A 141,827-nucleotide genomic window follows, 5' to 3' on the forward strand; every position below is an offset into this window, starting at 1 on the left:
TTCAAGTTTCAAGCCTCCTTAAGACAAGTGGACTTGATTTATCAAGAAAAATATAGGTATGTTCCTTCGTCAAGCAAATATACAAAGCACAAGAATTAATCCTCTCACTAGCCAACAGTTACTGGTCTTTTATTTGCCTTATTGTACACAGGAACTTATGCAAAACTGAAATAGCAGGGTGGGTAGGTTGTTCAGAAGCTCTCAGATTTAACATTTGAGCTCGGGCCACAAGATCATGTGCACAGAAACAATACTGATTTTTTGATGCATTGTGACCAGCAAGTGAAAAATTTGCTTAGGGAAGAGACTTAAATCCAACACAAGGTATTCTTTCCATTCCTTGCTTCCATTACATCTTCATACTTTTTATCAGTATTTTTGTTGAAAACAGGAATAAAAAGAGCTGAATCCTGGTTAAAATGGCTTCATTTTGAATAAACAGAAAAAGTACTGGAGTTTGGCTTAGCAGACTGCAAGATTTTTTTTCTTTACCATTCATTTATGACACTGATAAGAATTTGTTTCTGATTATTCTTGGTAATAAATTTTCTCGCTGCTCTCAAGGTTCATTGTACTAAACATGAGCACCATAAAAGTGCCAGCAAACCCACCATATTAGCATAATTTTAGTTTTCAGTGTTAAATCCTAGAAACAAAAAGGGCGATTGTTAAAGTTCTCACTGTGTATAGATGTGTTTGCAATTACAGGCTGGAACAAAAGTCTGGATTTGAATTCCAGTTCCAGACCCAGAGCAGAGCGAATAACATGAACTGGTTGCTAGAACTGGGGTTTTATCCTTGCAGCTGATATCGTTATTGCTTGTTTTGTGATAGTGGCAAAATGTTTTAGCTAGGGTCAATATACTATAATAATCTTTGCCAGTCACACCGAGAAGCTGGTTCCATGCTTAGAAAAACATTTTTTCCATTTCTGCCTGATGTTACTCTGTGTCACTGCTGTGAAGAGTTCACAGGTGACAGCAACTCAGGCACAGCTGTGCTCTTACAGTGTCCTTGTGCAAGCTGCTCCAAAATCCCAGGTTTTCAGAGTTATGAGAGGAAGTAATTTCTATCTGCCTGTGCAATTACTGTGATTTTAATACTGAATTAGTGAAGAAGGAAACAGAAGGAGGTGGGAAAACCCCCCGATTATTTTAGTAACATATTACAGGTTACAAACAAAAATGGAAAACAGGACTATACTTTTTTCAGGACAAAGTGACAATTTCTGTGAACACCCAGTTTGGAGGAAGTCAAATGCCTACCACAAAACAGCTTGCTGTGTTCAAAGGGCACTTGGTATCCTGTTTGCACATTCTCTATCAAAATAACCCAAACTATTGTGCTTGGCTTAGGGCCTAGAAAATTGTCATTGATTTCTTCTGAAAACTTACTGGGTTGAAGAAAAATTTGGTGACATTGCACACCTCTCACTCTTCTTCAGACTCGTTTTCCCACTTCAAAAGGCAGATACAATTCTTAGCCACTTTGTCAAATATTGGTGTCAGATCTCTGGCCTTTCCATTACATTTGTGTCTCCAAAGAACTGTGTGCAACGTTTGCAGCTCCTATCACACTACAAGCTTCTTCACCAATCTTTTGTTACCCTCTGTTACAGAAGGCATGTTGGGGCAGGCAGGGAAAGGGCACTGCCCTGTGAAATTAATGTGCTTTTTGCACGTTGTCTCTAAAGGGTAATAAGAGTCTTCCTGAGAACTTGGGGGAAGAAAAAGAAGGTTGTAGAGGAAAATAGTTCAGGTGAGTACCAGAAAGTGAAGGTTGTGTGCCTCAGGACTTCTATCTGCAGATGCAGGCTCAGAAAATAGTTCCTACATTAGTAATGGAAACATTAAGTTGTCTCATTATCCTCAGATGCGTGGTTCATAAAAGATGGCTGAAGTATTTGGTCTAGTGATAGACAAAGCAAGAAAGCATGATGTCTAAAATAGAAGAAATAAACTGCATGGAGGAATTTGCAGTTGTGTAGAAATGCTGAATTTAGAAGGAAGAAAAATGGGGTAACCGCAGTGACAATAGGAATGAAAATTTTGTGTTTATACAAAGTTGACCATGGAGATAAAAACATGACAAAGGAGACTAGGACTCTTCTACTGTTTCACTAGGAAAGAAGAATGGAAACAGATGGACTGTTACCCGTGAGCACACAGCAAAGTTGTCTGACCAGTGCTGCAGCGCTGGAGAGAGGAGCTCTACTTGGTTCACATACAGCTCACTTGAAGCCAAGAGACAGAAGAGGTAAGGGATGCTTGTGTGAGCTTTTGTTGGAGCTGCTTTAGGCCTTGTTGACCTGGAGGCAAAAGAGCAGGACTGGATGTATTTAATGAGTAATTTTTTTGTTACATGTAGCAGCCATACAGTAGGTGACTTTCAAAAACATTTTTGCCCATAAATGTACGTTAATAGTAATTATTTTAAGATAAATAGGTTATTACACTAGGCAGTCTGGTGTAGTTAGAGAAAATCAGGTAAGAGTTTGAGCATACAGGTTAGGCCTTGCTCAGTTTCAATCTTAAACTCTTCTAGCTGAAATCCCACTATTACAAAGTACAGTTATGAATTGAATGCCTGATGTCTTTTCTCCCTTTCACGTTGGTTATTGCAAGTGATCAGACTTTATAGATTTTTCTAGAAATGTACTTGTATTCTGGAAAGAAACAATGGGCTGAAAATGGTACACTGAACTTCTCATCTCAGTCCTGCTGTGAAGTCGTGCCTTGCAGTGTCAGCTGAAAAAGCTGCCATGAGTAGAAGTGCTTTTGCTGTGCCCTGCTTTTACCTTATTCTTGGTTGCCTTCCCCCTTTCTTCACTGTTGGGAGTTTTACAAAAACAGCATCTGGGTTCTGCCCACGCAAACACCTTTACATACAGTTACGTGAGTAGGTCTGCCGAGAGCAAGAGGCCTTTGCAAGAGTCTGAATGGGAATGAAGTTGCAGAACAGGCTTTCTCTTCTCCCTAATTTGCATAGACCCAGAACTTCCATTCTTCTTGTGGAGAGGAAAAAAAAAAAAGGCCTTTTGCCCTCTTCCAGTGAGACACAGTATCTGCTGTTTTGCTCTGCCATTGGTTCCTTGGCTGGAGGTTCCCTGCTGTGGGACCTCTATGCAGGCCTTTACCATCCCTTCTTTGAAGACTGTAACCACCTTATCACCCCTGTCTACAAGCCAGCAGATTTGTGTCCCCTGCTGTCCTATACAGGGAGGTCAGCTTTCCTGTGTATTTTTAAAGGAAATACATCAGCTCAAAATAATTTGTCCTCAGGGACATTAGCGAGTGATTCTTTTCAGCTGACCAGCTACTTCTGGCTTTTCCAGGATTCAGCTCAGATGATTTCTGCTAAAGTCCAACTGCATAACTCCTGAAGCCTCCCATAATAATTTTAAGCATTGTTGGTTTAATTGCTGCCATAACTTCCCACATTATTAGTACAAAAAAGGGAAGAATGGGACACTTTTCTCTCTGCTTTTTATGGAGTAAGCTGTGCAAGCCAAAGAAGGAGAAAGACGTGTATCATTCAAAGTGACTGCTGAAGTATAAACACTAATTATGCTGTTCTGTTAGGTTTGCTGGGTGTGCCTCTTACACAGGAAAATCATAACCCACTGGCTGGGGATGAGTATTTCTGACAGTGACCAAGAACGTGGGGGATGCCCTTCTAGCGTGGTTTCCATGGTAGTAGTCAAAACAGGAGAGAGTGTCTTGGTGAGGTTGGCGCATGAGACAATTTCTATGGTGTTGGCTAAAAAAAGCACAATACCTAGTTTTATTTGGGTGTCTGTGGTGTTTTTGAGAGGTGCTAATGAGGCCTGGAATCGAGGCTGCAGACTGGCAGGTGAAGTGGTCGCTCTGGCTCTCTCCACTCATGGGGCTTAGGAGCAGGTTGAGGGCGCAGAACCCAGAGGAGGCTCGCGGTGGTTGGCTGTGCTCGGGTTAAAAGAGCAGAGGTTTTTGTGGCACAGCTTCCTGTGGTGAGGTGCAGCCAGTGCCCAGGCCTGGCTGGCAGGTGGCTGTGCTGGGGGCAAGGCCGGGCTGCCGCCTCTCAAGGGCTGAGGTGAACAGAAACACCTCAACGTGAGGAAAAACTTCTTTACTGTAAGGGTGACAGAGCACTGAACAGGCTACCCAAGTAAGTTGTAGTTTACTTCTCTGGACACTTTGAAGACCTGTCTGGACACGTTTCTTTGTGACCTGCCCTAGGTGATCCTGCCCTGGCACGGGGGTTGGACCCTTAGGATTTCCAGAGGTCCCTTCCAACCCCTAACATTCTGTGATTCTGTGAACAGAAGTACTTGGTGTAGGAATGGCAGCACTTCGTTTAGGTGAGGGGATCCTGCAAGCCAAGTCAGGGGGGTGAGCCTCTCTGCAGCTGGGCGCAGGATGGTGAGGGGCTGGCTGAGGTACGAGGAGCTTTCTGAAGCGCGGGCTAGAAGGGAAGACGGTGCTCGGCCCCGGAGGGGTGACGGCTGAGCTGAGGCGGGGTGGAGCTGGGGCTGCGGGCAGGGCTGGGCAGGGGGAGCTGGGGCTGCGGGCAGGGCTGGGCAGGGGGAGCTGGGGCTGCCGGCAGGGCTGGGCAGGGGGAGCTGGGGCTGCCGGCAGGGCTGGGCAGGGGGAGCTGGGGCTGCGGGCAGGGCTGGGCAGGGGGAGCTGGGGCTGCCGGCAGGGCTGGGCAGGGGGAGCTGGGGCTGCCGGCAGGGCTGGGCAGGGGGAGCTGGGGCTGCCGGCAGGGCTGGGCAGGGGGAGCTGGGGCTGCGGGCAGGGCTGGGCAGGGGGAGCTGGGGCTGCGGGCAGGGCTGGGGGGGGCGCGGGGCGGGCGCTCGGAGGGACCCCCCGTCCTGCTCCCCTCGGGGGCGCCCGGTGCGGCCGGGGCGCGAGCCCGCGGGGGCGCGAGCACCCCCGCGGCAGCCAATGGGGAGCGGCCGGCGCCGCTCGCTCGTGCTCGGCGGCGGGGGGAGCGGCCAATGGGAGGCGGTGGCTGCCGCGCGCGCGGGGCGGGCGGGTGGGGGCCTGGCGGGGAGGGCGGGGCGGGGCGCGGCGCGCGCGCAGCCGAGGGCGGGGCGCAGCCGGGAGCCGGGGCGGGGGGGGGGGGGAAGGGGCGCGCGGGCCCCGCCCCTTCCTCGCCGCAGTGAGTCCTGAGCGGGCGGCCATGTTGTGCGGGGGGGAGGGGAGGAAGGAGTTGAGAGGAGACGGGAGAGACTCTCTCTCACACACGGCACAAGATGGCCGGGGGAGCAGCCGCAGCCGGGCTCCCGAGCGCTTTCCCCGCCGCTCGGAGCGGGGAGGCTCGGCGGGCGCCCCGGGTGCCGGTCTCGGGGGCTAAGTCGGGCCCGGCACTCTGGGGGTTCCGGGGCGACGGAGGGCAGCGAGCCGGGCTGCCGAGCGGGACTGCCGACGGGCGGAGGGCAATGGCGCCGGGCTCCGGAGCTCTGCCCGCGCCTCAGCCTCGCCGGGCGGGCGCGGGTCCGTCCCCCGCCGCGGGCAAGGCGAGGAGGGGAGCAGCGCCCCGTTCTCAGGGCCCCCGTTGCCTGCCAAGGGGCTGCTCTTCGCCGGGTAAGTGCCTGAGCCTCCTCGCTTCTCATTGTCCTTTGTCCTTGGGAGGAAAAACAAAATGTCCTTGGAGCCGGGAGGGGGAGGGGGACGCCTGCCTTTGCCTGCCCCCCCCCCGCCGCTCCCTGAGCGGAGCCTTGGGGATCCCCGCTCGTCTCTGCGGCCGCTTTTGGGTGAGGGGGGACCCGCGTCGTTTGGGGGGGCAGCCGCGGGAGAAGGGGTGCTGCAGGGGGGGCCCGGCGCGGCGGCCGCCCCGGTGACACTGTTGGGCTCCCGGGCTGCAGGGCGCTCCCCCTCCCCCCGGCTCCTGCAGCAGCGAGGGGGCTCCGCACCCCCGGCCCCCCGTGCCGCAGGGAGGACGGGGACGGCTGCAGGCGGGTTCCCCAATGCAGCAGCGGGGAGAGGGGGGGCTGCAGACCTGTTCCCCTCCAGTGCAGAATGGAAGGGGGGCATCTGCAAACCAGCTTGCAACTCCAATGCAGCAGTAAAGGGAGGGGGGGGGAGAGGTGAAGACTGTACTACATCATCAGTTAAATGTTTAGCCCCGAGCCCGTATCAGTTTAAAGAGCGTTTGTTGCCCGTTGCTGCTCAGATGGGGATATGTTTTCGTACTTCGTAAGAACAAAGACGCCATGTCCTTTTCTCTTAAAAATAAAACTTGGTGTTTTTTTCGTGGGGTGTTGGCTTTTAACTCTTTCTGAACCAGTAAGGAAAAAACAGGCTGCGGATGAGACAGCTTAAGACTTTATTGAAACAATAGGTAGAAATTTACTTCACTTGAAAAACAACAGTTCAGGTGCAGAACTTTAAAGAAAACTCTGAAGAATTACGTTCCGTATGGTTTTGCAATTAAAACAACCTTAAAAAAAAAAACAGAGCTCGGTCATGCCAAGTCTACAGTTTAAAGTTGGCAAAATACTACAGTTGTGATTTAGACGACACAACGAGAAGTAAAGGTAGTTACTTAAATATGAATTACATGGTAAGGAAACGAATGGGTTCGTGTGTGACATCAAAAGCTTTTAAAAAGCGCTTATTCCGTGTCAGTTTTGTTTTAAGTCTTCAGTTTATGCATTTTTCAGGTAGCTCGCAGACATTTCTGTTTACGTAGCATTTTTGTCGTTGTTTCGGTGGTTAATAATTTAGAAGTTGTATAACATCTATTTCAAGACTTTCTAAAAATGCACGTTTAAATGGAATTCCTGCTGTTTGTTTTGCGTTGGTTCACATCCAGTGATTACAAATTTAAGGGTAAAATTGCGTTTCCAAATGTATAAAAAGTCAGTGTAGTAGAGCAAGAGGTAAATACGAAGAACTTTAGTTTTAACTGGAGATTGTGTATAGCCAAATTTGTTGGATTGATCTGGTGTACACTTGTACAGGATTATAGAACTCCGTTCAGGTTTTAGATATTGCAGTTAGAGGTAAATCGACATTTTTTTAGTACTTTCTCTGCAAACAAGAATCCATCACTACAATGAAAGTTGGCTTATTTTTTTGAAATATAAATAGGAGTTTCAGTAACCCTGGATTGTTATCACTTACAGGCAGTGTGTTTTTGATCTTTTATTTTAGATTCGGATTATGGTGGTTTTATAACCCCAGCAATAGTTCTGCAGCATAGAACAGGGTCTGACACAGACACTTTGCTAAAAAGAAAGTTCTAGTTTTAGGTGGGTGTCTGCTGTAGTCATATATATTTTTTTTTAAATAACTTAGGAGATAATTTTTTAATACCCATGACTTCTTTCAGTTACTGAAAATAAAATAGCTGCTAAGTGTCTCTGAAAATAAATTGTTCTTGATTTTTTTATGTATTTAAGCATTTATTTAATACTTCTGTATTTTCTATATACAAAGTGTAGGAATTTTCTTGTATGTTATATGTTTAACATTTATTTTAATTTACCCATATATTTACAGAATTATTCCAAACTTTTCCTAGAGTGTGAAATAGGGGTGATAAATACAACTGCTGCAAAAAAAAATGTTAAGACTTTTCACAAAAGGGGAGGAAAGTTGGCTAGAGGTAGTGCAAATATGGTGTTCCTTGTGTTAAGGAGCATAGTTTGGGATCTGATGAAAGGTTGAAGAAGCTGAAGGCTTTTAAAAGTGTGTTCTGAAGGTCAAAAAAGATACCTTTTTTTGGGAGATCAAGTAACTTACAACTTAAAATTCAGAAAGGCTGATGACAGAAGCCATTTTAAAATTAACTCTGCTCTCACTAGAGGTTTTATTTAATTTTGCATAGCCTACTTCTAAAGACTTTTGACATGGAAAAAAGTACGAGGATTAAGAGGTATTGTGTGATAAAATACTCTTTAAGAAAAAAAATATCTTAAATTTGCTAGACATTTGATCTTTAAATCATTCAAAATTAGTGGCAGACAGAAGAGCAGATTGCAGTTATTATTGCAAAAATATAGATCATCCATGTTGTGTGTCAGTCACTCTTCACCTCTAGTGCTTTTCTTTGGCCAAGTATGTACAGCCACCCGTACTTTTATTTTTAGTGTTCAGTTCTAAAGATAAAGTTACTGCTATCATAAGTTTTTCCTAAGTTAACAATTACCTCAAGATCAGTGAATTTCAAGCATCTGACTTGTTCTGCTTTTCTAAAGCAAAATGCTGAAAAAATCTATTTTTTTTTTAATTTTAGGTAGAATTCCATGAACAATACCTTGTTTCTTGACTGGCTTCCAGAAGAATCATTTGTACCTTATTTTCCAAGGTAAGACTGGTTATAACTTGTGGTAGTATGTTCATTTCCTTGGTGTATTTTTGGTCTTGGGATTTGTCTATTTGCCACTGTGCAGGTAGGGGAAAAAAATTAATCTCATTTTTAAATTGTAGGGGACACATATTATAAATTAACTGGACTTCTAAAAAGCCTTTTTTGTATGACTGCCTTAATAATGTTTATGCAGCAACTTAGGTATAAATTTTAGATTACTACAGCAATTTAGTAAGTAGATTTTTTTATATAGGTATTTGGTGGGAAATGAGGATTTTCACAAAACCTAAGAATTTTCGTATGTCCCATTTCACCAGTGAAAATGTTCACTGAACTTTAAAATATTGTTTGGCTTCTGTACTTACTGAGTCTGTAGCATTAACGCTTGGGGATATTGTAGAATTCGTATATGACAGTAATAACCCTGGAGCTCAGGAATTCATACAGGATAAGATTTTTGGGGCCCGTTTCTCTGTTTTGGAGATCAGAATGCTAATGCTTGGAAGGAGAGAATACTGCAGTTTTATACATAAGGTAGAATATTTATTAAATTGTAAGACCTCCTACGTGTTTTGAAAAAGTTTATTTCAGTGACGAACATTAGAACTGTAGGTAAAATCTGCATTTACTTTTGTTTTCAGACAAACCTGGTTTTGTGTTTTTTCTTTCAAGGCTGTTACTGGATATTGTTCTTACTTACAAAGTGAGATGGATGGTTGCGTAAAGACTTTGAGCAAAATTCTGTGCTGTCCATACCAGGTATGTTGTACTGTGTTGTGGGTTGGTTTGTTGTTTTTTGTTTGTTTTTTTTTAATTATCCTGGAAGTAGGTTGGGGTGTTTTTTTAGTAAAATAAACATCGAACACTTAAGCTACAGGGTTTTACTCTGTTGAATTTTCTTTAAAGTTTTAGTGCATTTTAAAACTGTTAGTACATACTAAATACAGTGATGTTAATGACACCTTAGACATATTCTGGGGTTTTTATGGTCGTTCATATGTTAGACTTTTTTTTTAAGAATCTGAACTGACAGTGTCAACACATTGTAAAATGTAACTATGCTTATGAGAATTGCCATCTCTACTAAGGACATTCAGTCTAATCCCGCTTTAGAAGTGCTTTTCCTTCAGTTCAAAGTATTAGTTCGTTGGCAAGTGACAATCACAAGCTTTTCCTTGCCAAAAAATGGTTTTTATACAATAAACTTTGAGATTTTCCTTTCCTGTGTAAATTTTACTCTAAAAGCCTAAACCTGCATCCAGTTGTTATGAAGTATCTTGCTGACATTTTTAACAGTATTAAAAGGACAGGTTTCCAATGTTTGATTTTTTGTTGGGTTTTTTACACTTTAAGGTTCTCCATTTAGACACAGGAAGATGTTACATTGAGTCATGCTTTCACCACTGTGTAATTAAAAGTTGAGCATCTTGTTTGCTTGTCTTAACTGGTTCCTTTTCACAGCTTACCATGCTAATGTACTTGAGTACATATTCAGGATCTCCAAGCGTAAGGCGTCTACCAGGATTCTTAAATATACTTGTGATAATTTGCTCTTAAAAGTAACATAACTTTAAAACACAAACCTTGTGACCCTCTACCTGAGTGCAGCTGTTCTCTTTGCCGTGATGAAGGCTTCAGCATGTTCATGTAAGAGAAGTCATATACCAATTTTACATAAGCTTTTAGAAAATGTCTCTATAGATTGTAATAAACCTTTAAGTGCAGTAAGTCACTGATAACATGAAAGACAAAATGTATAGATGATAAACTTTTACCATAAACTATGGACATCCTGCCACAAAGCATAGCTGATGAACGAGGTTATGTAGTTATGTTCTGGAACATCATGATGTAACTGTCTGATGTGAAGTCTGAGAATTAGAAGTTTGTGCTAGAAATTATCTGGTTCCTTGAGAAGAGTAGCAGAACATACTGGAAATCCCATGTGAATTTTCAATGTAGAGGGTCAAAATACCCAGATATCGCGCAGTCTTCTACGATAAAGGCAAGACCAGCCTGATTTACGTAAAAGTCAGATAGCAATGATGGAATTGAACTTAAAAAACGCAAGACTTGTGTTCCTAATGTTCAATCTTTAAATGTCTAAAGCTGCAAATTTTAGTTGACCTGCTCTTAAAAAAGAAATATTTAAAAGTGCAGTGCTCAAGAGCAGAGTCATCTTGAGTGACCCGAGTATTTGATGAGGAATACGAAATTCGATTTTGAGCACTTTGATCTTAATGGTTTTACGTATTTCCTATATTGTCATGATGGTTGTGTTGAATAATGTTATAAAATTACAATTAAAACAGTTTTAAATGCCTCTTGTTACTTTTATGAGCTCTTTATGCTGCCTTTTCTTGAAAGAACAGTATTTTTTAATCTAGTGAACGGCAGCTCAGTCTTTAGGTTAGGTAGACCTTAATAGGCTAGATACACACTACTGGAGACTTGAGAGCTTTAAGTTCATGACCACTCTAATGGAGATTCATGAGGTCAGAAGAATGCTCTTTCGTCAAGTCTTGATAATTTTTTTGGTAGAGTAGGCTGTTCCTCAGTGGTGATACAAAGCCATATTAAGTATTCTGATGTAATTAATTTGTAGCATTGACAGCTTACATGGAAAAACATTCATGTGCTGATATATGTCATCTTAGCAAAAATACTTAATTTATCTGGAGAAAGAATCTGATGTCAGGTACACAGCTTTGGGGTGTCTGACCTCACCTCATGCTGTAAAAGGAGATTCTTTCCTGATTCTTAGAGCTAGCAGTGCCAATAGTTTGGTGAAGGATCATGGATCTAGGATGCATGGCATGTTTTATGTGGCATAGGCTGTACTGTTCTTACGACAGCTCCTTCTGGAATTTGAAAATAAATAGAAGCCACAACTATAAGACTATAAAAAAAAAAAGTAAAAACATGTTTATTTTTAAATTGGGAATTTCTTTAATCACAGAGACTACAACAATTACTGCAGGTAGTCTGTGTAAATATTTTTATTTTTATGTTTATTTAATAAATTGAACATTGAATGTGAGCTACAGGTATTAATCTAAAAGGCTAATTTCTTTCAGCTGAAATTCTGTTTTACTGCATTTATAGTTCGTGACTCTTGGCATAAGCCTTCAGCTTTTGTGATGCCTTCTGTAGTTCAGGAGTGAATATGTTTTTGGTAATTAAAATTGAAAAACTCAAAATACAGTTTTATATTTTTTAATGGTGGAGAAATGATCACTTGTGTAATCCTATGAATGAAATGCAGTAAGTTATTAACATTTTGGTGCTGTTTTTGCAAATCTCATTGTTTGGGTCATTCGTTCACTTCAGAGTAGACGAGTCATACTACTACTAAGTGCTACCACTGACAAAGAGTAGATTCCTTGTGCAAAATTTAGCTGAGGTCAGAAGAATGCGCTCTGGTCAAGCTTTAGTAAATTTTTCTGTAGAGGAAGGTGTTCCTCCTTGGGCCATAAAGTTGTATTAAGTGTCCTCATTAAAGTTTCTGTGAAATTACCATCGCTGGATGCTAACTCCAGAATTAAAGAGAACAGGAACCAACCTGAATAGAAATAATGTATATTGAGCTGTGCTGTAAATTCTTGAAAGTGGCTGAGAGCTCTAAGGTGAAAATTTTTCATTCATTAACTTTACCAAGTCTTCATATATTAAATTTTAGTTTTTAAGTGGCTTTTTTTGAAATTGTACATACCAGACAGAAGGAGATTTAAAGGGCATAAGTAAACCTCTTTACCTAGTTCATGTCTTCACTTTGCATGACTCATAGATGCCTCTCATATGATCAAAGTCCAGCAGCCATGTTGTGGTTCTTCGACAAACTGCCTGTCCACCATTTTAGACGCACTTCAGTTTTGTGCTTCCGTTTAATAGCAGCTGTTAGATCCCGTTTTAAGCAAGTTTAAAAACTCTATAGTTCATATTAATTTGCATATTTTTCATGTTTGCATATTGTTCCATGTTTGCTGCTATAATTTTTTAGCATTTCCCCTTCCTTAGAGTGATTTTTTCCCATATTAATAATTTAAAGAAAGGACGTTAACATAGAAATTACAGTTTTATTCATCTGCATCTGAGTAACTATCAGTTTGAAGAGGAGAATTTAGAAGATTGTAGAAAATATGCGTAGTATGATATCACTGAATAGGTGCATTAATTTTTACCTATTTGAGGCTATATTGTAATATAAATAGATTCTGATAGATCATGAGAGAAGCAGTTAACTTGTACACGTTGGGTGGATGGCTTGTATGGCTCATGATAGTGGATGACAATGCAGTTGAAATTTTCAGTAAAAAAAAGATTAGTGAGTTTTAGGTCTTATTTTTACTACCTCTACTTAAGGTGATTTTGATAAAGTTTATGTTGACGTGGATTGCCAATAAGCATTTTGAAAGTTTTCAAATGTAGGCCTTGCTCATACATAGATGGGTGTTCCATAACAGTGTGTGAAATTATTTCACTCTATCTAACTGATACCACCTTGCAGTAAAATGCGTATTTAATTATTTTTATGTGAAGGGCAGATCAGTTAGTTTCCGGACACCTCCATTTGATGCCTAATATTCTTCAGTATTTTTTTTTTAATTTGTTGGTTTGTTTTCAAGGGATTTGCGCACAGGCCCGAGTCTGAAATTCTTGGGTGGTTTGCACAGGTTCTTTGAGAACAGGTTTCTTAGTGGAATTTCAAATTTTTAATAAAAATTTCTTTTATATGTTAACCAGTGATCTGCTGGGAATGTGTGGTTGGTGTTTTTGGTTTTTTTTAAAGAATTTTGTTTGATAAAGATTTTGTAATAGGTTTAGTAATGGACTGTTGCTGTGGTCTTTTGGACCCTTAAGTTGTTGGAGTTCTTTTTTAGTTTCTTGTGTGCTTTTTTTTTTTAATTCAAGTGTTTAATATCATTTTCCCTACAGATGTGTTGAGGAAATCATTTACTCACTGTAAGCAAATTAACTGCTCTTGGTTGAAGGACTGGTAAGTTGTCATTCCTAGTAACATTTACTTTTTAGCTTTAAAAAACCCCAACAAGCACACATGGCTGTAATGTTTAACTTGCTGAAGTGTTTTGGTTGAGTACATCCTGAAATTCCTTAAAGCTTGTCTGTGTGTGCACGTGTTTCTAGAAGGTTCAGTCAGAAGGACCACAGGAACATTCTTAGTGGGCTTTTAGGAAATGAAGCTATGCTTGGATAGTACTCTCAACCTGTCTTGCTGGAGAACAATCTTCATATCTAACTGTAGTTCTTTGTTCTCCTTTTGTGATTTGTCTCCATATTTTGTTGAGAACTATTAAATCATAGATTTGCTTGTTCAGAAGGGTTTGGTACAGAAATGTCTGTCTCTACAGGGAAGTACTGCACACAGTTTGGTTAGCAAACAGTGTGAAAGTATTATAGTAGGAAGAACTTGTCTTGCAAGCATCTTGTATTGTCCTTTTATGCCTGTCAGGATCAGTGAGGGTCTTTGAGCAGATAGTGACTGTCTTCTGTTACATGATTGTTCTGTTTCTGTTCTTCATTCATAAAATTACAGCTTTGCAGAAAATGGTATGTCATGCTGGTACACTTGCCTGTCTAAAACTGCTAGCTGATAGACTTCGTTTAGGAACCATTCCCCATAGTTAAAAATGCAAAATTGGCAGGCTTGACTTTATACTGGATTAATGTGGGGATAGGGTTTTCTCCAGGTTCCTTTGCTAAAAGGAATTTGGTCTTGATGATCTGCTGTTTCTGGCACATTCTGTGACTCTTCTGGGAGTTGTCTCTGGAAAGATCCAAGTCCTTTTGTCTTCCTCTCTGCTTAAAATTCAGACTCCTTAATTCTACATGTTTAATTAGGGCATTCATTGCATTTTGCGTACATGAATTAACTTTTTTTAGTGGGAAGATCCGTTCCTGTAGAACTACACTTTGGAATACATGGTTTTCTTGAAAAGAGGCAGTTTACTGGAGACAGATCTTTCATTATGGCATGCTACCTCATTTTGTAATGCCTGCCTTATACTGCAGAGAGCTTGAGAAGATGATGTTCCAAGATGCAAATATTCTCTCGGTGGATAGGTGATAGTTATTTTCAGCTGTCCCATGGCTATGTATGTCAGCAGAAGCCTTCAGCAACCATGCTTGCACAAACTGCCAAAGCAGCTACTTCCTGTCTGTGCTCCAAAGCCCTGTGCTTTCTTCTCATCTACTCACATGATGTGGAGACTTACGTAGAGCTCTTCTGAAAGAAAAAAGGAGTGTGCTGCTTTTAGATAAATTCCATTTTGAACCAATTTTAATCACTTGTTTCAGTCCTGAAGCAAAACAGTGTAATTTACAAGCTTCGAGGAATTCAGTTCTTACCAGGTGTACATGAGCTTGATTTTGATGATCTTTCTTTAGTATTCAAACTCTTCTGCTTTGATGGTGTTCTTTCAGAAGTCTTAAGCTATTTTGCACACTGCAAGTACATGCAGAAATCACATTTCTTGCTCTGTTAGAACCTTCCAGTGATTCCTCAGAACTGTTCCTGTGCTGTCCATTATTTTCTTCCCCTCCCAGTCAGCATAATCTGTTTCGTATATCTTTTCATGTGTATTTTTCCTGTTTCCTCTCACCGGGTTGTAATTAAGCTGTTGTCAGATCTGATTTCTTGAGCAGGAATTTGGCTTTTCTGTTACACCCTGAATAATTACTCCATCCTTTTCTGTTTTATAATTCTTGCCTAAAGGAAGGAGTGAATTTGAAACTCTTAATTGACTTAGACAGTTGTCTTAAAAATAAATGTCTTTAAAATGTATTTGTAAAAACATCCTAATGTATAAATCTTAACTGTAAAGGGTAAATACTAGATCTTATCATAGGTAATGTTTAGTTGAAGCACTAATTTCTTTATTTTTTTAAAACAGAAGGGGGAAAAGACTTGAACACATTGAAGTTGACATAACTTTGCTTAATGCAATAAAATTTATTATTTACAAATAATGCCCACAAAAGAGTGCATCTGTGAATAAAGCCACGTCTTACCTGAAATTAATCTCTAGATGTGAGAAACCTGTTGGGACAGCCTTTTTTTTGCTAAAAATACCTAATCCTACATGAGTTGTGCTTCTACTGCTGCACTTACTGAACATCTGATAATGGTAAAAGCAGATTTAGGAGTGTCCAGAGTACGTAGTTACTTTTAAAGATTGGTCAGGCAGTCCATCTTTATGGACCTCAGATGTCAAAAAGGGCACGTCTGCTTTTTCCTCTAGCGTAAAAGTTACAAGAGATGTGTCTTTGAGAATAAAATCCTGCTTTAATGAACTTCAAAGCATAGAACTTGAGGTTTGGTTTGCTCAGAACCTCATTTTGTCCATTCAGCTCCCTCTGTTGGAGTGAATTCCCTTCAGTAGCAGTAAGGGTTTTCAGTTTAAACCTCAGACTGTGAAAGATTTCACTGTGGGAAAACTTCTTAAGTGTATTGGTGTCTTACATGTGTTTGCTGATCCATGGGTGTTTTACATGTTGTTAGTGTCCTTCAATGTCATATTTAAGAAATCCAAGGTTTCAATAGACAAGAAATTGCTGAGGTCATGGGTTTGGCCATGGACTGTCTTTTATTGCTGTGGTCTTTTAATAGATGGAGCAACAAATGATTCATTACAAAAAAATGAAGAGAAAAACTTTGTAAATTGGGATGTTTCAAACTGTTGCCTTAAAACTTCAGACATAGTTGTGAGTGGTTTCTGTCTGCTCATACAGAGTGTCAATATGTTACTGGTGTTGAAACTATTACATTATTACCCAGTTACCCTATTTATCATGAGCAAAATGCAATGCTGGGAAATAAGTACAGTAAATACTGGATTCTAAAGCTTGAAAAATGGGATAATGCCTGACTGATGTTACAGAAGGAATGAAATATTTGTGTCATCTAGCAAAAAAAAAAAAGGGTTATTCAATGGCTGCCATAAATGTACGATCACTGTGTAAGTCTTGGTGGAAAAAGAGTATATTTTTGCCACATTTATTGAAATTCCAGAGTAAAAAGTACCACAATTCCTAAGTAAACAAATGCTGTGAAATCTTTTAAAGCAAATATAGATTTCACATGAAAAAGTGTACAGTTGCTCTTAGTGTTTTGGCCATTACTGTGGCATCTTTTTAATGTATGAATAGCTTTTAGAACAAGGGCTGTTGTAGCATGTTCTTAATTATCATAAATCATCAGTTCTGTTTACTGCTTATTATTTTGCAAGGTCAAGAGAAGAGTTTTAAGATTAATGTAGTGGAGTTATTTGCAGTTTTTGGTACAATAAAACATTGGTGAACCTAGTAGGGAAGTTTGCCGTTAATTTGCTTCAATTGCATATCGCATTAGCATCTTAAGGCAGAAGGCTAACCCAACTGAGAAGGACCTTTTAAAGACAACTAATATGTAATTACATTATTTTTTTGAGAGGTGGGGAAGACTGATGCCAGTAATTAAATTTGCTTATATTACGTTTCTAGCAATAACTGTAAAAATAATTTTTACAATCATATTTATGGGATTCCTACTGCACTCATGGTAGTATTTCTGAATAATTGATTGTGACAATAATGGACAACCTTGTGGTGGGTTTACTCTTCATGCTTTGGTACCATTGTCAAGGCATTAGAATTAAAAAGTAGTCAAATATTTATCTTCAAATGCATAAATAGATATGAAGATAGGCTAGTATACCAAAGAGAACTAAAAAAAACCCAAACCAAAACACAAACCCACAATAGCCCAAAAAACCCCACCAAACCAACCCCAAGAACTGTTTCTTCACTTAGTGTAGGGTAAAAGGATCTTGCCAAATATTGAGATCCTGTCTTAACTGAGGATGAGTTGAATGCTCGAAGCAAAGATTTTCTGCAAACTTGAATGTTCAGTTTCTGATTCTGAAAATATGGAGATCCTGTGATTGAGTAGTATTACAGCTACACGCGCTGCACAGTGCAAAGCCAAGTGAATTACCAGATCTCACCTTCCATGTCTGTGTGCCGTTCCATTTATTCCTATTTAATTATGTAGTCTTCATTTAGATAATGAAGTCTGTAGAAGAATATAAAACAAGACACATGGACAGTTGTGAAAGACTGAGGCTCATTGCACTGGTTCCATTGCTGTTTGCTATAACTGGTTGTGTTGAAATGAGAGTGGGGAAACTGGAATGCTGAGACAAAGACCACTAGATGGCCCCACCGATTTTTGCTGTACTGTGGGTAATTTCTGCATCACTTATAGTGAGAATCTGCCCAGGATTGTTAGGGGAACAAGACAGTGGTGGGGTTGGCTTTGAGACTAAAATGAGGTTAAAGCTATACACAGTCAGAAGAATAAATTAATGTTTGAGTGCAGGTGCTCAAAATCATGAACATTTTGAAACCTTTTTTTATATTATCCTCTTCTAGAATTAGCTTTGTTTTTTAAAATTATGTTCTTAACACTTAGTAATTTCTTGTACTTGATTTTTGCATGTTAGGAATGGTATTTTACATGAGATTATTTTCTTGGTAGAAAAGGTAAAGATGAGGACACTTGCTTTGTATTTATCCATGGTGAAGTCATTTGATCAGTTTGGTTTGTCACCCGTGGGCTTGGTTGTTGTTACTTGAGGAGTAAAGTTGAAATATGGATCAGAAGTAGCATGGTGGCCTTGCTAAAGGCAACTAATGTAACCTGTCAGCATTTTCATCTGACTTCTGACATGTCCTCTCCCACTAAACCAGTCATTCCATTTGCTCTTAAGTGCGTGTTTGCTGTTGCACTGTATGTCTTTAATGAACTGGAAAACTGTGTTAATATGGTGGAACATTTTGTCTCCAGTCACCATCTGTATATAGGAGATCAGTTTTCCATGCCTGTTATGTTGATTTTGATGGGTCTATATCTTTGGAGAAAGGAATGTACAGTAGTTTAAAAATATGGCTTATTATAATGAACTTTGTTTTTCACTAAGCAGTGTCAGCTTTAGTAGATGAATCAGTCCAGTAAAAATGGTTGCCAGAGCAAGTATCTCAGATTTCCCGTTATTGATTTCTCTAGTGTTTTAACACTATGGAGAAATTTCAAATGGAATTCACAGAACCTGAAATGGTTCTTGAACTTCTAATAATTCCTCCTCTCTTTTTATAGTTTTGGTTAAAGTTTGTATTTTTGACTCTTGAACTGATGATTTGACATTATTTATTTTCCATAAAAGTAGATTTCTGGAATATGTAATAAGGAATGAAGCATCAGTTATATGTTTAAACTGTCTTCAAGGTATGGTAGTTTTGAGTGTCTTAGTTTAAAAGATATGATCTGTATTCCAACAGCATTTTTCTTTTAATTTTCCATAAAGAACCCAATCAGATGAAGAGTGTCAAAAGGAGTCTACGAATGAGACACCAAGATGGCAGTTCCACTGTTGATTGAGAGGTTGTGGAAATGGACTGTTGCATGAGTGCTGTGATATGTCTGTCCAAGAAAAGGATGTTAAAACATGGACTCTCGTGTTACTAAACCAGAGAAGATCTGGGTTGTGATCATCCTATCAAAATGGACTTTGCACTTGAATTAATCAGGGGACTGTGTCAGTGACTATCCAATGTTGGATCTGTTTGAGGACTGGAGGCAAAATTTTACTTTCAGGTTGTATATGCATAACGGGCAAATTCATTTGGTAAGAGATCTGTTGCTGCTACCTCTTTGCAGAAAATGTAATGTTTTTTTAAGTGACTTAATAAAAGGTTTTTGTTTCGTTCACACTTTGTATTTGTCCTTTCTAGCTGAATATTTTTTATTGTGTTGATACTGAGGTGAGTTTTGGTTTTGCTTGCTATTAAAGTGAGAAATACTTTAGATGCTAAGCAAGGTAAAATTTTTTGCTATACTTGATTTAAAATGTCTCTTTCATTTGCAATTTGACTTCACTTTAACATGACTTCCAATGAATTTTTATTTGCTGGTTTATTCATTCAGGTGCTTAATGCTTGGGGGTTTAAGTACTTGGCCTATTGTCAGGATACTTCAGCTGAATTCTCTGAAGTTATTTCAAGATGGAATTAATATCAGCTGAAGGCTGGGCAAAATATGACAAAGGAGGACTTGGATGTTTTGTGTAATTTTTTTAGGTATGCTTCTTTGGTTGTGTATGGGTACAGAAACTTTCCAACAGATTTCCTGGACAACATACTTCCTGAACAGTTTATTCTGTCTTAAAATTGTTCTGTACAAGTGTCCAGTCTGCTTCACCACTTTTTAATGTAGGCTCAGCTGTGTGATGACATGTACTTGATGAGAAAAACGTGGAGTTATTTTTGATATTGCTACAAGTGACATCTTAATCTTTACAAATGAATTTTAAAATGGTTCTAATGTTCAAAACTCAATTTCCTTTCAAGTTTCTTTGTGAATCAAATACTTAAACTGTAGCCACCTTCCTATGTATGTTTCACCTGAAATGCACAGTTGTTTTTGTTTATGCTGGAGGGCCAAGAGGACAGACCTGATCTTAGGATAACATAGGTATTTTCTTTTAAAAACAAAATACAGACAGACCCCCATTATGTGTGTTTAACTATTTGTCTTGCTCAGACTTTATAAATATTCATTTTTACCATGATGAATTGTTAAAACTTGTTTAGTCCAGGTGTTTTGATGCTTGCTCAAGTTTGGTTTTGCCATGTGATATATGGTGGATTTGAATACTGGGACTAACCTAAGGGAATCCCCCTTCAGATGAGTGGATTTTCTTCGTGTTGCCCAAAATTGCTTGGAATAGTCTTGCATTGTGTTTGTTGTAGTTCAGTGCAAGGGGTCTTCTGTGAATAATTGGTAAATGGGAATTCTTTCAAATGGACTGTGGCAACAGTGTACCTACTCAAACCTCTTGATGTGGATAGATGATAGGTTGTTGGAGGATGTGAATGACAAGTGTGTGGAGGAGTTGATGGGGTCTGTCTTGTTTCTACTGGTAGAAACCATTATTTTCAGACTCTTCGGGTTCTGTGCTATGGATGTCCCCATAGAAGCCCTAACTAGCCCATTACTCCCTTACTCCCCAGAAGTCCTCCAGTGTCTTATGTCACTGTCTTGTTGTGGTGTTTACAAATGTGCACAATGTCCTTGGCATTTTAAGGAGTCTGTTGCTTGTGGGAGGACAACTGGTAGTCAGAGTACAAGTGGTTAGGGGATGCTTGGACCTCCTCCATTTCCTCTGTAGTGCATCCTCCCAGTATTAGAATGTTGTATTTGGGATGTTGCTTCATTTGCAGTTCTACAGCTTGGCTGTGATACGGCTTTAAAATTAATTTGTTGTGTTAAAAATCTGTTAATGAACATTAATGGGTTAAGAATATGAATTTGGAACAATCCTTTTAATGGTGTCAGGCTTATTTTACAGTAGTGCCTTTGCATCACTGATGAAAATTGTGTAGCTGATGGATTTTTGTTGCTGGGGAAAACCACTAGGGAGGCGCTGTTGAGCTGGAGGGGCTTGTCACACTGAGGGGCTGTTGTGGGAGAGCTTGATGCTCTTGTCCCAGCCTTTAAGTGCGAGTGTTGGGTGACAAATGGAGGAGCTATTCTCTGGGGGTACTGCCCCTGAACTGGAAAAAGCTACCCCCTTGGGTGGGGTGAGCCCCAAGGTGGGCTGTTGCTGGCTGTGTGGCTGTTAGCTCCAGTTCCATTCTTTCAAAATGGCTTGTAAGAGCGCCACTTCCTGTCCAGGGAGGAAGTAATTTTAGCCCAGGCACTGAAATATTTAGCAAATCTTTAAAACAAAAGGCACAAATTCCATTTCTTTCTGGTTTCAAAAGGGTGCCTGAGCCACATGGGGTTAAGGTGCCCCTTCAGCTGGGGTAGTTGGAAGGAGCCAGGGCTGTAGGGGTAGCAGGCACCCTTTAGGTGGAGGCTATCTCTTTTTTTGGTAGAAATGAAGGGGTGGGTCTATGGTACATCACCTGAGTTGTGGGGTAAATGTAGAGAGTGTCAATCAAAGGCAGAGCTCAGAGCTGGGAAGGAGCTCTAGATGGCGGCTGTGCCTTAGAGAGAGCGCGCTCAGCTCCGTGCCTTCCCCAACACTTTACGCAACTTTCCCTAACTTTCGGGCAGCCTCAGGGGGCCCCCACAGCCCCTTGCCTCTCCTAGGCACTAATCGGGGGCCGAGCGGACCTTTTTCGGGCAGAAAAGCAGCTTTTGAGGGCTCCCTTTTCGTGCCTTGCTGGAAAGAAGAAGCCGTGGAGAGAGCCCAGGTCGTTGTTTTTCCAGCTTAGAAGCCATGGCGTACCTCCATTTTTGTGCGCTCTCCTAATGAGCTTTTTCCCCCGGACATTTTTCTACTAATTATCGCTTCTTTTGCTTTATCGACAGCATATTTTTGGGGATTAGAATATATATATTTTTTTCATTGTCTGAAATTCGTATTTTATCCTTATAACGAAATATTTTGGATCTAATGTTTTTCCACTACCCGAAACTAATATCGACTTGGTCCTGGCGGCGGTGCATGGATCAGGTAGGTGGGCAAATAATAATAATAATTTTTAGATTTCTGCCGTTTTCAGTACTTTGATTTTCGACCGATTTGAGCTGTATTTGGGATGACGCAATAAGATACAGAGATTATTTGCATTCAGTGTTACTTTGGGAAAGTTTGCAGGATGCTCCTCTGCTGTGTTTATTCTCAGATTTTTCTTCTAAAAACGATTATTTGTTTTAAATGTCCGTTTTGCCGTGTTGATCAGTGTTGTGTATTGTTATAACAATATCATTGCAGCGTCAGGACTTTGTTCCTGATAATGAAAGCCAGTGAAACGAACTGGGACCTTACCTTTCTTTCAACTTTTGACAGTAAATACCTGGGCACAGGACTTCAAAGCAAACAGACACCCCTGACCCCCTCTTAATATTTAAGAATAAAAAGATGATGAGAAATAAGGACAAAAGCCAAGGAGAGGAGGGTTCAGTCCACAGCAATGCATCGAGGTATGATCTATCAACTTTCTTTTTTTTTTTTTTTGTAAAACCTGTGAATACCCTGTTTACTTTGACAGCCGTGGGTTACTGTCAGTGCTTAATACACAACATTTTACGGATTTTGCTTCCTTTTTAAGGAATGACCTTGAGATTGTTAGCATGCCACACCCTAATTTTTTTGGTAGCAATTTCTGAAAGTTGTGTTGTGACTTAAGGGCCCATGTCATAGTCAAAAGGTACTGTACCTTTATTCAGAGGAGCCCTTTTCTCTGTATTATGTTTTTTCAGCTTTTGAATTTCAGTTTTTAGGTTTTTTGTGCTGTGAAAAATGACCTTGTCGGTTTAGCCATTGCTGCATTGCACCATTTTACATACAAGGCAAATTTTTCTTTGAAGAATCTCAGAAGTCTAAACTTTAACTGAGGGCCATACAGAAGCCTGGTGTAGTAGTAAATTATAGTAAATAGATACAAGAAAAAGTTACATGAATGAAAAAAAGCTCATTTTAAAAAATAAACTGGGAAGTGCCTGATTGTTTGATACCCCTTACTTCAAATTTTATTTGGGCTTGTAGAACTTTGATACTGTTTAGGTATTTTTTTTAATATTTTGATACAATTTAACCAGACTTTCTCCTGCTGGTGATAGCATTTAATATAAAAAAAAATACACCGGGATTGTTAAGAAGAGGCTCCAAATGCTTTGCTTGTTTGTTTAATATGTTTTTGCTCAGAGTGTTTTTATTTACTTTTGTTGAGTAATGAGATTCTTTACAGATTTTTATAAACTTAACCTTGGTGTGGTATAAGTATGAAATACTGGAAATGTTTGTTTGCTAGGAATGCAGAAGTATAATTATGGAATTACTATTTTGTATTTCAAGGATCGGCTTTTTCGAAAATTGGAAATGAAACTATATGCATTTGTTTTCTAGTTTGTAAATACACTTGAGTTATGCATTTTGTTAATTTTAATTGAATTGTGGCCTGTTTATTTTTCTCTGATATTGTCCAATAATTTTTAACCAACGTTAATAAAAAAGAATTCTGAACTGTCTGTTGTATCACATGTGCTCTATGTGATGTTTGCAGGTGTTTGAATAGTATTCTTGATGTCCAGTATTTTACCTTTCTTGAACACACAAACTTAAAATACTGTGGGAATACATATATTATCAAATTACTGTAACCTAGCATAAACTTGGATGGTGTTCTGGATGTATCAAAACTGCAGTAAAATTTTAAATCCTAAAATGGATGTGGGTAAGTTTGTTTAATTTGAAATTATTATTAATTAAATTAGCCTCAGGGACGGTTGAAGCCTTAAATAAAGCACCTGTACAGAGCTTTTATAATAATGCAGTTTGAAAACACATCATACTTTCAACCTGTGCTGTCTACATTCCTGGAAATACTGCACATAAAATACTGCTTAAAATGTCAATTTAAAAAAAAAAAAACACGTACATTTTAGCTTATTTAAATTTTGTGCTTTTTTAAAGTGCAGATTATCAGCAACAGCAGTAATAGGTGTAATTTGTTAAAGAAATCTGAATTAAGGTATTTTATTTATGTTAAAAATAGTTATGCTTAAAGAGGAGGGGAAATTGGAGACTTCTAGCAGCAGTTCCACAGGAAGAAGACCTTTGGGTTTTTTGTCCTTAGGGGTATTATATTTGCATAGTCTCTCATGTGTGCTTTTTGGTGTTTCCATTGAAAGGTTATTTATCTTAATTGATCCATTTACATGCAACACCTGTTGTGTGAGGTTCTTCTCCCTTTTCACAGTTTTTTTCTCAAAATAAACTTGCTGTGGCTAGCAGCCACTCACCTGAAGTGTGGGAACTATTGAGCACAGGATATTTGTGAGTGAGCCCTGTCGAGCTTATTTCTGAGCTGTGAGTCAGCTGAATGTCGTAAAATGGGCTTTACTTCCTGAGGTTGAATTGAAGTTGTAGGGGAAATGATTTCTAGGAAGTAAAGCCACCACTTTGCTTTACTGTAGCCCAGAAATGCACTGGTATCTGCACTTCACGTGCTGCTGGCCAGCTTTCTCTCTGGTTCTGAGACGAGCTTAGCATCCATGGGAATATATGTGAAGACCTGTTACCTGATCCCTGGTGGGAGAGCTTAGTGATGGAGATGGGTGGAAGAGGTAGAGAGGGCCAGTGCCACTCACCTGAGCTGGAGAAGTAAAAATGCAGCACTAGAGAAAGGTGTTAAAGCAGAGAAAATAGAATTTCTGTATGCCACCTTAGTGTCCTGACTCGGGAATGTGTTTGGAATTGACTCCTACCTTTCCAGCCTAAGCAAGTGCACCAGGTATATGCTGAATAAACAAAACCAACTGAGAATTGTTCCCAAAGAGATCATTATTCTTTGGGGGAGGGGGAGAATTAGTGTTAACTCTTTACAGTTTGTAAGCTGAAGGGTGTACTTGATGCCTTTCTAGATGAACAGCAACACCTGCCCTTTGTATATTGACAGTAATTCTTCCCAAACTTGAAGCTGATTGATTTCATGCAACTTTCTTCACCTAGGATGAAAGTTGGGATGCTGCAGTTGCTAATAACCACTACCTGTGTATCTGGGACTTGCATTAAATAATGGAACAAAATTCTGGTGTGTTTTCTAGCATCTTCTGTGCTGCATTTCTGAAAGGCAGGTGGTGTGAGAGGGTACATCCATGGTGCAGCCCTCATGTGAACTTGGGGGGTGAGAGGCAAGCTGAGGGTCCCCCTCGAGTCCAGCAGTGAGTTTTGTAGGGGATAGCAAGTAACATGCTGTGAAAATGTTGTTCCTCTTGTTTCCCTGGGCCTGCATATGTTGCAGTTGTTCTTGCACCTCCTGAGTACCCTGGTGTGGGAATGGTTTCTGCTACAGAAGCTGCAGGGCTAAATGAACCCTGGCATCTGTATCCAGCTTCTGGCTTCTGTAGTGCTAAAGCTTTTTTTTTTTTTTGAGAAATAAAGGTTGTGGTGGGTTAGATCTCAGCTCATTCTCACTTCAGAGAGCTGGAAGTCTGATGCTTGAAATGGTGGGTTTTCTGCTCAGTGGCCACCTTCCAGAGGCAGAGTGCTCTGCAGCGTGAGCTCTGCAGCCTGTGCAGAGCAGAACACTCTCCTTTTACGTGGCAGCCATTTTATGGAGATGTAGTTACATACGAAAGAGGATTTGGGGGGGGGAGGGAAACGAAGACGTTAATAAAAAATTGCCCTCTCTGGCTGCTGATAAAAGCAGAGGGAATACTTTTCTCATTTCGGTAGCTCTCGGGGAGCCCCGGTGCTGCGTTACAGGAGAAGGGAAGGCTGCACTGCCTGGCATTTTGGTGCGGGTCCAGTTCAGTCACAAAATGGCTGTTCCTTTGTGCCGCATAGCTGACAGACATACTGCATTGCACTGTGTGTACTCTAAAAACAGCAGGAAGTTGCTGGTGGGGAGTTCAAAGGCCATCTTGTGCTGGCTGGGGCCGGCGATTGGCTGCGCTCGCCTGGTAACAGGCGGCTGCCGCCGGGGGAAGAGCCTGCGCGCCCGCACCGCCTCCCGCGCCAGCCCCGGGCCCTGCTGGGATGCACTGGGCTGGACTGGGAGCGTGGCTTCCACAGCCGCCGCCTGCCCTCGCTTCCTCTCATCTGACGGGCGCGGGCTTTTCTTATTATTTTTTTCTAATAGTCCAGGTTATTTTGAGAAGCAAGGAGGTGACTTGAAAAGGCCCGGAGTTATTTTTGGTGCGGCTTTTGTTTTTATTATTTATTTTTAAACTTTAAAAGGGATTGCAGAACGTTGTAGTATTCCTGGAACATCTGGCGCTTCTTTTTTTTTATATAGCATTATGGCTTTCAACATCCTTAAATCACTAAATCTCACTCTTGCTTTTAACGTACGTTTTGCAACTGATTTTCTTTTGAACTGAGTAGAAACGTTAAATATATTTATTAAAAATTCTCTAACGATGAGTTTCAGCTTTTCACCTAGGTTATTTTTAGCTGTTGTGGCCATTGTCTAGGTACCGACTCTTTCAGTTTCATTTCCACTGCTGGATTCTTTAACAAGGATTATTTTTTTTTTTTCCTTCCTCCTTGAGCTTTAACCCTTTAGTAGAAACTGGAGGTTTTTTTCAAAAGGGAAAACTGTGCAGGACACAAAAGGAATAATGTGCAAGGAATTCGTATGAATAATGATGTAATCTGTGCAGCACAAAGGAGATTGTTCTTCTTGTTTTGCTTTGTTACTTCTGTTTCACATTACCCTCTCAAAGGAAATGTCTCATCTCATTACGAATGCACAATTCTGAGACTTTCCACTTCTCTGTTTCCTGTTTTGTGATTGCTGCCAAGAATGGATACAATATATACAGAGCTATAAAAAAGACTCATCAACTGCAAGAAGCTACATTTAGCTGAAATGTAATCTCTTCTGGATTGTTCTTTTTAGTTAAACATCTTAAGCTAATTAATCAAGTTTTACATATGCTCTGAATGCTTGACTGTTTCACTGAATAAAAATGGAAAAATAATAAAAAACTCACCTGGGTAATAATGTAACCCTGTGAAGATGCTTTAGTGTCACACAGCACGTGCTGCTGCTGGGGCATCACTGAACTTGTGTGCGTGTGCCTGCTCCCACCCATCTCCTGCCTGAACTTCTTAGTGCCTTCAGCCAAGAGAAGTTGACATGGCTGAGATTGTAGATTAGAGCCTGTTCCGCTTTCTGTTGGGTTGATGTTTCACCTGCTGTACTTTGAGGGCAACAGTTGCCCTTATCTGCACCTTCCCGGTTTCCTGTGTGAGCTGAAGGCAAACTCTCCCACGGCTCAGGGTGCAATAATATCGTGTTGCCACAGGGTCATACCCCAACTCTTGCGAGGGGATGGCCCTTCTGAGAACATGGGATCTCACGTGTGTGTCTTGGGAGCAGTGTGGCTGTCTGCGTTTAGGCTACAATAACCATGTTTTTGCATTAAAAAAAAAATAACAATTCCATTGTTAGCTTCTTGTGAGACCATTGAGAAGGCTCAGGTGGAGGGCCAGGAAGGCAGTGATGTTTAATTTCAATCTCTCCAACCCCGTATAGGGAGAAGCCTATTGCCATCTTGCTTTTCATGTTTAACCCCTTGTCTCAGAAAGCTGTTTGGCAGTTTACTGAGTTTCTAAGCCTGTGTCTGAGGAGTTTTTATACTGGAATGTCTCTATTCAGTCTGATCACTACTAATTCTGAGGGGCAGATGCAGTGAAACTAGCCATTTGGTTAAGTACCTGGGACTGTGAGCAGGCATGTAGGGATTGAGCTGAAGGTTTTGGTGCCTTGCTTCTTTTGAACTCAAGACAGCTGAAGTAAACCTACTTTGGGTGAGTTTGGCAGCTTATGCTGAAATTGCATCCCCTGATATATAACCTGGGTGTGTATATCCACTGTATCTTGTTTCGTGTTGCAGCCAACAGTTCGAGCAGGAATTACAATGTTAAATTAAGCTGTTAAATTCTGAAGATAGAGAAGAGGTCCGTAAATCCCCATTGCCCCTAGCTGAAATCCAGCTCAGGAAGAATGATGGTAATGGGTGGAGAGAGATTCTGTTCTGCATTATCTCTCCTCTCCTTCAAGGAAAATAAATAAAACCAGAATAGCACTGGGGTAGGGAATGGCCTGGATTACCATAATTAGATATAAGCAGCCTTCTAGCAAAGGATGTACTGTTCTGCTGACATGGTGTCTTACTGAAATTGTTCTGGTGTGTGTTTATTAAAAAAAGTACTGAAAAGCCATTTGAAGATGCTCTATCAGCAGGTGATGGTGTAGTTGTGAAGTCTACTTCGTTATCTTGTAAAGAATCCTTGAAAGCAAAAAAGACTGGATGAAAAATTCGCATCTAGTGACTTGCAATGAAGCTTTGGTAAATCTGTTACACTGTTAATTTCTCAATTTTTTTTGGAGCAGGGAGTGTCTTTTGGAGGAAGCAAAATGTTGATGAGTCTGTCCAAATATAGGCCTTATTACATCAATGCGTGTACAGCACTGCTACTGAATTACAATCTTCAATATACAGTTTGCTTTATATTTACCTGTGGACTGAGATTATCTATGCTGTAGTATGTGTCTTTCTGGCCTTAATTTACACGTTTACAAAAAATAAAAAGTTTGAAACGGTGATCTTGGATTCCCTTCTGGTATTGTGTTGGTAGTGCTTGCATGGCATTTCATCTTGGCAAGGCTTCTGTGGAGTGGGTTTGCCAAGCACCTGGTGCCTTACAGAAGGGATGCTGAACAATTCATTGCTCACAAACCTCTGCCCTGGCTATGAGCAATTGTATTGTGATGTCAAGAATCCACTGACTCCAGAAGACCTGGCTCCTTGGGAAAAAGTTGTGCTGTAATGTTTCTTCCAAGTTTTATTGCCAGATATAGATGACTTAATAGAATTGCTAATACATTAATGAAAGGAGTCGTTTGCATCTCTTTCCGCGGGAGGAACCTCTGCTCTTAGCTAGAGTTGTCATCAGTTGGGAGCTTTGAATGCCATGTGTTGTCTGTAAAAGGAAGGCTTAATGATGAGCCTTAAATCTCTTGGTTAAAAACAGCTTTTAACAGTCACTTGGAATAAAACCCTCAGGCTAGGTCAGGCTTTGCTCTTCTGAACTGCAGGTCATCTGGAATCAGAAAGGAATTTGTGCACCTTCATGTTCTTGTTAATGATTTAGGATGCTAACGTTCCATACTACTGCACTTACTTAATCTGATAGGCTTTAAAGGTAGTTTGCAAATGTTAAGGGAGAAAAACCATCCATGCTGTCTGTGCTAATTTAAAGCATAATTGTCCACACTTCAGTCCACCCCCCATGCATCCACGTGTCCTTCACAAAAACTCGGATGCTGCCTGTGTACTGTTGTTCCCTTTGTGCTGCCACAGGGCTTTAGCCTGGCTGTCCCTTTCTCTGACAAATAGAACTTGTGGCTGCAATGGCAGAGAGGCAGGGTGAGTTAACCCTTGCCCACTGTCTCTGGCAGCGTGCACCCCTGGGCTCCTTTCCTTGGGTGGCTGCCAGGAGGTTCTCAGCGGTGGGTGCTGCGAGGCACCAGCCTGGGTCCTCCAGTGGATGGTGGATGTAGGGAGCTGAAACGCTCCGTTGCCTTCCCGGGGAGGGAAAGATGGGCCCCTTTTGAAACCCTGAGAGCTGCAATTGTCCTTCCCTTCTGTGCAGGGAAGGGGAAGGATGCTGCCTCTGGAGATGCTCAATAGTGCTCCTTAATCAAGCAGGCAGGTTTTGACTCTTTTTGTCCTTGTGCTGTTTTGTTTTGTTTTTTTTTTTTCTTTTCCCACTAAACATCTCGGGCATTTTCAGCCTCTGGCTCAAAGATCAGAGAGTGAGAGTGCCAGCTCTTTCAGTCATGAATGAACTGCTCGTTTTGCTTGCTTATGCAAGCATAATGTGCTGTCTTTGTAGTGGAGAAGAAAAAAACACTTTTGGAAAATACTTGTCATTCAACATAGCTGAATGTGCTGTAGGGGAGCTGCAGCAGAGCAGCAAGAGGTATATTTAGCTCACTGTGTGCTCAGTATTGATTTGCCTTTGGCATTTGGGACTCCTGTGCTGGAGCAAGGAGCAGTGTCCAGAATGTGAAGGTTTTCCTCTGCCTCCTCTCCTTCATATCCTTTGAGCCAGGCTGGAAACATGGTACAGCTGAACTCGGATGGTTGTTAGATAGGATACCTGCTGAGTGCATAATCCCTCAGTTGTTACAGTAGCAGCCTAGCCCTGTTGTGCCTAGTGCTCTGTAGATGTAATTAGCACCCGGGCTCTGCAAGCAAGGTTTGCAGTTATTTGTGGGAGAAGTGTAAATTCTCCACGGTAACTCCTCTCACTTGTCTATTTAAGAAAAAAAGTTGCTGTTCACAAAATCAGGTTGGGGAGATACTCTTCTGGTTTTTGAAGGACATGTTAGTTATCTGGCAGGAGTAACTCTGTAAAATTGGGAGTATTTGTTGTGCCCCTTGAAAGCCTGCATAGTGTTGGCCAAATTATATTGTGAGTATTTTAAGTTGTTTTAGAATCGCTTCTGAACAGTATGAAGAGCCTGGCTGTGTTTAGTTTATTCTAGTTTCAGTTCCTTTTTTGAGACAGATCATTGTTAGAAATACTTACCTCACATAGCTGCGGATTGTGGAACAGCAGGAATATTTTTCTTCCCTCCATTTCCACTTTTGCCTTCAGGAAATAAGTTGGGAAAAGCTTTTTCACCATCTGACCCTTCTCAACATTTACCACTCAGAGAATCTTTGCCTTGGGAGACAGGCAAGCACCACTCACTGTTTTTAATATGCTTTCATTATAAGATAAAGGAAACTCAAAAAGTTCAGAATGACTTTATCTTCAGTATCACAATGAGTGTCATTCACTTAGTTCTCTTGCAAGCTCTGTGTGCCTTCTGCAAGACCTTGGCTATGCTTGCTATAGCATTTGCTCATGGTTTGTTTCCCCCCCCCACCAAAGTAAGGGTTAGATCCCATGATGCTTTTATTCTTCTCTGGGCCATGTATTGTTCTCTCTTTATCAAATGTTACCTCTTTGTCATCAGGTGTTCTGTAGTCAGAATCAGTCTTGTGTTTCTCTCCCTGGCTCATTTAGCCTAGAAGTGAAATTTAATGTGGTTTGGTGCTTTTTTACAGCTGTGGTGTGACTTGGGTACGTGCATCAACACTAATGGTGCTTGGTTTTATTTGCAATATACGTGGGCATTTCAGAAGTAATAATAAAGAACATCACATTTATAGAACAGATATTCAAAGGAAATGTTTAGCAGCAACATGGTATCTAGCTGGGTTGGTAATTAGCATCTGTGGTTTGTTGTGTACAACAGCTTATGTGTAGGTTACTTCAGGAAGACACATCTATTTAAATAGTTTTTTAATTGGTGGCCTGCACTGGCTTTGCTGCTCTGTTGCTTTGGAGAAAATGTGGGGTCATTGCCACTGGTGGGTAGGTGAGGGTAGCAGCTCTTGCTGAAGAGCTGCAGGGGCTGAGAGCCTCTTCTACAGGTAGAGCTGGATCTGACAGATATGCCTCTTCTGGAGCAGACATCCTGCTCACTCCAGAGAGTTGCAGCTTGGCTGCCCGCTGATGTGCTGTGGGTCAGTAGGGCCAGCAAGTCTGGTGGGCTCACCTGTGGTTCCACCCATCACATGCCTGTGTATGCTGTTGCCATGGAATTGGAATGTTTGGGTTGTTGCAGACAGTTGGCTTGGCTCTGCCAGAGTTGACTGTTGAGGACCTGTGGTGGCCGCACTGAGCAGCATCTGGCTTGCTGCTCCCCCAAAATTGGGGTCTTGCTTGGTCATCTATTCCTCTGCAACTCCTCTGTGCTACAGAAAGTAGTATATTTCCACTGTTCCCTTTTCCTCTAAAGTCTTGGTCCTGGTTTTACTCACTAAGGCAGCAGAGGCCTATTTTGCTGTTTTTCTGGGCTAGTCTTCTGATGATAATAACAACATAAGCACAAAGTGAGTACTGGGAAGATGGGCCATAGAGTGAGGATGGATGGGAGAGGGAAGAAGGTATCTCCCAGGTACCTGCCTTTGGTCTTTTGGGGGCAAAGAGACGTGAATGGACACCTGGGTCTCAGTCATCCACAGAACATGTGAAACTGTGTTCAGCAATGCTTAATGGTTAAATGTATGTTTGCTGTAGGGGAACAGTAAACTTGGTTTCTGGTATTATGCAGCCCTGGGTGTTTGTGTCAAGGACCTTCTTGAACCTGCACGGGTGGGTTTTGTTGGTGCTGAGTCCCTGCTGAGCTTGTGAAGCCCAGTGGAATATGGTTGTTTGAATTCAAACTTGTTTAGGTTTAAATCATTCACAGCAGTTCTTAAAGCTAGGAGGAGTTTGGCTTGTGGGAGGGTCTTGAGTCATTAGTCCTCCTTTATCCCTCTGTCTGAATTCAAGTTCTGCCATCAAAAGTCAAAACTTAAAGTCTGGGGCAGAACGGTCACAGTTAGAGCCATTCCCTTGTTAGCACTTGGTTCCAGAAATGCATATTGGGTCATTTTTTCGCCTTGAATTGCACCTTCTGGAAACGCATCTACTGTTTGTACTTGTTGAGAGCTTATAAAGTGTTTTCTTGCTGTTAGCAATGATGATCCCCTATAAAATAATGTGAAATATTAAAAGCTAAAGCTGGAGGCTTCAAGCATGCTGTAATTGCCTTGTAAACTTAGATGTCTTATCACTGTCGTTCAGCTACTTATTTCTTGGAAGCAGTGTGTCCTTCTTGGTAAGGGATGATTTAGTTTTATTCTCCCTCAAGTCAGGAGCAGGATCTTAATTAAACCAGAATTATAGCCTGAAGTATTTCTTAGAAACTAGGGGAACATATTGGGCTGAGTCTTAGCAGATCAAGTTTTATAGCAGTTACTTCAAGGGAGTTATCAGCGGTCCAGCTGTAGCTTTCTTGATCATCATGGGTGTTTTTCTGCTAAATTTAGAGGGAGCTGGATTGGTTGAATTGTGATTTTTGTGACAATTAATTATAGCTTACCCCCCACTTATAGTTTAATTGAAAGTAGGTCTTGTTTAGATGTTAACATTAAAGCAGGTCATAGTCCAAAAATAGCTTCTGAAAAGAGGACTTAAATCTCCAGTCACGTGCAGTGTAAGGCCTGACTTGACACACATGCTGCTAATCCTTTCTACTCTGCTGGTTGGTAGAAATGCTTTCTGATTGTCTCAGTGATAGCTAGAAAGGATTATTTTATGGAATTAGCTTTTTCATGTATCTTTTTTTTTGGTTGTTTATTCTATCAATGTAGAAATAAAGACATGCACGTATCTTTAATAAACAGGTTGTTTATTTAAAAAAGCATTTGCAACAGCCTTCAGAAGACACACCACTTTTCATCTACGTTTCTTGCCTTAGTAGGGCATGCGTGTGCATACCTGTAAATGCAGATGTGTGTGTCGTCTGTCACTGGAGAAGTTGCCCTCTTTTCAGATGCCACAGTTGACATCATGAAAAGAAGAATTATAGTGTCCAGATAATGCGGATAAAGCACATGAATTATGGTTATTGATGTTCAGAAAGGCCGTGTCCCTATGTCCTTGAAGTAAAGCTTAGGACCTTGAGAAACTAGGAGCCTCCAGAGTGGGAGGAGGCCAGTAATTCTTGTTCTGCCTTTAAACAAATACTGCCAAAGTTGTCTGGCCTCATTCTAGCCTCGGTTGTTATAATTTCTTCCAGCTATTGCTAATTAATCTGAGTGAAGCAAAGGGTCTTCCTCTGTTGCGCTGTCCCTGTGGAACATGGGATGCCAACATGAGTCAACCAGAGCCTGATGTTGCCACTTTGCATCGTGACAGTAGGGGCTTGGATGCCTCCACATCCCATTCTTTTGCAGAGGTCAGGTTCCCATCCCCATGGGAGGCTCTGTGGGTTATTGTCCTTCTAGACCCTGCTTGTGGAAACTGGTTGTCCCCAGAGCTGCTTGAGAGTGTCGTTTCCCTGAGTGGCATGGCAGTGCTTCCTAATAAAATTCCCTTGGTTTTCTTGAAAAAACTCTGGAACTCTTAAAAACTCTCCAGTGGGGAAGTTTCATCACTCACTCTAAGTAGACTGGTTTGCGAAGCAATATGGTTGAGCGGGATGTTGGGAGATGTCAGCAGATCTGTGGATGAGCTCAATGAGAAACTGCAGGGAGCTGCAGGCGAGCAGGGAGAGAGGGGCCGTGGATGGTGCTGGCAGCAGGACACGGCGATGGAGGGACGTGGTGGGGAAGGGGCGGCTGGAAGTTGCAGACGACATAGAGGAAGGGACAAGCAGTGGCAGGGTTTAGAAAGATGGCTGTGTGTGAGGCTGTGCCTTGGGTTGTCATGGCCAGGAACGGGACAGGCAAGGAGCGACCGGGAGGCCTGGAGGGGTTCAGCTTGATTTTCCAGCCCTGCCAGGAAGGAGCGGTGCGTTCCCCCCATCTCCTTCAACAGCAAGCTGGGACCATGAAACCAGCAACCGCTGGTGATGGCTCACCCTCTGCTGCTTGCAGAAAAGCCCCCATTTCTGCCACTTCACCCTTAGTCATTCTCACCCACCGCTGGTTCTTTTTCTCCCCTGTGTTTGCGACGCCCTTCCATTTCAGGACTTGCAGGCAGACCCAGAGCAGCAGCAGCCGCCACGGCAAGGAAATCTCAAGATGGTGGAAGAGGGATGGCTGTAAGATGGCGGCCAGGAGCCTGGCTGTGTGCCGGAGGGATTCGCGGAGCCGGTTCCCGGCGCGCTCGGCTGCTGCCCTCTGCCCGCTCCCGGGGACACGGCAGCCGGGAGCCCCGCTGGCGGCAGGCAGGAGCGGCTGGGGCTGCTGGGGCTGCTGGGGCCGGCCCCCTCACAGCCCTCAAATACCTGAGCGTTGTGTATCGGAGAGGGTAAAACTCATTTCGGTGGTGTAAAACAGCCCTGTCTGCTGTGAGCAGCGGCTGGCTGTAGGGATCCCCTGTCTGCAGCGTGCGTTGGTTTCCGTGGCATTGTGTGCAGTTGTACCTGTGCTTTTGCTTTCTGGTCTTTGTATGTTCATGGTGGGTTGGTTGGTTTTTTTTTTTTTCTTGAATTGTGAAATCTGAGCAGAGCCTTCGAAGTATCTTGTTAGTCGTTTTGTACAAAAGGAGAAACATTAAAAATCTGGTTTCCCTCTGCAAAGTTTTCCTGACTGTTCTTTTCCTGATGTTCTACCTGCAGCATGCCTTCAAGTTGTTACAGACACATCTAGCTGCAGATCAGGAGCTGACCTGGAAAGAGATGCTCCTTGTTCAAAAAGTTTACAGTCCTGCCATTGCCACACTGCGTTTGGTTTGTGACAGTGGAATTTGTGATGCTGTCTTACTAGCATGAATGTTACATATTGTAATGAGTTTTCTGTTTTCTTTAATTGGATTTTAGATGAAAAAATAGATGTTGGAGTGATTGGCTGAAGGTATTTGCGTATTTTGGCTGCCTAAAGTAGATCAGTCTCTCATTTGAATGTAAAAACAAACAGAAGCACACCTATTTGATGTTCTGCTCCCCTGTTACTGGACACATGAGAAATGCAGTCTGCACAGCATGGGTGTAATCCTTGAAACAGGAACTTCCTCAGCAGTCACGTGCCTGTATAAGCTCCTTTCTGCTGCTCTGTTGCCAAATTTATTCTTTTTCCAAGAAACGTATTTACTATAATATATAGCATTATGTATGCAGTATTTGGTGCTCACCTCTTTCAGAAACTGCCTGTTGTTTTTTGAGCCACCAGCCATACTAGGGCATAGTGGAGAGCCACACTGGAGCAGCTGCTTATCTTTAATATAGGAGGATTGTCTTTGGACATGATTGTTGCTTGTTGTGAGGGAGCCAGATCCTCCCTGCAGGACCTGTACTGGTGGTATTGTTAATGCTTCTCATCATGTTACCACCACTTTGGAGCCTGCAGTCTTGCCCATGTGTTCAGTGCCTGTCCTGGGAATGAGTTGCATCTACTTCAATGTGCCTGTTTGGGACCATGCAGTTCACATTTACTTTTAGGCTATTCCGAGCCTTTCGTGGTGGCTTAGATGTGGCTCAGGTTCACTCGCTGCGTATTTCAAAGCTGTGAGAGTGCAGTTAAAATGTAATCTCTTCTTTCTCTACCATCAGTCACTCGGCATCCGAAGAAGCCTCTGGCTCTGATTCTGCAAGCCAGTCTGAAAGCGAGCAGGGCAGCGAGCAGGGCAGCGAGTCAAACAGCAGCTCGGAGTCCTCTGAAAGTCAGTCTGAATCCGAAAGTGAATCAACGGGTTCCAAATCCCAGCAGACCCCTCCTGAAACCAAAGAAAAACCGGCCTCTAAGAAGGAAAGAATAGCAGATGTTAAAAAGGTATTGCCCCTGCTGCTCTGCATAGCCATGTTACTGCTGTACCTACCGTGAAAGACCAGACAGCAGGACTTTAATGAAGCTGTCTTCAACTTCCTGCTACTTTGCACATTGACCAAACAAACTCTTGACCTCTGGTGTCCCCAAGTCACTTGTCGCCTGTTTGGTCTGTGTGCTTCTGCCCTGCTGGTACCATCCTTGTGAGCAGGAGTTTGTGTGCTTGATGGGACAACCTTCTGGGCACCAGCTGGGTAGTGATGGGGCTGACTGTAGCAAATGAGGGGTAGGCATTTCGTACCAGTACCATGACCCTGTCATTTCATCCTCTCTGTCTTTCCACTGCTGTCCTGTCCTTTCTCTCCCTTAGAAGTAGTAAAGCTTCCCTGTGTGATACATAACCAGGAGAATGCTAGGGTTTGTGTTGCTTTGGTTGGTTTCCATCACTGTCTTCCTCTTTGAAAAAAGTAAAGGAGAAAAAAAGCTGTTTAACTTTTATTATGTCCAGAACAGTGGTCCTTTGTTGTGTTTTTTTTCTGCAGTTCCCAGCTTCCCGCTAGAAATACCCCCTTAAATAGCCAGGTTTGCCCTCTGCCTGTTGCTGCACAGGAAGAAAGGGATTGCTTGTGTTTAATGCATGTGGTTCCCCTCTGGTTGGTGAACACCTGCCCAGTGCAGGAGCTGTGCCTTGCGTACCTGCTTTACCTGAGGGATGGAGGCACCTGAGTGACACAGTGTGGGGTGAGGTGAGAAAGAGGAGCACGAATACCATTTGGAGATAGGAACTCTATGAACTGTTGGAGGGAAGAAAATCAGGTTAGGTCAGTTATTTTTGGTTTATTTGTGTTTGTGGTGTGCAGCTCTCCTGTTTTTCTTAGATGTGGTTTGCACTTGGCGCTGCTTGCCCGTGAGAGTGAGTTTTATGGGGAAAGTTGCTATGTGTGTGTAAGGACTGAGACTGGCTTTGTCTGCACTCTCCATCTACCTGCAAGGGAGGAGTGAAGAGTTTTGTTACCCGCTTCTTCCTCTCAGAGATCTCTTGGCTGTTGACTCAGGTCATGGCTAAATATGCTGTGTTTAGACTGGCAAGGAAAGGTGTGTTTATAAGGCAGTTGTGGTGTAACACAAAATTCAAATTTCTGTTTTATTGTTGTTAATTGGGGACTGAAGGAAGTATTTTCTTTCTCTGTGGGCTTCTAAGAGCATGTCCCTAACAATAAACATTAGAATTATCCTATAAGGGAGCACATCCATGTGCATGGTGATAATTAGCTTGTGTGAAACATCAAAAGGTCAGGGCACCCTCTAAGAAGAAAGCCTCTCTCTTCATTTCTCTGATAATGTGTGTTTTCTTTAGCCAGGTCTAACGTAGGAGTGTTGATACCAGTTCCCCTTGAATAACCAATGCAATTAATTCTATTGTTTATTTTGTATTTCTGTCTAGATATACCCATGAAGGTGAGGTTAATTTGGGGTAGGTGCTATTCAGATTTGTCATGGGAGTCGATCCCTCATCCAAAACCTGTGCCATTTAAAAGATGAAAAGACAAGTTCTTCAGATGGTTCAGGGAGTATTTCTTTTATGTGAATTTGTTTATCTCTGTACTTGTATGCCCAACAGATACACACCTTCACAATCTGTCTGTTGCAGTGTTATCCCCTTGCTCCTTCAACAGCCCCAGAATTGCTGGGCTGCAGCCTTGCATTCATCACGCTCTCAGTCCCATGTCGCTGCTGCATCTGGCAGTGTATTTTGATTTCCTTTTCCTGCCAGTGGCTTGCAGAAACGTTTGGGGACTGGAGCGAGAGAGAAGCAGAAGGAAATGAATAGGTTTAGAAAACTGAAAGAGGATAAGCTCAGCTGAGGGAGAAGATGGATTGTTGGTGTACATGTTTGAAAGGCATGTTGGTGGTTTGTACCTGCCCTGTTCATCTTCTAGTGTCCTGTGTCACCAACACAGCTCTGCATTCATGTCCCTCAGGGCATCAGTTCTTGTCTCCCCCTTCTCCTTCTGTCCATCCAGCAAGAACAAACACGTGCTGTTAAGCTCAGTGTATTAAACTGTTTAGGGTCTGGTTACAGCAAAGAGAGCACAACCATTTCCAGTAGTCAGCTCTGCACATCCCGTGCTGCCAAACCACGTTCACATCAGGGCATTGAGGAGAAGAACTGGCAGTCCTGCTGCCTTGCCAAAGAACAGGGTGCCCCACTCCATTTGCTGTCCAGGCTGGGCCACAGAATTCACTTCTGAAGGTGCAGCAGGTGATGTCTTGTCATTGGACTCATCAGGCAGCCTGTGGTGTTCTCCCTATGGAAAGGAGTTATGGTGGAAACTGTTAGCAACAGTGAATTTTCTCTGTGTGTTGGTATGTTTCTTCATTCCACATGCAAGGTGTTGTCTCCTTGCCTTCAGCACCATTGCTTTCAGAGGCTGGCTATCCCAATGCTTAGTCCTTCAGCCAGAATGAGCTGCAGAGTAATTTGTACCCTGGTGGAATAATGGACCACTAGAAAGATAATGCTGAGATAAAACATGCTGCTTTAGAGCATTACCAAACACCCCAAAATAATCATCATCCTTTTCAGCCAGTTTATTAAAGTGTCCATCTACTGGTTGCTAATTCGCTAATGGTTTTATGTAGATTTAAAAAAACCCCACAAACATTCACCATCAAACTTCTCTAAAATGTTGGAAATAATTGGGGTGAAGCAGGCCTTCTGATGGTCTGTTTATTTTGCAGATGTGGGAAGAGTATCCTGATGTTTATGGGGTTAGGAGGTCAAACCGAAGCAGACAAGAACCGTCGCGATTTAATATAAAAGATGAGGTAAGAAAATGAGAAAAAACAAGCACAAGGATGAGGGATTACTGAACATATAAACCCAAAGAGCAAAGACAGGTCTTGTCTGCAGTGCCTTGTAACCACAGAGTCCTAGCTTGGCACATGAGCGTTGGAGCTCACAGCTAAGGTCCCAGTCCTGCAGTTGGATTCGCTTGGCCTGAGACATTTGGAGTCAGCGGGACACTGTGTGGGCTGAGACCTGCATGCACTGGTCTCATTGCTGGAACGGGGCATAATGCAGGTCATGCTCTGCTGTAGAAATGTCCTGGAGAGAAGGAGTCTGTGTAAAAAAAAAGAAACCAAAACAAGACAACACAAATCCCACCAGGAATGAGGAAACTTCCCAGAAACACCTCATATCAAAGGAATGTCATTGTTGCCCATCCTGGAATCGATCATGCTGATAAATGCATTTCTGTGTGTTCAGCTTTATGAACAATTACTTTTTTTTGGTTGAATATTGGGGAGTATTTTCTGCTGCTTTTGGGGGTGACACTGGTCAGAGCCTGGCAGACAAACCTTTGAATTTTTCCTTTTTCTGATCTTTGTTTTTTTTTTCCCTGAAGATGCAAGAATGAGCTGCTGCCTTTACTTGTGTCTAACAGACGTTTTCACAGAGCTTTTCCTCTGCAGACCTTCAGGAAGGTTGAGTAGCTGTAGCAGAGGGGAAGGAAAACCAGAGAGAGGCTTAGACTGAAAACAAAGCTTGTGGCTCAGGGCTAGGTACAAAAACACGTGGTTGGGAATCTGAAGATAAGCAGCCAGCTCTTCAGGAGCCCAGAGCCCAGTAGTGCTCCCTGACAGCCAGGCTGCTTGTGCTTTGCTGCCAACATCTGCGTTTGGATGCTTCAGAGGTCCAGGTCACACAGCAAACATAGGTGCATTAGCATTGAGCCTTGCAGCATCCCCAGTGCCACCACCTGCCCCCCCAGACTCGTGTGCTGGATGTCCTGCAGAGCAGCAGGTTGGGAAGGGGCTTGGGGCACATAATTGACTTAGCTTTTGTTTTCCTTTTCAAGTTTGGCAGAGCCCAGGCTCGCTGGCTGCCCCTCTGTGCGATGCCTCGGCATGCACTGTGCTGCCAATGTCACACCCACCACAGAGTTCCACTGCACACCCCAGTGCCCTCTTAGGGGCTCAGGTAAGTTCCACCTTTTTTTGTTTTACAATATTACGTGGTTTTGCAAATGTTGTTTTCTTTTTCAATATCTTTATTTCCTACTATTTAAGATATGATGAAGTTTGTTTTTTTTTTAAATATATTTGAGATGTAAAAACTTTGCTATACCACAGAATATTGTAAAAAAAAAAAAAAAAAAAAAAAATTATCCAAATGATCCCACTGCCACCTTTGTGAAACAGCCCAAATTAACAAAATTGGAATACTCACTTCCCCTCTTTCTCCCCAAAGCAACACTGACTGGTCCCCATGGGACAACTCCCACTTGCAGCAGAGTCTGATGGAGGGTGTGACATGTCAGGAGCACAGTGCTGGGGCCTCGCAAAGAGCAGAAGGAGCTGGAAAGTCTTGCTTTTGGAAGACCAAAGTGCCAAGAGAGAGAAAATAGCATAGCTTGAGCCTGCGTAATGCTGAGTGCTCTGTGCTGCTGCTGGAGCTGGCAGAAGACCAAGGCTCTTGACACTGCTTAAGATGCTTTTTACCTTTACAGGGCTTATCCTGTCGACAGTGACCTGCTGCTTGGGACTTCCAGCACAATAGGAGCTTTTAATTGCCTTCCTCCCTAATGCTTCTCTGCAGTGTTAGCACACAGCATCCCCCAGGCAGCGTGGCAGGCTGAGAGCACAGAACAAGGACCAGCCACCACTCCTGCCTGCATGCTGCCCCATGACTCACCCTGCTGGGGGCAGATGTCGCATAGGTGGAGGTGGCTCAGTTTCTGGGGCACTGTTCAATCCCTAGTCTGTCCTCTGAGACCAGCAGTTTGGTCAGGGTTATTTGTGTGTTAGAAATTATTGCCTTCTGGGAACCAGCTGGAGGCCACCGGGCACCTTGTGGAGGTCTCAGAGCTGCAATTAGGGAGGGTGATAACTCACCATCAGTGCTGAGGTATGGTCTGGAAGGTTCAGGAAGTGAAAGTGCCATTTTGCATAGGGGGGTAGAGCTGCTCAGAGGACTAGAGCTGTCTCCAGGAATAAGAGCACGTGTGAGTTTTTTAGTAAAACCAGTACTTGACCATGAGTTTTCTTTGCAGTTAATAAACTGGCCTCAGGTTTCAGCCAGGGGAAGTGAGACATGCAGAGCCAGGTGCCTTTCGGAGTATTCTGAGGCAGTTGAGAAGTAAATGACACAGTCTTTTTGCTATAAAAGGGATGGTTAGTGATAAATTGGATGGTGCATCTTTTCTGTGAGAGGGAGGCCACAAGTCATGCCCCAGAGGTCTTCCCAAAATACAGTTAGTTTTAGTATTGGAAGCAAAAAAAAAAGTTCTGCTCATTTGCATTTTGATTAATGCTTTGACTCACATCTATGTTGAAGGTTCAAATGCTACCAGTATCACTGGGAGACAGAACTTCAGCAGACATAAGAAAACTAGCCTGGCCAGCTGAGATTCTCCAGCTTTTCTGGAGCTCTGAAATGAGCAAATCCTCACTTTGACTTTAGTCTGAGATATTTCTTTCCTCTGTTTAAGCAAGTCTTAATTCCCTAGTAGGCAGCATGAGCTCAGGATGCTCGGCTTGGGATCATGCCAAGGGCCTTGGGTCTCTTTCTCCTGCCCTGGACTGGGAGAGTGGATGCTCATGGACAACCTGTAGGAGCAGAACTTTAAAGCTACTGCTGCTGCATTGTCCTGCTTGGTGCTCGGTATGCAGCATCATGACATTTTGAGCAGCCCTGCTACGTGGCAAGAGACAATGTAATTTTAAGTGCTGGGAGAGAGAAATAACAAATTAGATGGGAGGAGTCAGTGAGGCTTGGAGAGGGAAGTTTGGTCCCTTCAGTGGGAGGTGGGGAAAGCAAATTGTAAGAGGTCAGTTCCTAGTCCAGTTGGAAGTAATGGTGCAGGCTTAAGTTGGGCATAATTATAGTTTTTGGTAGGGGAAAAGGGAACTAGAGGAAGGCAAGTTGTCTTTCTTCTTGGCAACCACAGCAGCACTGGAGAGGGGCAGCCTGAGCCCAGCAGAGTTTTGGCAGCACTGACGTTCAGGCTCTCAGAGCGAGGAGTGTGCACCTGGGCTGACAAAACCCTGGTGGGGACTGGAGGTGGATTTTGTCAGCTTAGCTTGTGTCATTCAGTGAGGTGATGTTACTAAAATTCAACTTGCATGTGATTTCCCAAGTGGTCTGCTTCCTGATGAGGGTGAGTGACAGGCAGATGGGACCTCAGGAGCATGCTCTGGACCTAGCGTGCTCCCAGCTGTCTGGTTATCATCTGTGCTTCCTTAACCAAGGAATTTACCACCAACCAGGGCCTGTGGGTTGATGCTGATAATGGTGTTTCAAGCACAAAGCTTGTGCTGTGGAGTCCAGGGCAGAAGTACAAATCTCCCCCTTGGGCTGTTTGAAGCAATTCAGCATAAAGTTTTGCAGCTGGGTCCTGAAATGTGGATTTACGTGCAATTAAGAGGTCGCTAAAATGAGCTTACACATTTTAAAATAAATTTATTGTTATTTCTGAATGAAATGGTAGAAAGCAGCTTCTAGCCAGAGGCTGGAGCCTTTCACCCCAGGGTCAGGGTGGCAGGAGAAGTTGGTGAGAAGGAGACAAAGTCGGTGGTAGGCGAGGGAGTGGGAAGGAGAGGCTGAGTCACTGGTGGCTGCAAGGCTGCAGGCACGACACTTCCCAGCACTCGTAGGGAGGATGTGGGAGCACAAGGCAGGCAGATGACTCAGGCTGGGGACTGGCTGTGTCAAAAGAGATAGAGCTGGGCTTGGCGTACAACCAGAAAGCACAATGGTGTCTTTGAAAAATGTAACTGAAGGTGGCTGAATTGCAGTCATAAGTTACATTTTTCAAGACAGAAAGAAGTGAGGAAACGACATGTTGTTGAGAGATGAGCATCAGCTTTGTAGAGACAGCAGCAGAGCAGGGGAACAATAGAGGCATTAGGAAAGTGGACACTAGAAACTTGGAAAACAGGATTTTGGCAAAGAAATGGAGTTAGTTTCAAAGAGCCAAAGGTTGTATTTGGTTTTCCCCAAATCTAATCTCTGACACAGAGCAGAAGAAAAATCCACCTCTCTTTACTTGTAGTTTGCCACAAGACAGCAAAAAGGAAACCTGCATTGAGGGACAGCTCTCAAGAACATGCCAAAATTGGAATAGCATATCAGTGTGCTTCAGAAAGTGGGTAAGAGATTAAAAGAGAAAAAGAAAATTGAGGACTTTTAAACTTAGCTATGATGAAACTGAAATCTGTGGAATGCTTGGCTTGTGTTGCAAGGGTGCATGGGGCTCTCTGTGGTGTTTGCCAGTCACTTGTTTCCTGGATTCTTGGTCTATGAGACAGGGATTTTATGCAGGGCTGTGAAACACGTAGATGAATATGTTTGTAGTAAGATACAGTGCAAAAGGTGGTGTTGTGTCACATGTACATCTGACACCAATCCAGTGTTTCAGTATGGCATCCAGTATTTCAGTATATTTTAATGGAAACACTGGTGCAAGTGAGAAGGAAATTTCTGTTGGTGGAAGGGAAGCTGGAAGATGGAAATAAAGAATGCAGAAAGAAAACAGAGGGGTGAGCCGTGGCTCTTCAAAGCCTTAACTTCTTATGTTGCAGCTCACACCATTCCACAAAATTCTTGTGTGAACAGCTCTTAGTTGTAAGCTGTGCTAGCTGTATCCAGGAGGTGGTGGGTATACCAGGAGGTGCAAATCTGAGGTACCCAAGGTCACGGGCAGACATTGCCTAGAGCTGAAGTTGAACACTGCAGCAGAAAGCAATGTGAAGCAGGTGACCAGTAAGTGTGTAGGGTGAGCAGTCCTGGAGGCTACTTATATCGTTTTAATACTCCTTTAGAAATTTCACATTGGTTTCTTGAGTTTTCTCCCTGCTAATTTGTGTTTTCTGGGGCAAGTGTACAATGTGAAGTCATCTTTGGTTTTGTTTGAGGGGTGTTATTTGTGTGGCAACCTGTTTTTATGGTTGACTAGTTTTTACAAAAATGGGGTTCTGTACAACCTGCCTTAAGATTTCTTTTAGCTGTCTTGGTCTGTAGGAGTTAATAATAGAATCACAGACTGGTTAGTGTTGGAAGGGACCTTAAAATTCATCTAGTTCCAACCCCCCTGCATGGGCAGGGACACCTCCCACTAGACCAGGTTGCTCAGAGCCCCATCCAGCCTGGCCTTGAACACCTCCAGGGGTGGGGCCTGCACAACTTCTCTGAGCAGCCTGTTCCAGTGTCCCTCACACTAAAGAATTTCCTCCTAACGTCTAATCATAATCTACCCTGTTCCAGTTTAAAGCCATTCCCCCTTGTCCTATTGCTACATGCCCTTGTGAAGAGTCCTCATTTAAAATAGTACAGCAAGTGGTTATAATATCTCTAGATAGATTTAGCCAGACACTTCACTGGTGGAGGCTGGTGGATTAGGAGGAACAAAAGCAGCAGGACATGGCTCTGACCCAGTCAGGTCCTCAGTGACTTTTGCTGTGTGTGGGAAAAACAAACAGGAAAGCAAGAACACTCTTGTGATGAGAATCACAGAATATTAGGGGTTGGAAGGGACCTCTGAAGATGATTGAGTCCATATTGTCTTTTATAAGAATTTCCTTCCATATAGGGAGTTTCTCTACTGTAGGTAGAGATCATAATGCATTTTTGTGTAATCACAGAAACTGAGCCTGAACTTCCCCAGATATTGCAGTATTCCTGCTGAAGTGGCAGGTATGGGCACTCATGAAAGTACATGCAGGCACTGCACTTTCAGTTAAAAGCCTTGTAAAGCAGCTAAGCCTTGGCACTGTGGCAGGCCCTGAAAGTGCTGACCAGAAAACATGAAGTCATGTTGCTGCCTGGTTCTTGAGCATCGGGCAGGAGAGATACTTGCCTTGCACTGCAGCCAGAGGTGGCAGCAGCTGAGCCATCCTTCCTCTCTGGGATACATGTTGCTTCCAGTGTTGGGCAGTGCAAGGTTTGGTGGCTCAAATTCACCCTGTGGGTTTGCAGTCCATGGGGTATTGCAGGTCTGCCTGGCCCCTGCCACTGCTGACAGCATCTGCCAAGTGTTGGAGGTTGATGCTGAGGGCTAGGTGGGTCGCAGCCTTGCACATCATGCAACTCAGGGACTCTAGGACAGATGTTGTAGTAGAGCTCTCCAGTCTTTCTGCAGAGAGTTACCTTCTTCGTGCTGACAACAAGCAGTGTTAACCCTGCAGACGAGGGGGGAACAGTGCCAGGGAGCTGGCTGCTCTGCTACAACCGTGTCACACCAGAGCATCCTTCTAGCAGCCAGGCTGTGCCCAGGCTTGGACCATGTACATGCCTTGCAGTTACATCCTCGAGGAAAGAGTCCAGAGTGAAGTCTACAACCTGATTTTTTTTCTTTTCAATTAAAGGCAAGTAGTGAATCTGAAAATGAGAGCCCAAAAAGAAGAGGCCAGAAGCAAATGAAAAAAACGTAAGTCTTTAAGGAAAGTGATTTGAAAGGTGGTATTTTGTCTTGTTTTATCTTTCAGGATAGTATTGGAGTGTTTGATAGGCATTGTCAGCATGGAGAGCTTGTAAAATAAATTAGTAGTTCCAGTAATAATACTTTGGCTGACTGAAATTAGAGTATGAATATGGAGATAGATGCAATTTCCCAACTTTTGTTAGTATTTTCCCACGTTGCCTGTGACAGGATCTGAACAAGTCAAGTTCCCTTTCTGTTGCCCATCTTTTATTGTCCATCAGGTTACTTATTCTCCTTCAGAGCTACTTAAAGTAGTTTTAGTCTCTGCTCCTCCACCTTTTTGATTAATAGAGATTAAAATGCCAAATTATTATTCTGGTATCTTTTATAACCCTCTGCTAAAAGAGAAGGACTTCCATAAAGGATATTTTGGATATCTGATCATCGTAACTCAGTTCATTTAAAGCCATATTTTACTGCCCTTTTCCATCTAGTAAGTACCTTCTAGTTTTTTTAAACACTAAAATGAATTGAAGGTAACTGAGTTGCCTGATGGAGAAAGTTTACCACCTCCCTTTCTCCTGTTTCTTCTCTTTTAATTTTTCATTTAGTTGTACCCATCAGCACAGGAGGGAAGGTAATAACATACAGGGAGGACTGTGGTAGTATGGACATCCCCTGGCTAAGGGGAATAATCCCTGTGGGTTCCCCACTTACCCTTGGAGAGAGGAGGGACTCCTTCAGAGGGCTTTTCAGAGCTGCAGCTTTGCTCTGAATTACCCACAGAGAACCTTCTTCCTTCCCCTAATGGTATGGTGTAATTTGGCTTCCCACTTGTGAACTTTAATTGCCTGAATTCAGATGTCAGGCGACTTCTTGCTATGTTTTCTAGGCTATGAGGAGCTCATGTAACTGTGCATGTTGTGGCTTGTACTCTGGAAGTGAAAATGAGCCCTTTTCAGATTTTCCCAGCTCATTTCAGAAATGCAGAAATGGAAATGAAAAAGAAAGAAATGGAAGTAGTTGCCCGCTCCATTGTAAGAAGTACAACTGCCACAAGCACTGTTGTGGTATGTGTTAAGAGCCACTCTCACTCAAGGTATACTGCCACTGTGAGCTGCAACCTAGACTGAGGTGTCTTCCTAGAAGAAGAGAATCACACCCTAAAATCCCCCCTGCATTGCTCTGAACAACCAAGAGTGCAGTTTTGAACAAGTTTGTGTAATTATGGCCTGCTAGTGTTGACCTAGATGGCTTGGATGCCTGCTTAGCCAAGTATTTGTGTTGAAATAAGATTGCCCTTCATGACCTGCATTTCTGACCATAGAAATAAATGGAAAAGAGAGGTTTCTGGTGAAGAAGATGAAGACGGAGGTGAGCAAGGCACCAGTGGAGAAAGTGAGCCTGAACCGAAGAAAATTAAAGCAAGAAGACCTGTCCAAAGGAGGTGAGGAGCGGGTGGTTCAGTCTGTCTCTTTTTCTGCAGATGGCTTTTCTGCATGTGCTGGAGTGGAGAGGTAACCTCTGTTTGTTGCTGAATTATGTGGCTCCTTTTTTCTGCAATACTACCCTTGTTTACAACCTAGTAAACCCTGGATCTAGTGACTCTCTCATCTACCCATTTAATGCTCCAGTGAGTGATGCAGTGATTTCCGTGGTAGTTAGAGCAGACTCAGCTCCCTAGGAGTCTAATAATTGAGATTCATGCTTTCTTATAAACTTATTAAACTGGATGTTTACATAAGCCACACTGTATTATAGCTTATTATTCTTATTTCAGAACAGGGACCAAAACCAGTGTTAAAAAGCCTCACAAAGGCCAGCGTGGGAAGAAGAGAAAGAAACCAGACTCATCTGAAGATGACGATGATGACGAAGATGATGAGACCCCCAAGAGACAAACTCGACGAAGAGCAGCCAAAAATGTCAGGTATCAAGAAATGTGGAGTTGCTTGATGAGAGCTGTCTGGTTAGAAGAGAGGGGGCAGCCCAAATTACCTGTCCTGGGCACTAACTCTGTCTGATACCCATCCAAGAGATGATGTTCTTTTGGCAGGTTCATGCTGTGAACATGTGACTTTCTGCCATGTTTTGCCATCTGTAAATGAGGGAATATTTATCAGTCCCTCTTAAGAGAAATGTGAGCAGGTTTGCATAATGTTTCTAAGGCACTCTCAGATGAGATTAAGAATTACAAATAACAGATTAAAATGAGTAAAATGAGCTGTGCCATTGCTCTAGTCCGTGCCATTTCATGTGTTTCCAGACTGGGAACAGTCAAGTGCATTTTATCACTTTGCTTTTGATTTCATTCAGTTACAAAGAAGATGATGATTTTGAGACAGATTCTGATGACCTGATAGAGATGACTGGGGAAGGAGCAGATGAACAACAAGACAACAGTGAAATTATTGAGAAAGTCTTGGACATCAGGCTTGGAAAAAAAGGAGGTGTGTAATTCTGGAAAAAGCATTTATTTCTGTTGTCAATCATGTGTACTCACTTGAGCTGGCACAATGCTTTTGCAACTTAAAAGTGGAGCCAAGGGTTGTTCCAACACTCTTTCCTCTGTGCCTCTTAATTAGTCTTCTAGCAGCTTTTGTAAAATGTAGTATTCAAAAACTAAAAATGCCAAGTTTGTGTGCTTGGCAGCTTTCATTTAGCATTCACACGTTTTAAAGATGCAGTCATTGTTCTCCAATTCTTGCTTTTTCATTGAAATACAAAATAGATCTTCCTGTAGAGTCAGTTTTCAGCTCCACTGACAAAAGCCATAATGAAAATAAAGCCAATGTTTTGTTTTCATAGCCTTACACAAGTGTGATTGTAAAACTGAACAGTCATGAACATTTTCAAGAGGTCTTTGAATTATACTTAAAGAAAAGGCATTTATGACACAGATTTTAAAAGAATCTGTTGTATGGAAGCTTGTGCCCCTGTCTTACTGGGTTGCAGAATCTGTAGGATATTCTTTGTGCTGTCACAAAAGGTGTATTAGAAAAATAGCTTTCTGCTCTAATGCAGTTTATGTCCAGTGCTTGATAGAGAAGAAAGGTACCAACTGCAGCCTGATTTCTTTTGCAGCCACTGGTGCTTCCACCACAGTGTATGCAACTGAAGCCAATGGCAACCCAAGCGCTGACTTTGATCCTGAAAAGGATGAGGGAGAAGTTCAGTACCTGATCAAATGGAAAGGCTGGTCATACATCCATAGCACATGGGAGAGTGAAGAGTCCCTGCAGCAGCAGAAAGTGAAAGGCTTGAAAAAGCTAGAAAACTTCAAGAAAAAAGAGGAGGAGATCAAGCAATGGTATGCTTTACTTCAACCAGTGATTTGGCCTTGGGCAAATCTCTTTTAGCCAGAGATTGGCAGTCATGACTGAAAACATTTGATTTTTTTCTTTCAAAGCGTGTTTGATCCAAAGCAAGTGTTTTCAGTGCACAACACTCATGTCTCTCTCATTTCACCTCAAAGAGATGGTGGGGCTTGGCCTTGAGAGAGAGAGGAAGAGGCCTGAAATCCACAATACTGCCACTTCCCAGGCTTAAGAACTGGGGTAGCTGACAAGAAATAAATGGGGCACAGATTCACCTGGCCCAGGAAGTGACGTGGGCTTGCAGCCTTGTTAACCCTTATTAATTATGGGCTTGTCAGTATGCAAGTTTTTGCATAAGTCTATGTCTGGCCTCCCCAGGAGCTATAAGGGGAGCTACAGTGTGTTTCCAAAGTGAGAAAGCCATAGCAGCTTCCATCTCTTATTTCATTGTGATTTTGAGACTATTCTTGCAGCAGAATAAGGTGCCATTTAACAGAGAGTCAGTATGAACATCTGACATCTGAGTCTCAGTAATGATTTATAATGATAGGAAGCTTTAAGAAACATGTAATATAAGTAGAAGTTTGCTTCAGGGACTCGTCTGAATGACAGAACCATATAGGAAAGTAGAATTTCTCTGTGTGTTCTCCGTTAACATTATGACAGAAGCTTTAGAGTCGTTCTTTGGTTTGGATTTTTTTTGCATCTAGGCTGGGCAAGGTTTCACCTGAAGATGTGGAATATTTCAACTGCCAACAAGAGTTAGCTTCAGAGTTGAACAAGCAGTATCAGATAGTGGAGAGAGTAATTGGTAAGTGAACCTAACACTTTTTTGAAGGGGTGAAGTAAAATGCGGGAACTTGAATCTCTGGTGACAGCAGAATGAACATACAGCTCTCTCTTATTCTCTGTCCTCCAATATCTCTGGCTAAAAAAAACCCCTGGTGTTAAGTGTATTTTAGTGTGTGAAATTTAGGAGTTTAAACAGTAGAAACCCAGAGTTGTATTTTACAAGCAATACAAATCAATCAGTCACTCTCCTTGCCTGGAGTATGGGATAATGCACTAGTTTCCAAGGAGATGTTGAAGTTGCTGCTGCTGAAATTCTTCGACTTCATCCCTTTAGCTGAAGCAGCAGTCCAGGCCTGGCTTTTGTGAGGACCACTTTCTGGGACATGGTTAGGCTGCAAGGCACCTCAGGGGTTAGATTTCACATTTACATATTAAAAATAAAAACAGGACTTCCTAGGTGCTTCAGTAATATCACAGTCATGTTAGAAGTGCCAGCATCCAGTTGATTTGGGAATTGTCTTGGAGAGCAGAATAACCTATTTCCAACACAATTCCTACAAAATCACCTGGGGTGTGTGGCAGGGACAGCCTGCCTGCCCTTTCCCTCTCTTGGCTGCCTGCACTCTAAACCCTTCCTTCCCTTCTCTCCCTAAACACAGCTGTGAAGACCAGCAAGTCCACACCAGGACATTCAGATTTCCCAGGTAAAAGAATATTTTTTTTGTCCCTCTAAACTTTTCCTACTAGCCAAGACCTGTCTTGTGGTTGCACGAGTGGTTTGGGCTGCCCCTGTGAACCACGCTTGTGGTTCAGCCACAGAACCACAGTTGCTAAGGTTTGGGCTTTATTTTTTGCATATTTTGCAGCAAACAGTCGCAAAACATCCTCAAATGACCCTGAGTATCTGTGTAAGTGGATGGGGCTGCCCTATGCTGAGTGCAGCTGGGAAGATGAGGCTCTGATAAGCAAGAAATTTCAGCACTGCATTGACAGCTTCAACAACCGTAACAACTCCAAAACAATCCCTACCCGGGACTGCAAGGTTTGTTTGCTTCTTTTTTTCTCCTGTTGCTGGGTTTCTCCAGGCTGGGTGATGATGCAAGCAGTGGGAATGTGAAGTTCTATCAGGATAAATGTCAGAGAACATTTTTCCGTCCTCTCACCTGTGTTTGAATGGTTGTTTGCTGTTCTTGTATTGTACTTTAGGCAGGGATGTGAACCTCCTTTTGGTTTCATTTACTCTGCAGAGTGAGAAAACATTGTGTCCCCCTCGGGAGTGGGAGGCCTAATTAATCCTTGCAAAGTGCTTACTCCTCAGAAGGAGCTGCTACAGAAATGCAAAATTTTGAGTTGGATGAAAGAAACAGCACACCTGGGAAAAGATAGAACCTGCAAGATGCTGTTATAGTGGAGGAGAGGGACAGAGATAATGGGAGCAAAAGCAAGAGGACAAAAAAAGGAAGTGGAGCTTGTTCCATCTAGTGTGCATTATGTACAACTTCACCCTTGAAGAGTCTCACAGTCCTGGTCATCAGAACCAGAGGGCAGCAGGCAAAACATAACACTGCAGAGTGGTTTTCTGAACTGCAGGCAGAAGCACTGGCTAGGAAAATGCTGACAAATTTTAACCAATGGAAAAACAGACATTAGTTGCTGAATTTTCAACTTTACTTGGTTTTTTTCTTCAGTGGGCTTACAGCATCTTCTTTTCCAGGTATTGAAGCAGAGACCAAGGTTTGTTGCCTTGAAGAAACAGCCTTCCTACATTGGTGGGGAGAACCTGGAGCTACGAGATTACCAACTGGAGGGCCTCAACTGGCTCGCTCACTCATGGTGCAAGTACGTACAGATGCCATAGGAGGTTCATTTTGTCTCCTGATTTTTGTTCCAGTAGGATCTGCCCCTCTTCAAGTGAGGTCCTCACCCATCCTGCTTCTGCAGCTTGAAGGATTTCAAATGTTATCACACATAGCTGCATTGCAGACACCCCAAGCAGGAACCATCTAGAGCATGAATTAAGAAACCTCGTGCAAAAAAAAAAAAAAAAAAAGGCATTTTCCCTGTCTGGGTCTGTTCACAGGCTGGACTTGGCTCTTTTGTGAACCTACTACATAGCAACCCTGATTTTCCATTGCCTTAACTGAAAAAAGGTTTCCTGGCTCAGCATGCTTACACACTTGTTGAAGTCTTTGAGAAATGTCTTTTTAAAATTAGGCTGCTGACTCCTCTCTCCCTTTGCCTTTGTCCTTGATTGCCAGTTTGGAGTGATCATAGTCTGCTCATTTTTGCAAGGTACAGGCAGTGTATAGTCTGGATGTCTCTGTGATCCTCTTGGAAGTGTTCAGAAACATGTTTTTGCACTGCCCCTTTTCTGTCCCTGTCGTGGATGGTTGTTCGTGTGGGCGTACAGTAAATTAGTAGTGGTGGAAACACACACTCAGGATTTATGTTTGTTCTTTCTTAGGAACAACAGCGTGATCCTGGCTGATGAAATGGGCCTAGGCAAGACGATTCAGACAATATCATTCCTGTCTTACCTCTTCCATCAGCACCAGCTGTATGGTCCTTTCCTGGTGGTGGTGCCCTTGTCCACTCTCACCTCATGGCAGCGAGAGTTTGATGTGTGGGCACCTGAGATAAATGTGGTGGTTTACATCGGAGACCTCATGAGCAGGAACATGGTGTGTAATCAGGAAGCAAAGGCTGTGGGGCTGGGTAGAAATGCTGGGGGCAAAGCAGCAGCTTCCATGGCACAGTGACACATGTTCTGCTGGAGAGGCTGATGGATGGTACTGGAGGTACTGCAGGCAGCTAGAACTGCTGCAGCTGAGCACTTGGATGTTTCCCTTCCTTGCCCTTTCCTTGCCTTAGACATTAGGAGGAAATTCTTCACTATGAGGGTGGTGAGACCCTGAAACAGGTTGCCCAGGGAAGCTGTGGCTGCCCTGTCCCTATAAGTGTTCAAGGCCAGGTTGGATGGGGCTCTGAGCAACCTGGTCTGGTGGGAGGTGTCCCTGCCAATGCATGGGGGTTGGATCTAGATGATCTGTAAAGTCTCTTCCAACCCAAACCATTCTATGATTCTATGTCAGAATGACAAGTTCTTTGACTTTGGTTTTTTACCTGTGCAAAGGCAGTTGAACCACGTGTGAGCTAAAACAAGCTGCTCCTGGGGCACCCTGAGCTCATCAAATGACACCTTGAACAACAGGGTTTTGAATTTGGTTGGAGGCTCTGGCTATAGCTACACTAAAACAATGATTGTTAACTCTTCAGTTTCAATCACACTGGTTGAAGTTAACATTTGTTCCCTCTTGCAGATACGTGAATATGAGTGGATTCACTCTCAGTCTAAAAGGTTGAAGTTCAATGCACTTATCACAACCTATGAGATCCTTCTCAAGGATAAGGTGAGTAATGGGCCAAGGATGTTTTTATTTAGACTTTCTCTTGCTTGCAGAAGGGGAAGCCAGCCCCCAGCTTGTGGGTTTCACCTCTTTCCTCTGTGGTGATGGAGAACATATAGCTACTGTTTGCTTTTGCTTGCCAGTAATGCAGAAGGAATGTGGGACACTTGTTATAGTGTCTTCACTCTTGTACTGCACAGTTGTGTTACTGTTTTCACTTGTAAGACACCAGGCAGGGCAGTAGCAGGAATTTCACATGGTTTAATTTAGGCTAGCTAAGGGGACAAAACATGACAGTGAACCACTGGCCACAGTGTTAACAATTTTTACACTGCAGAGAAATCTTTCTGCTTAGGAAATGCTCATTAGCCCTGACAGTGAAAGAAACTTAATGCCAAAAAAACTCTCAGGTGACCTTGACTTTATAGGCTTGTTCATCTGCTCTCCTGTGGCTGCTCCAGTGGGGCTAGTGCTGTAGCAAGGCCCCAGGGTCATGGAGAAAGGGAGGAGTTAGGGGGCTGAGGGAGGATTCTGCTTTCTGGGTGAAGCAGAGGTGGATTTAAATAGATACATTTGCTAAAAGAAATTTCAGATATGGCAGGAACACCATACAGCATGGCTAATTTTCAACTTTCCTTTCTGGTGGGGGCAAAAGTAGTTTAGATGTCTTGGTCCCAAGATTCTGTTAACAAGACACTTGTGAGCCCAGCTCCTTTGGTGGTGGGTCCAGCACCGGGGCTGAGGTGTGACATCCTGGAAGGCACAAACTGTAGTGCATTCTGGCCATGGAGAGAGAGGCATGTGCAAGGTGGTGGGGCTTGTCTGACCCAGCATCTCCTTGGGGCCTGTTGTTTTTATTTCTTTTCCTCCAGGCTGTTTTGGGAAGTATTAACTGGGCCTTCCTAGGCGTGGATGAAGCCCATCGGTTGAAAAATGATGATTCTCTGCTGTACAAAACATTGATTGATTTCAAGTCCAACCACAGGCTGCTGATCACTGGCACCCCACTTCAAAATTCACTGAAAGAGCTCTGGTCCCTGCTGCATTTCATCATGCCAGAAAAGTAAGTCTCCTTTTGCTCCTTCAAAATATACCTCTGTGTCCATTCTTGTCTATTAAATAGGCTCAGGGGAGTGTAGAAGGGCAGAAATCCCTGATTCAAACTCTATGGAGTTAGAGCAATGAAAGGGGAACAAACACTGGTGAGGAAAATCAGAGGTTACATGACTAATATGAGTAGTATTTCTGGCAATAAATTGAACAGGGAGACCTAATACATGTCTTTCAAATCTGTCTGCTGTCCTAGAGCCATCTCTAAAAAGCTAAATGTGTTTTAAGCAATCATCTCAACCATTCCTGACGTTTCCAGTACATTGTGGTTCAGCCACCCTTGCCAACCATTTTATGGCAGTCTCTAGGAACTTTGCTCCAGAATGGTGCTGTCTGGCTGATGGTTTGCCTGTCCACATTACAACAAGTGTTGTGTTTTCTTTGAAGCAAAATGGGCTAAGACAAGGAAGCCCCACAACTCATCAAAATTATATTTGACTGCAAAAGGAGCTGTCCCCCAAATGATTTTTGTTGGATCACAGAAAGAGTGATGGAAAGATTCAAAGTTTCCCAAGTGGAGAAGAGCAGATCTCCACATTGCAAAGGAGCTGTTGGAGGAAGCAGCAATCAAAAAAACAGCCCCTTCAGAGCAGTGTAGAACAGTCTAATTGTCAAAGTCCTGATTAAGGCACTATGGAAAGTGCAGAAACATGGTAAATGCCAGCAGGACACAGCAGAGCAGCGTACTGGAAAACCTGGAATTTGGGTCCTGGAGTTAGTGTGGAGCTCAAAGATAAGATGTTAAGGAAGGCATCTAAGCCCAGAGAGCTTCCAGCTTTGCCACTAGTCTGTTCAGTTGGCCAGAGCAGGGTGAACCTTTCATCCCTCACTGTATCTCCATTAAATTGTCTTGTGCAGGGGGAGCACGTCTGATAGATGCTGTTGAGTGTGAAAAGAGGAGGTATTCTGACCCCTCCCTGCTCCTTGTTTCTGTTGCTAGGTTTGAGTTCTGGGAGGATTTTGAAGAGGATCATGGGAAAGGTAGAGAGAATGGCTACCAGAGCCTTCACAAAGTCTTGGAGCCATTTCTCCTACGCAGAGTCAAGAAGGATGTGGAGAAATCTTTGCCAGCAAAGGTGGAGCAGATCCTCCGGGTGGAAATGTCTGCTTTGCAGAAGCAATATTACAAGTGAGTAATTTATTAAGTTACTGGGAGTGCCAGTACAAGTGGACACGTCTTTCTATGTGGGAAAATGCTTCATTATATTGTGTCCTTCAGGATACAATGTGACAGCCATCCCCTGTAGTACCAGGGCCTTCATGGTAGGAATCTGAGGTAGGGGTGTGTGGTATCTTTTCCTCTAAAAAGCATCTTCAGGCTACTGGAGATGCTTATTTAGAGTGATGCAATTCAACTGGCCAGCTTTGCAGGACAGGGGTTATGTCTTTCTAAGAGGAGTCAAGTTCCCCACAAAACTGTGGTGCTGTCTTAAGTCCAGCTGTAATAATATCAAGAGGAAATTAAGATCAGGGTTTCTAGTGAGGAAACAGCAGTATTCTGTAGAAGAAATGAAGAGAGGTGAAGAGTAGACTGATGGCCTGAACAAGATGTTCCTGAAGGTTTTTGTTCTTCCCAGGCCCCCGTGTGCTCAGTCTGCACTGTGAAACTATCTGGACTTCTTATTTTCCTGTCTGCAGGTGGATTTTGACAAGAAACTACAAAGCTCTTTCAAAGGGAACCAGGGGTAGCACATCTGGTTTCCTGAACATTGTGATGGAGTTGAAGAAGTGCTGCAACCACTGCTACCTTATCAAACCTCCTGAGGAAAATGAGAGAGAGAATGGCCTTGAGACCCTGCAGGTGGGCAGTGCCTTTGCTTGCCACTGTTTTTCCTTTCCCGTGTCTCCTGTCTTCCCACCAAGATAAGATCTGGTGAAGCTTTAGCTTCTGCTGCTTCTCCAATAGAAATAGTCCTCACAACTGAGCCACTGAATCTCCTGCCCTCTGCTTCCACTGTAGGCAATGTTTTGTGGCCATCTAGCATGAGAGGTGCATGCAATATAAGATCTATCTTGGATACTTTATTTTGCATGGCCTCTGCTGTGTAAATCCAGACTGTTTGATTAGAGGGGTACAGGAGAAGCATGGCCCCAAAAGAATCTGATCTCTGCATGTCTGTGTTATGTAGATAAGGGTGAGGTTGGAAAGCATCAGCTGGAATGATGGTTATTTCTTCAGTCTCTGGTCAGGAGCAGTGGAAAGCTAATTCTCTTGGACAAGCTGCTGACCAGGCTGCGGGAGAGAGGCAACAGAGTGCTGATCTTCTCCCAGATGGTGAGGATGCTGGACATCCTGGCAGAGTACCTGACGATCAAACACTACCCTTTTCAGGTGAGAAACAGCAGCATGGAAAACAGTGGGGTTCATTGAAAATCCAAGAAAAAGTGAAGGGAGCCTGGGTAGTGGGAGGCACTGAGCTTCCGAGGGACTGGGACTACAGGTTGCACTTACTGAAATCCACTGGAGGGAAGTGGAAAGTCCCTTCATTTCAGCGTGGCCCCATCTCTGCAAAACACCTCCTCTGACTGGCCCCTGCTTTGGCCTTCGTCCTGTGGTAAACCCTGAGGAGAGGACAGCAAACCCAGAGACCCTGGCTGGGAGCCTGTAACAGGAGCTGCGGTGTCACCCGCTGTGTGACTGTTCCCTGAGCACACCCTCCCTCCTGCTCTCGTAACACCCTCAGCTCAGACAGTGCAGTTATTTTTGATTATGATTAAATGCTGCAGGCAAGGAAAGGTCTGTAGAGCTCCCAGAACACGGGGGCAGCAGTTCCTTGGGGCTCCTTTACCCTCTTTTGTCATTATTGTTGTTTTTTCCAGCGCTTGGACGGCTCGATCAAAGGCGAGATCCGGAAGCAGGCCCTGGACCACTTCAACGCTGACGGCTCTGAGGTACCACAGCTGGGGCTGTCCTGCCTCAGGAGGGGCTGGGTGGGCTGCCCGAGTTCGTGGCTGAGCTGCAGGTTGTGGCTGCCAAGAGGGGATTGGTTTGGTGTATTTCTTTTTACAGGACCCCAGGTACTTTTAAAGACACAGATACAGCAGGTTTTGCAACGAGCCATATCGTTCATTTTAAGTCTCCCACATCCAAAGAGCAGGGCTGCAGGTCACATCTCCAGAATGTCCTCGTGAGGCTGCGAAGAGCTGGAATTTAGCAGTTCTCTCCCCATGGTCTGGGGAATGAGACGGTTGCTAAATCATTCCTCCAGTCTGAAGTTGGTTTTGGATATGAAATGGCAGAGGCAGAAGTGTGATTTTAAGTGTTGGCAGGCAGTGGAGTCTGGTGTTGGAGCTGAAAGTCTCAGCATAATAGGAGAAGGCATCTTAAGCCTCTGGTCTGGGCTTGCTGACTCACTGTGACTGCTGCAAGGCACTTGTTTTGTGCCACAGCCAGCCCAGCCATGAGAAACACCTTTCCTCACTCCAGAAGCCTGGACTGGAGGGGCATTCTCAACTGCCACAGGAGGTAGAGTTAGGTGCTTTATGGTTGTGGGAAAGATAACAAAAGTGAGAAAGAGACAGCAGTGTGGGTGGGAAAGGAACAGGAATGCCCTTTCCCCTCTCCTGGGGGCATCCACAAGGCTCAGGCATCCTGGCTCTATCCTGGGACTCTCTGCCCTTGGCAGCAACTCAAACACTGTGTTAGTTGCTGATCTCACCCTCAGCAGGCTTCAGGCAACAAAAAGCACGTGTTTGTCTGCAGCCTTTGTAAGACTGGTGGGCAGCATGGTCTGACCTTCAGACGTGGCTCCAGGGTGCCCTTGCCCTGAGCTGTTTGTATTGCTCTCCAGTAACAATACAAGCTGGGCCCTTCCTGGGATAATACTCCTTTCACTCCTGGCAACAGTGTCTCACCTTGTGCTTCAGCTTACAGACCAGGGATACTTCACCTGCCTGAGCACGGTATGTGGGAAGGAAATCCTTTGCCTGCTTTCTTAAGAAGTACAAGTGCAAGAGAGGTCTCCCTCTGTTTTTTTGCATAGTTTTGAAGTCACCATTGCTATTTTATGTCCACAGTTACAGGCTAGCTAACTCCTGGATGCTTTTTTCTTTTCCTCAGGACTTCTGTTTCTTGTTGTCAACACGAGCTGGAGGGCTGGGAATTAATTTGGCCTCTGCTGATACTGTTGTTATCTTTGACTCGGACTGGAATCCCCAAAATGATCTTCAGGCTCAGGCTCGGGCTCACCGGATTGGACAAAAGAAACAGGTTGGAAGAGTTATCCTGGCTCGTCTTCTCTGTAGTTTCAGTGTGGGCATCTAAACAGGCTCCCACCTCAACAGAGCTTCTAGTCTTTTTGCCCTGAGTCCTGACTCAAGGGAGTTCTACCAACTCAAGGGAAGCCAGGAAGCAAAGAATCAGCCCTAATTTGCCAGATGCCAAGTTTTCGTTTTGGCTTCAGATCTTGGCAAGTTTCAAAAACAAGAACCCAACCTGTGGCAGACTTCTCAGCCTAGTGGACCTCTTTTCTTTCTTGCCCTCAAAAACTTGAAAAGTAGAACATGCACCTTTTAGTAGGTCTTTATTAGATAGGTGAAAAGTTTCATGCTAGTTTGGATTTAAAGTGATTGTTTCAGAAGATTTTTACTCTGTGCTTAGTCACACTGCAGGGTCTGTGTTAACCAGCCTGATTTGAGCAGATCCACCTGAGATATGAAAAGGATGTGATAGTTTTTATTCTGCAAAGGAACATCTATGCATGAAGGAACCATGTTAGTGGAACCGCTGTGTCAGCAAAGCATGTTCAGGTCCAGGAAACAGCTCTGTTCTTTTCTTGCTCTTCAGGTGAATATTTACCGCCTGGTCACAAAGGGTACGGTAGAGGAGGAGATCATTGAGAGGGCCAAGAAGAAGATGGTGCTGGACCATCTGGTGATCCAGCGTATGGACACCACTGGCCGGACTGTTTTGGACAACAACTCTGGACGATCCAAGTAAGTGATTGTGTGAGGGGGCAGAGAGGTCTGGTACAGCATGTGGCATAACCAGCTTCACTCGATGGTATCTCACAGTATTTGTGTGATAGGGTAGAAGGCAGGACGCTAACAGGTAATGGCAGCTTCCATGGGTTTGGCCTATGCAACCATTCATTGGGACACGCAGGATAAAGATGATCACAAATAAAAAAACTAGTTTTAATGCATTACCTGTTTTTTAACCTTCTGTCTTTCTCCAAGAGATCACCATGGCCATAGGTAATCTGGTGGTGGCAGTGACAGACTGTCCCCATTTCCGCCCAGTAGGCTGAGCTTGTTCCCTTTACAGTAGTTGCCTGTGCAAGAGCAAGAAAGAGGTGAATAAAAAAGTTTTCTATAGTGCTGGGTAGAAAACTTACCTCTTGCTTCAATGAGGAAAAACTTTGGTATGGTTTTGTGCTGTAGCAGTGCTGACTTACCAGCTCAAAACACATTTTCTTTCTTCTTTGTTCTTGCAGCTCAAATCCTTTCAACAAAGAGGAGCTGACAGCTATTCTGAAGTTTGGAGCTGAAGATCTCTTCAAGGAACTCGAAGGGGAAGAGTCAGAGCCCCAGGTAGTTTGAAATTGAAATCACCTAGCTGTCTCTTGTCTTCTGCAGGTCTGCTTGGGGGATTGTGTATGTTTCCTCTTCGTACTTGACCTGTGCCTGAGAGCAGGTCGGTGAATAGGGCACGTGTGAGTCCAGAGAAGCTGGAGGAGGAGAGCCGTGTTGTTTGGGGTTAAATAGTAATGATCACCAAGACAGTCCCTTGGCTCCTGAGGGTTCATTACCTTGTTATACCTCAGCCTGCTGAAAGCTCCTCTCCCTGCCTCCTCTGAGCACTTCTTCAGCATCCTTTGATGGCAGTTCTCATAGAGAGGCAGGAGACAGCACAGTGAAGTTGAATAGGTCGCGCTCTCCTGCCTCAGCACAGCATTGCCTGACAGTTTAGCATTGAGTGCTCTAGCCATTTCTCTTAATGGCCTGAGTAGCAGAGCTTCTCCTGAGGGCAGCAGTCCACAGTTCATACATCTCACTGGAAATTTTCCCTGCTGCCCAGCCTTGATGTTCCTTTTCTTCTGTCCTATCACCCTTATTTATAAGTTAATCCCTTCACTTTGCAATGACACCCTGCAGATAGTTGCACTTTATTTAGCTCCTATCAGCACAGTTAGCTGTTGCACCTCACCAGTGTGTTCTCCAAGCCTTTCATTTCCTGCTGTGCTCAGCACCCTCTGCTTTATCACTGATTCTTTCTGACTGGCAGGAGATGGACATTGATGAGATTTTGCGTCTGGCTGAAACACGAGAGAATGAAGTGTCCACCAGTGCCACTGATGAGCTCCTCTCCCAGTTCAAGGTATGGCCCCCCCAGCTCTATAATGGGGTGTGGGAACGTGGCTCCCCATGTCGTGCCACAGTGGTAAGGTCAGTAACAGACCAGACAACTGAGGTCTGGTGAGAGGCCACCTGTGCAGAGCAGTTTGCTGTGGGGTTGTCTGGGGCTGGTAGCTGAGGAGTGATGTAGGTATTAAGTTAATTTCAAATATGTGGTTTTGAAGGCTGTGAATAAAATGCAGAATTTTCCAAATTTAGAAACAAACCCGATAACTTAGAGGCTCAGCAGTACTTCTTAAACTGCACGTACTTCCTCAAAAGCTGTTAGCCCAAAGACATGGCTAGGAACCAGGAATGCAGTGACATAGGGATCAATTATAAAGTAGTTGTGGAAATGCTGGCAAAATTCCTATGGGGAAGGAGTTGAGGCTTAACAGACAGCTCTGGGGTATTCCTGCCAGGGGAGGAAATTTCTAAAAATGTTCTTTTCCTTATAAAGGTGGCCAACTTTGCAACCATGGAGGAGGAAGAGACAGAGCTGGATGAGCGGTCCCAGAAGGACTGGGACGACATCATTCCAGAGGAACAGAGGAAAAAGGTGGAGGAGGAAGAAAGGCAGAAAGAATTGGAGGAAATCTACATGCTGCCTCGAATCCGGAGTTCAACTAAAAAGGTACAGTCCATCTCAAGGAGCTGAGAGGCAAGAGCTGGCAAAGGCAAGACCCAAGGGAAGCCTCCTTGCCATCTGAGTGCTTCTTTCCATCCTCCAGAGTTGGGTGGGAGTAGAGCACAGAGGTAGCACATTGACCTGTTGTTGGCATCACGCATCGGGCTCATGGTTTCCAAGGCAGTTTGAAGGCCCATATTGGATTTAGTACAACTCATCTTTGGCAGTCAAAATAAAGAGAACCTGTAGTGAGCACAGGATGAAACTTCTAACTGTATAATGCAGATTTTACTGCAGTTTATGCCGTTTTCTGGCTGTTTCTCTTCCTTGGGCTCTTTAGCTCCCTGGGCTGCTCTTGCCTAAATGTGGCCTTTGCAGGCAAAAGAGATGGTGTCTTCCCAAGTTCTTTTTTAGGTGATAGGATCACCCCATATCTAACAGAAAGCAGACTATGCAAGGAGACTCTTCTTGGATACGGGACTTTAAGGGGTTATGAACTGTTCTCTGGGTTGAGCTGGGGAAAACATTAAAGTGAATGTTAAAGTGAATCATCATATCAGATTATTCCAGATTAATTTCTGAGGTGTCCTGATTTTCCAAACAGCCTAAGGGACTATGGCACAAACCCATAGTAATCAATGTGTTTTAATGTATCTTACACCTTAGTAAATCAAAATGCAATTGTGAAACTGCTGGCTGGAAGGCTCTATGGAGAAGATGAGCACCAGAGCCGTAACTAGCTGGGAAGTGCAAGGATGTGCATCCTCTTTGGGTTGATCACGTGGGCTTCTGCATTTTCAGGAAGAGATGCAGAAGTGTTTTATAGTCTGAACATGAAATAGTGCCACTGCATCAGAGGCTTGGAAGAGGTAGGCAGATCAGCTGTTGTTAACTGTACTGCTGTTTTTCTGGTACATACAGGCTCAGACAAATGACAGTGAATCAGATGCAGAAACTAAGAGGAGGCTTCAGAGATCATCTGGATCAGAAAGCGAGACTGATGATACCGATGATGAGAAGAGACCAAAGCGCAGGGGGCGTCCTCGGAGTGTTAGAAAAGACACTGTGGAAGGATTTACTGATGCTGAAATCAGGAGGTCAGTGCTGAGCACCAGAGACAGTCCAGAAATCCCATGCAGGTGGAGAAAACCCCAGATCAATCCAGGAGGTGTTCACCCATAGCCCACCAGTGTTTTAGGTGGAGCTGGTTCATTTGGCCAGCTTCTGCACCTTTGTGTAATTCAGGTTGCTCCCAGCTGATGACCTGAACATTCATGTCTATGCAAAAGTGACTGGATTTTCTTCAGTCAGGCTTTATTGAAGTTGGTACCTTCCTAAAATTACTCGTCATTGTAACTGACCTTACTGGGGCAAGTGGATTGAGCTAATTCCATATGACATGAGGTCTTAGGTGCCATGAGACAGAGAGCTGGAGAAGCCAAGGACTGTGGCCTTCCTGATATTTTTCTGGCAGTGGTCCTGCTGATTTAAGCTTTAAGTTAAAGGCAAAGCTCTGACAAAATAACCCTATGAAAAGCACTGATTGTCCTGTTAATCCTAGCAGTTATGTGTCCTCTTCTGCACTATGTCCCTGAAGTCATCTGGGAGCTGAATTCCAGAGCATTATTTTCTTCTTTATCTTCTGATACTTGAACCTTTCACAAAGAGCTTTGTCTTGTAACTCGGTCCAGATGTTCAGCCAAAGATGGAACAGAAGAGGTTGTGAGTTTTCCTTGACTCACTCTCCATCTCTGAGTTGACGTATTTTTAAACAGGAGATGTCCAGAATTTTTGGATTGTGGTAGCTGCCCATATCCAGCCCTGAAACCATGGAGAAGGAAGGGGGTGTTGTGATGTGAACTATAGCAACCATTTAGGTTATTTTGATGTATTAGAAAGAGGCTGAAAGAGCACAAGGTGAAAAGAAGAAGGGGAAAAAATAACTCATTTAAAAAACAATCTGAAGTTGAAGCCACTGTGTCTACTCCCAGCACAAGGCACTGCCCAGTTGCAGCAACAGTGTCTGATTCTTGCCCTGAAGTTGTGTGTTAATCATGGCAATGATTTTCACAATAAAAGTAAGACACAAAAATAAATACCAGTCCTTGACTACAAACCTCTTGATGGATTGCACCACATTTGGCTTTTCTCTGATGGATTGTTACCCTTATAGTCTGAGCGTTAAAATTGCTAATGACATTGATTTAGTGCCTCTTTTCTTCTTGGAAAAATGAAGTTAATAATTACCAACATGGTGTGAGCCAATGCTTTCTTTCATTATTTTTTTTTTACACTACAGTTATGAGACTCCTCTTTCTTCCCTTCAGCTGTCAAACATCCAATAGTCATCATAAAGTTGTATTCTTCTCCAGCCAAGGTCACAAAACTCTGTGGGGTCTAATGGATTAGTCTTCCCAATCCTGAGTGATGCTTAGCTAATTAGTGTGGAATGCAAGGTTGATAATGTGGCAGGTTCTAATTAATATATTCAAGTGTATTTGTGATACTGGACCTACATTTTATGGCAGCTGGTTTAGTTTTTGGTTTTGATTTTTTTGCTTAGGTTTATCAAGGCTTACAAGAAGTTTGGACTCCCTCTTGAACGGTAAGTCCCAGCCTGGCCCTGCTCCAGGGGGTGATCACAGGGATGGATGTTGTGTTTCCAAGCACGGCCATTCCCACGTTGCTGTGGGTGTTTGCTACAGCCTCCATGGACAGCACAAAGCCTTGCTGGGGTGTGATCAGTAACCTGGGCACTGCCATCCCATTCTTCATGTCTCAGTTGATGGGCACGGCTGAAGGCTGGCCAAAAAGCAGCTGGAGCAGCAGTGGCACTGGGCTGTGTACACAGCATCATCCTGCTGGCAGAGTCTGGCTCTTGAGGCATTTGCACTCTGCCTAGAAAGGAGAGGGAGCAGCTGCCTGAGCAGCAAATGCTACCCAAAACGCTTGCCAAACTTTTATCTGCATGTTAGTTTCCAGACTGAGTTTAGAGCATCTTTCTCTCACCATATCCCTTTGGAACGGAAGGGGGGAGGTGCACAGACCATTCCCAAGGGGTCTGCAGAGCCCTACAAGAGTGCTTTGCCCCCGTGTGAGGAAGGGAGATGGGTGCATGTGCTGGCTCTGGAAGGCCATAGCCCTTGCTGAGGTCTCAGAGCTGAGGCAGGGACCCCTGCATACATTGCCTGAGAAATGACTTTGTTTTTTCAGCTGGTTGTACTCTCTGTTGTGAAACAGAAGGCTTGTGTATGAACCTTGACATTACTGACTTCAGCCAGGCAAAAGGGACAGCAGATGGCAGCTCTTTGACCATCAAATGGAGTTAATATGGAACTGGGAAAGCATAAAGGAACACTGTAGAGTCACAGAGGGTGCCTGTTATGTCCAAGAAAGACAGTTCTCACCTTTGCTTTAATACTAAAAAATGCAAAGGATTGGATCAGTTACACTGCATCTGCACTGTATGACACCTGTAAGACCTAAAAAAAGACTAAAGTGACAAAGACTGGATTGTTTCCTGCACAGACTCAACTCCTGCAGGTTTCATACGTAGTCAGGTGTATACAACATTGACTACTAAATGCTATGAAACAATTGCTTAGGAGGTGACTTGAGAGCAGATATGCTGTATCAAATACAAAACTTGCCATTCTTTTTCCCCCTTTCCCAGGCTGGAGTGTATTGCCCGGGATGCTGAGCTGGTGGATAAGTCTGTGGCTGATCTGAAACGGTTAGGAGAACTCATTCACAACAGCTGTGTGTCAGCAATGCAAGAATATGAGGAGCAGCTGAAAGAAAATCCAAGTGAAGGTGAGCAAGAGGGTTGTGTGCTACTGCTGTTAATGTTTTTGGGGGTTGTTCCACGGAGCTGGTAAGGAAACCATTCCCCTGCTGGATGGGGAGGCATGCCACACTGCAACTCAAAAACAAAGAACAAGCACAGACTTAATCTATCCCATATCTGGCAGTCAGCTCACCAATGGAGATAAACCCTAGAGCCTTCTGCTTCAGCCTGGAAAATGCCATTTGGGTCAGTTGGCTTCTGCTGAACATCAGTTTTGAGAGGAGAGGCTGAAGTCATCAGCTTATTTAATACCAGGCCACAAGGCAAAGCAGATCATATTTTAACTGCTTCTGGGATTAGGAATCAAACTGGTGCTGCGTACACCATGGTAAAGCTGGATCCACATTTATCCTGGAGCTGGCCTCATCAGTTGCTCTGTATGTTTTTCTGTGCTGTTGGTTTGGAGATACAGGGGTCTGGGCTGGATTTCCTGCTGGGCCTCTGCCTATTGCAGCTGAGCAAAAGTACTGAAGCAACAGCTCCAGTATACTTAGATGTATTTTTAAGAAAATAATACTGGGAGGTGTTTCAATTGCAGATTTATGTGAGTTAGTGAGAGATAACTTATTTTTGGGGCCTTTCTCAACAAACAGCCTGTTGCTTAAATAAGAGGTTGTAGACAAGGTCTTGATCTCTGAGTGTCTAAACATATTTTTTTTTTACAGAGGCACTTCTTTTTGTTAAGAGTTCTCTGAGTTGCTGTGTTTTATTGTTGCGCAGGGAAAGGACCTGGAAAAAGAAGAGGTCCTACTATCAAGATTTCTGGTGTCCAGGTCAATGTAAAATCCATCATCCAGCATGAAGAGGAGTTTGAAATGCTGCATAAATCCATTCCTACAGACCCAGAGGAAAGGAAGAAGTGAGTGTGGCTAAGTAGGCAATGCAGAAAGAGGCTCAGAGAGTTTGGATTTTGTAGTGGAAAGAGAATAGCCTAGATATGTGGATTTGCTTTATCCTCTGCAGCATTAAAAGTAGCTGATGTTTGAAATGCCTTCAGGTACCGCCTGACGTGCCGTGTCAAAGCTGCCCATTTTGATGTGGACTGGGGAGTAGAGGAGGATTCTCGCTTGTTAGTGGGAATTTATGAGCATGGTTATGGAAACTGGGAGCTCATAAAAACAGATCCAGAATTGAAGTTATCTGATAAGGTAGGTCTCTTTGCTTGTTGCTTGCATTGGGGCCCATTGCAGTTTTCATAAAGAACATGTTTGATTTACTCCAAAAACAGATGTTTATGTTTGTGACCACTCCAAAAATAATAATAATTAATAATGAAAACAGTGACCTCCATGGAATGTTGCGTGCTTGATGGAAAGCAGAGTTGTGTTATTTGATTGGCAGTAAATTTTCTCTGAACATTACCATATGAACCACACTGAAATGATGCAGGAAGAAAATGGTAATGCTGACGTGTGGTTCCATGCACAGTATAGAGGAGGGTGCGTTGCTTAATTGTGACTTGATATTTCCTTGAGCATCTCACAAGAAGCTGAGTCTGAAATTCTGTGTGGAAATAATTTTTCAGAGATTTGACGCTGCTTATGTCAGGACTGGTCTGTGTTAGCTTTGAGGGTATAGTTACATGACTGGCTATGGCAGCAAAGCCAGCTGGAAAGCCTCCATCTAGTTCCTCTGTTCCTCAGTCATTCCCATAAGAGCTGTTTATGGGGGCCATGTTGAAATGATCCAGGTTAAAAATAAGGCACCATCCGTTGTGTCAGCACAATGGAAGGAGAGTGAACTGTAACACAGGGCTGAGGAGCATGGAGAATCCTGCCCCAGCTTTGCTGCCAATAGGCTACATTCCCATGACTTCCCTGCTGGTGTTTTTAGCTAAGATCAGACTGTGGCCAGGAGCCCTCCTACATGAAGTTCAGAAAGGCATTTTACAATGGAAGCAATTGCCTGAGACACACCACCCAATTTCCAGTGGAGTGTGAAGGTAACCTGATTGGCAAGCTGAGATACTTGCTCCACAAAGTGGCACCTTGCTGCCTTGTTTTCTGTTAAAAATTCTGCATCTGTGTCATTTCTGTAGCAATGACTCAGGTGACCAGGGGAGACCAGCCTGCTGTAGTATGGCTGTCACAAGCGAATCTGATGTGTCCAGGAGAGTGGACTCAGTTTTGCACCTCAAGGTCCTAAGTGTAGTTTGCAAAGTTTTTTTTATTCTTTTTGCATACGGAGAAGGAAGATCATCCAGAGATCAATCCAGAGAGCTGTCCTTTCACTTCTGCAAAAGGCCAAAGGATGCTTGCTAGGAGCTTCACTTTTGGCTAGACAAGGAGAGGCTATGTGGGAGCTAGAAGAAACAACTGAACCTTCTTGTTACCCCAGAAGGTGCAACATCTCCAACCCTTTGCTGGGCCTGGAAGAACTGCTGCTAGTGTGTCTCTCTTTTGTCAAGGTTTGATAGGTGCATGTGGGTGTATTTTTTTTTTCTTCTTTATCAAAGATCCTACCTGTTGAGACAGATAAGAAACCTCAGGGAAAACAGCTCCAGACCCGAGTTGATTATCTGCTGAAACTGCTGAAGAAAGATTTGGATAAGAAAGAAAACATGAAAGATGGGGAAGAGGTGAGTTGTGGCTGCTTGATTCTGGGGGTTTCAGGATGAGTGGTTGGCTGATGGCAGGAGACAGCCTGAGTTTCCAAGTCACTGAACATCATCTGCATGAAAGGATATGGACTTGTCTGTTGTCTGATTGTATCATGATACTGAAATTATAATTAGTATGGGGTGGGTAATTATCACGCTTACTGAAGGACTCAGGCTTATCAAATTTCCTGCCACCCTGCAGGATCTGCAGCTGTTTGCAGGCTGTTCAGGAGATGGGGTATGTCCCCAGGAAGTAGCTGTAGCTATTTGCTTGCCCTGACTTGCTCTGTGTTTTCACCAGGGCAAGCTAAAGAAGAGGAAACCACGAGTAAAGAAAGAAAACAAGGCTCCCAAAGTCAAAGATGAGCATGGGAATGAACTCTCCTCTCCTCGGCACTCAGACAACCAGTCAGAAGAAGGTGAAGTCAAGGTGAGTCAACTTGGTGGCCAGCAGCTTTTCCAGGTTTCCTTAAGCTGTGTTGTTACTGCAGAAACTCACCTTGAGATGCACCCCTAGCAAACACCCTGTGGAGTCAGGGGAGAGCTGCAGAGTGCCTTCCCACAGTAGACTGGCAAACTCACAAAAACTAATAAGCAACTCTCAGGGTGAAAGAAGGACCTTTTCCACCCACTCTTTTAGATTAGTGCTGTTAAGTGTTTTGGGGGATCCTAGAAAGGTCACACACATCCACATATTGACTTGGAGGAAAGGTTATCTCAGGACTAAGTCTCTTGCCCTTACAAATGAGAGAAAGAAGAATTGTTTCCCTCTCCTTTTCAGTACATAAACCACTGGTGAAGCTGGAGCTTACCAAGGTCGTGCTGTTGCTTAGAAAACCTTCTGTCTTTGAGTGGTTTGGCTTGTAGTCTAAGGCTTTTTGTTCTTGTGCTGATCAGTATCTAGCTTAGGGGCTGAGCGTTCTCCAGTGCAGATGCCATAGGAAGGCAGTGCTTATCTATAGTTTGCCAGCTAGTTACAGAGTGGAGCTCATCTAGTTTTAATACCCTTTTGTCAAGGTTGGGTGGATTGCAGCTGGTCAAGCAGGCCTTGCTGTCTGGTTAAAGAGGTGTGAGGGCAAATTTGGATGGACCTCAAAAACTGCCTGTGTTTCAAGGATGTAAGTTTTATGAAGAAAGTGTATGTGAGGTGAAGGACTCCAACTTTGTGCTGTGACTGATTTTCTAGGAGGATGGCTTGGAAAAAAGCCCAGTGAAAAAGAAACAGAAGAAGAAAGAGAACAAAGAGAACAAGGAAAAACAGACAACCAGTAAGAAGGAAAAAGAAAGCGATAAAGAGAAGAAGAAGGCAAAAGACAAGAAAGAGAAGGTATGTGGTGCTCTTAGGAGCAGTTTAAGAGATAGGAAAGTCTCTGAGCAGAAGGGCAAGCCATGAGACTTAGATTCATTGAAGGTCCTCTGTGAGGAGGCATCAATGAAGCATTGTGGGGTGAGGTGGTATCCCTTTTTCAACCCTCCTGAATTCTTATTGTGAAGAACTGCAATAAAAAGTAGGAAAGGCAATATATCCTAAAGCTTGGTGGAATGTGAGCAAAAAGGAAGAGATTTTGTCAGACTGCCTTTTAGAGTACAGCTGGCCCTGTGCCAGTGATATGGCCAAGTACCTGATGTTAAATAATAAAGGGGGAAGAGCCTGGAGCACTCAGATCAAAGTCCCATTCAGTTGTGATTTATCACAGAGTTGGCAGCTCCATGTCTGTATTCCCCTTTAATTTAAACTCACCCCAAATAACCCAACTGTCCACACCATCAAGACTGTAAATTGTCCTTGTTGCTTCAGGACTCACCAGAAAGTTTCAACGTCAGTGGTATGTTGTGGGCTAAAATGTCTCTTGAATTTTGGGTACAACTGCCCTGGTGTTGGGTTCAAATGAAGTAAAGGCTTCTGTAACAATGACCTGAGGTACCTGTACAAGGAACAGGTATGTACTGCATGCCCAGTGTGTTTTGACACTGGTGTCATAAGTGCAAGTCAAGAAGTTTTGTTGCACATGTAGAGGGAAGTTTGTTTTCCGGTGATTTTTGGTATGACTTTGGCTCTAAAGGGCTTTGACTGCAGATAAACCATATAACTCAAAATTTACACTAACAGGCCATGAGGGCTGAGGCCATGAGACTCTGAGGACTAGAGATGTCACATGAAGTTGCAGATCCATGTAGACATGAGACTATTCTCAGCTCTGTCCTTTGCAAGGGATATCTATTCTTTAGCTTAACCTCTCTTCCAAGTCTTCAACATTGGTTTTCTCTCCATGAGTATGAATATTATATTAATGTACAAAATGTTGGCTCTGACTTCTTTCTGATCCCTCAGGGATGATGTAAAGCTGAATAGAGGCATTGCAGCTAAACAGTTGGTGACCTTGGGAGGAAAGTTGTAGGAGCGATGCCCGGGGTTTAACAACTGCCAGTAACAATAGTGCAGAGGTTGTTAGTTGGATTACTTGGGATCCTGCAGTCTGGCTCATCATGTGATGTGTGTAATTTGTCCTTGTAAAGCCTAAAGGTAGTGAAGCCAAATCTGGAAGTAAAGGGAAGAGATCACAAGGTCCCGTCCACATTACAGCAGGGAGTGAACCAATCCCCATTGGAGAAGATGAGGATGATGATCTGGACCAAGAAACATTCAGCATAGTGAGTATTTTCCTCAGGAGATGGGAGGGCAGAAACTTCAAAGTTCTTTCAGCTCCCGATGCTCGCAAAGCAACTGCACTGTTAAGGGGTTCAGATAACTCTTGTGAAAACTCAGCTTTGCATGAGTGCACATGTTCATCCCCTCCCTCTGCCAGGGTGCCAGGCCAGCAATGCCAGCCAGGGTGCAGGAGAGGGCAGCATCTCAACAGAGCATGCAGAAGGGCTCTCTTCTTCAGCTGTTAAGTTCCCACCATTCATTTGACTGCCCTGGGCTACAGAAGACCCTGCAGCCTTCTACTTCTCTCTACTGTGGCAGTCTTCCTTCTGTAGAAGCTAAGGAGCCACTGGGGCTCTTCCAGGCAGGGAAATACAGGAGAGCTTTGAAGGGTGACCTTGTATGGCTGTAGGAAGTACAGAGTCCTTAGCTGTGTAAATGGTCCTGCAGAAAGCATGCATGCAGGGCTCATTGTAAGAGTAGCCTTTTAGTCAGAGGTGTCCTGACAGACTGTCCTTGTCCTGACTTGCACAGGGAAATGCTGAAATATCAGTTAAAAAAAGCCAGTTCACTAAATGCAAATCTATGTATTTGCTTTAAGTCCTGTGTTATTTTTGTCTGTTTTTTTTTTCTTTAAATTCTCCTCTGTGATGCATGAAAGGTCCATTTGGGCAGTAGAAACCTGATTTACTGTCTGTGCACAGGGAGGGTATGCACAGCTGAAAAAGGTGGTGCCTTCATTCCATCTCTTCCAGTTTTGGTAAAAGTAAAGCAAGCACAGATGGGGATGGACAGGGAGGTTGTTGGGTGAGCACCCATTCAGCTGGGGCTGCTAGGTTAGCATGTTAGGGCTGAGTTACACTTTTTGCTGCCTGCTGGGGGAGAAATGTGAGAGCAAACTGTGTGTGGTGGTGATGGTTTGCAAAGCAAATTGTTACCACCTAAAAGGGGGCAGCAGTGGAGGTGAGGAGCCTCTCATCTTTTCCTGATTATTTTCTCCAGCATGTCTAAGAAATTGCCATTTCCATAACTGATTTCTCCTTTTCTTACTGGTCAGATAAGGCTAATATTTCATGCTAGTGAACTTTTTCCAGCTCTGTTGGATGAACAAGGGAACAGCGTAGAGCCCTCTGCCAAATGAATCCCTTTCTGCTCTCTGTTGCTTTTTCAAGTGCAAGGAAAGGATGAGACCAGTCAAAAAAGCACTGAAGCAACTTGATAAGCCTGATAAGGGACTGGCGGTTCAAGAGCAGCTGGAGCACACACGCAACTGCCTCCTAAAAATTGGGGACCGAATCTCTGAGTGCCTTAAAGCCTACACTGACCAGGATCATATCAAGCTATGGAGAAGGTGAGAGATCATTTTGGTTTCTTTGGCTGATCCATGATACTTGAAAGTGGCAGTCAGAGGCTCAAGGGTTTTGTGTGGCTGCGTGTGCCATTTGCCTCATAACCTGTGAAATCTTGAATTCTCTAGCCTACTAAGTCCATGACCAGTCTTAGATGAGGGTTTTGTCTGCAAGTTGTACTGATTTAACTTAAATTGATTTCAGAGCTAGTTTAGATAAACCAGTGCAAACCTCTTTATTTTACTTTGAATAACTTCATTCTTGCTCTCCTGATTATCCTGTCCTGAGCTTGGTTGAGACTGTTTTCCAGAGAGGGCAGAACTGTTTTGAGGTTTGTTTGAAAGCAGTTGGCAGCTAAATTGCTGATGTAGCAATTAACAGAAAATATTCATGTCCTTCTAGGAACCTATGGATATTTGTGTCAAAATTCACAGAATTTGATGCCAGAAAACTGCACAAACTCTACAAGATGGCTCATAAGAAAAGATCACAGGAAGAGGAGGTGAGATCTGAAGTGCCTTGCCTCCTGTTGCTATCTTTAAAAGTTGTCACACTTGAACTGTCAGTACTTTCTGCCTCTTATCATGGGCTTTCTTTACTGTTGTCAAGTCTGTGATTTTCTTAACATGTAAGCAGTCTGATTGCATTTTCTTCCTCTTTCCTGTGCCATTTCTCCTTCACCTAACAACACTGGTCACTTTGTCCTGGCTGTTCTGACCAAGAAAAAGCCTTGCTTGGTGTGTCGTGTTGAGTTGACCTTTAGAGTGAAGAGTCTGGGAGTGCTGCCCTGTAGAGATAGGACACAGAAGCAGAGCTGCATGGGGCAAAACTGTGCCTGTCCTCCAGCACGTTTGTACCATTGCCATCAATACCATCCTTGGGCACAGCTGATTCACAAGTCTTCGAAGAATTGGGTGGCCTTACAGCATGGGGAATCTGCAGAAAAATCCTGAGCCTGACAGACAAGGCCGTGGCTTGCACAGTCTGAATCTGTTGGTGAAAGAGCAGATGAGCTGTAACCTTCTCTTCCACCTTGCAGGAGCAGAAGAAAAAAGAGGACATGTCAAGCATGAAGAAGCCATTCCGCCCAGAGCCTTCAGGCTCCAGCCGTGATTCTGTGATGTCCCAGTCTCATGTGCCTCACAATCCTCATTCCCAGAAGATCCACTTGCCCCCTTCTCATGCCCAACAGCAGATGCACGGGCACCCGCGTGACAACTATGGCCATCCAAACAAGAGACATTTCAGCAACACAGGTGAGCACTGGCAAGCCAGGAGAAACCGTCTCTTCTAACCTAATGGCTTTTTGCTGTTGGACACAGATCCTTCTGGATCTTGGGGCTGGTCAGGTTTAAAAGTGATGGGATAGGACACACATTACCACTGTACTTATAGCTGGGCTAGAAAACATGATGACATAGTGGTGAGGAGAGTAAAAGAACAGGACAGAATACGATTTGCTAGAAGAATGGTAAAGAAATTCAAGGAATAAAATTAGTCCCACATAGTTTAGGGAGGACAGACTTAAAGGGGCACAGCAAGAGTTGTAATTTCTTCAGAGAATTCAGCACAGTAACGGGCTTAGCCTGAAGGATGAAGGACACTTAGTGGTGCTTTTCTCATCGCAGACCGAGGAGAATGGCAGAGGGATCGAAAATTCAACTACGGTGGCAACAGCAACCAGATGTGGGGCGGGGAGCGGCACCACCAGTATGAGCAGCACTGGTACAAGGACCACCACTACGGGGACCGGCGGTCTCGTGGAGAGCCCCACCGGAGCTCTGGGAACTACAGACCAAATAACCTTTCCCGCAAGAGGCCATACGAACAGTACAACAGTGACCGAGACCACAGAGGCCACCGAGATTATTATGACAGGTAATTCCTTTCCATCTCAGACAGGATGATGTGCCCGACTGCGGTGCCCAGGCTTGCCTTGGGGAACTGACCTCCATCCGTTTGTTTTCTTTCTGTAGGCACCACCACGATTCCAAGCGTCGACGATCTGATGAGTTCAGACCTCAGAACTACCACCAGCAGGATTTCCGACGGATGTCTGATCACAGGCCACCCATGGGATACCATGGCCAAGGACCTTCAGACCACTACAGATCCTTCCACACAGACAAATCGGGAGATTACAAACAGCCTCTCCCTCCACCTCACCCTGCAGTGTCGGACCCTCGCTCACCCCCCTCTCAGAAATCCCCCCACGATTCTAAGTCACCTCTTGATCACAGGTCACCTCTGGATAGGTCGTTAGAACAGAAGAACAATCCAGATTATAACTGGAACATTCGTAAAGCATAAAGGGACTGAGAGGGGGAAAAGCTCATGACTGAAATACTTGGTTTGATGCAACAGTGGCTGGTTTCTCCAAGCCAGCAACCAGAAACACTGAACATGCTGCTATCATCTTTCTGGGTCAAGGAGGATGTTGGAGGAGAAGGTGGAGGAAGATTTTCCCTAGTTCTTCATTCTTGTTTGGATTCCTGTTTCCTTTTCCCTGTTCTGTCAATGAACTCTGGAACCAGCCTTGCTACCTTGTTCTTTGTTTTATTTTTGTCCTTGTTTTCTCCAGTTTGATGGACCCAAGGGAAATTTCCCCAACCAGTGTTTCCCCAAACTGAGAAGGCGGATCGATGCTGCTTAGGATTGTGCAGAAGGCTGTGTGCCTGCTCTGACTTGATGTTACGTGACAGATGCTGCTTTGGGATTGGGGGTAAACTGGTTAGGCTGGGCTTTGTGTGTAGCCAGCATAGGGCAATGAGAGGATATATTCAAGGAGGGATAGGAGAGTCCCTCAGCAGCCAGACTTGGTTGAAAGAGGGACTTGATGTCCCTGCAGAGTGACTCCAAAGCAGTTGGAGTTACGCTGGTGACAAGCCATCGCTTTCCTGGCCACGTTATCATTTCCATGTCTTTATCCATTTCAAAAAGCTGGCTCTGCTTTGATTGCTGTTGTGTCCCTGCAACAGAAAAGGTGTGTGGGATCTTCCATCTCCAGGGCTGGAACTGGCAAATTTTTACTCCAGGGGACTTAGTTCACTTCTAACCAATAGGAAAGAAATTGGAGTGAGAACAGTATTTCCCAGTGGACAGAGCTCAGGAATCTGTAAGAAAACTCCCTTCTTCTTCTAAGATGGGCAGCTTGGATGGTCCAGGAACTAACAGATGCTGTGTGAGAGCTGGATGGTCAAAAGGCAGCTCTGGATGTCTGGGGATCCTGAAGCTCCTAATCTCCCTGCTACTGAAGTGCTCCAGTCTTTGGGCACGTCATTTCTCTCTGTGCTTCCCAAACAGGGATCACAAGCCTTTACTGCAACCAAAGGATAAGGGATGGTAGAGCAGACTAAAATAGGAAACCAGTGGACTGATGCAACTGGTCATCTTCCTGCCACCATTCCAGCAGTCAGCAGTAACTGAATTGCTCAATGTACCTGAACTGAATGACCTTCTGTCTGTCTAAATTGGAGATGTGCCTGGGGGCTTAGCACCTAAGTGAGCAGGGGGAGAATGAGGAATTAAGGACTGGGTCCTTAAAAATCCTTGGAGCAAATGTCTTAAGAGCCCAGCATGGTAGAGTGAAAAGAGGAGTCTGCAGCCCAGCTCAGTGGACTTCAGAGCAAACACTCTTCCAAGCATTTGAGCCACGGTGTATGATGCAGAACAGTGTCCAGCCTGGAGACTGTGGCATAGTGAGAGGGGTTGCACAGAGCACATTGCTGGCCAGAAGTAGCTTGGGTGATTGTTTTTCAGGTTCTATGTCTTTGTTCATGGAGTCATATCCCCGGAGACCTCAAAGCTCTCCCAGCAGCCCAGAGTGTGGTGTCTGGATATGTGTCATCTCCCAGAGCTCAGTATGAAAGAACAGGCTGTTCCAGCCTCCTCTTCATGGTGGGGGACAGAAGCTGGACCTCCTGTTAAGATGCCAGTATCTATCCCTAATAAGCTGTGATGTCCTTTCCCTGAAAGACTGAGGTGTTCAGGGCTGGCTTCCTGACTCCAGCCAGTGCCTTTGAAGGCACATGCAAACTGACACTAATACCCCATGTCACACAGAATCACAGAGTGGTGGGAGTTGGAAGGGACCTCTGAAGATTGTCTAGTCCATCCTCCCTGCTAGAGCAGGACCACCTGCAGTAGATCCCACAGGAACACGTCCAGATGAGTTTTGAATGTCTCCAGAGGAGTAGACTCCACAACCTCTCTGGGCAGCCTGTTCCAGTGTTATCTTACCCTCACAGTAAAGAAGTTTTTCCTTATGTTTACCTTGAACCTCCTATGCTCCAGCCTGTGCCCATTGCCCCTTGTCCTGTCATTGGGCACTCCTGTTAAGAGACTGGACCCATCCTCCTGATACCCCCCTTTAGATATTTATAAGCCTTTATGAGATCCCCCCTCAGTCTCCTCTTCTCCAGGCTAAACAGTCGCAGCTCTCTCAGTCTTTCCTGTAAGGACAGATGCTCCATTCCTCTAATCATCTTTGTGCCCCTGTGCTGGACTCTCTCCTGTAGTACCTTATCCTTTAAGAACTGGGGAGCCCAAAATTGGATGCAGTATTCCAGATGTAGCCTCACCAGGGCAGAGCAGAGTGGGAGGGTGACCTCCTTTGACCTACTGGCCAGATGCTTCTTAAGGCACCCCAGGATGCCATTGGCCTTCTTGGCTGCAAGTGCATATTGTTGGCTTATGGTCAGCCTGTTGTCCACTAATACCTCGAGGTCCTTCTCCCCAGAGCTGATCTCTAGCAAGTCATCCCCCAGCCTGTACTGATACATGGGGTTGTTTCTCCCCAGATGCAGTACTTTACACTTGCCCTTGTTGCATTTCTTTTAAGTTTCTCCGTGCCCAACTCTCCAGCCTGTCCAGGTCACACTGAATGGCAGTGCAGCCTTCTGGTGTGTCAGCCACCCCTCCCAGTTTTGTGTCATCAGCAAACTTGCTAATGGTGGACTCCATCCCTTCATCCAGGTCATTGATAAATATACTGAATAGGGCTGGACCCAGTACTGACCTCTGGGGGATGCCACTAGACACAGGTCTCCAACTAGACTCTTCCCCACTGACTACAACTCTCTGAGCTCTGTCCTTCAGCCAGTTCTCAGTCCTTGTCACTGCCTTGTCATCCAATCCACACTTCTTGTGTTTGGCTGTGAGGATGCTGTGGGAGATGGTGTCAAAAGCCTTGAAGTCAAGGTAGAGCACATCCTCTACTCTCTCCTCATCTGTTCATCCAGTTACACCATCATAGGCTATCGGATTAGTCAGGTGTGACTTGCCCTTGATGAATCCACGCTGACAACTCCTGATGACCCTCTTTTCCTCCAACAAGCTTTGAGATGGTGCAGAGAACAAGCTGTTCCATCACCTTTCCAGGGATGGAGGTGAGGCTGATCGGTCTGTAGTTCCCTGAGTCCTCTTTCTTGCCCCTTTTGAAGACTGGAGTGACATTGGCTTCCCTCCAGTCCTCAGGCACCTCTCCTGTTCTCCAGAAGTTTTCAAAGATGATGGAGAGCGGCCAAGCAATTACTTCCACCACCTCTCTCAGTGCTTGTGGGTGCTTCCCATTGGGGCCCATGGATTTGTGGATGTCCAGTTTAACTTAACTGATCTCTAACCCAGTCCTCTTCGACCGAGGCAGAGTCTTCCTTTCTCCTGACTTCCTCTGTGGTCTCAAAGGTCTGGCACTCCTGAGGGCTGGCCTGAGCAGTAAGGACCGAGGCAAAGATGACATTCATTAACTCTGCCTTCTCTGGCTCCTCTGTCACCAGGGCACCCACTTCATTCAGCAGCAGGCCTACATTTCCTCTAGTCTTCCTTTTGCCTCCACTGTACTTAAATAAGCCTTTCTTGTTGTCCTTGACTTCTCTTGCCAGGTTTAATTCTAAGGAGGACTTAGCTTTTCTCATTCTCCCAAGTGGTCAGCCCCCTCTTCTATGATCTAGAAACTTCTTTCTTCCACTTGAGTTTGTTCAGTAGCTTCCTGTTCAACCATACAAGTCTTCTGTCTCTCTTACTTGATTTCTTACACTTTGGAATGCTCCAATCTTGAGCTTGAAGGAAATGGTGCTTGAATATTAACCAACTCTCTTGGGCCCCCCTTCCTTCTAGTACCCTATCCCATTGGATTTCACCAAGCAGGTCACTTACTCCTGTCTGAGCCCAGTGCCCTAATGGGACATGTGGGAAGTGTTGTGCTCTCCTTTTTATTTTTGCAAGATTTCCACCACATGCAGGGCAGTTTGGCTTCCTTAGGGGCACTGCACTGCCCCAAGAAAGTGTTACACTTGTGTTTACCTGTGCAGGAGGAGGTGAAGGCCAAGTCTTCCATGGTCCCCCTTGGAGCTGCCGGGTGATGGGGAGGTGTTGAGGTAGCATGTTTCTGCTGTGTTTCTCACTAAGCTGTGATTGCAGGTGTGCTTGCTGTGGTATTCAACAAAGAGGTCCTTTCTTTTCAAAGGTATTAGCTTTTAATTTGAAAATGGAAGAAACCTCAGAGGGGCAAAGAGAATTGCTCTTTCAGTTCACCAAGCGGTGCTATCATGATGGAAAGTTTGTGCCATACACTTGTAGCCGAAGGCAGTACTGGCCAGACCAGTATTAGAGTTGGTGCAGGAAAACCTTGAACCCCAGCAAGAGGCTTTTTCTGTGTCCAGATGGGGGTGTGTGGGATGTGTGTGTGTGTTTCTGCTCGTCCCGGGTTCCAGGTATGACGTTGGTTGGGGTTTCCTTCTTGTGCAACAGCAAAAGCTTTGCCCATATTCATGGAAGAGCTGTCCCCACTGTCACTTTAGCCTGATACTGAGGTCCCATAGTTCTGTTCACTCATGGTGGGTGGATCTTCACTGGCTTTGGCTTTAATGAAGCTGGAGAACTACATTTGGGAAAGTCCTCCCCAAGCACACACACACACATGATTTTTTTTTGTCCTCTCAACAGGGACCATAACCAGATTCAGTCACTTGGATGTGAGTGGGATCAGAGGGGACAGGTCCACAGCCATAAACTTCACTGCAGTGTTTGTGTTAACATCTGGTGGTACAGCTCTTCCTTCTGAACCAGCTACAGGATTCCCTCTAGCCTCTTTGCAGGAAAAAGTAGCAACTTGCTGGGTTTTTATTTTTTTAAAAAAGAGTTTTTCAGCCTGACCCCTTTGGAAATGGTGTAAAGCTGTGAATTCACATGATTAAAGTCCTGCAGACCAAAACCTGCTGTGGACAGGGGTGAGATGCCCAACTGAACAGTGCTCTGACATCCTTATGTGAACAGTTTAAGTGATCCACACAAAAATACTATTCTGCTTTCACCTGTTTCCTCCTGACCTCCATCTCCCCTCTGGGGAGAGAACTCCTCTTACTGTAAAAATGTGGACTTTTAAACCTGTTGACTAAAACCAGTAATTAATATTAATTTATATTTGTGAAAAAATGCCACTGTCCTAGTGATTTCTGATGTAAATATGTTGTTTATATAGTATGTATTAAATTTTCCTACATTGTAAAACTGCTGTACTTTTGATTCTTGTATATTAAAAAGTGTTACTGAGATTTTTCAGAACCGCTCCAGCGTGGTGAGTCTGGGGGGTCCTGCAGCCCTTGGTGCAGTGGCAGGTCTGGGGAAAGCACAGCCTGAGTGCCTAAAACTGGAGCTGTTACAGGTTCTCAGGGCCCTTTCCTGCCAGCCGTGGGCATGCTGGGATGGATATTTTTGCTGCTGCAGGAATAAGTATGTTCTTCTTGGCTGTTTTACATAGTTTTGCAGTTTGTGGAAACCCCTTTGGATGGGAATTTCCACCCCATCAGGCGCAGCCGTGCGTTTCCTCACTCGTTTCCATCAGGATTTCACTGGGATGGTACCAGTGCTTATGTGTTTATCCAGCCTCTCTCTTTTCTGGATCTCAGGGATGTGTAAACTTCTTTTTGACCCTTTCTGGGGACAATTCCTCTTTCTCTAGAAGTGCTGTTCCCACTGTGTTGGTGTTCTCCCCTCTCCCCAGGTGGGATGCAGTGGCATCCTGTGCATTTCTTTGGTTTGGCCTTTCCCCTCCACCCGTTCACTCTGAGGCCCCCACAGCAAAACACGGTGCAGGGATCGAAGTCGTTTCTCCCAAGTCATAAAAGCTCATTGTAGAAAGGGCTTTTCACACCTGCAGCCACTGAGCCCAGCCCTTCCCAGCTTCTCTGCTGCTGAGCCAAGTTTCAGCCAAGAGTGAAATTTTCACAGCTGAGTTATATGCCCCTGAAAAATGGATTTCCTAATGGAAAAAGTGACTGGCTGTTGGCTGTGGCGGGGAGAGGAGGCTCAGCTGGAGGGAGCCAGAGGGACTATGGGGAGTTGGTCTGGGTGTCCCTGCCTAGAACAGGGGTGTGAATATACCTGAGGCAGGTAATCTTCTTCTAATGCATCACTGACTCCTGTTTCGTTCACAGGAAAGCCGGAGAAGCAGGGGCCTGTGGAGCTGGAGCAGTGGGGCAGGTAAGGATACAGACACGGGCAGCCCGCGAACTTAAATCCTCAGGCCTTGGCGAAGCCAACGGGGAAATGACCCCTCGGTATGATGTGACCTCTCACATCTCTGCACGTCCCTAAGGACACGGTCCATGGAGCCCTGTGGCCGTCCCAGGGTGCTGGGCAGGGCCGCGGGCACAGGCTGCAGCGGTGGTGGCGGCCGCTGGTTTCCCTCAGCGCGGGCACCCCCTGCCCGAGGCCCCTGTGCCTCACACCCACCCCGGTGCGGGACGGGGAGGCTGAGAGCCCCGAGCTGCTTGACGCCGCAGCTGAGCGAGCTGAGCCTCTCCCGGGTGAGGCAGGGTCGCTGCGGCCACCGCTGCCCCCGTGGCTCGGCACGGCCTGTGCCTTCCCCACTCATCGTCCAGGGAAGCTTCAGTGCCGGGCATGATTCGTGAGGATGGGGCACCCTGATCCCCCAGAGGTCACCATCCCAGCACTTTCTCCCACCGGGAGATGCAGGTGTGCTCTTGCTGCCAGCTCTGCCCACGGCTGGCGAGCAGGGGATCATTGGTGACCTCCTGGCAGGGCGGCGAGCGAGGGAGACCCTCGGCCCCCGGCGCTCTGAGCAGCTCTCGTGACTGCAGGTTTGGCCAAAGCCCAGTTCTTGTGAGCTGGTGCAAGCGGTGGCAGAGGGAGTGGATTTGCATCTTTCTGAAAGCTGCCAGTTCTTCAAGAGCTCCGGAGGCGGCGGGAGGCCAGGTCTCAAATCTCAGGTATGTATTTGCCCAAATAATGCGTTTTCAGTTGCTTTTATTGTCCCACCCAGGCTCAGCGTCTTCCTGACCCCAGGTGCTGGGGAGTCTTCCAGCTTTTCCAAACAGGAAAATTAACAGAAAACATTGCAATTTTGTTTTCCCTCATTAGAGGGCAGTAACAGACCCAAATGGGGCCAAGAGCGGTGCCCAAGAAATGGGAGCCCTTTGTAAGGGGAAATTACGAGGGTGCACATTCCTGCTGCTGGGGTGAGGAGGGGGAAGAGCAACATGGAAACAAAACGAGACCCACACATTTATTGTCAAAAAACCTCAAACTTTACTTGCGTTTCTCTCAATAAATAATTTACAGTATATACACCCGGTAACACTCCCGTGGGTCTCAATGCAGGGAGGTGGGGGGGGGGGCCTTCTCATAATGCCCCCCACTTTGCCTACTTTTTTAATTTGTTTCCAAGTATCGGGTCTTTCTTGGCCACACTTCACCTTTAACCAGAACTGGGTCAAACACAACCAAAATAAAGTGCTTCACTGTTTGCTTCTAAAATAGGGATACCCCGACCACCGTCCAACAGCCACCACTGGAGCGCTCACCTGGACAGTGGGACAGAGACATGCCAGCATCAAGTAGACTTTCCTCGGCTGAAAGTTACTCCTAAACCACAGCGGATTGTGCCGTAGGGTGGTGGCTTTATAGGAAAGGGAGGTCTTAAGGGAAGTACTGATTCCTTGGCACGCTGTGGCTTGGCCAGCTAAGACTGCTTTCAAGAAGCTCCGTGTCTCTCGCAGGATGCTTTGCACAGCTGCTGTTATCCATGGGGTAACACAGCAAGAAACAAATGTTTCCTCTTACCCAGTGACAAATTTTGGTTTTCAAAACTTGCATTTTCAATTTCTAAGGAAGACAAAAACTCAGTTCTTTTCTTGAACAAAAGGAAACAAGAAGTCCAAATCACCCTGGCTGAGCAGTTAGTGCACTGGGGAACTAAACTGTCCTGTGCTGCGGTCCAGTGGTTGCTCTCCTCAGTGCCTCCAAACTGTGATATCCTTATTTCAAACTCTCCCTAAACAGCATAACTGGGGCACCAGCAAACAAAGCAAGGAGCAAAGTAGTAAACACATATGTTTGTTTCTTTCCTTAAACATTTAAAAACCAATTACATCTCTTCATCTGTACAGTCACACGAGATCAATGCCAGGGCTCTATATATTAAAGAGACAATATAAATTACATCCATTGACACAGTTTTGCATTTCTCTGCTGCTTTACAAATGGAGCTCTAGAGCTGTTAGGACACAATGAATAGTCACGTTGAGTATTTACACCAGGCTGCCTCTTGGCACCAGTTCAGACTGCCAAACATAGCCTGCTCCCACCTCTTTTGGTGCTAGCTTGTCTCATCATGCCCAGAGACCTCCCTTGAGAGCAAGACGTGCCCCCAAGAGTGACAAGTGCTTTGGGGCTTGTTTCTGGGAACTTTCCCCTGAAGAAAGGAGGGGAAACCTACCAGGATGTCTCCAAGACACAGACCAAAGGTGGTCCTGCTGTTTGTTTAGCAACAATGAGGTGAACCACAGAGGAATATGGAGATGAGAAATGGGCAGCACTATATGGTGGGGGAAAGGAAATTATCAATGTTTTGGAGGCAGGGAACAGACATTTGGAGGCAGCTGGGGGGGTTCTCTGCTGCATCCCATCTCCTGGCTGGATTTCTAACATTGCCCCATTTTGATTCAAGCCCGTGAGGGCTTAAGGTGCAACTGGTCTGCAATGGGGTTGCAAGTCACGGCCCCAGGATGAGAAGCGGAGCAGAGACCTAGCAGCAAACAAACAGAGCACAACACTCCTGCTCCATCCCAGGGCCCGGCCAAGCTGTGGGCAGGCGAGTGGGTGCAGGGCTGGAGGGAGGTGTGGATCAGGTCTCCCACCAAAGCAGTCTCCCTGCTGCCAGTTTTAGGGGACCAGAGAGCAAGTGGTGCAAGGAACACATCCAACGCTGGGCAGAAGTTGCAGAAACTGCTTGAATACTGGCCCAGTTTCTCCCACTGCCATCAAGAGTCCCCGGTGGCTCCAGGCAGAGACAAGGGAGCCAGGAATAAAATTACTGAGTGAATCAGCCGAATGAACTGGCTAAAATAGGAGATGCCCTTTGAACCAGAGCAAATACAGGCCGAGGCTTGAGGAACACGTCCTCCTTCCACCCAGAAGATGTCTGGCACTGGCATCTGGGCAAACGTGGGACCATTCCCCACCATTTTGGCCCCTTGCACCACTTTCTGCAACAAGGGGGCTGTAGGAAGAGCAGGATCTGCCTGAAAAGCGGAGCACAGCCCCAGCCAGCAGAAAGCACAGTCCCGTCGGGTTGGCCAAGCTTGGCCCAGTCTTGCTGCTCTCCGTCCTCCTTGCAGGCTCTGCTCTCCGAAGACAAAGCCGTATTCATGCACACCAATGTCACAGTCACCATGTGCATTTTTGGGACCTGGGGGAGCACTGCAAGGAGGTGGGGGCTCTTTGGCACCCATGCTACTGGGAGGAGGAGAGGTGAGGAAGGTCCAGACAAGGTACAGTCCAGCAAAAACTCCTGACTGGTCTCGTTGGCAGCACGTTCCTCCCAGGCAAGAACTGGTAAGGTGGAGGAACTGGTGCTGAAGAGAGGGGCAACCCATGTGACTCTGATATCCAACCTCCCATAGTCCAGCACTGCCAGCTCATCCCTGGTTTCCTCCTGCTCCCTCTTCCCTGTGCTCCGCAGTGTGAAGGAGCAAACCTCTATAAGAAGCACAACCAACATTGACTCAAACACAGCAGTGCTACCCAGAGGGCAGAGGGGATCCCCGAGGGAGCCATGTTGCCTGGGGCCAGGTCCCTTGTCCTTTCATAGAGGTGCAGCTTGTCTTTGTTGGAGTGAAGCATCTTCACGTCCTCAAAGGCATAGTAAGCAGCCAGCATGAAGTTGACATCCCCCGTGGTGAGGAGGTCAAAGACACAAGACTGAAAGTAGAGGTCCTCCACGGGCAGCTTTTCCCTGCACTTGGCTGTGGCTGTTTCATATGTGAAGGCCTCAGGAGGGACTGGCAGGCTGGGCCCCTTCCTACGAGCACGACCCTCTGTGGCCTGAGCTGAGCGGATGGTCTGGAAGTCAATCTGTTGGTTGAGTGGACAACCACGGAGGCACAGGTAGAGGCCCTGACTGTCCCGGTCCTCTACAGCATTGACCACCTCTTCTGGCATGCGCACGGCAAAGGTGAGGTACCGGCCCACCTGCCTCACCACAATGGTGGTGCCAATGTACTTTGCCTGAATCTCAATGTGTTGGCCTGACACCTTTTCAGTGATCTTCAGGCTGTTGGCTCCGTGCTTGTCCCCACCATTCTTGGAGCCGTCAGCAAAGGCAGCAGGGAGCTCGTCCATCTCTGCCTGGTATACTTTCTGGTCCACACACTCCTGGAAGCTCTTGAAGATGATGGTGAGCTGAGGGAAAGGAAAGAAAGGAACATGGTTACAACCAGTGATGACCACCTGAGAGCATATGGCCATCACCAACCAGGAGCAGCACAGGAGGTGAAGGAGCCATCTGCTCAGCCAGGCCAGGAATGTGGCCTTCAGCTCATGAGCTGGTATTCCATCCTAAGAAGTTGCCCCAACTTCCAGGCACCCAGACACGGCCACTGTGCTTCAGCACAGGGATGAGGACACTGTGTATGGAGTCAAGACCCAGAGCTGGACTGAACTGGATGTGTGCTGTTATCTCCCAGCACAACAGAGGAGCTGGAGCTGGGTGGAGTATTACTCCTCACAGGCCTGTGGTGGCATGCCCGCGCATGCAGAACTGTCTTGCCCCCAGGGCCTGGCAGATGGCAGAAAAGGGAGAGTCCTGCCTCTCTTAAGAGGTGATGAAGCTTCTCCTCTGGCTCCCATGGCATTTACATCCCAAGGGCCTTTTCCTTTCCCTGGCTACTCAAAGACCAACAGAGGCTTCTCCTCTGGGCCACAGAACTTGTTGTGCTCCATCTGAACCACATGGAAACACACACGTTCCACGTGTTTGAGTGGGCAGGCCCTTCTAGAGGTGATACAGGCATATACCGAGCCCAGCATGGTTCCCCACCCTTGGCTGGGCTCAAACACGGTCCCTTGCTCGAGCAAGGATCTCACAGCATTTGCTTTTCCCTTGCTGACCTGGCTTTGGCAGAAAGCTTGAGGAGGAGGAGGAAGAGTAGAGTTTGCATGGAAGGAAGAGCAAGTTGCTCTTCTTCCCACGGCAAATATGCTTCCTCTTTCACCACTTGCAGGTTTGCTCTTCCTCTTGTACCTCTTTCCATGAGGGAGGAGTGGTAAAAGGGACCTCCTGCCATGTGGCCCCCATGACTGAGACCTGGCCAGAGTGGGGCAGGGCTGGAGAAGAGATGGCTCCAGCAGCTACAGAGCAGGTACACCTGAGGGCTGATTATGAAGGGAGGAACTGAGGCTCCTCAAAGACTGGGCTGAGCACGCTGGTGGCTTCCAGCACCTCTGCTCCCAGTCGTGCTGGTGAGGAGCCCAGGGCTGTCCAGAGCCCTGGCAATATCCCTGTCTCCCATCCACTTCTCTGCTGAGTGCCCAGATGCTCCCAGCCCCATGGCAGCCCTACTATCCACTCCTCAGCCATGTCAGGAGGCACCACCATGCCCAGGGTTTCAGGCTGCACTACCCCTTGCATGAACCTCCTGCTACCTTCTCTGGGTCCAGCCCTGCCTCTGGCTGGAGGAAGAAGGGTAGACCAGAGAACATAATGCAAAAACACAAAGAGCCCCATGGACCGAGAGGATCCTGTCCTTTCCAACAGCACATGGTCCTCTAGCAATGACCCAGTAATGCCTTCCACAGCTCATGCTGCAGATCTCATGACTAATCCTTCCTCACCACAAGCCCGTGAGGCAGATAAGGGGTGAAAAGGCTCAATTAAGATGATGATCCTGGGATCTAGCTTTGAAATGGCAGGTCCCTGAGGTCTTTAAGTACCACTTTCCTCAAGTCAGACTTCCTTGCAAGTTTCAGCAGGTTTTGATGTCTTTTGGTAGGTAAGATGTTCAGAGCAATATAAATTATCTTTGAGGGGGTTTATTAGGGACAGGTCAAAACCAAAGTTCCCACTCAGGCTAGAAGGTCACTGTACATGTGCTTTTCTCCTCTCCCCACGTGCAGGGAGAAGCAGAATTTCCAGAGATGGTGGGACAGGATATCTTCCAAAAGCAAGAAGCTGCCTCCTGCTGAGCCTCCCTTTTTTTGGCACAAGAAGTGGCCCATTAGCTTTAGAGCTTGTGCACCATGGAGTAACATAACAGTTTATCAGCTCTAGGACTCTCCTAAATCTAAGGCTATGTCACACAAGTCCTGCTGTATCACAGCAGCAGTTTTTCACTTGGGTTTTCTCAGTGCTTGCCTTCAGGTGTACCTTCAGGATGCTTATTTAGGCTGTCAAAGCACCTCCAGAACAGTCTGCCCCATAAAATGCCTTGACTTGGCTGCAAACCATAGACACAATTAGGAGCCTGGGCAGAGAGGAAGGCAGTGCAAGTTGATCAGGTCCCTCTACGCTTTTCCCTGCAAGATGGAGCCTCCCTTGGAGGGAGGTCCTGGTTTGCTTGGACCTTGGGTGTTCCCCAAAACATGCCACCATCATTCCTGGTCTGGCTGTTCACAGCAACCTGGAGTCCCCCCAGGCGGGAGCCTGATCAATTTGCAACCTCCAACTCTGGCCACGTTGGCCCTCTGAGCTGCAACATCCCAGCCTGCTAACCATGATGGGGCTGGACGTGCTCAGGAAGAAACCACAACAGGCCATTTAAGCGAAGGTGGGGACAAAGGAGGGATAGAAATCTGATTATTTACAGCCAAACGCTCAAATCCAGAGGACCCTCCACCCGATCTCACATCTCCCCATGGAGATGTGCAAACGGTGGAACAGAGAGACAGCGGAAAGAAATGCTGCTCAGAGGCACCTGTGCCCTTGCCCACCTCTGCTCATGGGGACATGCCCAAGGCTCACCTTGCTGGTGGCGGTAGCTGTGGAGCCAGGAAGCACCGGCGTGTTGGTGACTTGGACATTTAGGTAGTTATTGTCTATGAGCGGCCAAGCCCCTTGCACCTTGCAGGTTTGGAAAGTGTCTGTGAAAGTCCTGAGGTGAGGGTCTCCAAAGAGCCCACAGTGGGTATAGTTGGGGGCGGCCGAGTGTTTGTGAAAGCTCTTCTCGTAGTGGCAGATTTCGGGGCTGTCGGAGCGCTCCTGGCTGTCCCCGGGGGGCAATGTCCGGAGGCGGGGCTGGGACGTGGGCCCATCCTTGGAGCAGTTGTGTTGCCCCATGAGATCCTCTATGCCATGCACGGCAGAGTGGTAGGCCAGGTCGCCCCTGCAGGTGCGGGCGGTGCGGCGGGTGCAGTGCGCGTAGGCCCGCAGTGCCGTGCAAAATTCGGGCGCCTCCTCCGTGCCCAGGTGGTGGGAGCCTGACGTGGCCGCCCAGAACTCAGAGTTGCACTTGAGGATCTTGCATGGAGACGTCACTGTGGGAAAGAAGGAAAATGCAAGTGGGTCAATGCTTGCGTGCCTGCCTGGGGGACATCCAACTCTACCCCCAACAAGAAGCTGGTGTCCTCCTCTCGTAGCCCAAACTCATGATATTGGCTCTACCGCGTGACGGGGCCTCACTCACCAGATATGACCCTCTCACATGACCTAACTCTCATGCATCAAAGCCAAAGAAACCAACAGGATCTGCCCCAATTTAAGCCAAGAGGGGAAAGAACATCCAGCCTTTAAATTAATGCTCCTGGGGGAAAACCAGGGTGTGGAAGAATGGGATATATTCATTAGCAGTGATAAGGGAGGATCATTACTCTGAGGGGAGATGCAAGGGGGGCTTTAATGCCTTTTTACAGCTTGACATTCAAAGATCTGTGCTGCAAGAGTTACTGTGCATTGTGTCCAGACAAAGCTCTACCAGCACAAAAATGTGCCTTCCTTTTCCTCCTTCACAGGTGTGGAGAGACCCAGCCCTGGCATGACTGCTGTGCCCCAGACACTTTGGCGTGCAGAGGTTACAGCAGGTTGGGGTGACCAACCCCACAGCAAAGCCAGCGGCCACCCCACCATCCTCACGGCTGCAGCAATGCCGAGAGCAGCACTTGCCAGCATCCCCTCTTCCCCTGTAAAGAAGCAGGAGCCAAAAAACCTTCTTTTTCTGACTGCTGTTCGACTCTGCCCAGCCCTGGGAGCCCGTTCCCCGCCACGGCCCACTGAGAGAGAACAAGAGGTGGAGGAGAAAAACCGGCACGGCAGGGTACAAGGATGCCAGCCGAGCCCCCGCCTTGCGCGGCCCACGCGGATGCAAAGCTGAAGGCAGCAGGGTCTTCGTGGGGCTCAGCTGGAGCCCCAGAGCTTGCTGGCAAGACAAAAGAAGGCAAAGAAAACTCAGATCCATTTTTCCTCCCCCTCCCCACTCAACGTCAGCTCCCAGGACAGCGTGGCTTCCCTGGAGCAGACGTGGAAGCAGCTGTGCAAAAAGCACATGGCCATCGTGAGCATCGCACAGACACTGCTCTGCCTGAGACAATCTGGAGTCCTGCTGGGAGAACCCAGGCTTACCCCACTTAAAAGACATGGTGTTTTTCCTTCCTCTCCTCTTAATCAACCCCCTCAGAGGGCTTGGAGACAGGATGGGCTCAGCACAAAAGGCAGGAGAAGAAAATCCCCACCATTTCCAAATGCTTTTGTGGTGCCTCTTGCAGGCATACATATATATTCCTGTCTCAGGGTTTGCTTAGAAGGAGGCTGGTAAGGCATCTGTGCCAAAAACATTTCAGATTTGTTTAAAAAGAAAGTTACAAACCCCAGTATTGTCTCAGGGAAAACAGTGTGTTTTAGTTTTAAACATTGCAGTGCTGGAAACCTAAACATAGTTGGTGCTGGAAAATCAGAAAGGCTATAAAACACTAAGCAGTCCGGCTTTAAAATATAAGCCTGTCTCCTCTCCCTTTCCAAGAAGAGTGAAGTGAAAATAGGAAATGGTGACAGGTTCCTCACAGTTTTAAAATTCATGTTTAATAAACTCAGATGCTAGCAACAGCACTGAGAACCCAGGAGCTGTTTTGTGTTGGCAACATCCCATCTAAACCTGCAAGAAGCACTGTGGCAAGCATTTAACTCATCGTTGACCAGAGGTGACCTGATAAGAAGCCTCTGACACGGGACATGGGCTCATGTTTCTGCTAAGACAACTGCATTCATGAGTCAAATTTAAAAATATTTATTAATTCACAACCCTTTCTTTTCAGTCCCAAGAGTGTGATTTTTCCCCCTAAGGCCTTTGCTTATCAGTGGGCTTCCATCCCAGCCACTGGCTTGCAATGGAGTGTACTGCTCAGCGTTCCTCCTAGATGAGAGACCTGATGCAAATGATGTTGTTACCAGCATGCAGAACAGCCCAGCTCCCCAGCACTGCCCGCCCCGGCTCTGGAGGCTACAGATTCAAACCTGGCTGTTGCAATATGCACGGTGCCTAAACTCAAAGGGAGAAGTAAAGGATGGTATTTAGTGCAGGTGATCATAGTTGCAGTGAATTTGCTGGCACAGGGAGTGCAGGCCAGGAGTGTTTCACAGAGATGGGTTTATCAGGGTGGAAAATAAGGAAAATGCATCTCACTCCCTCTGACCAGAGACTGTAAGCATAGCTTTGCAGATCCTCCAGGACCCTTCCAGTGGAAGGGAAAAGAGCATGCAAGAGTGTGACTAGTGCCACCACTGCCAGTTATCCCAAACAGTTGTGGCATCAGGCAATTAAAGTCATTGCTCTCCTAGTAGTTATGCTAATGCACGGCTTAAGGATGCCTTGAGGTTGCATGCGGCCAAATGCGCTACCACTGCAGGCAGACATGCCAGCACAGCCCCAGGAGGAGCTGGAGGACACATCCCTGGACATGCAGGACCATCACACCCTACTTCACCTCACAGCTTGGTAAGACAACGGGATGCACTGTGCAAAGCATCCAGTCCCATGAGCATCCTGCAGAGCCCAAGCTGCTCCAGCCCTTTGGCATTTTATTAGCAGGAATAGAGCCATAGTCTTTTGCTCTTTAAGAACATGCTTCATTGGCTTGTGTCAGGAGATGCAGGCCTGAACTTTGGCAGCCTACAAACAGGGTGGGCTGCTGCAAAACAGCCCCCTGACATGGTGCTAAACACATCCCCACGCTGAGCATCCCTCACTGCTGCACCGCCCCAGGGTCACTCATGACTTTATAAGGTCCTGATTTAAAAAAAAAATAAATCCAACAAAACCGAGAGCAGGGAAGCCCATCTCCTTCCTCCCTGGGCCTGAAGGGGGAGCGTTCTTCCTGAAGATGCTATCGCTCCAGTTTTGGCACCCTTCCCCTCTTTGCTGTTTCACTCAGGGCCCCATATAAGGCCACATTTCCAAAGCCAGGTGCCGCAGAGCTGATGTGTGAGCGGGGCCGTGAGCCCGGCTGCTCGCGTCTGGGCTCTCCTGGAGATGCTTCTGCAACCACACTGGTGGCCACTGGGTTTGACAAACCCCTGGTGCTGGTGGGGGGAGACCAAAGCCAATAAAGGCCATGGAGGAACATAGACATGACCCTCTCCCCCTTCCCAAAAACATGCCTTGCCTTGTCCCCTCTGGCAGCAGCTTTGGCCCAGCAGTGCAGGCTCATTTGTACCCAGGCCAAGAAACGATGTTTATTCAATTTCACATAATCCATTTTCCATCGACTCACAATGGATCTGTTTTTCAACCACAGATGACTTAGCACGGAAACAAACTCCTCTCAAGCAGGAACCCAGCAAGGCTCTCTGGTGAGACACGCCTGGGTCTGCATGATGCCATCACCCTTGTCCATCACAAAGGGTCCTCCATGCTGGGGAGGCAGCCCAGCCACCTCCTAACCTCCTCATCCTCTTCTCCTTTCAAGGGCTTGCTGCCACTCAAACCAGGGACAAAATTTCCTTAACCACCTTGAAACCAATGGTTCTGGAAAGTTTAAAGCCAGAAGAAATCATTACATCAGCTGGACTAAGCCAGCCCCCCCACCGTGTGAAGCCTGGTGCTCTGTGTTTGTTCACATATACCTCCCATGAGGACTTCTGCAGTGTGCAGGGTCTGAAAAGCCACCCCCTTTCCTCAGCAGGCTGATTCAGGAGTTTATCACCTTTACAAAACATAGGTCTTGGTTTTAAGTGGATTTTATCTGACTTCATTGTAAGGACATAAAAAAGAACCAGTGATTTTCTCCAAAGCAGTAAAAGGTCCGTTAGCAACCAGTATGTTTCCCACAAAGATATTTAAACACTGCAATCAAATTGCTTGTCAATCCTCTAGATAAGCTAAACGGTTTGCACTTTTAAGTTCTCACTGGAAGGTGTTTGCCCAGCCCTACAACCAGACCTCTCCCCAGCAGGCTGCTTCCTGCAAAACCTACCACCCCGACAAGCGATACCGATGTGGGACACGTGCTGGCTGCTCTCCCAAGGTCATCCCTCTCACCAAGGCACAGCAGTGGACACCAAGATGTGGTGTTTGGCTGCAACCTTTTCCAGAGCTCCCAGTTTGCACTGGTCGTCCATCCTGCAAGCATCCCATGGTGAGCTCACATGTGCTCAGGAGCCTCGGGTATCACACAAAGACTCAGGCCCTGCTGCTCTACCCTTGCTGTCAGTATATCAGACACTGTTAAATTCAGTGTTCAAACATACTACATGCACACATCTAAGTTTAGCAGCCTTTTAATTATCAGTGCCCCCTATTCTCCCTTCAGCTGGTGTCAGGTTACCTAGACTTCATTTACCCAAATCATGCATCTTCAGAAAACCTGCACAAAATTGACAATTCATCTGTTCTCCTGTAATTTCTCTAGCAAAGAAAATGCCTGGAAAATAATTTCAGTATGGAAAAGCCCAATTCTTTTAAGACTCTGGGTGCAGGTTAACCAGACCTGTTAATTCTAAAGTGTTCAGTGCTAAGAGATGTTGTTTAATATCCTCTTGGTTACTAACGGGCTGGAAAGTATTTCATCACTCACATGTGATGCAAATACATCATCCCGCGTCTTTCCAAATATATGGACTGAAGTGTAGATGTTCAAGCCTCACACATGCAGTAAAAGGCTTTTTCGGAGAACACAGTAAAATGTAATTACCTTTGGCCTCAGATCTGAGCACCCAGACTTAGGCTCCTAAACACATATTTAAGTAATCTAAATAAACATATTTATGCTGACACCTCAATAAGGAAAGGCACGATTCTCGGAGGTGCTAAATACCCGCATCATCTACCAGCTTCAAGGAGATGTGGGCTGCTCAGCTCCCAGATGGACAGCAGTCAGCACCACCACCAGAATGACCCCCAAAAGAGTTAAAAAACCCACACTGCTCCTCAAAAATCTTGCTGACTTGGACTCCTTCCAGCAAGATTTCAGGACTACAAAGCAAGACCAGAGGGGATGAAAGACATCAGTCCTTTGTGTCCAGCCCCTCCTGCTGTCCCGGTCCTAGTGGGGAAGTCTACTTGGGTCACCCCACATGCTGACCACGCTGGACCCACGTCTTGGTGCCTGCACGTGCTGTGAGGCCAATGCATCAGCCCATGCCTTGTCACACCAGGGAGAGAAACGAGCCCATGGGTGCCGTCCACAGCCCTGATGGATGGGCTGTCATGGGCAGGGTCAGCTGTCCTGCAGCCCCAAAGGGCACCATGGGGTGAGGAAGACCCAAGGGCCACCTGACCCAAACTTCATGAAAGGATTTGTGCACCATGGCAGTGCAGGGCTCTAACAGCGACCTCCTTTGAACTGTTAATCAAGCACAATCTTGCAGAATAATAGCTTGGTTATTATTGCCTTGTTTGCATAACAAAGAGGCCCAATAAAACTGATTTGACTGTGCTCAGAGGGGGTGTGAAAGATCAGCCCTGAGAAAAGAGCTGCAGGAATGCAGCAAACTGCTCCAAAGCCTCAACCCAGGAAGAAAGACAATGCAATTTGCCATCAAGAAAAGCCCAATAGACCAATAAATTACCCATGTGCAAAGGGATTAGATCAGGTTTCAGTTGCACTGGAGTGGGGGGAGGAGGACCAGGAAGAGGGAACTGAAGGAGAAAAATAAACCTGACTCTCTTAAAGTGCTGGAGCTCATATTTTGCAAGGGCGTGCATGGGGAGGTCGGCTCGGAGGGGCCACCTTCCATGCTGGGGCCTGAGGTTTGTGCTCTCTTCCACTGGCAAAAGCAGCAGATGCATTAAATCCAGGCAAAGGATGTGCTGATAGCGTGGCTCTAGATGTATCCGAGAGCACTCCACAATCCATGCAGCTTCTTTTAACCCAGTCCTTGTCCTGCTCAAAGGGATGCTGGGGAGAGGCCTTCTCCAGTTAAAGTCAAAAGAGGGACACAGAAGGACTTTTCTCGTTTCAACCTGTATCAATCACTAAAGCATCTGGAGGACCTGCCACAGCCAACTCCCTTTTGTCCTCAGCGCCGAGTTCATGGCCCCCCATCTCTCCTCTCCAGGCGTTGCAGAGACACGGGGCAAGCACAGGCAGGAAAAAGCAGAGTCAGTGTCTTCATCGGCTACAGCATGAACTGTTGGATGCTGCCGAAGGAGCCCTTGATCGTTCCTGTCACTTAGTCAGCTCTTCTGGCTCAGAGTCAGCTTACTGCTGACCCGGCATGCTTCGCGGGGATGAACGTGTCTCTCCGCAGCCCCCCCCGCCAACATCTACATGCAAGGAGAAGGGCAAGCAGACACCATTGGAGAGGGCATCAACTATGGAGCTCATAGCCAGGGCCATGAGCAGCTGATGCTGCTGCTCCAAGAATTACCAGCAAATCTTGGGAAGCTCAGGAGGCACGATGGGCTGAGAGGAACCAGCGTTCACAGCCAAAGCAGCAACAGAGTCACAGACTTTGCTCTGAGAACTTCATCCTGGGATTCAGGCTTCAGCGTTGCCTTTGCTGCAACTGGTGAGCTTTCACCAGCTTGGTGGATGGTTCAGAGGATGCAGGTTTTGCTCCTCGGGGGCATACCGCAAACTGGTGGATAGAGGATGAGGAGGGAGGGAGGGAAGCAGCCATCTCCTCTGATTCTCCATCTGCAGAAGGGCGCTAACGAAGCTGGCTCCCTGCCAGGGCGTGCCGCGGGCTGGAAAGCAGTGCTGGAGCTGCACACCTGGGCTTTCCCAGCTGGGAGCGCCCAGCCGCTTTCACCAACAGCTCTCAAGAGCAGGTAAATCTCCTGGAGGGGAGTGGTCCATTTTACAGATGAGGACGCTGAGCATGTGAAACACTCAAGATGAGCCCGGTGGGTAGAGGTGGATTTGTTCTCTCATACCCTGTGTGAAACATCACCCTCATCCTCCTCCCCTGGCCAACATCACTCATGTCCCCATCCCTCTGAAGCAGCAGTACCTGGACAAGGCCACATGCACCAGCCACCCCCCCCCCATCGCCAAGTGTTTCAGGTTTCCAACAGACATCCCTCTCCCCACGCTGAAGCTGTTTTCCCAGGGTGCCTTTGAAGGCACAGCTGCCACCCACCAGCGCCCGGGGGCCCCCCAGGTGTAGCAGCAGGTCCCTCGCCCTCCTCCCCCTCGCCCGGGCCACGGCAGGGCTGGCAGGGAAACGCTTTCTGCTCACAGGTGTGGATTCCCTCTAGGAATAATCATCCCCGCCATGCTCTTGTGAAATTTCAACCCTTCAAACGCAGAGGTAAATGAGACACAAAACGAGGAGATGGAGAAAAGCCTGGAGCACATAAATCTGGATGAGGCAAATTTATACAATTAAACGCCTGCCAAAAAAATGGCGGCATCTCAATCGGAGGCGTTGGTTTGTGCACAGGGTGTGGGGGTGGCAGCTGCCCGACTGGCAGGGAGCAGACCCGTGAGCCCACCAAAAACCCACCCTGGAAGCCAAATGATGCTGAAGCCACACCTAGGGACACACAGGGATCTACTGAATCGGGCTGGAGGCACCAGACTCACTCCCTATCACTCACACGCCATGGAGGCCACAGTATCTTCACAGCCACAGACCTTCAGTGGTTTACTTATTTTTAAATACATCTGATTGCTAACGCCCTACCCCAGGCTCAGGTTTTACTTTTAAGAGAAAAAGGAACTTTTTAACTGAAGCCCACCAGCTCAAACCCCACTGTTCTGCACCCTCTCATCTCCAGCACAGTGATGCTCTTACAAAGAGCAAAGCCTGGAGCCTGGATTCATCCCTAAATCATCCTGCCACATGTCCTCATCATCTCAAAAAGGGTGGGCAGGCGTGTGTCATACAGCAAGAAAAAAGCCTGTCTGAAGATCAAAACGTTGTAGATCATTACTAGGGCTTTGGGGACCAAAGTCAACAGCTGTCCAGGAAGGAGAGGAAACCAAGGGAGAACAAAAATCCTTTGGCCTCAAGTGAAGATTGCTCTCTGCCTGACCCGTAAAAACTGGGTATATGGCAGGACAGCTCTGCTCCCTGGGAGTTAAATGGCCAAACTCCCTATGATGGTCACACAGCAGAAAGCAGGACTCGACACCCTCTGGTGCTCCACCCTGAAGGACTTTACTGTTCCTCCATCTGCAGGGACGCCAGGCCCCGGCTGCCCCGCACACCACGGCTGGGCTGTTAGACAGAGCAGCTCAGTCTGTGCCTACGAGGGCTGCGTGTGTGTAGGAGCCAGCTTGTTCTCTGCAGTAAGAGCCCGATGACTTCATCAAGGGGATGGCATCTGGTTTTGCAGTTGGCCATAATTCAATTCTCCCCCTTGCTGCAGGAATTTCAGCTGGTGAAGCAGTGATTTACTCAGCCGGGCTGCACTTGAGTGCAAAGCAATCTTGAGGCTACAATCGAACGCCCTGTTATTTTGAGAGCTCACAGAGAAGGGAATAAATATCCTCTTATTTTCATCCCAGTAGTTGCCAAGTGCAGGGTATAAAGCTTTTTAAAGGCATTTAGGGGCTCTCTTCTTACAAGTGTGTTCCAGGTGCTGTGCACAGCCAGGCAGGGCCTTGCCTGCACAGATCACTCCTGATCTGCAGCATCAAGACAGGATTTGTCAGGACAGCCAGAAAAAGGCCAGGCACCTGCCACACCACAGCTGCATCCCTGAGCATCCCCCATCCTCTCTGAAACCCAGTCCCTGTCCCTCAGCACACATCACTCCTGCCTTGCAGCAGCCCTAAGTTCACCCCAATCCCCTTCAAACCACCTGGAACCCTAATGCTCTCTTGGGCCTGGGTTCCCACACTCCTCACTCCTACCTCTTATTCCATGTTTGGTGTCTGCTCCAAAGGGCAAAGCAAATTAAAGCAAATCAAATCCATCCAGATGGACCAGGCCTTTGACCTTCTCTGCTGTCCTGCTAACGCTTATCCCTTGGGAGCTGTAGGAGCTGTTGGGGGGGAGGGGGGGTCTTCCAAAGGACTGATGGGGTGAGAAGGGGCTCGCTCAGGCTGTGCACCGCCCTGCAGAGCCCAGGGTTGTTTTATTGGACGTGCCCATCAGGGAGCCAGAAGAGAGACAGCAAAACTCATTGTTGCTGAGGCCTGATCCCACGCTGCAGCCTGGCTCTCCAGGGCAGCAGGTTGGTGCCGAGACCCAACCGAGCCTCCAGGTTAGGAAGTTTTTATGGCTGCCCAGCCCTGTGAGCACTTTCATGTGCACATCCAACTTGGTGCAGCTGTTCAGGCCACAAAGAAGGAAATCTCAGCTGCTGCCATGATAAAACAGAAGTCACTTTTAATATCCCCCCATTCCCAGTAACCAAGGTCCAGGAATGTCATGATTTTCTGTGGAAGAAAGCAACATATTCACCCCATTAAAACCAAAGCACCTCCTTCCAGCCCCACAATGAGCCTTGCTGGCAATTGCAGAGAACTCGCTGTTCCAAGTCCAAGACTGGCTCCAAGCAAGCAACAAAACACGGAAGCCAAAATATTTCCAGGTTTACGTTTGAATCCCTCCCTTCTTCTCTGCCCTGAGAACATCTTGCGTGCTCCTCCTCTCCTGCCACCTTCCCCAGCCCCCGGCCCCGCTCCCAGCACTGGGGAGGTGTTGTTTTAACAGCCTCTAAGCCCCCCTTCTCAATTTCAGCTTAATGCTGCGATCACGTCCCTCCCTGCTGCTGAAACAAAAGCCATTTATCAACCAATCCGATACACCTCCAGTAGGGATGGATCCTTATCTGGAATCAACTTAATTGCTCAGATGGACCCAGGGCAGAAAATTCCATTTTTAATTTTATATATATATTTTTTATTTATTTTTTTTTAAAATATATTAACAGCCAAAATGGCAAAGCTGAAGACAAACCATGAAAGCCAAAACAAACCAGAGTACAAGCCTGACATCTGGGACAAAACACCCAGGTCCAGATTTTGAAAGTACAAGTGGGTACAGAAGAAAACTGTCTGCAAGAAAACTCAACACAGCCTGTCCTGGAAGGCTCAGGCCAGGGTTAGCTGAGCACCCTGAGAAATCAGGGTCCCAGCTGGGAGTGGAGAGTGCCCGTTAGCATCCAACTTTGGCACTTGGCCCAAGCCCTGAGCAGGACTTCTGCCAGGGTGACTGTCAGCAGTGGCCTGCTCTGCCCAAACCTCCTTCCTCAGCTGCCCCACACTCAGCGGTCACCCTGACCCACACAGAGGGGACCCAGCCCAAGGGAGCTCGATGGTGGGGGCTGCTCAGGAGGAAGTAGGGTGAAGCCATTGGTGTGAAAGCAGCACACGTGGGAATCCAGGCCAGGGTGTGCGTGCAGGGGGGAGGTTAAGCAAATAAATAAATAGGGCAGGACTCAGCGAGGCACTGATCTGACATGCCAAGCGCCCACTTGGGCAGCCTCCAGTGGCCCTGCTCACCCAGGGCTCTCAGGAGGGGTGGCAAAGCTTCTGCAGAGCTGGGAACCTGCTGGCAACTCAGAAATTCCCAGAAAGCACAGGGGGAATAAAAAAAGGGCAAAGGATATGCCAGGGAATAAATCCACCCCTCCCTCCCCCCCCTTTTGCTACATTCCCACCCCAAAAAGCTTTCAACAAAAGCCCCCGGCATGCTCCCAGCCCTCTGCTTGGGGAGCACCGTCTCCGCCTGCGCCCCGCTCCTGCGGGCTCCGGATTGCCTCGTTCTGCCAGTTCTTTGCACCTTATTTGACTGCTGAAGGGAGAATCAAACAAAGCAGCCAGCCAGATCTCCTATCAAGTTCTTTCTTGCACCGTAAATCTCGCAGCCTCAACGCTTTGCAACTCAAACGCTCCGAAAAGGGCGTTAAGCAACACAGATGGGAGCAGGTCCAGAGAGAAAAAAAACAAAACAAAACAAAAAACCAACACAGGGGGTTCAGCTTCCAGCCTGCTGGGAAGTCCCTTGGGAAAAGTGGGGTCCGAAGGGACACCTCAGTGCTAAGGGCAGCGCTGGAATGGCTTGCTTTCCTGCATGAGGACTAGGAGGGCATGGGGGGGGGTGGAGAGAGGGCGTGAAGCAGTTATTTATTTATTTACTCCATATGTGTGCAAGGCTGCTTCACCTACGGTTATGCAAAAGAAAGGCAGAGGCGATTTAAAAATTAATAAAATTAAATAAAAAAAAAGGGAGGGGGGGAGACGTTTTACTGAACTAAAAGGATAAGCGGAGAGATTTAAGCATTAGGGTTTTTCCTTCTCCCTTCTGCTTTCTCTCCCTTTCCCCCCTCGCAAATGAAAAAAAAAAAAAAAAAAAGGAGGTAAAGAAACTGGAGAGTTTTGGAAGGAACAAATCCGCCTCTGTGGACTGGGTTTCCCCTCCCCCAACAAAAACAAGCACTCAGGGCTTGAAGGAATTTGCAGGCAGAGATCTGCCAAAAACATTGTGAAAAACTATGGGGGATTCATTGGAAACAGATGGCGTTTTCAGCTGTAATTCTGAAATTCTCTCCTTTTCTGACACAATACAAACAAACTGGGGCTGGGGGGTGGGGGGGGGGAGGCAGAGCCCAGCACTAGGTGCGAGCGGCCGGGGGTGCGCGGGGAAGGAAGGGCCGGCGGGCGAGGGCTCGGCCGGGGGAGCCGATGCTTGCCGGACCATTTGGTTGCCATCCTACCCTCGGACAGCTCAACAGCTCCCGGCTCGGCTGAGACAAGTTTTCCAACGAAATAATGGTGCTGAGCCCCAAAATAATAATAATGATAATAATAATAAAACCCCAGCCGAGGCCGGGTTAGGGGAGCAGGGGGAGCCCGCTCCGCGCATCCTCCACCGCGCTGCCCGGCCCAGGTGAGCCCCGGGACCGTGCTCCCCACGCCGAGGGGCCCTGCAGCCCCCCCCGACACCCCCTCTTCCCGAAATCACAAAGCGAAGATCCTCTTTACCCCCTTCGCAATATCCCTCCGGATCGTCCCCTCCCGCGGGGGGGGGGGGCTGGGAGCAGAGACCCCCCCCCCGCCGCATTCAAGGGCAGGAATTTGGCATCGGGGGTGTTCACCTGTGGGTGTCCGTCGTGTCCCCCCCTTCCCTTTAAGGCACAAGGGAACGGCCGGGAACGGGAGAACAACGTAACCTGCCTGACGCTGTCAGAAAACAACCCCCGGCTGCCTTTTCACCGAGGATTGCTTTGATTTCGACCATCTCCTTCCTTGTGGGATGAGGCAGCGGGGAGACAAAGAAGATGAGGTCAAGGAAAAACACCCACCGCAACTGCTGAGGGAAAAGGGGACGGGGAGGGGGGGACACACACCAAGACTGAGCCCCACTTGCTTATTTTAAACATGTGGTAAACTGCTGCAAAGAGAGGGAGAGAGAAAGAGGCCCAGAGACAGGGGGAACCGAGGCAGCTATCCAACGGCACCGAGAAATACAGGAAAAACAAATCTTCAAAATAAAAGAGGCTGTTTCCTTACCTGAAGGGAAGATGCAGAGAAAGACAGGGAGGATTTGGAAAAGTCCCAGGGCTGTGGATCCTGCCCCTCTCCCCATACCCATCCATCCAGCTCGAGCTTTAACCACTATCCTCTCCCTGGAAGAAGAGTTTAAAAAGGAAAAAAAAAAAAAAAAAAAGAAAAAAAAGAAAAAAAAAAGGGAAGAGAGGAAGAAGGGGGAAAAAAAAAAAAAAAGAGGGGGGAAATAAATCAATCGAAAGAAAGAACTGGAGAAAAATAAAATAAAATCAAAAGCCCCACATGGCTCCGCGGAGCGATGCAGGGACGGGCCGCCCCAGCTCCGGTGGCCTCCGCACTGAAAGATTACACAGACTTTTTCTCTTTCTCCTCCTCCTCCTCTCCTTCCCCTCCCATTACAGAGCAGCCCAGGCCATCAATCATCCCGGCTGCCTTCCAATGTCTGCATCCTCTCCCGGCGCCTCCTCCCCTCCGCCCGCCTCCCCGGCCCCGCTCCTGCGGCGGCGTGGAAGGGGCGGGGGATCCAGCAGCCATGGGAGGGAGCGGGGAAGAAGGAGCCTGGGAGACCCGGAGCGGGGAGTTATTTGCTGCGGGTCGAGGCATCAAACCCTCCCGTGCCCTTTGGGGAGAAGGATTCGGGGGGCGTCCCACGCAGGAGGGGCTGCGGGACGGGCTTTCTGAGATTTCTGCTCCCGCTCCCCGTGCATCGCAGCTCGGCTGCAATGTGGGAGAGGGGCCTCCTCCCACCCCCCGGCGCCCTCCCTGCTTTTTTTTTCGCATGGGTCTAACGAGAGCGCTTTCGAATTCCCCAAATTAAGCAATTTTGGGTAGAGAGGCTATTGTACAACAGAGGGCCGAGACTGAGGCAGGGAGACGCTGGCGCGGGGCAGGGTTTCCAGGGGGATGCTGTGGCCCCAGGGCTGCTGGATCAGGCCCCCCACCTCCCCCCGGCACACGGAGCCCCAGCCCTGGCTGCACAGGAGGTGTGAGCGTTTCACAACCTCCCCAGGTCATACACCCGCACTGGCAGCGGTGAAGTAAGCCCAGATGACTCAGAAACACTAAGTCTCACAGATCGGTATCATTAGACCAACACTCCTCAGAGAGGGGGACAACTGTCCAGGGTGGGCCTGAGACTAATTGCCAGTCTGCCTGAGAACTGATGGCAAGGAATAACATGGACCTCTCTCAGGAACTCCACCACAGCCTAGTCTACACCACCAGCCTGCATACATACATACATACATACATAACATACATACATACATACATACATATATATATATATATATATATGGATGCTAAGCTTTCTTTTAGGGAAAGTCTCACCAGATGTGTTGGTACAGTTGTCCTGGGGGGTCTCACTTCGTTAGCACCCATCACAAACCCTCTGGGCAGCTCCCAGACAGATGACAATCCTAGGAGCCCCCCTCCCCTGCTCATGGACCATGTAGATGGAGTCCTCAAGGCACTCAGCTGTTTTCCTGCTGGCCTTCAAAACCCTGCCCTTCTCCACCTCCCGCGATGCCACAGTATGGGGAGGTTGGATCTACAGCCTCACCATCCCAGGGTTCTGCTCCACCCAGGAAAGGGCTAAGCCAAGAGGGAAGCATCCCCTTTAGCAGACCACATGGATCCCTTTAACATTTCCCTTGAAGGATATTTTAGCCACAGTGAACTAAGACGACTTCACTTCTGAAGAAGAGTGCCCACGGGTGTAATATGCTTTGACTAATATGCTTTAACTTCTCTGGTTTAGATCATGTCCTCCTTTGACTGAGTGCCTCCTTACCATCCTAACGGTTCAACTCCTTTCTCTTGAGGATCTTAAAAAGAACAGAAGGATGCTGGTTGTTTTACACAACCCTTCTCCCAACTCTGTACAAGCTCTTTAACAAAAGGTCTTTCCCCTTGCTATGTTGTGTAGGTAGGGGATGCTCCTTGACTCTGCTTCCCGTTGTCCTTGTAAATCCCCGTTTCTTCCATCTAACAATCACCCTTAAGGATGCTTTTTGGAGTGATGGTAGCATAAAGTCTCCAAGAAGAGTTTGTTATTTCCTTCTGTTGTGGATTGAATCTGTGATTTAGATACAACAAATATTCCCATGGAAGGTGAGGTGAGGAAGAGAAGATGGGAGTGAAGCAAAGGGATCTAACAACACCTATCTAGTTCTCCTTGGGGAATTTGAGCCCCCTTGCCTCCAAATGAAGGAGGAACTTCACTCCAGGCTTCACTTCCAGGCTGCAACTGGAATTAAAATGCTGAAGCTTTTCCATCTGGGACCCAGATGGGATCCAAAAATCCTGAGGCCTTGCTTGCTTGACTGGAGATCTGTCTTGGTCCTGATCCTCCTACAGCTGCACTCAGATGATGTCCACTAAAGTCAGAAGGACCTCTGTGTGCAGAAGAGCTGCCAGACTAGGCTGAGCTGGGCAGGAGATGAAAGCTGGCAGGCTGGATCCAGACCTGTAGCAAGGGCAGTGTGGGAGGAACGCCTACTCCAAGTACCTCTTTGTGGGGGATGTCAAACAGGGGCAAATATGTCCAAACCCTGCCAGCTGCTGCTACCACCCAAGAAGAAATGCCTGCTGATGGGATGTGTAGGCAGCTGGAGCTGGAAGAGGCCTGGAGGGAGGAGGGAAGGGAGTCCACAAGTTAGGGAGAACCTAGGCAGGGGGGAAAGAACCAAGGGATAGGGTTTCAGACCCCAAATCCCTTCCTCTTGCTCTCACCCTGTCCTCCTGCAATGCAACTTTTCCTTTGATTTCAATCTGAAAAACATCACTTCTGCTATTATCCTGGCTGATGACATACAGCATGATCTACTCGTTTTTAACTCAAAACACCATCTGAATTACGGACTTTTAAAATCCATCTGCTAAATAACTGCTGGGAGGCTGGTTGGAATGTTGGACCTAAAGAGCCACTTCGATATTGCCCTTTCGTGGCAAACTGACACATGGCAGAGACAGGCTGGAATCCAGTTTGAAGCACGATTTTTAATACAAGACCTTTGTTAGAGCTTCTGCCTTTGGTGTAGGGAAAACTGGGCTGCCATAAAGCAACAGTCTGATGTCCCCGACTCCAGTCTGTACAGTTTTCTCCTTGATTTTGCTCAGTTGCATCATGCATTGCAAATGGGATTGCTGTTTTTGGCACCGATCAAAGCAGCGGATTTTGCTGGAGAAAACAACAGATGTGTCCAAACCGTAACTGCAGAGCAGGAAAAGGCCCCAAATAAGGTGTGTTTCTGAAATCCTGCTCCCCCTCGTCCCTGTTTTTTGAGTAACCTTTCCTTTTCTGATGAGCTGAATCAAAGATCGGGATTTTAAATCACCTACTGAAATGCAGGTTATGTGAAATTTGGATCTCTGCCTTGCTCAGTAGGGATATCCAGGCTTGGAAATGTAGAGTGCCTGTGTTTTTTCCCTGCTTCTTTATTTCTTGCAGCCCAGCCGAGCCCAGTGCTCTCTGCAAACAGCGTGTGGGAAACCACCCACCGCTACAAGGCAAACACCCCCGAGCTGTGCGGGGCTCAGCGCCGGGGGCACCTCCCGTGGTCACATCCACAGTGATTCTTGTGTTTAGGGTCATTACGAAGGGGTGACATGCAAATCCCAGCCAGGGTTAGCCCATAGCGTTCTCCGAGGTAGGTGGAGGATGAGCTGCAAGATCCCAGTTCCCAGGGGGATAACTCAGCTGGGATCTCTGGTCTGAACTTTGCTTTTCCCTGCCCTGCATCGCCCCGTGCACGGCTGTGGGCTTCCGTGGGGCTGAAGGAACGTCCCTAATTTGAACCCTAAGGTTTACAGATGATACTTCCCCTTCCTAATGGAATTATTCACAACCTCTAATTATATGGCTAAAATAGTAAACATGGGTATTCCTGAGGACTGTTAACTAGTAGTTAGAGGAATAGATCTCAAGGCTCCTGGCCTGCTCCTGACTCTCCCATGAACTTTTGGCGTGGCCACCCTTCAGGCACTCATCTCCACACAGCTTCACGTGCCTTTCCCAGCTCTGCCTCAGGACAAGGTGTTCAACCAACATTGCTTCTAGCCTGGCTGGACTAAGCAGTGATTGCCCATGCAGAAAGCTAATCCTTCTGAAACCTTCTGGTGTCTGGTGTGAGCAGCAAAAAGCAAATTGCTGCCTAAAGGAGGAAGAAAGGAAGTTTGGAGTGGAAACCACCACATTGCTGTCTGCAGAGGTTTGACAACTGATCTCAGAATGTTCATGGAAGTAAAACCAGACACCTGTGCTCTGAATGGTTTCCTTAATGAAGAAAAAAACCTCTGAAGAAAGCAAGGAAAAAAACCCTTCATCTTTCTACAGTACAGCCACACCTCTCATGTTTGCAATACGGGGTTCATTTTAAAGACCCTTCTTTTACTCATAATCAATTTTTTTAAACCATTTTACAGTTTCCCTGGCTGACACCATGAGCAGATGCTCTCCCCGGGCTGTGCCCCCCGAAGCTGCGAAATACGTGGCTAAACCTCCTGTCCTAATGCGTTGCCTTGCAGGACAAGGCCTGGCAGAGCAGCTGACAGGGAAGGTGTCCCCCAAGGTCCCAGTAGTGCCTTGCACGGAACTTGGGCAGTAACTGAACAGGGCAGGTGGAGGTGATGGCACGGAGCTGGACTTTGAAGACCAACCCACTCCCATGTAGCGAAGGGTAGAGATGAGTTTTCTGGTTTAGCTAATCCACCTTCCCACAGCTGCCCCAGTGAACATGAGACTCACCATTGTGGCCATGTAAATAGAAGCCAGTGGGTTGGAAGTGGAATAAAATACAGCAACACCAATAAATAAAATAGCAGGAATGCTTTGCTGACCTGCAACTTTGCATCCAGAGGTTAACTGATGAACAGCAGCCCCAACTGAAGTGGCTGTTGGCAACCCTGCTGTGGGCAACCCTGCTGTGGGCTCTCTCTTTGAGGTACCTGCTCTGAGCTCATAGCCATAAAAGTCACTTCTAAATGCTCGCAAGGCTGGACAAAGGGAAAGGATGATGGGTTGGTGGAAAACTTCGTCTCACCCATAGCAGAAAGCAAAACAAGCATGGATATTTTCAGGCAAATAAGAGTTCATCACATCAACTTTTTTTGACTGGTGTCATTCATTCCTGTCTGTCCCTTTCCCTTGCTTGCAAAGCCTTGTGGGGTGAAGCCTGACTCCTACACATGGCAGCATGTAACCAGCCCTTGTTCAGCAGTGTTTGGAAGGCTGGCTGGAATTCACCATCTGTATATTTAGTTCTCTGCAGGGAGCTGGTCTTCCTGGCCCAGACTCCTCTTTGGGGTAAATATCAAGCAATATCTCTCTATTGTATCTTCTTCACATCTGGGCTCTAAAAAAACCCAAGAAGGTGGACTGGGAGGTTCTCAAGAGCAAGTCTGAATGGCCAAATGCCAGCTCAGCAGAAGAGATGGATAAATATGAACTGCCAAAAAATAAATAGCACAGAAGAATTGCAGAGAACTGGATGTTTATCAGCGGAGACAGAAACCAGTCTATGTAATGGTGAAGTCTTTTTCTGCTGCTTTTAAAAGCTACTGGTATCTTGAGAAAGTGCAAACATAGCTCTCTAATTCTCCACCCCTCCAGCCAACAGGTCAGCTAAGGACACCTCCTGGATCTCATTTAAAGGTAAGAGATGGCATCGTGTGTTTGCAAATCTGCATCTTCAACTCATTGAGAAACGGGTCTTTGAAGGACCGTATGGAAAAAGCTGTGATACCGAATCACCTTTCCCAGGTCCCCTTCTGTCAGTTCCTGACAGTGGTGGCCAGAAGTACAACCCACCACAAGATGACTGTGGTCTCAGTCATGAAACACTAAGTGACAGTGTCATCAGCTGAGTTAAAACTTTTTCCTCAGTATCTGAGAAAGAGCCATTCCTTCTTCTTTGGAAAAATAAACAAACACAAAAACCAAACTAAACAAAAAAAAACCCCAACAAACAAAAACCAAACAACTTTAATCCAGCAACTCTATAGGTATCTCGGCAAATGAAACTGGGAGATTTTGTGGAGAAGAAGCAGCTCGGAGGTGGAACTGCGAGTCGTGGAGGGTGTACCTGGGTCGGGGCTGGAGTAGGGTTGGGATTGGGACTGGGGCTGGAGCTGAGGCTGGGGCCAGGCTGGGCTGGGGCCGGGGCTGGCCCCGCTGGGTGGTGCTGTTATCCCTGCGCCGTCTGCGAAAGTATCCAGTTTGTAAAATAAATGCAATCCAACGCCGCCTTAAACCACATGACATAACAGCAGCTTGCGAGCTCCCATTAAAATCTCAATTTGGGGAAATTGATTCTACCTCTGAGCAATTGCGATGCAATTACTCCAGCAGGCAGCAATCAAGAATCACATCAAAACAACACCAAACTTTCATCTCCTGCCTCGCAACCACCACCACAACAAAAAGCACCTGTCTTGCAAACACAGCCCGGTTTTCTGCCATGTATATGCTATTTAGGAAGGGCAACGTGCAGGTCCCGATGTCGAAGCAAGTCTCGACAGGGGCTGCTCTGGCTGCTGCCTCTGAAATGTCCTGACTGGGGGCAATATTCTGCCCGCCCCCCGGCTCCTGGTTGAGGTTATGGGCTCTTTAGGGACTCGGTCCATCAGGAGCGAAGTCTCCCCCCGGCCAGACACGCTCCAGCTGCCTGTCCCCTTCCCTGCGCCCAGATGTGACCGTCCCTGCCCACGTCCCACATCTGTCCAGCTGTCACCCCCTCTCCTTTCCCTCAGAGCTTGCCAACACCCCCAGCGCTTTGCAGCCTCGGAGTTCAGGGACAGTTTTGTGTCCCCGCAAACCAAGCGCTCCCGTCTCGATAATCGCGACCAGCCCCGTGATGAGCTACCCAGCGGAAAGGGGAAAATATCGGGGAGGATATTTTCAGTTTTCATCAGCGGTTTGCAAGGAATTACTCGATTGACTTAGCCCGGCAGGGTGCATTTTTAGTGGCAACCACCAGAAAGGAGGATAAATGAAGCACCGCATGCACGCCAGGCCAGTGTCAAGCCGGACAGGGGGAGCGAGCTGGGCAGAGAAAATGGGAAGAATCGAGGAGGTTTGGGGGTGGTTTTTTTGGTGGTGTTGGGTTTGTTGGTTTTTTTTTCCTAAAAAACGGCTCGGGAGGGAGGAGGCAGCGGGGGAGCCGGAGCTCCAGCCTCAACAGGTCCCGCGGAGGAAGGGCCATGCAGGGAGCCGGGGCAGCCTGTGGCGGGGGGGCCCGCGCAGCCCCCCGGCCCCGCTTACCTTAGCGGCCGCATCAGCCTCTCCAGCCCGCCGCGGGGGTCGGTGCAGGAAGCGGAGGGGTTGGTTGGTTGGTTTGTTTTGTTTTGTTGTTTTTTTTTTTTTTTTTCCCAGAAAAAGGGGAGATAAAAAAAAAAAAATCAAACCAAACGAAATAAATCCAAATGCAGTGAAAGCAAACCAAACAAAAAATCAAACCAAACGGTAAATAATAATCAGAAGAATGAATAAGAATAAAAAAAACCAAGGCGGTGGCGGGGGTGGGGTTGGGGGGGGGGGCGAAGCGCGGGGCGCGGGCAGCCCCCCCTGCCCCGGCGGGGAGCAGCGCGGCCTCGCTCAGCGGGACGCGGGAATCCGCATCGCCCTCCCGGAGCATGTGAGAGGCAGCGCAGGAGATAGAGCCAGATAGGGAGGTCCCCTCCCTTCTCCCTCCCTCCCTCCTTCCCTCCCTCCCTTCCCTCCTTCCCCTCCGCACGCGCTGAGCAGCGTCGTTCGCGGGCAGCGGCGGAGAAGGGGCAGGCGCAGCCCCCGGGCGGGCGGAGGGGGGGGTCCCCACTGCAATCCCTACACCCCCCCCGTTTCCCCCCTCCCCCAGCACCCCCACACCCTGTGCAGGCTGCCAGGATCGGGGGGAGGCAGAGCAGGGCTTGCAGAGTACACGCACACCTCCCCCCCAGAGAGGTGGGGATGCTGCACTTGCAGCAGGAGGATATGAGGGGGAGCCTGGGGGGGGGGCACCCCTTCTCCAACGTCTCAGGCATGTAGAGGTGCTGAGAGCATCGTTCTCTTGATGGAGGATTGCAGTGAGGGCTGGGTTGGGAGAGGGAAGAAAACCCAGGTGATGGAGAAGGGATGGAGACCCCAGGCTGCCCTAAAAGCCTTTTGCTGTAGCCCCTCCACCCCAGCTGCCCCGCACAGCATTGTCTGGAACTGGGCAGTGTGACAGACCCCCCTGTCCCCTCTAGCCTCCCCCAGCCATCAGAGCGAGCCTGGGGTGAGCACCCAGCTCCCATACAGGCCTGGAAGAACTGAATTTGGCGTGCATGGGTGCCAGGGTGCCTGCTGTGCTGGGATTGGAAAGCTCTAGGTGCAAGGTTGTGCCAGCCAGAGTGTCAGACACACAATTAATTACTACAACCCCAGAGCCACAAACTTGCTAAATATGCTGTCGCCGTAATGTGTGGATCAGAGCAGCCCTTTGCTAAGTGTTTCTCCTCTTTTTTTTTTTTCTTTCCCTTTTTTTTTTTTTTTTTCCTCCAGTGCAAGAGACAACAATTGCAGAGAGCACCCAGCAGCTCTCTGCTGCTTGATTAAGTCAGCAGCAAAGACAAAATGTGCCTGTACAGCTCAGGCTTAAGGAGGGATTTGAGTGCGTGTTAGGTACAAATTAGAAAATGGATGTGATTTAATCACAACAAATCTAAACAGCCCTGCTATGGAAACCCTGCCATCAAGAAGGTCTCTTTCTTAAATGTGGATACAACGGGTGTACAGTCCTGACAAAAGAACAACGTGTTTGGGAATGAATTATTAAAGCAAGAACAGAGGAAAGAGTGGGGAAAGCCTGATGTATACCAGATAAGTTATCAGTTATAGAAGGAACAGCTTCCTTCCGTAATAATTATTTGCAAATCAGTTCACAGTTCTGGATGTGGTGGTGTCTGGATACTATAGGACAGACAGAGCTGCTTCTGTCAGGCCTGGGACGCTGCACAGACAGGAAACCAGGCACAAACCCTGCCTGAGAGAAGGTAAGTGGCTTGTGCAGAGAAGCTCCAGTGACTGCAGCAGACAAAGAGGAGAGGGGGAGAAGTGATGGCAAGGCCAGGCCTTCCTGCAGGTGTGCACAGTGAGGGGGGCTCCATTCTTGGGCTATAAAATGCTGTACATTGGAGTGTTGCTCATCTAAGCACTTGGGGACTGTGGCACCACTGCTGGGTGGGCACTGCCACCACACTTCTTGTTTGGCTGTGCTGTGGAAGTGCTTCCCTGAGAAGGCAAAGCACAAGACAGAGGAAATGCTAATGCATAGTGCACTGAAAGTGTCTTGGTGACAGTGGCAGAGAATCAGGGTAGCAGCAAGTTGGTGCTGAGTTGGGTTCCTATTGGGATCATGGAATGAGTTGGGTTGGAAGGGACCTTAAAGATTATCTAGTTCTGACCCCCCTGCCATGGGCAGGGACCCCTCCACTAGATGAGGTTGCTCGAAGCCCCATCCAGCCTGGCTGTGAACACTTCCAGGGACAGACCAACCACAGCCTCCCTGGGCAACCTGTGCCAGTGGGAACTGGGAGCCCTGGAGCAGGGAAGCTCCCAGCAAAGCACAGCTGCATTCGTGGGAACTCTCAGAAGTCTCCGCTGGCCACTTCTTCCAGCTCTTATCAGCGCGCTCTTATTCTTTGGCATTGCAACAGGAGTTGGCACCTTCAGTTCCAAGTGCAAGGTGCATGTCTTTGACCTTGCCATTTCCTCCATAAATACCCAACAAGGTGTAGAGCCTCCATGCAGGTGTAACGGCGCCCTCTGTTCACCCTTCTGCGCGAGCTTTGCCCCTGGGGTGAGAGCAACACCCAGCTAACAGGGCATAACTATAGATGCAGCAGATAGGTGGCTGTGGATCGTGGGAGAAGAGAAGGACTAAATGGAGAATGGACTATTGGCCTTTTAGATAGGCTCCAGGAGCAGTGGTGTAATTTTTTCTTGGTCTGTAAAGTATATCCAGGTGAAAATTAAATCCAGAATGTTCAGATTTCCCTTTTCTTTGCTTGTCCTGGGAATCTCCAGTTTAGCACCTGTCACCAGCTTCACCTACTTGTAGTGAAGGTGAAGTTGCCCCCCTCCCTGCACAGGGACCTGCTTGGCCACAAAACAAACAAAGCAAATAGTTCCAGTACACTTTGTCCTACCAGAAATGATTAAGACAACTGAGAAGGCGGTTGAAGGAGGAGCTTGGCTATGGGAGAAGAGGAATGGTAGTGCAAGATCCATTGTCAGCAGGCAGGTGGCTGTCCTGAGGAGCAGGAGGGCTCAGGTGACCTGAGGAGCATTGATGGGTTGGGACATGTGGCAGAGATCACTCCACAGCTCACTGAAGCTGACAGGAGTCATCTTCAAGGGTCTGTGGGTATCACCAGGTTGAGATGCAGGGGCAGCGGACAGTGTAGGACACACAAGCTTTTCATTTGCCATTTTCATCCATGCAAAGAATCACCTAAACCTATTATTTTGAAGGCGTTTTCCACACTGCAGCTATCTTCTTTGACCTCTAAAAGATCGGGCTGATCCTGATCTCAAGATGAAAGATTGCCACCTCATGGGCCATGAACACCCGTCCGTGAGATTGGGCTCTGAATTATTAATACAATCAATGACTACCTCTTTTCATCCTAGAAGAGGCACAAAGAAAAACTGCAGGGGTCCTGAAAGGGAGGGAGGATTCTTGAGCTAGGGGGAGAAGTCACCAGTGGAAATGGGTTTTCTTTGGATGCAAACACCTCCTATGTCTGTTTGATTTTGGAGGCAGGAACAATGGCACCATTCAGGAGGTGACAACCCAGTTGCAAACTCCCTGTGGGGACTGTGTGTCTGGGGAAGGACATCCTTCCTTCCAGACCCTTTCCTGTATTTGGTGTATTTGGGATAAACCAGAATGGGGTCCCCAAGAGCCAAAACTGCAGAGCTAAAGCTTGTGACACCATAGAGGAGGGGAAGGACTGGGGAGCAGAGAGATGTGTTTCTCCTTCCAGTGCCACAAAGCTACTGACATCTATTCTGTGTTCCCCATGCAAAGAGGTGACACCCGACCTCCAGGCCTGTGTTTTGTGGGGTGCATTTAGCTCTCTGTGGGGTTTCTTCAGCACGGGGAGGACATGGATGTGTCTAGAGCAGAGCCCAGCAGTGCAGATTGGACTGCACGGCTGCATATTTGCTGCCTGGAGAGAAGCAGCCTTTCCTTTCTCCTCTCCCCTGTGAAGGCTGCATTGTGTAGGTGCTATCAACTTGTTCTCCTGGGGCTGTGTTCTGATCCTTACACTTTTCCTTGGCTTGGGCCTAACCTACCTATTTGAGACATTTCAGTAATTTTTTTTTTTCCTTTCTGCTCCTTTCCCTGTTGCATTTGGGAGGAAGGTAGCGTGGACTCATCCTTATCCAGGACCAGGGAAAAGGCACAACTCCCCAATTCTGAGCTCCAGGCAAAAAATGTAGCCAACTGGAAACCAAAAATAAAATACCATCTTCAGTCAATTTGTCAAGAGGTTACAAAATAATAATAAAAAAAAGCTATTGTGCTAATAGATCTATTCTTTCTGGGTAGATAATGCAAAGCATTGCTTCAGAGCTGGCCAGAATGTCTGAGAAACATTTTTTTCCTCCTCATTTTCATAAGAATTCATATCAACATTGCAAATAAGATAAGAAAAGAAGTGTACAGTTCCAATTATATACTGCTTTGTGATCACAAACAGATTCTGTAATCCCTGCTCAGGGGTTTAGAGCTGAATTTAGCTTATTTCAGAGCATAAAGTTGAGCTCAGCCAAGACTGCTTTCCTATTTTGTGTGATCCTCATCTGGGCTCTGGTGACATGAGAGACCCATGGCAAGCCAGGCTCCACAGCCAAGTAAAATCTCACAGCTGCCCTGGCTGGGGACCAAGATGCCTTTTTTCATATGCAGCCTTTTATGAATATTCTTCTATCTGTTACTTTTCAACCAACATTGCTGTAAGCATCACAAAATAATACCAGTTCACCTACAGCCTGAGCAGCAAATGCACAGCATGGCTACTGAGAAACTGCAGAACAGGAGTCCTTTCTGAATTGCTGGAGAAAATACTTAAGCTGTGGTTCAAGAGAGAATTTGTAATTCTGTCATGCCAGGAGTTCACTGATGCTGAAAAGCTGCACGTGGGGACATCACTGTCTGCCAGAGTCCCTGGTGAAAAATGTGAAGATCCAGAAAAAATACCATGAAAAAGGTTGTTGAGCTTCACATCTCTGGGTACAAGCCCATCTGCAGCTGCAGCCAAGGATTCCTCCTCACCATGGCTAAGAGTGACAATTCATGGGCTCTGACCTGGTCAGCAGTGTCCTCTCCTGGCTGGGTCCATGGCCCATGGGCAAAGGCAGGATCCTGAGCAGGTGGAAATATTCCTTCTGCTTTTAAACCACCTGACCTGAAGGGACTTGCAGCAGGCATCTGAGCATTCCCTTGGGTTCTGTGTTGCCATCCCATGTTTAAATTTAAGCACAAGTTGAAATACCTGGCTGAGTGGGGGCCTTAGTGTAACATTCATAGCAGAGCAGCCCCTGTCAGTCAGATGGACTCAACGGAGCGGTGCAATCCACAGGAAACATGACATTCACTGTGAGGCCTTGCAGAGATAAAGCTATAGAGACAGAGGGATGGACAGGAGTCAAGTGCATCTGGGCTTCTGGGGAGCAGCTCCAGCTGCTCATGGCTTCTGCTGTCATTCCTCCACTTTACATCACAAGATGGAAAGAGGAAAGGACAGGAGGTCAGTGGCAAGAGGATGTCCCCCTCAGCAACAACCAAAAAAAAGTCCCTCTCTGTGGCACAAAGCTCTACCTCCACTTCCAGGCATCTGTTAGATTAGGGAAACATTTTTAATATCATTAAATCTCCTAGAGCAATCTGCAGAGAGTTGCTTGGGGAGATGTTTGGGTTTTATGTGAATTTAGGTTGCAGTTTGCAGACGTCTTTAATTCCTAACATGTTGATTAGGTTTCCTGCAGAGACCAGTGCATTAGAAGTGAGTCTGACTGGAAGGTCCATAAAATGTCACCTGCCAAGCACATTGGAGAACCTAATCCTCCCTAGATAATTCAGTCCCACCAGATGCCTCCTGGGGGACACCAGCCTGCGTAGTCTTCAGTTCAGAGGGTTACAGCTGAAGGGAGAGTTGGGGAAAAAGTAAATTCAATTGGAAAATTCAGTTAAGGATTGTGGTGGTGTTCTGAAGAGCTGTTCAGCCTCAGTCAGTTCCAGAGTTGGTGACTTAAATCTAAAAATACAAACTAATGGATGTTGGGGCTCCAAAAAGCAAAGGAGCTGCATGGAGTGGTTCAATGCCAGCAAAATGGCATGAAGACCCCAGAGAAACATTAAATAATTAATACCACTGGGTGAAGGCATCTAAGACCCTTATCCCCCAAAAGCAGCTTGTTCCAGGCTGTGTGCTGCCCAGCCCAGAGGTTAGCCCAGCATCCCTATCCCCCCAGCCCAGTGTGGACCCCCACCATGCATATGGCTGTGATGTGTGTGTGTCCCCCGGACCAGCCTCCCTCCCCTCACTATCACTTGCTGCTCTGCTCCAGTGCCTTCTTCCCAGGGGAATACAAATCGGTCAGCACTGCAGCATATGGAGGGGAAGAATGCTCAGCTGTGAATTTCGGGGATGGGTATTATACAAACCCAGCCACCAGGACATCACCTTTTCAAAGGCTTCAAATCCGCTACAAATTGCTCCTGAATGACAATGGGAATTTCTCACCCTTCACAAAGCCCCCCTGCATTAGCATCTTTATTGGAATAAACTAGCTAATTTCTCCAGTTAGAGGGCTGGTCTGGAGAATCTCGAATTCCAATTAGATGGATATTCAGCAGCACCCTGATGTTTGCAGGGTTGGGAAGGCTGCTGTCTGGTTTGAAGAGTGGCTTGCCACCTGCCCAAGCTGGGAGCAGAGACAAAGAGAAGGGGAGCACTCTGTCCCCAGGGCCAGCAGCAGCTCTGGACATTGCAGGGACTGAGGGCTCCTTTTTTTAATCCTCAATTTGTTCTTTGTGGCATTTGGTAATTCCCAGGCACAGGGTGGGGAGGCTGAACCTGTGCTTGCAGGAATAATGATAAATCTGTGCCCTTCGTTATCCTTCAGGTCCCTTTATGACAAATATACCTGCAGCTAAGCCAGGCTGACTGACTGCAGCTGGAATGAAACACTGAAACACTTAAGGAGTAAAAGGAGATATAGTCTGTCTATCCATCCTGAACAACTGTACAGCAGCTTGTCATTAGGTTCAGCATTTATCTTGTAAAATGCTTAATGGGATTTCTCCAGACCAAGGGCTGAGGCCTTGCAGTTGGCAGTGCTGTAAAGATGAAATTTCTTTGGTTTTGCTAACAATAGATTCCATCAAGGGGAAAAAAAAAAAAAAAAAAGAAGAAAAAACAGAGAAAAGCCCAACTCCATAAATATAAATATCCCAAATCTAAATCTTGATGATCTTGCAGGTAAGCAGAGCTCATTTCTCACTATGAACTGAAAACAGGAAGGCTCAGGAGGGATTTTCCTCGAGGCATGTTCACTGGAGCAGGATTGGTTTGGGCATTCACAGCACAGCACTGGCCTGGACTGGAGCTGGGATGGCTCAGGACTGTCTCAGCACTGTCCCCACAAACAGCCCCAACTACAGCCCCATTGCCAGCTGTGCTGTAGTAACTGCAGAGTTATCAGAGGGAGAATGGGTGATGTGCCTTCTTGCCTGTAGCAGGTATCATTCCTGTCTGATCTCTTCTGCCAGAAGCAGCTCAGACCAGTTGGATTCAGTGGATCTGACTGTCAGCTGGACAATATTTCCCCCTTGTTTTTTGTGTTAAAACTCTTGGATTTAATCTATGGGGCACGGTTGTCCAGGGTCAGTGAAGCCTCCGTAGTGTCACTTGGGTCCTTTGGGTTTTGTTCTCTTAAAAAGTCAGACTCAGTGGAGGAATTCTGAAAATGTCTCACCTCTGTGCTGAACAAACACAGCCCGAAGGCAGAGAGGGACTGGTTTTGACACTGTCTGTCTAATCTTTGGAACAGCAAAGGGCCCCCAGATATGTGACATCAGGGGCAAAGCTGGGGACTTCAGAGTCATTAGAACTGCTCCATCTCTCCCTGTGTGCTGGGTTCCAGGCAAAGCAAGAAGCCCATGCCAGGTTGCTGTCTTTGTGCTTCCCCCATGGATAAATACTGGCTCAGCCTCTCCCGGTGGTGCAGAGCACCAACCTCCCAGAGCCACAAGCCCCTTCTGATCTCTCTCCCACCTCCTCCCAGGGTTAATGGAAACAGGAGATGGGCTGCTGAAATGCCATAAACAAGACTCAGCTGCTGGGGAGGGAAAGGGTCAAAGGACAAAAATGAGGACAAGTCTGTACGAAGCCCCAGAGGCTGCTGCCACCTGCCCCAGCCCCAGGATGGAAATTGCTGCTTGACTCTGCCTTCCTCCCACTGAGGGTATCTCCCTTCCTCCAGACTGTGTTTATTTGGGGCAAAAAATGATTCATTGTATTTGTTAAGAGGGTTTCTTCCCCCCAGGCAAGTAGCTTGTGAAGGTTTCATGGATGCAAGCTGTCTCTTTCTAGGTGTTTTTGGAGATGGAGGCATGAAGGTTTCTCCTGAGGAGGGGATTTGACCCACAGCTGCAGAGCAGTGTGTGTTTGCTGTCCATCACCCAAACAGCCTGGCCACCTCCCCACCTGGTATGACATGTTACACAGGCAGCTTGCAGAGTCCAAACCATGATGCTGTGTGCTTTGTGATCACGGGTGAGCCTTGCTATGAACTTGTGCTGGACAAATGATATTTGAGAATTGCTTCACCAACCACTGATAGGCAGCCACTGCTGGGGTGAGATGTGGGAGCCTTGATGGGACCACAGGCTTCTCTGTCCCTTCCAAGTGCTCTTATCCCAAGTATCAACCATCTTTCAGCAGGGCTCTGGTGATGGGATTAATGTGCATTAAAAGTTTTTGTTCTCATCTCTCCCAGGGAGGATCAAATGCAGTGAAAATTCGCATCTTGCTAGTTGCTTTTTGAAAAATGTATGGTATGTGTTAATGTTGGAAAGGCAAGGTCAAAGGAACAGGACCATAGGACACCGGGCTGGAAAAACCCTTCAGGACATGGAGTTCGGTCCATGTTATCGTAGCTTTATTTGCACTGTTTTAAAAGTGGTGCAGTTGTTTACCCTCAGCACATGTGTTGCAAAGCTGTTCATGGATCACAACTGTTTTCTGCGAAGAAATGTGAAAGAAAAGCTGTGGCTCATGTGTCACTTGTTCTTCAGCAAAAGACCAAACCCTCTCCCAGCTCAGCACGAGCTCTGTCTCCTGCACCCACAGGCATTATCATTCCTGGGGAGGTTTCCACTCCACCCAAGCAACACAAGTTGTTGCTGATATTTATTCCAGGGTTTTGAATTGGCCATTTAGGCTGGAGGAATGTGACCTTGAGTTTGAGCAATGTTTCAGCAGAAATCAGCACTGAATGGTGACCAACTTCAGTTTGTAGGAGACAGCTATGGGATGGCTTAGGAAGGATGTTGAGAGTCTCATACCCAAATGAAAAAGGTATCCACCTGGGCAAGTTTTAACCAAAAGCCATTTAGCCAGCATGAATATATGAAGTACTTTGATGCTAGCACCAGATGCAGCTATTAACTCAGCCTTTTGATGGTCAAAGGGTCCCCTGTGACATCCCTACCAACTACCTTCTCCCCACCAATTTGGGGACCTTTTCTCATATGGGGCAAACGTCCCCAGCCTGACCTGCTCAATCTCAGAGTCATCTCAGCCTGAAGGCAGAAGTGGTTTTAGGTCAACAGGGATAATTTGTGCTGTGGTATCTAATTTGGTATGTATAGTATGGAGAGCTCTAGAGAAGTCCTGCTGTACTATATGCCTCCCATATTGCTCCTCCTGGCCTTTCCCCCCTCACATTGTTCCTCTTTCCTGGATCACAGTAGTGTGGGGCTGGAATAGTGTCCAAACAGTGTTGCACCTTCCTTGGAGCAGGTGTGACACGTAGCACCAACTAGAGGTGACCAGCAGAGTGGATCTGGGCCATACACCTGCCATGTGGCTTGAAGGGAGTCCCACAGCAAGTGGTGCAAACGGGAGGGTTATAAACCTTTCCAGGAAACAAAGACAGGGGTTGTTTTACAAGCAGTGGAGTGAAATTAGTGGTAGCAATGGCAGAAACGCTGTATTTGTGGTGAAGGAAGCATTGTGTGGACAATGCCAATATGGCTCAACCAGCTTCCTGCAAAGCTTTTCTGAGCAGTGTGTTTCACTCTGGCACCATCTCCCAGACCTGTTCTGTTTGCTAGTGATTTTAGCTGCGTTTTCAAAAGCCAGGGCTCCAGACCCAATGATGTTGCTGAATCAGAGGTAGAAATGCCAGAAATGCCTGGACTCAAACCTGACTGTGAACTCTCCTCCAGACTGTCCTGGACCAGAGCTGATGTCCCATCCAAGTCAGCAATGCTGGATGGAATGCATGGGATGCCACGGTGGTTTTGGTTGGTGTCTCAGCTGCCAGGCTGATGTAGGAAGGCAGAGGTTATATTTTATAAGGGATGGATCTTCTCTCCCTGGACATGAGTGCTGTTGGCTCAGCATCCCTCAAGTTTTAGAGGTCTGCAACTGCATGCTGGATACCTGACAGTCACCCCTGGACAGGGACATAGGGAAAACCCTTCTGCAGCACTACATGTAGCAGTGAGGCACTTGTAGGACTTCCATGCTCTTTGTGCACACGGAGCCCCAGCTACACTAGGGGTTAAAATTAACTGGGATGAACAGTTCTCGGGGGTATGTGACCTGGAATTGGGGCAACTCAGCAAACTGCACAGGGCTTCAGGGGATGAAATGAAGGAGCTGATGTGATTATGGGGATGGAGTACAGTCTCCCTCCCCCCAAAAAAGCCCAACGGGCTGCAGATGGGGCAGTGAAGGGAAACTATTCACAGCAGCACTTGTCAGGATGCTGTGATTAGCAACTGTGACTCTTCTCCTTAGAGATTTCCATTTAGAAAGTTAATAATGCACTGTCAGGAAGGAGAAGGGAACCAAAAGCTGAATTTTTCAGCTGTTAACTATCAAAGTTACATTGCATTCATGTTGTTTTTTCCTGATGTTGTGTTTGAATTTCCTTACAGTTGTGTTTGTTAGAATATAGTAACATTATTGATGCATGATACGGAATGAGCATGGATGAGTACTGAGAGAATTCCTCCTGCAGAACATGCTCTTTTTCAGAACAGGCAGCTCATGCATTGCTTGTTCATAGCAGCATATTTCTGTAAGACAAGCAATTTTCTTTCCTTTAAAAGGACTTGGGGAAAAAGGACCATAATTTCCAGGCAGAAATTTTTCTGAGGAGGATATTTTTGTGCCTGGCTAAGGAGAGACACGAAAAGGTCAGAGAAAATTAACATCACATGCTGAGAACATTTCAAGGCAGGTGTTTTTCCTAAGCTAGAATTCAGTCTTTGGACAGTTTTTGGAGGCTGTATCCCAGGATTTATGCTCCTCCTAACATTTCACCTGTTGCACTAGTACTGGAGGACAAATGGTTTCATGAGCCTCCCAGCCTGGTTTCTCTGGACCCAACTCAGCAGCCTTGCTTTAAACACTTTGCAATTTTTGCAGTGAGAAGGAAGGCTCAGACATGTGCTCCAGTCTGGCTGCTCATCGCTGCATTTCACTTGGCATGTAGGCTACGGATGAGGAATGCACAGAATTTCCTTTTCCACCCTGTCAGATCCTCTGTCTTGAGCCTGGCCCAGCCCCAAGAGCACAACGGATGCAGCTGGAGAAGGGCAGGTCCAAGCTTGCAGCAAAGCTCCAGTGACACTTAACCTCCTCTGCTGTGTGATCAGCCAGCAGCTGGAGGTGGATGCTAATAAGTGGCCAAGCATCAACTGCTGCCTGTTGAAATGGGTTGTTTCTGAAGGAAGAGGAGTTTGTTTCTCAGGCTGGAAGAGGCAATGGAGGCCAGTGCTCTTGTGGGAGAAGAAGGAGGTAGCTTTGAATCTGAATGGGGGTGGTTTCCTGAGTATACATCTTGATTGTGTCAGATGTAGTGTGGGCAGCAGGACTAGGGAGGTAATTGTTCCCCCTGTGCTCAGACCTGGGGAGGCTGCACCTTGACTACTGTGTTTAGTTTTGGGCCCCTCACTTCAAGAAGGACATTGAGGTGCTGGAGCCTGTCTAGAAAAGGGCAATGAAGCTGGTGAAGGGTCGGGAGCACAAGTCTTATCAGGAGCAGATGAGGGAACTGGGATTGTTTAGCCTGGAGAGAAGGAGGCTGAGGGGAGACCTTCTTGCTCTGTACAACTACGCAAAAGGAGGTTGGAGCAAGGGGTGGGGGGGTTCGTCTTTTCTCCCAAATAACAAGTAATAGGACAAGAAGAAATGGCTTCAAGTTGTGCTGGGGGAGGTTTAGATTGGGCATTAGGAAGCATTTATTCCCCGAAAGGGTTGTCAGGCATTGGAACAGGCTGCCCAGGGCAGTGGTGCAGTCACCATCCCTGGAGGTATTGAAAAGTGTAGACGTGGTGCTGAGGGACATGGTTTAGTGGTGAATTTTGCAGCATACTAGGTTGACAGTTGGACTTGATCTGAAAGGTAATTGCCAACCAAAGTGTTTCTATGATTTCTTCCTTGGTGTTGGTCTACTTGAGCAGGTGATGGGACTGTATGCTTCCTCTCTGCCTGCTAAAGATTGCTGCCAGCAGGCTTGTCCCAGTGTGAGAACTGACTGAAACTAATTGTAATTTCTTAGTGTCAGCAGTAGGTAGGAATCAATAGGGAGCTTTGAGCCATCAAATAATGAGACCAGTTAATCCCTGGTGTTGCTCCAGGGAAGATGTTAGGGAGGGACGTTAGCTCTTTGGGGCAAACTGTCTTCCCAGTGACACCTCTGCTCTGTGAGACGAGGCTTTCCCACAGGTCTCTCAGCTTGGCCTTGGTTGCAGTGGGAGCTGTAAACATAGGATTGAATTCTATCTTATCTCATCCCTAAAAATTATTTTTCTTGGCCTGGAATGGAGCACTAACTGGCTTCTTTCCTAAAGCAGCTGTACAGCAAAGATGGGATTGAATTAACCTCTTTCCCTTGAGCTTAGGAACAACTCAAGATGGGTAGAGAACTGCTATTGCATCATGGATACAGAAATAACTATAATTCACACCATGTACAAAGATACCAGAGTCTGATTACTAACAGTGGTGGCTGTACTGGTCAAACCTATCTTTATTGCATCAGGAAAACAAGTTTTACCCCAAGGATGCTGCTGAGAAATGAAGAAGAGGATTTTAGTTTGTTTTTCTTTTTTCTGTGTGGTTTTTTTGTTTTGTTTTGTTTGTTTTTTTGGTTTTTTTGTGGAATCATCTGAGCAAACAGTGTATAAATTGCTGGAAGAAAGTCAGACTTCAAAAGACATTACAAGCTGTTCTTCTTCCTCTCCAGATTATAGATTTCCTTTATTGGAAAAACAGTGCCTTGGAAACAGCCTGTAATGAAATTTACTGTTTAATTAGTCTTAATTTTATTTATGTATTTATTTTTTCTGGAGTGGTTGAAGACTACTCAGGTTGTCCTTTTTTTTTTTTTTTTTTTTTTTTCTTCTATGTATTTCCTACTCTTAAATTTTTAAGGACTGTTGAATGTTCTCTTTTGATTTTGCTAGGAGGTCTTCCTTGGCTCAGTAGAGGCAGGTTTGCCTAATGATGTTTATTAACTTAATCAAAATATTAACAAAGACCTCTTCTAAACAAAGTGCTGGCTAGGCACTGGGATGGAATAACTGTTAACAAAACCTACGAGTTTAAACTAGACAGGAACTTTCCTCAGTCATTCAGCTTTGTGTTCCTAATGGTGTGTCACCGTTTGACTCAGTTTGGTGTCATTATTTTGCTGTTGAGTAACCATACAGATCTCAAGCCTCATCTGAGGTGGTGTTTGGTTTTTGGGTTTTTTTTGATCAAAAATTGAAGAAAAATCAAAAGTGGTTTCTGGAGAGAGATTTTTCAGGCTTCTCTCTCCAGCAGAAAGGAACCTAATCTAAATTCTCCTACTTATCGCTGTCTGGCCTCTTGGCCAATTATGTTGGGTTGGATTTAGTTTAACCCAAAGCAATCATCAGGTCACGGCGACTCTGGAAACAATTTTATTTTATTTTTTTAAACTGAACTGTTTTGTTCTTGTTTCTTCCCCCCAGTTGCTATAAAGCAAAAGGCTTCAGTTGTCTTTTCTCCAGAGAGAAGGGCGGCAGCATGCAAAATGAGCACTGTGCTAATAAAATCCGGTCTTGGTTTAATCACAGCAGGGATTTTGGTTGAGCTCTTGTTTGTTCAGTGACACCCCCACCCCTCCCAGCACTGAATGGCTCTGGGGATGGCTGAGGCCATGGGATAATGTTGGAGAGATCCAGTCTGGGGCTGAACCCAAGTGGTGGTATCCCTAGCTCCTGGTGCTTTGCTGGTGATGATAGGGATAGAGCAGAGGGGAAAAAAATGTAACTCTGGTGTCTGCATCACCAGAAATAGCTTTGTAAAGTGGGCAGCCCCTGCAGGGATGTCTTGTCACCCTTCTCCCTGTGTGAGCTGCCATCCTGCTGCTTGGCAGAGCATCCCGTGGCCCCGAGCAGCTCCTGCAGGTTGTGCTGTGCCATCTCCTCTGGGGCAGGCAGGTAAGGGGACAGCCCCACCTCCCCGGCACCCTGTGGAAAATTCCCTCCCAGACTCTGAAGCATGCTGCAATGTTGCAGGATGTACGAAATGGACAGCATTTGAAGTGTTTCCTTATAGGATAATCAGAGGAAGTCATTGTATTAAATATCCATTTGTGTCATTAGCCTTTTATATGGTGCTTTGTCCAGACATCCTGTTTGCTTCCCCTTTGAAGTAATGAATATATTTCCTGTGTGCCAGGTCCGATCCAAAGCTCCTGTGTATAAGCAAGGCACTGAGCTGAGATCAGCCATGTATTCGGTGGGGAAAGACATCTCCAGACTCACTTTGTGGAAGGAATTTTGAGATTTGTCTAGAGCAGTGTTTACTGGCTGCCCTTAAAACCACACGCCTTGAGCTGTTCTCTCTGGAGGTTACAGCTACCTGCTCCACGTGGTACAGGGGGGATGTTTCTGGCACTGGAGACCTCACATTGCAGCAACACCACTATGTTGTCCTGACTGGTTCAGAGAGCTGGTCCAGCTCCCAGGGTGCACAGAGCAAATGCTGAGCCCTAATTACCCTAAATATTAGGAGGTGTCAGGGGCAAAGAATTGGGACCTCTCTGTCTTTAAAGGTGAGAAGTGGCATGGCTGCTCCACATCCCTTTCCCTTTCTTCTTATAGCTCTCGCTGAGAAAGCTCCCACTACCTTTCATGCAGGAAGGGTCAGTGTCCAGTGACTTGTATGCAGTAATTACTTCATACCTGCTACCTTAGTCATCCTCAGGGGTTGAACCTGGGATGGCCCCAGCTAGCAGCAAAAGCCACTCTTTCTAAATCTGTATCTGGGCAAAGAGATGGAGGCTTTGTGGGGCCTGGAGGTATGACAAATGCTAATGAATAGATTATAGCCACATCCAAGATACACATTAAATACCACGAGGAATGCTGTGCCAGCATGTGGGATCCTGCCCCAAAAAACAGCTGGAGGAGCTGCATAACCCCTTCAAATGCCTCTTCAACCTTGATTGCAGTGGGGAGGGCAAGAGGGAGGGTAACCACCTATTTGTTCTATCAAACAAGTACTAGCCTCTTTTTCTGCCAGGCCAGGAAGGGTTAATCAGGGGAGCACAGCCCCTAAGGACCAGGACTGTTGTTCCATGCAGATTGGCTTGTTCTTGTTTCTTCTATTGATCGCAATCACTCAGAGCTGTGCCTGTAACAATCTGCCTTAAATCATTGCAATCATAATAAGCACACCTTGGTAAATAATGCATGAGGTGTCCGTAAGCCTATATTCATTAGGAGAAAGGGGCATATAGAGTGTGGTAAACATCTGGGCTTGAGTGGGGGCTTGGCTGGTTGGATCGAGCTGCTGGGGATCAGCCCTGAACTGAGCTGGGTTTCAGGCAGGCTCCCCAGCCCCTCAAGATGTTGGGAATATGGACAGGCTCCTTTTCATGTTCATGAATTTTGCACGAGATGTTTAAAATGCCTCCAAGGTTCACAGCATAACACAGGTTTGGCAGAAGTGGGCTTGTGGCAAGTCTCCAAACAGCATAATAGCAAGGCATCACAATTAATAGTATTTAATATATCTTAATGACAACCAAACACATAGTGGGTAACAAGTTTTGCTGTGAAAGCTTCATAGCCAAGTTAATGGTCTGGATATTGGAAGCCTTTGTTTGGAAATGCAAATTAAAAATGCTTAGCTTTCCATTTGTCTTGAGGAGCAGAGTGGTGTTAAAGCGTGGAGCTTCTTGAAGGCAACTCTGCTGAGGCTGGGGTTTGGTGCAGTCCTTGGCCAGACCCCACAGCAGGGCAGGCTCAGGTGCTGTAGCCTTCATTAGTAGGTTCCTAGGGCAAATTGCAGGGAAAATTAGTTGGGCAGTAATTTCCACCTCCCTTTCATCCTAGGGAGGTGATTGCTGTTGTTGCTAAATGACAGTGATAAGGACAGTTTGGCTTTTGTATGGTTAGAAGAGATGGAAGCAGAGGCAGAAACATTCCTGGTTCTATCAGACAGCTGTGGCTGGTGATGGGTCATTTCACTCCATTATGGTTTCTGGCAAGTGAGTATTAAAGGGTGTGTGAGGGCATCGTTTCTCAGCGATGACTTCATTTGGCTGTCTAAACAAACAGCCCTTCCTCACCAGGTGCAAAGGGCCTTGTATTTGTTTTTTCCTCCATGAAGGGAAGAGAAATACCTAAAGTGAAAATAGCACCAGTGGATTGTATCTTCTTGACAGCCGTGGTGGTCTCTGCCTCCCGCAGAACAGCAGAGGTGTGAGCCCCGGCAGGGAAACTCACTGCTCTGTGCTCAGCCCCAGCTGGGGGCCTCTGTGGTCAGATGAGTGGGTTCAAAAGCCTGCACCCCCAAACTCACAGACCTTCTGTTCACACTGGTCGGCTCTAGGTTGTCTGTATCCAACATGCAGGTCTGCAGAGTAGTACCCACAATGGGTTGAGTGAGTAAGGTCTGAGCTTGCACGGGGCATGAAGGTCTTGCAGGGGCAGTTGCTAAGCCCCTGGAGGTATGTGCTGGTGGGAGGGCTGAGCCTGTGTGTGCTTGATCTGTTTGAGATTGACTGGCTCCTAAAACACAGGTGTGGGAACTGGCAAAGAGACAAACCTGGTTGGTAACTGAGTTACACAGCCCACTTCTAGCTGTCCTCCTGTACCCCATCCTTATTGGTGATGGCATCTGAATGCATCACCATGCATCAAACCTCAGTGATCCCACTTTTCTTGAAGTTAGGAAGTGGAAAATTTGGAGTGCTGGGGAATCTACTGTCCCTGGCAGGAGGTGTCCTCTTTGAGGATGCCAGGGGATCAAATGGTTTAGAAGATCATCTCAGCTTCACTTCTTTATGAACCAAATCAGAGCATTTTAGAGATGCAAACAGTTAAAACTTACTTCAGATTCCAAAGTAGGCCACATCTTAGATAAGTTAAAAACCCCAGCTCTCCTGTTGGCAGCCACATGTTAAACTTTCATAAAACTGCTCTACCTTCATCTCTAAAGCTGTATTTCTGTCCTTAACACTCTTCCTGGAAGACTGTTGCAGAAATTCACAGCTGGTGGTTATGGTAAAATATAAGGAAGAATAGGATAACTTTTCCTCTCTAAAAATATATTTCTGAGTGTCAAGCTCAGTCTTATCTCCAGGAACAGTTTGAAGAGCTTGAGATGATTTTTTGGGTCCTGGGTTTTTTCCAGAATCAATTATTTTTTATTCCTTCTAGTGTAATTAAAGAAATAAATCCCCCAGCAGCTCAACTCCACATAGAGCAGAGCCCTCCCAAGAAACGTGATGATCCCAGCTCTTTTATAGTTAAACTATAGTATTTTCTTTCTGTACTTTTAGCTGCCTCATCTGTCACAGAGAGAACCAGAATGACAAAGAGATAAAGGGTCACTGAATTTTAAGCTCATCCAGTTAGGCTGGAGACGAAGGGAAAGCAGATAGATGGGACAGCATTACCCAACCTGCCTTTGCCTTCACCCCAAGCTGCCTCAGATGCTCACAAGAGACATGGCAATTAGTAGCCATGAAACCAGCACTCCTCTCAAGGTCCTCTGAGAATGGAGCCCCCACTATGAGCACCCAAGGCAGGGGCACAGGGTGCTGAGGGGGTGTGTGGTGTGGAACACATCTCTGCTGGCCTGGCTGCTCCAGGAGGCAGCTTCACCCCGCAGATGGTGGTTAGAGCCCATCAGACTCACTTTCCTTGGTAACCTGAGCCAGGATTTGAGCTGAGACCTCCAAAGGTGAAAGGCTAATATACTCGCCTCCCTCCCTGCCACTGAGCCCCCTTGGCTTTGTTAAGGCACTGCACTAACTTTGGGAAATTGCTCCTGCAAGCCATAAATGATGAATGGAATGAGAAAGCCCTGCTCGGTGCGCGGGGATAATGCGCTGGCGGCTGGGCTGTTTGCTCTGTGATATTTGGCAAACAGGCTGCAAAGAAAGCTCAGCAAGATCCCGGACAAAAGGAGAGGACAATCCACTGAGAAACTCACTGGGTTCAATTATGGTTTGGAATTTAATCCCAGTAGGTTTGGTAAGGCTTCCCCCCAAACCATTTGCCCCCACAGGCAAAATCCATCTTGCAAGTAGCTTTCTCTGAGGTTTCAGGGCAGCATGTAGAGGTATTAGGCTCATAAAGGGTTTCTTATTCACAGAAAGCCCTGTAGATACCACAGAAGCTTGTACAGATTACTTCTGGGTGAGGCTGTAATGCTGGAAGTGAAAGGGGCTGGGATGTTCTTGTGGCTGGGAAATCCAGGCTGCTAAGAAGAGAGAGGTGGTTAAAGCCCATAAATTCTTCTCAACTAATGAAATTGCTGGGTGGAGAAAAGGGGAAAACAGCTCCTTTTTAAAGCAGATGAAGCAAACATGCCTCCCGACATATTTTCTGCTCATAAAACCTGGTCTAGGTTTCTAAGTAACTAGTGGAGATATCCCAGAGAGAAGTTCCTAAGGGTTTCCCACATTTGCTAGATTTGAAGAACTGAATGAAAGGGCTGAATATGAACTTAATCTTGCACAGAGCATGGCTTACCCCATCCTACCTCTCCTGAGCCTCACTCCTGTATGAAGCAAACCTGAAAGCCTGGGGTTCCTTCACTTTGGGATACCCACTGTCTAGATCCAGCATTCATCAAGTGCAAGACCAAGAAAGACCAGTGTTATACAGTTTAGTCTGAGCTCCTGGCTATCTCTGCTTAAAGCCCAGTGTTGCTCTCTATGTTTAAATGCAATCCTGAATTCCTGGGGCTGTCTGTCCTCTTGCAGAGCCATTTCCTTTGAATGCCTTGTTCACCTGCTGGATTGGGATTCAGAGCCACACGGACATTCATAAGGTACTGATCCTGCTCTGGCTATTGCTGGTTTTTAAAATTTATTTTGTTTTATTTCTAAGCATTTTTATTGTATTTCTAAGCAGCGGTTGCTTTTCTGGAGCTCAAATTCTCTTCTGGTCTCAGGCTGTGCTTTGTAATAAGGTAGTGAGTCAAATTAGTTTTCAAAGGCACAGAGAGATTCTGATTTTGGCATGGATTTTTTCCTTGCTTGTTGTGCTTTGCTAGCAGAACCAGGCTGTGCCTGCAAACAATAGGGGAATAAGCAAGGAAGAGGATCCTTCCTTCTACTGTGAGGGATGGAGCTGGGAGTGAGCAGCAGTCCTGTTAAAAATGATTTCTCTCTGCCTCTTTAAGGTAGTTAGGTTTACCTTAATTATTATTGCACTGCAAATAAGCATTTAGATCCCATCTAAGCCTTGGTGTGAGCAGATGCATTACAATGCTGGTGTGTATGGAAAGGGTAAGTTCAGAGGAAGGAAGCAGCACGTGCCTGCTTCCAGAGGGCCAAGCTTGCACAGGCAGGATGGCTGAAAATGGCTGTGATGAAATCTGGTGGTAAGTACATTAAAAGAGGGGAGTCATTCTGCAGATGCAGAGGTCAGGTGTGACTGTCTGTGAAGGCTGAGAAAACTCACAACATCTCAGGATTAATTAACACTGGCTGCCAATCTCTGCAAACACAAGCTGTTCCTGTGTTTGCAGAGTAGAAGGAGCTGTAAAGGAAACACAACAAACTGTGCAGCTGACAAGTGAAGTGAAGAGGTTGTCTTAATAGTGGAAGTTTGGAAAAAGATCATCTGGTGAAGCAGTTTCAGACTGATCTGCCAGGCCTGGGAACAGCCAGTCCCTGTTGCTGGCAGAGATCTTGGGTGATCCTATCAGTTGCTGTTGCCTTTGCAATGTGCCATTTGCTGTAGCTGTTCTGGGTTCTCATTCCCAGTCACTTGGTACTAATGGATGATTTCTGCTTCCCTTGTCTCTTCTCTAAGACAATGTACCCTACCATGCCAGGCTGGCCTTCACTGTACAGGGATCCCCCTAAAAAGCCAGGAGTTTGCAGGGTGGTCTGGTGTGACTGAGCCTTTCTCTGACCTTGCTCTTTCTTTAGTTCAGCTGCCTTGTCTCTGGTCTCTCAATCCTGAGCATCCCTCTAGCCCAGGCTTGTGATTTAGTACAATCCCAGATGTCTTCATTTCCTAATATTTGCTCCAAAACCAGTCCTTTTTGGGCTCTAACCACTACCTAACCTTCAAACTACCTTAACTGGTAGTCTGAGGTCCACAGGAGCTGCTAATGTCTGTTCAGGAATTTAGCAGAGGATAACTTGTGCTGTGAGGACAGGACTATATGTTCTGTACATCCCTCCCACCCTGAAGCCATTGTTTTATCTTCAGATCTATTTTGTTCCCTTCATTAGACACTCTTGGAGATGACAGATATTAAAAGCAACTTATGCAACTTGATACCATCAGTCAACAGACACCTGTTTCTGCCCACATGCCCTGAATAAATGAAACCACCATCGTGTCTGACTACAGACTGTGGAAAAGCTGAGGAGGGGGGTTGAAGGTCAAAACACTCGGACGCTTTATCCATCGTGCATTTGGGTGGATTTTGAATAGTGCTGCATCAAGCATCTGCCCTTTTCCTTCACAGTCATGCTTGGAAACCCTGGCAATTCCAGGTGACAGGTATTGGATCAAAAAGTAAAAGTGGTGGCACGAAATTCCCTGCAGAGGAAAGACAGATGATGTATGTTTCTGTTTGCTGTGCCGAGTACCTGATGCAGTCTGGGGTCTGCTTCCCATTACAGGGAATATTCTCTCCTGCTGCAGGTGAACACACCTTTGGAGAGTGGTGACACCCAGGCAAGGAGGTCCAAGTGATGGGACAGGACATTCATTCCTCCCTTATTGGGGGAAGGGGATGCACGACAACACGTTTCTTTGGAGTGACACCAGGTATGTAACCCGCGTGCTCCCCAAGAGCTCAGCTAGACCCATGCTGGAAATCAGAGTTAACTGCATCTCATTTCCAGCCACCTTTTGACCAGCAAGAGATCTGGTGTCTCTGGATCCATCCAACACTGTGCACTCCATCCAGCCACCCCCTCTTCCCAGCTGCAGTTCACCATCACCTGTGTAAATGCAGCTCCCCAGTAAGTCTATGTTTGCTAAGCTTTAAAAGACTCCAGACACTGAAACACGCCTGCTGGGGGCTGTGCTGCAACCAGCTGGGGGCTGTTTATTGCCCCAGAAGCTCTCTCGGGTTGCAGGAGCCAGCGAGGCAGCGCCGACCGAAGGGCTCAGCTCCAGGCTCCTCTTTCATTAGAGGCAGGTGAGCGTGGCAGTAATTCTGTCCTGCTTGCTTCTACACAAGGATTTTGTGTTTCAGGATGAGAGACAGATCTGGGCTCTCAGGGTGAGCTCTCAAAGCTCACATCAGAGCCCAGGGCCCCCCTGCCTCTCTGCCTGCCTTTTCCTTGCAGGCAGTGTGGGGCTAACTCCACCCTGATGCAGGGGATGCTCCAGCTGCTGTCCCTAAAGGAGATCCCCCATCTTGTGCTTCTGTCTTCTTCTCTAGAGAGCTGAAGAGTTAAATTTTTCTCTGAAAACCCACTTTTCCTCCAGAGAAAAGTGAGGCCAGGCCAAATGCTCTCCGGTGCTAGAAGGTGAGACATAAAATTAGGCAACTGGGGCAACTGCGGAAAGATGAGAGTGAGTTCAGGGGTTCAGCTTGAGAGTCGCATGGAACAGAGCCCTTGAAACAGGTCTCTTTGAGGATGGGGATAGCCTCCTGCATGTTCTGCCTTCCATTGGTACCTGCTACGCTTCTCCATTCCTGATTTAGTTGGTTGTGTGCTGAGAAGCCAACTTGGTAGCTATCTCCATCATACGGCTGAAGACTGCTGATGGATGCAGTGGGTGGGAGATGCCCAGATTTTCTTTAAATCACCAATTCTCTGCTTTTGGTGACATCCAGATGGCACTGCAGCCACTGTCTGTGCAACTTTGGGGCACCCTTAGCCCAGAGCTCAAACCAACCTGTTGCAATTCAGGTTGCCTGGGTAACTTCTCCAATGACATGCTCAGCCCATATATTGAAGGATATGACTGCATTTCCCAGGAGCACCCAGCTTTTGAAATGCCATTTCCCCTGACATTAGGAGTTCTGGAAGCTGGAACCAGCCTGGAGATCAGTATCTTTAACCATCTCATGAGGGCTTCTTTTGGGAAAAGGCACCTGCGTAACGAGTTGTCAGAGGTGCGTGAATGAAAGTGTTGAAAATCAGCTGAGGGGCAGAGTGTATTGAGGGAGGGTGTGTCTCTGGGTGTGCTGAAAGGAAATGTTATCTCCAAATTTCTCATTAAAAACTTCATTTTAATGTCCTGATTCAGATCCTGTTTATTCCAGTGCAATCCAGGAGCAGCTCCCCTGAAGCAAAGCCTGTGCCTGGTGCTAAGGCAGCACCAGCCAGTGGGGTTGTGGCAGGAGGAACGTGAGAGCAGAGTCAAACCCTGCAGCTTGAACTCATTGTTTTGGAGTACACAGCAAGTTTTAGCTTAACCTCAAGAAAGCCCTATTTGAGGGAATTTCTCTGTCCATACTGAATACAAGCCTTAGCTGTTCATTCTGTGGTTTGTCTGGCTTTGACCATCAGCTCCTGGGTTTGCTGTTCTCGAGATCCAGAAATGCTGCCCTGGCAGATTTTGGAGGCAGTTCACAAGTAGTCATTCAAATGCTGTTCAAAACCCTCATCTATTAAGCTAGTAGCAAAGCAGCTGTACTCTATTCCAGCAACTCCCTTTGCCAGCTAGAAATTACACTGTTTTCCAATTTCATTATTACCTCTGTTTTTTATTATAGCATCATTGGAGTGAGAAAACTGGAAAGGAAGTGGGAATTGTATAAAGCAGGAAATAGTGAATTAATACCTCTACCATATGATGGAACAGTGCAGAGCTGTGACAGTTTCAGGAAAATATAAAGCAAATAAAGATAATTCTGGCTGGATGAGGACGAAACCTCTCCACTTGCTCTGAGGAGTATTAGCTTGCAAAAAGAATTATTCCTCAGAAATGCAAGATCTGCATTTTTCTCTTTGTGTGCACATGTGCTTGCTTGTGAATAAAGCCAACACAGAGGGATGGAATATGGGGGGGGGGAACTCCTTTTATGGTACATAGATGGGCTTTAGCACATTGGCACAAGAAAGCTGATTTATTGCTTGAGAAGTCATGTCAGGGCATTTTAAGGAAGGGGCTACATACAACGATAACAAAGAATTGTCTATTCCTTACCATGTGGTTCTCCAGTGCTAAATCCTGAGAAGTGTTTATTAGCTCTTGAGCCTTTATAACTACTGGCTTCAGTGGGCTGGAGTCTGAATAGGAAAGTGCAGTTCACAACAGCCAGGAATGTGGAGGGGTTTGTCTTTTTTTATTCTGAAAGGGTAGGCAGCACTAAATAGTGAAAAACATTCTGTTTTTTTCTTCTTTTTTTTTTTCTTCCCCCTGCTACTTTTCAAATGGCATCTATATTTTCAGGCTCTCTGACCTTGCAGTGCCATCCACAAATCAGACAAATAACTTGCTATTTACTGTGCACCCTGAAGTTTCTGGTGAAACATGGAAATTCAGTTGCTGTAATACATGGAAATGGCATTGCCTGCAGTTTCTGCAGATGCTTGGATAAAAGCCTTTGTAAAATGTATCCCTTAAAAACCCATTTTGTTTGTGGTAACACCAGAAAGTAATTAAATACTGGTATGTATCATTTTTATTTTGACACTCTCTTTGGAGAAGTTAGGTGATCAGTGAGGGTAGACAACCCCACAGCAGAAACTGTATATATCCCTTGTGCAGTTGTCAGACCTCAACAAATGTGCTTTTAATAACAGCTTGTTATTCAGTTTGCTGGGTTGCAAATAGATGCAGGTTTTAGGAGCAACTTCTTATTTATATATCTTCTGATCGTTTGGAATGCCTGACAGCGCCGCAATAGAGATGCCTGTTAGCTGAGTAAATGCCTTCAAAGGAGCTGCAGGCAAACTGATAGCAAAGGGGATAACACAAATATTGGTCGAAAAGCATCAATGGGCAAGGAACTATGAATTCTAAAGTATAAAATCCGGATTATCCATTTCTAGGGCCTGTTGAAGCTTTAAACTCTGTCCAGCCTGTTGAGAGGAGAATGATCTCTGACTTCCTGCGAGGAGGCCAGCACTGGGGTGGAGAGATGCAGCTGTTTCACTGGCACGGAGCAGCTGGGCAAGGCTGGAGGGGATGTGGAGAAGCATTTTACAGCACCTGAAAACATAAGGAGGAGGTGGAAGGAAGCTGGTTGTGGTGACCTTAACCAGTGGTGAGTCCCTGGAAAGGCAACAGCTCCTGGGCACGTTCCTGCTGCGCCTGCGGAGATCAGTGCGGCAGGCTGGGCCGACCCCCCGCCAGGCTTTGAAGGTCCAAGAGTTATATAGGAAAATTATGGGATGTGAAATAAAATAGTAGGCGATCGATGAAAAACATACATTTATTGAGATGTAACAGTCAATTGCGTGGCTGTTAAGCAGCTATAACTATGTATTAAATAATCAGTTCAGCTGGTATTTATTTAATATAATCGCAGCCTATTAAACCTGAATTAAGTACAGAGTTAAGTGTCTCTGGGACACACAGCTGAAAATGGAGCCAGGAACATTTTAAGTTGCCTGAAACCCTTTGTGGAGAACTCCCACAAATACAGGCTTTGCAAAATTGTCCTGCACTTGACGAGGGAAACACATTATGAGATTTTAAATTTTGACTTGAACAGCAGCAAAGTTATCTAGCAACTGTTACCTAGACTGAGAATTAATGTAGGTGCATAATTTCTGTAGATCAAAAATACCTGACTTTTTGGAACTGTTCCTTTACAGATTTTGTATGGTTCATTTTCCTTTACTTGCACATCTTATCTCCCCTGATTGAGTGATACTTAGGCAGTTATTCATACCAGCACAAAGTGTGTCCAAAGTAACTGTAAAATGCTGCTGAATCAATGTGGAATTTGCTCTGACCTGGCTGGGCAAATGAGAGATGTGAGTAAGGAGCAACTTTCTCTCTGGAAATGTGAGGTCAGAGGATCCAAGGGGACATATAATCTTCCACTCCCAAGAAATTCTCATTTTCTTTCAACCGCCTTATGGAGGTTTGTGCCCTGGCTCATGTGCATGGTGCAGGTTACTCGAGGTGTTTTCAAGTGCTGCTCAGAAGGGTACTGATGCCAAACACCTTGGAGATAGCACACACTAATACCTGGGATGAAACTCAGATTTGTTATTTGGTGAAATTGCTGCCACTGATATTCTGGGTTTGGGTCAAAGCATTTCTATTTTTGCTTGTTTTATTTCTCTTCTTTCTGCTTTTCAGTGACAAATGAAACTAAGCAAAAACTCTTGTCTTTCAACATAAATATCCAGACTGAATGCCACATAAGCTGCATATGGTGTGCATTATAGATAAGTTTTCCTGAGAGCTTGCCTTGGCTGAAGTCAGGGCAGACCCTCACTCATTAGCCCTTGATGCCAGGGCTGTCTGTGGTATTTTACATGCTGATTATTAGTGTTTCTTTTGCTGGGCTTTGTTCCTTTCCTTGGCTTTCTGAGCTGATATGTCACTTCACCATTCCTGGGGCGTGGGAGTGTTGTGGAGAGCCAGTGGCAATTTATTCTCCCCATCTGAGATGACTGCCCCGATAGTGGCAAACACAAGTGGAGAGGAGGCAAGTGAACCCACACAGGGTGTGATCCTGCCTCCTAAAAGCTCTCCTGTCCCACAACAGGGCCAGAAACAAGCCAGGATTACGCCAACCGGGCAGATCTGGGTTCCTGTGGAACCTGAATGCCTCTGTGTAATGAATGCTGCTGCTGCTGCTGTTCCCCGTTCCCCTCCCTCCTGCTAATTAGCCTGTGTTTAACTCCCAGACAAAACCCTGCTGCACCTGCACTGCCTTGGGAAGCACAATGCTGGGACAGCCAACAAAGCAGCATGGCAGGGACCCCAACGTGCTGAAAGCCCTGCCATCCCTTGCAAGCACTACTTTGAAAAAGGATGAGAGAAAAGGGAGAAAAAAAAAAAAAAGAGAGGAGGAGGAGATTCACTCGCTTGGACTTTTTCACTATTGGAGAGAATGAGTGAAAGCTCAACAAAAGCAGCTTAATAAAGAGGAGAGGGAGAACAAGGAGAGAGGGGAAGTGCAGGGCAGGCTGAAAGGAAGGAGGGCTTTCCAGGTTGTATTGTCCCCTTTGCCCTCCAGAGATCCTGAGTCAATGCCTCAAAGGCTGTCGATGACATCAAGTTGATTGGTTTTGCAGCAGCCGGTAGAAGTAGAGGCTGGAGAATCGATGCAGCCACCTTCTATGCAGGGCCCACTCGTTAGGAGGACAAACTGGGTCTCATTCATGGGCACTACAAAGGGGAGAGCTCTGCTTTGATGTGGTGATAGATGGCCCCTTCACCTGTTTCTTCTCTTGGGAAGGAACAGTGCCATGCACTTTCATCCAGCTCTCTGGCCAAGTTCTTCCTAGAAGCAGCTGCAGTTCAGTGATAGGTGAGATCATTCCTTTTTGAAAAAAAATACCAACAAGTTTTTATGAAACATTTTTATGAAACATATGTTTTATGAAACATTTTCTACCTGTCATCCAAGAAGGGCTTCCTGAAGCAGTGCTCCCTGATCCACAGTTTGGTGCCAAATTCTGGAGAGTGATCTTATTGAAGAGGGTCTGTTCTCTGTGGATGAGCTCTCTGACTTGATTCACCTTTGTTTATTCTCAGAAGGTCTGGGACATCCCATGCACATCCACATCACCTTCCCAACGTCCTCAGAAATACCAAGGCATTGTGGACATGGAGGGGTTGTTTGTGACTGACTAGTGGCAGAGTGATGCCCACGTTGGTGGGATGTCTGGCATCTGGGACTGCAGGACATACGGTCAATCAGGAAATTGCTCATAAAAACAGTAGTGACAGTCATTACAGGCTTCAGGCATGACATGGTTGAGCTTGAAACATGAGCAGAATACATTCAGGCTTAAATAGCAGTGTGATCAGAAGGTTGGTCCCAACAAGAATCCCTAGGAGTCTAATCTGCAGGACATAAATTAGTATCATTAGTTCAAACACCTGGAAAATTGGAAGTAAATTACTTCAGACACTTAAGACAGATGGTGTCCATGCACCCGGCAGAGCCAGAAAGCCCATCTCTCAGGGCAACGCCAGTTCCTCCCTCTTCCATGAGCTGGATTGCAGCAGTGGGAATATTGCTTGATGCTGATGAGAATTCCCTGAGCATCCTGGTATAGCAGATGAGAGAAAGGGATAAGAAAGTGATTTTTGCCTGGGAACAGATTATTCTTCTGGAATTGCTGCTTCAGTTTCATCCTGAACACGAGCAGCAGGGAGAAAAACTAGTTCACTAACCCAGTCTCCTGCTGTGTCCTCCTGCAGTGATATAAATATGGCTGGAAAATGTCTGTACTGTTTATTACTTTGAAGTCAAATGTGCACCAGTTATTTTCAGAAACATGGGAGAAGAAAGTCTTTCTGGCTGGCTTTGAGTTGCTAGGTCATCTGACAAATTTCCCTTTCCCTGTCCCCCTGCTTTTATATACACAAGGTAATGTAGACATGGATATTTTAATGTATATATTAAAACTAGACCAATCCTTGGTGTGCTGTTTGGAGATGTGTGGCATAAAAATAAATCACTGAGGAGAGCAAGGAAGGGACATGTGCTGCTACCTGACAGCTTTGGTTCACTCAGGCTGCACAGCCGAGCAAGGCAGCTCCTGAGCAGGCAGGCAGGTGGATGCAGATCAAACCCTAAGGGCAAAAAGACCAGGCACTGCTTGCCTGTGGGTTTCAGAGTGGATGTACAGTATGTTTAGGGAGTAGCTGGAGGGGGTTCAGCACAATCCTGACAGCTTCAAGTGGGGACAAGGCATGTGAAAAGGAGAGGGGAGAGGAAGGCTGGTTTCTCCCTTCCTCAGGGTTATGTGTTTGAACAGGGGCTGCAGCCTCAAGGGACTCTGCAGAGGAGGCTGCTATGGAAGTGGTAGAGGAAAGGACATAGAGGACAACTGGGCCAGCTCCCTGCCTTGTCCAACTGTGTGAAAGGGTCCCAAGACATCAGCCAACCGAAGTGAATCAAGACTTTAAAGAAAGCACAAGGTTAACAAAGATTATTGAGCTCTTTTGTTTCCCACATGTTGGGTTACTATTATTTGCTTTCTGACCTTTAGGATTAGATAAAAAAAGCCCTTGAAAGGTGACTTAGTCTACCCAGGGCCACGACAAGTGGAGGTGCTGTTCTCACAAGCAGTGAAGTATTGGACAGAGACTTATCCCTCATCTGATACCACCAAGAGCAAGCTAGATCTGCTTGGGTGACCCCACACTTCCCAAATCTCTGCTTTTCCCTCAGAAAGCTGGTGTTGTTCTGTCTGTGACATGAGGATGAAGCTAATAGCACAGCTCAGGGAACAGCTATGTGCAAAGCTCCTGAGAACATTGCCTGTTTGTTACACTCATTATCATTACCTGTGCCTTTCCAGACATCCAGAATGGATGCACAACCACATGACCTCGAGAGGGTTTTGTGCACAGACTTGGGCACTAATAGTGAGGAGAGCTGTAACAGAGAGGAGGGCAGGGCCTGGTGTTGTCTTAATTGAGTGTTAATGGGTCCCAAGTGGGAGACAGGCTAAGCTGGGTGCCAATTACCCTAATTGATAAGAAGCTCTGATTGGATCTTTGGAGAATGCTAGTTCCTCACTCAACTTACTAAAGAGAGGCTGGAAAAGGAATTAGCTCTTGATTAAAAGGGTTAAGATTTTGGCTTTTGTGGTAGGTTGTTTTGTTTGTTTGTGGGTTTTTTTGTCACTATGATTTGGAAATGTGCTATGAAGCAAGTGGAAGAATTGAAAACCAGAACAAAACCAAGAGGAGCTGTGTGTGGTGGGGAATGAGGCTGCAGTGGGGCAAAATGCTTAGAAGAAAGTTTCCTGGTGCAGGTAGGAGAAGGGAACCTTAGTAGGGCTTCCTGATGGGTGTCTACTTTTTCAGCTTCTTGGAAGGAAAAAATGGAGCTGCAGCTTTCTGCTTCTGCTGTAGTGCTTGCCCATCAAGTAAGCAGGGCTGGGAAGGGAGTATGTGGGAGCTACAGGCTGTAGGGAAGGTGGTGGGGTGGCTCTGGCTCCCTCCTTGCTTGGCCACAGCTGGAAGATACAGAGCTGTCTGTATGGCTTGCAGAGGCTGGTGGTCCCCAAGGCCCTGCAGTAAGGTATGGCTCATCAGATATTAGGATGAAGGTACCTATTTGAGCTTGGGATAGCTCTGTACTTCCTGCTGTATGAAGTGTAGGACTCTGTGTCAGTGTTGTATGGGGAAATGGGCCTGGGGAGAGGGGCTTTTTTTTTTTTCTATATGTCTCTGAACATTCTGGTAATACTGACGTGAATGATGGTGTTTGCCTTAAAATAAAATTGTTTCCTTCCTCCTGGGACCTGGTTATTGCAGCTGATGCTCACAGTTGGAATGGATGGGTCCAAATGCAATAGGATATAGAGGTTGGGTTTAGGTCTGTCAGAGTTAACCCTTTGCAAATAAGAAGGAAACTGAGGCATGGAGATGTTGTGCACTGAATGCAATCCAGCAAATCTAAATTAGCTCTGCCAGATAATTCAAGACACAAGCACATCTGGTGATGGATGCTCTTTGGTGTTTATTTTGCTTTTGTTTTGCTGAAAATGCTATAGATTTTTCCTTTGCTTGCCAATGTGATCCATGGCCCCAGCTCTCTATTGAGAGATGGTACTTTTGTGTCTCAGAGCCCTTTAAGTCCATAATATAAAGGGTTTTCCTTTCCTGTAGGAGGAAGGAGTGCAGCAGGCACTGTACAGCCTTGCTGCAGTGCCAGGCACTGGTAATAACCTCATTAGAGGACTCCCTCTTCCCTTCTCTCTTCCCTTCTCTTTTTCTCTCCAGGACAATAAAGCACTTGCAGATGTGAAGGCAGTTTCCAAGCATGGCTCACCTGCTCTTTGCGGTGCTTGGTCTTGATGCAGCTCCAGGGAGCTCTTTAGAAAGCCCTTGTAAAAGTATCAAAGGGGTGATTGGATATTTTTGTTAGGATGAATGTATTGCCTCTGATTTGCTTTTCTGGCCCAGACTTCGTAGCACTATTAAAGCTTTAATCTTCTATGAGCAACTAAGGTACCTGGGCAGACCAAAGGTCTAGTTTGCCCAGCACCCTGCCTGTGAGGCTGTACTTTTGTACTCATTAGTGCTGGCTTTGTGCACTGGACCAGTCAGTGATACATCTGCTCTGGAGCAGCTGTTGGCATGTACAGAACTTGCACTGGTTTTACACTTGCGTGCTGAGGAAGCAGGCATGAAGGAAGCTGGATGGTATTTAATGCAACACAGCCACCTAATCTGTCAGAATGCATCTGCCAGTGTTTTTGGAGCTGTAAAGAATGAGTTTTCATTTGAAAGGTGCTCTATGCTGTTTTATAATCATGTATTTGAGCTATAACTGGGCAACAAATGTTGGATTTTGTGTGGATTTTGAATCGCAGCCTTAGATGGTCAATATGAGATGCTTTTGAAAAGATTAAGGGTTCAAGTAAGGAGTGATTGTCCCCATACTAATCTCTCAGGTGATGTTAACAAAACAAGGCTGGCCATAACCATACGAATTTTATCTGCCTCTGCTGGTGAAAAAGTAAAAATACAATGGACATCAAGGAAACCCACAGTCTCTTCCCCAGTGCACACTGCTGACTTATCAGCTTTTAAATTGCTGACAAATGACAAGCTCCTGTAATGATCCAGTTCAGAGGGTACCTTCTTGGAGAAACACAGGGATGCTTCTGGCAGGGTCATTACTGGAAGTCATTAATCACTGATTTGATATTCAAAGCTGATGGCCAAGCCAAAGCAGGTCAGCATGCTAATGGTCATCAGTGGTGGCAATGACCAATTTCCACAGAATTACTGTCAGTGCAAGCAGCAATAAGCAGTTCAGAAAAGGCAATCTTTTATTTTTAAATGGGAGCCAGTATGGGGTGGGCTGTAGGGGCAGAATGAACTGCTGCCTGACAGGAGGCAGATTGGCTTCTAATTGGGAGAGGTGAGCAGTCAGGAGAGACGCAGCTGTAACTGCAGGGGCAAGCAGCATTTCCCAGCTGAGACCATCTGCTGTTACTTTGGACAGAAATGAAGGTAATGCTCCTGGTTAGCACGAGGGATCTGATGAGTGAGCATTGGCTGGGGGTGAGTCTGTCCTAGTGACTGCAGAACAGTCCTTCCTCCACTGCCTGCTCCAGTGTGTTGCCTGGCTTAAAGCTGGAAAATACATGCTGGGAGATCTTGAAGTCATTGCTCTGCCCCTGTCTGGGAGCACACTGCCCAGGAAGACTACAAATTGCCCCTTTGTATCCAGTACAGCTGTTTTCTGGCAGCCCTAAGTACACCCCAGGAACAACTGGTTCATGGTGTGTTTTCCCCTGGTCCCACATGGTGGTTATGGACATACCATCTGGAGCACAATTGGTGTGAACTGTTGGTTTTTTAACATGGATAAGTTGCTGTGGACCCTCTTTCTGCTCTGTTAAAGCAGCTGAGTTTCCCATTGATGTGAATTTAAAAGTATTTCAATATCTAGTTATATTTTTAACACCATGGGGAGTGGCTTTCTCTCAAAGGTTTTCATTTGCTTTCTTTAAAAGAGAAATGAGAGCACTAGTTCTCACCAGGAGCCTGGAGGAGTGACACCTGCTTATGGTTCAAAGCAATGAGGGGTTCTGCAGCCTGCACTTCTTCCTGCACTCATGAGTGAGGAGCTGCTGTGCTGATGGCTGTGCAGAATTGGGACAAAAAGACTGTACTTACCATATAAATCTCCCTGTCTAGCTACATCCTGCTGTCTGGTTTTCTTTGGGAAGGAAAGATTCCAGCATTATGTTAGGGGTTACTCATTACTCTGAATTGTTGACTCAGGGCATGTGAATCTGAGAAATCTTGAAGTTTCTTCTCTACAAAAGCATGTACTGTGGAAACAGTACCTCTGGAAATGGAAAGAGCAGGACAACACTGTTTGATCACACTGACCTTTGCCAAAGGCGGGTTTCCATCTGGGGATGAGGCAGGAGCTTCATCACCCTTCACTTCTCCGCCCCTGTGCTCGAGTGGCCTTTAGCTGGTGCAAATTTTACTGAAATAGACACACATGTACTAGGAATTGGACTTGAGACCAACAATTAATTTCACATAATACCTTTGTTGTCCCTGACTTGGACCAGATTTGAACTAGTGACCTGCAGATGAAAGTCACCATAGTCCCTTAATAGTCCCCTGAGGCGGGCAGGCAGGCAGCCTTCTTGCTGGCTGTGCTAAAAAACCATGGCCAGGCTATTTCCCTGCACCCCTCAAATTTAACCCTCTCCCACCCCCTTCATTCTCCCCACCTCCTCCAGCTCTCCTTTGCCTGCTGGGCATGACCAGGATAAAGGGAAGAGCAATGAGAGCCATATGCGAAGCCTTTTAACCCCTCTGCAATGGCCTGTGGTGAGCCTGGCTGGGGGTGAGATATGCAAGTCCTGGGATCCTCTGGGTTGCTTGAGCCTTTGGATGTGGCTTTGAGGGGCTGCATCAAGTGGAAATGTATTTGCTGGAAAAGAAATGAGTGTTCAGAAGCAGAAGACCTGTAACTGGCATCCAGTTGTAGTGCACAAGGATCTCCCCGCTTCACTTTATGGGGTGCTTGTACAGTCCTTGCCCTAGTCCCCTGCATCTCCCCATGTGGTGGCAGTGACTGCTGGGATGGACTGGAAAACAAATTCCCAGCAGCTGTGGTGTTGCAAGTCAGAGTGCAAACACAAGGAATTACCCTTTCCTCTAACACTGTCTTCAATCCTCTTCCTAATGTAGACTAGGAAAACCCCTGTGGCCTTGTGTCTTTCAGACAAGATGCAAGATCATCCATTTTCCTGTCCTCTGTGTTGCTGAGCCATAAACCTGGAATTCCAGAAGCCAGTGTAATTCTGATGTGCCCTTGAGTGAGGAGGTAAATGGTTGGATTTCACTTTTTCCTTAGCCAAAAGGTTCATAGCAGAAGCTATCTTGAGTACCTTAAGAAAAAGTGCTTGAAATGTGTTTCCAAAAGGGAAAACCTGAATGTATCCCTGAATAGCTCCAACTGAACAGAGCAGGCAGGGAATGCCTTTTTGCATGTTTCTTACCTTGACTTGTCTTGGTCCTGCTGCCTGACCCTGACTTTGCAGGAGCAAGGCAGGAGTGTGATGCCCTAACTGAAATTCAGGCTGGATAAGGAGCAGGTGGAGACCCTTTCCATCTGATGGCCAAGTAATGTGTTCCCCTGTGAAACATCAGTAGCTGTCATCCTGTTCCCATCCATGTCCAGGCCTCCTCTGGCATGAGAAGTAACATCTCAGCACTGGTGAGTGGTCCTGCTTCCACTCACAGCAGAGGTGCCATGTTTTAGGCTAGCATCCTCACCAGTGAGAGCTGGATCTTGGTGCCAAGTCTTGTGGCTGTGGTTGGATGGTAGGGTTCTCTGAAGTGTGTTTTATGAAGGCTAAAATCCATGTGAGAGGAAGGAAATGTGAACTACATCCTAGGAAACTGTCTCATGTTGGTGCTACCCAGGAAATGTCTTGCTGTGGTCTGCTGAACACCAAGAAGTGATAGGCGTGCTTTGGCAGTAGAAGGCAGCAGCGAGATTTGTGCTGCAGAAAACTCCCATCCTGGAATGCAAAGGATTTTATGGGCACTTATAAATTAAATCTCATGTGTTGACTTGAAAGATGCAGTAGGGTAAGGAACCAGCCTGGCTTTACAGATAAGGGGAGCAGAGCACAGAGTGATGTGCTTATTTCTCTGAGGTTTCAGGACCATCCAGCAGTATGGGTGGGATGAAACCTAGGAGCCCATTTCTCCTGCACAATGGCCTTTCCTTGAGGCTCTTGCTCCCCTTCACAACATGACCAAATATCTTCCAAAATACTCCCTCTGTTGTTGTTAGTTTTTTTTTTTTACCTAGTAGTGCATGGGATACTTTTTAGTATTCTTTGACTGTTTCCTCAGAAAACTCTGCCTGTCATTAGCCTGGCATCCTCGATCCAGAGGAATGTCTCTCCACTGGAAAAAAAGAGTTCTGGAAATTAAAAAAATGCTGAAAACTCCATATGTCCTACTGTGCCTGTTCTCCAGAGCTGTGGCTGCTCAGCAATCCCTGCTTTGAGGGCTGGCTGCCAGAATAGTGACATGAGTTTGTTAGGAGGGGGAACACGTTTCTGCAGGTCCCATGCTGAGGAGCGCAGGCAGGCAGGAGCTCTGCAAGGCCTTCCACGTCTCCCCGCCAGCTGACAGGGAAACTGGAGAGGCACCCTTTCCCCAGCTAATCTTCTTTCTCTCCTCAGTCCTCTTCCTCTTTCACAGATGTCTTAAGGACCTTAAAGTCT

The 141,827-nt window shown here is 46.2% G+C and overlaps 2 protein-coding genes across 12 annotated transcripts; one reads left to right on the forward strand and one right to left on the reverse strand.

Annotated features, from left to right (window-relative positions):
• The first annotated feature begins 5,254 nt into the window (after positions 1–5,254).
• Positions 5,255–79,147, forward strand: CHD2 (chromodomain helicase DNA binding protein 2). Of its 11 annotated transcripts, XM_051628715.1 has the most exons (43): positions 5,255–5,567; positions 8,224–8,295; positions 8,971–9,057; positions 13,234–13,294; positions 18,660–21,815; positions 22,152–22,285; positions 35,917–36,136; positions 38,873–38,959; positions 45,500–45,561; positions 46,883–47,002; positions 47,336–47,485; positions 47,872–48,005; positions 48,640–48,865; positions 49,583–49,683; positions 50,324–50,368; positions 50,531–50,706; positions 51,379–51,503; positions 52,129–52,345; positions 52,985–53,074; positions 53,944–54,134; positions 55,122–55,310; positions 55,820–55,982; positions 56,361–56,513; positions 57,002–57,073; positions 58,242–58,391; positions 58,968–59,116; positions 59,617–59,713; positions 60,408–60,500; positions 60,978–61,151; positions 62,067–62,242; positions 63,709–63,750; positions 64,819–64,958; positions 65,713–65,851; positions 65,990–66,140; positions 67,448–67,570; positions 67,893–68,021; positions 68,778–68,918; positions 70,109–70,243; positions 71,411–71,589; positions 71,990–72,089; positions 72,627–72,843; positions 73,216–73,465; positions 73,564–79,147. In XM_051628715.1, exons 6-43 carry the CDS (start codon positions 22,224–22,226, stop codon positions 73,895–73,897), a joined length of 5,502 nt encoding a protein of 1,833 aa, XP_051484675.1. In that variant the 5' UTR covers positions 5,255–5,567; positions 8,224–8,295; positions 8,971–9,057; positions 13,234–13,294; positions 18,660–21,815; positions 22,152–22,223; the 3' UTR covers positions 73,898–79,147. The 11 variants fall into 11 exon arrangements, with proteins under 11 accessions (XP_051484675.1, XP_051484678.1, XP_051484682.1 ...); XM_051628718.1 differs by having other exon boundaries at positions 8,940–9,057; positions 18,660–22,285; XM_051628717.1 differs by lacking the exon at positions 5,255–5,567 and adding an exon at positions 5,699–5,737 and having other exon boundaries at positions 18,660–22,285.
• Positions 79,148–81,109: 1,962 nt separating this feature from the next.
• Positions 81,110–107,048, reverse strand: RGMA (repulsive guidance molecule BMP co-receptor a). The gene is made up of 4 exons (XM_051628609.1): positions 106,977–107,048; positions 99,719–99,834; positions 86,844–87,355; positions 81,110–84,286 (listed from the first exon to the last, which is right to left on the reverse strand). Exons 1-4 carry the CDS (start codon positions 106,988–106,990, stop codon positions 83,585–83,587), a joined length of 1,344 nt encoding a protein of 447 aa, XP_051484569.1. The 5' UTR covers positions 106,991–107,048; the 3' UTR covers positions 81,110–83,584.
• Positions 107,049–141,827: the final 34,779 nt, after the last annotated feature.

The sequence above is a fragment of the Apus apus genome, chromosome 10 (assembly GCF_020740795.1).
Source record: "Apus apus isolate bApuApu2 chromosome 10, bApuApu2.pri.cur, whole genome shotgun sequence".
Classification (NCBI taxonomy): domain Eukaryota; kingdom Metazoa; phylum Chordata; class Aves; order Apodiformes; family Apodidae; genus Apus; species Apus apus.

Coding starts and splice junctions, on each gene's coding strand:
- CHD2 (XM_051628718.1), top strand. CDS start 22,224: ATGATGAGAAATAAGGACAAAAGCCAAGGAGAGGAGGGTTCAGTCCAC. Junction 64,959..65,712: donor GAAAGAAAATCCAAGTGAAG/GTGAGCAAGAGG, acceptor ATTGTTGCGCAG/GGAAAGGACCTGGAAAAAGA. Junction 67,571..67,892: donor ACATGAAAGATGGGGAAGAG/GTGAGTTGTGGC, acceptor TGTTTTCACCAG/GGCAAGCTAAAGAAGAGGAA.
- RGMA (XM_051628609.1), bottom strand. Junction 87,356..99,718: donor TCTCTGCATCTTCCCTTCAG/GTAAGGAAACAG, acceptor TCTTTCCCACAG/TGACGTCTCCATGCAAGATC. Junction 84,287..86,843: donor CAGCTACCGCCACCAGCAAG/GTGAGCCTTGGG, acceptor CCTTTCCCTCAG/CTCACCATCATCTTCAAGAG.